The 144,179-nt window shown below is 40.5% G+C and overlaps 10 protein-coding genes across 10 annotated transcripts in view; 3 read left to right on the top strand and 7 right to left on the bottom strand.

The window, feature by feature from the left end:
- mtcl3 (MTCL family member 3) overlaps positions 1-3,016 on the bottom strand; it is a gene marked incomplete at its 5' end in the record, with an annotated part of 6,853 nt that extends 3,837 nt beyond the window's left edge. The window contains 3 exons of the mRNA XM_083901257.1: positions 1,555-1,713; positions 1,836-2,060; positions 2,252-3,016. Of these exons, the coding sequence (XP_083757383.1) occupies positions 1,555-1,713; positions 1,836-2,060; positions 2,252-3,016 (1,149 nt within the window). The remainder of the gene's footprint in view (positions 1-1,554; positions 1,714-1,835; positions 2,061-2,251) is intronic.
- Positions 3,017-11,817: 8,801 nt separating this feature from the next.
- On the bottom strand, positions 11,818-15,520 carry elovl4a (ELOVL fatty acid elongase 4a; the record flags this gene model as incomplete). The annotated part of the gene is made up of 6 exons (XM_083895774.1): positions 11,818-12,144; positions 12,662-12,789; positions 13,671-13,842; positions 14,255-14,335; positions 14,612-14,799; positions 15,454-15,520. 6 exons carry the CDS (start codon positions 15,518-15,520, stop codon positions 11,818-11,820), a joined length of 963 nt encoding a protein of 320 aa, XP_083751900.1.
- Positions 15,521-18,438: 2,918 nt separating this feature from the next.
- prelid3a (PRELI domain containing 3A) lies at positions 18,439-21,675 on the top strand (the record flags this gene model as incomplete). The annotated part of the gene is made up of 6 exons (XM_083897350.1): positions 18,439-18,564; positions 19,428-19,596; positions 20,492-20,581; positions 20,922-20,992; positions 21,268-21,370; positions 21,616-21,675. Exons 1-6 carry the CDS (start codon positions 18,533-18,535, stop codon positions 21,673-21,675), a joined length of 525 nt encoding a protein of 174 aa, XP_083753476.1. The 5' UTR covers positions 18,439-18,532.
- Positions 21,676-23,059: 1,384 nt separating this feature from the next.
- Positions 23,060-30,344, bottom strand: fbxo32 (F-box protein 32). The gene is made up of 9 exons (XM_083887582.1): positions 30,076-30,344; positions 29,404-29,525; positions 29,153-29,202; positions 28,942-29,034; positions 26,564-26,657; positions 25,745-25,929; positions 25,462-25,644; positions 24,975-25,118; positions 23,060-24,823 (listed from the first exon to the last, which is right to left on the bottom strand). Exons 1-9 carry the CDS (start codon positions 30,186-30,188, stop codon positions 24,734-24,736), a joined length of 1,074 nt encoding a protein of 357 aa, XP_083743708.1. The 5' UTR covers positions 30,189-30,344; the 3' UTR covers positions 23,060-24,733.
- Positions 30,345-34,585: 4,241 nt separating this feature from the next.
- Positions 34,586-38,089, bottom strand: LOC310944953 (kelch-like protein 38). The gene is made up of 5 exons (XM_083910809.1): positions 37,913-38,089; positions 36,313-37,527; positions 36,100-36,241; positions 35,902-36,007; positions 34,586-35,815 (listed from the first exon to the last, which is right to left on the bottom strand). Exons 2-5 carry the CDS (start codon positions 37,524-37,526, stop codon positions 35,526-35,528), a joined length of 1,752 nt encoding a protein of 583 aa, XP_083766935.1. The 5' UTR covers position 37,527; positions 37,913-38,089; the 3' UTR covers positions 34,586-35,525.
- Positions 38,090-65,822: 27,733 nt separating this feature from the next.
- On the bottom strand, positions 65,823-67,832 carry LOC310936281 (protein LRATD2-like). Its single transcript, XM_083900314.1, has 2 exons — positions 67,705-67,832; positions 65,823-67,444 (listed from the first exon to the last, which is right to left on the bottom strand). The coding sequence occupies exon 2, from the start codon at positions 67,260-67,262 to the stop codon at positions 66,441-66,443; it is 822 nt and encodes a 273-aa protein (XP_083756440.1). The 5' UTR covers positions 67,263-67,444; positions 67,705-67,832; the 3' UTR covers positions 65,823-66,440.
- A 2,393-nt stretch (positions 67,833-70,225) lies between these two features.
- nsmce2 (NSE2 (MMS21) homolog, SMC5-SMC6 complex SUMO ligase) lies at positions 70,226-73,947 on the bottom strand (the record flags this gene model as incomplete). The annotated part of the gene is made up of 6 exons (XM_083889205.1): positions 70,226-70,385; positions 71,401-71,507; positions 71,658-71,749; positions 73,064-73,217; positions 73,365-73,477; positions 73,833-73,947. 6 exons carry the CDS (start codon positions 73,945-73,947, stop codon positions 70,274-70,276), a joined length of 693 nt encoding a protein of 230 aa, XP_083745331.1. The 3' UTR covers positions 70,226-70,273.
- Positions 73,948-74,358: 411 nt separating this feature from the next.
- washc5 (WASH complex subunit 5) lies at positions 74,359-85,658 on the bottom strand. The gene is made up of 28 exons (XM_083887911.1): positions 85,458-85,658; positions 84,986-85,131; positions 84,813-84,897; positions 84,576-84,676; positions 83,938-84,130; positions 83,700-83,852; positions 82,841-82,954; positions 82,215-82,386; positions 81,945-82,072; positions 81,555-81,684; positions 81,173-81,285; positions 80,653-80,819; positions 80,268-80,343; positions 80,034-80,144; positions 79,487-79,627; positions 78,904-78,984; positions 78,646-78,747; positions 78,262-78,441; positions 77,969-78,093; positions 77,690-77,852; positions 77,451-77,553; positions 77,287-77,366; positions 77,047-77,150; positions 76,680-76,809; positions 76,128-76,224; positions 75,668-75,821; positions 75,446-75,533; positions 74,359-75,245 (listed from the first exon to the last, which is right to left on the bottom strand). Exons 1-28 carry the CDS (start codon positions 85,641-85,643, stop codon positions 75,189-75,191), a joined length of 3,480 nt encoding a protein of 1,159 aa, XP_083744037.1. The 5' UTR covers positions 85,644-85,658; the 3' UTR covers positions 74,359-75,188.
- Positions 85,659-95,675: 10,017 nt separating this feature from the next.
- Positions 95,676-128,928, top strand: LOC310934217 (exostosin-1a-like). The gene is made up of 11 exons (XM_083897891.1): positions 95,676-96,761; positions 119,383-119,476; positions 121,764-121,871; positions 122,311-122,430; positions 123,775-123,907; positions 124,275-124,393; positions 124,813-124,908; positions 126,197-126,286; positions 127,001-127,161; positions 127,283-127,454; positions 128,359-128,928. Exons 1-11 carry the CDS (start codon positions 95,812-95,814, stop codon positions 128,542-128,544), a joined length of 2,229 nt encoding a protein of 742 aa, XP_083754017.1. The 5' UTR covers positions 95,676-95,811; the 3' UTR covers positions 128,545-128,928.
- A 6,508-nt stretch (positions 128,929-135,436) lies between these two features.
- LOC310944912 (double-strand-break repair protein rad21 homolog A-like) lies at positions 135,437-141,883 on the top strand. The gene is made up of 14 exons (XM_083910762.1): positions 135,437-135,545; positions 136,961-137,151; positions 137,416-137,545; positions 137,772-137,871; positions 138,017-138,123; positions 138,299-138,493; positions 138,600-138,725; positions 138,921-139,046; positions 139,677-139,900; positions 140,373-140,526; positions 140,654-140,799; positions 140,946-141,128; positions 141,266-141,349; positions 141,603-141,883. Exons 2-14 carry the CDS (start codon positions 137,008-137,010, stop codon positions 141,792-141,794), a joined length of 1,911 nt encoding a protein of 636 aa, XP_083766888.1. The 5' UTR covers positions 135,437-135,545; positions 136,961-137,007; the 3' UTR covers positions 141,795-141,883.
- Positions 141,884-144,179: the final 2,296 nt, after the last annotated feature.

Raw genomic sequence — 144,179 nt, 5'->3', positions numbered from 1 at the left:
GTTGTGGTTGATACATCAACGCTGATTTCACCACTGTTTCCCTGAACAAGCCTGAGACCTGGAGACTCACACTCACTGATATTATGGATGCCACACAAAAGGCTCACCTAATAAAAACTACACCTGCTTAAATATATAATATATAACAGTTTAGCATTAAATTGTCATATGACAAGTGTAATATATGTTTAGGGTATGTTGCTGGTTTTAGATTAACACTTTAAATCCATAGATTCATATTTCTAAGATCCAATTCTGCTATGACTTATCCTGGTCTTCAGTAGCTGATGCAAATAAACTACTGAGTTTAGAAGAGCTGTCTATGCGTAATATGCAGAATACTACGCAATAATAGTATTATAACTAGTGTAGTGTCCGTAGGAAGTATGTATTCCTATAGTGGGGGCTGAAGAAGACTGGTAATGCATGATAAGGAACGTAAACGCTAACATAATTAGCCTTAGCTAAAGGCTAACACCGTGCAACCTCATCATGTTTGTATCATGTTAGCCCTACGCTAATGCTAATCGTAGCCTCTCTAGCTCACCTTTGGAAACAGGTTCGCCAAGTTCGCCGCAAAGTAGTAGCATGCTAATAAGCAAAATAAAAATATGCTCGTGTATTGGTGAATGGACACCTCGTCGTTTCAGTGTAACACCATGTTCTACGGTGAACCGTGAGGACAGCCTCTTCACTCCCACCAACCCGCTCCACACAGCGCAGGTGCTGTTGATTTGCCGCTGACAGTCACAAAACAGCTAGCTACGCTAATGCTAATGCTAATCGAAAATGAAAACATTTGCGTTGTGCCTAATGAGGCTGCACGGTGTTTGTATTATGTTGGCCTTTACGTTCCTTATCATGAATTACCATCACTGAAACATCTTCTTCATCTCCCACTTTAGGAATACATACTTCATACGGGCACTGCACTAGTACTGTACATTTAAGACTACAATATCTTGAGAACGTATTTGCTGCTTCACGAAACAGCTTTTATTTTTAGCTGTAAACTGTAGTCTGTTAACCACTCACCCCCCGCACCAAAGTCCACGAAGAAACAAATGTTTACAAAATATAGGATTTCAAATGTTAAAGTCACAAAACAAAACATTTATGCAGCATTGGATCAACAGCTCCTGTGTGTAATTATGTAAAACTGTCTTCTTTCTCTGTGGATTTTGGTGCAGAGAGAGAAAGAGAGCGGTTTACAAAGTTCAGTTTCCAGACAGAAAAGGCTGTCTAATTGCAAAAAAACGCAGCAAACATATTTTTAAGACACCATTGACTGAAGCAGACATAGATGTTATTGGGTGAGTCTTTTGTAAAGTGGCTAATGTCTGTTTTTCCCTCTGTCCCTGCTGTGTCTAGGTCCCAGACTGGTTCCCTGATAATGTGTCAATAACCTCCTACAAACACACTTCATAAGGTCATGTATTATGCACAGTATAAACTAAGTGACCTCAGCCATTATCCAACGTTCTCTTGGAGGTGAATATGTATATTTTCAAGCACACACTCAGTGAAAGGTGGAACAACCGAAGGAGCACTTACGTCTTTAGCTTTCTCCAGCTCGTTCTGCAGGGCCTGCTTGGTGATCTCCACCTCTATTAGCTGCTGCCTCAGCTTCTCATTCTCATCCTCTGTCTTTGTCCTCTTCTCCTCCACGTTCTCCAGCTCATGGTGCAGGCGCACGGACACATCCTTCGCCACCTGGAACAGGGACAGAGACAAAGAGGGAGAGGACATGGAAATTGTGATTGATTGATTGATTGATTGATTGATTGATTGTGAATACAGAAGAACACAGGAGAATAATAATGTCAGAGACTCACCTTTAGGTCTTGCTCCAGACTCCTGAGCAGCTCTTCGTCCACCTGGCCACTTTCTGTGATCCTGAGCCTCTTCCTCTCAGCCTTCTTAAGTCGATACTGGAGGATCCTACAGTTTTTGTTGGCTCTCTCTAGCTCTCTGCGCATGTCCTGCAGCTGACAGGCGTCTTCCTCATAGAACGTGTCTCGCATCTCATCCATCTCTGCCCGCATCTCCTCGATTTCATTCTAACAGGAAACAGAGAGGACAAATGAAACGCCTCTAAGTGACTGAAAACATGTTTTTCAGAACAAATCCTGAAGCTGTAACAGGGTTGATTAAAGCAGCCTGTATGCTAACAACAGGTGCTATTGCACTCGTTTAAAACGATCAGCTTCGTTAGTTACAAGGCACTGTTACAATTGAAATAGATGATTACCTTTAGATCATCGTTTTCATCCTCCAGCCTCTCCAGCTCATCTTGCAGTCCCTGGTCAGGCTGTTGAGCCCGCTGGGGGCTGTGGGGCTCGGGGGACAGCTCCGGCTCTGAGGCCGGTGGTGATGCTGATTTGGTCTGCATCTTTGTTCCTTTCTTGCCCAGGCTCTTATTCAAATGAAACTGTATGAGCTCGGATTGCAAGCATCCCTCCTTCCAGAAGCCGGGTCCGCAGCCTACGGTGGCTTTGGAGCTCTTCTTGTTGCCGCTCGTCGACGTCGCCGCCGCCGCGGAGGAGGAGGAGGCCTCCCCTCCTTTCGGGTTTTTGTTCCTCAGTTTGGGAGACTTGGATGCACAGGGCTGGTCGGAGACGACGCGGCTCGCATCCGCTCTGGAGGGCGAGGAGGCGTCGGCGGCAGCGCGAGGGTCGTCTGGTGTTTGGATGACGCCTCTGCTCGTTGTCGGGCTTTCAGCACCAGCAGCCTGGACAGCAGCCGCGCCTCTTGTGGCAGGAACGCCTCCGGCCTGCCGCTCCCTGCCGGCGGAAACAGGAGAATGACCTCGGCTGCTTCTCCCTCCACCTCCTCCACCTCCTCCCTGCTTTGACGTGACGAGCTTTGACGAGTTGCTGGCCTTCTGACCAGCTTTGGATCCACTGTCTTTGGGTCCGCCCGGTGATGAGGAGCGCTGCTGCTGCTGCTGCTGCTGCTGCTTGCGGCCGCTATTGTCTGGCTGCCGCGCGCTGTCGGCAGAGGAGGACGTGTTCATCATGGTGTCAGAGGCTCAGCTCATCCTCAGCAGCACCCATTCCCTTCACCAGTATCTGTTACTTCAGGAAAAAAACAAAAAAAGCTGCCCTTTCAGTCCTAAAATGACTTGTATTTGTGTTGCCACTCTGGGCTGCATCTGCTCAACTTTGCACTGAATAACCAAGTTATTTAATTTAAAAGATGAGTGCGAACCATGCATTTTAGATGGAGCTTCTTTTTTTTTTACAGCCTGAGCTTAATTAGGCGACTGTCAGTGCCAAGCGCACAGAAATAGGCAATAACTAGTGATTATGCAGTCGGCCATCCAGCCCTACTTTGATGAGGCGTGTGGGAGATCAGCTGCAGCTCGGGCAATTAGGCAATCCATGCTTATGTCATGTGCACAGCCCAGAGGCCATGAGAGGGAGAAACAGAGCAAAGGGAAGACAATGTCACACTGGCTGTTACAACCTAAGCAGCAGCAGCCAATTAAAGCAAAGCTATACTTGTTCTGTTGACAGACGGCAGATTCTGAGTGGCCTTTGATCTGATAAAAAAAAAAGAAAGACTTGGAGACAAAGGATGATCCAGACACTTGACAAGACAGTGGAGGAGAGAGATCCACGCTGCTGAGACAGCCACTTCCTGTCAGCCACCATTAAACTCCTCTTTCCCAACAACATCGATGACTCATATTAGCCAATGGATGTTGAGCTCCATCAGTGAGCAGAACATCTTTTTTTTAAAAAAGAAAAAAAAAAAAGCTACCGCACAGGTGACACAGTTTAAATCCATTTTCTCTTTGTCTCTTTGGTTTGAAAAGCAAAAGCATCGACTGGCAAGTCACAGATGCTCTCCCACGCAGTCTCCCACTCAGTTCTGATCAAATGAAGACAACTTAAATTGGACTAAATAAGGGTGAGTGCAGCTCTGGAGAGTTTTCTCTCTATATATAAACAAGTAGGAGCAGCAACAGTAAATCAGCACACAACACAGAGGGCCTGACAGCACAGAACACGGTGCTGTGTGGACCACAGCTTTGCCCTTCATACAGGTTACACGAGACACGTTCACGTGAAGAAAAACACAGAAAAAAAGAACACGCCTGCCTCGTGCACATAGACAAAGGGTGGGTCAAAAACACGGCACGCTCCAAATGAATTTCTTACCTTTACTTGGTGTTTTGTCGGCTGTTGAAGGGTAGTGGTGATGAGGAGGCAGAAGGGATGCTGCTGACTCTAGCGCCCCCCGAGCTCCGAGCAACCTGTTTCAATATTCATGACATTACATCATCGACAGGGAGGAGAGCTGAGCCTGACTGCTCTCATTGGAAGACAATCTCTCTCTCTCTCTCTCTCTCTCTCTCTCTCTCTCTCTCTCTCTCTCTCTCTCTCTCTCTCTCTCTCTCCCTCTCTCTCTCTCTCTCTCTCACACACACACGCTGGTTTTTCCATTCTTAGTGAGGACTCTCATAGACATAATGCATTCCCTAGCCCCTTACCCTAATCCTAACCTGAACCTTATTGTACCCAAAACCCTAAAACCAGTAATTTATCCTCAAAAAGCCTGTTAAAGTTGTGTGGACCAGCCAAAATGTCCTCACAAAGATAGGTTTATCCACACTTATTTAAGACATGTACACACAAACACTTGGATAGCTTTACAAGAGCATTAAGGACCTTAACCTAAACTTAATTCATTTATTAGCCCTAAACGTTCCTCCAAATATTAGGTTCTGCCTCATTTGGACCAGGTTCAACTATGGCCCTGACAAGGTTAGAATAGAATGCCTTTATTGTCACTATACACATGTACAATGAGATTAAAAGAAACTCCAATAACAGCTATAGAGTTAGTGCCAAGGTCCTTAAGAGGTCACAAATTAAAAAGTACATAAACTGCAGGTTTGAGTAGTCATTCTTTTTTTTGCCTTTATTTGATAGTATGCAGTAGAGATAGACAGGAAAGGGGGAGGCAGAGTGAGAGGGAATGACATGCAGGAAAGGGCTGCCTGATGCGGGATTCGAACCGGCCGATTTACCCGCTGCGCCAAGCACCGTCCCGAGTAGTCATTCTTTTTAGGACACTGCACTGTCATTCCTTAACTTAACCAATAACCAAGTATATCCACAATTCACATTTTACTGCTAATCCTAACCAGAGCCTCAGTAATAAGATTCTGCCTCATTTGGACAAACCTTTAGTCCAGTAATCCTGACAAAGTCAAATTAGAAAAGGTCATCAAGAGGTGATAAAAATAAACATACACACACATTATTTTATTTTTTTACATTCATTTGAACACCCTTGGTTATATTAATAAGGGCCCAACTCAAATCTAAATATCTCTAACTATTACCAGGTTATGTGTAACCTTAGCCTTAACTAAACTACAATTACAAATACCATTATTCAACATGTATATTTCATTTAAAGGTTGAAACACATCCTGTAGTTTTGCTCATATTCAGACAATACTTTGACTTTGATTCACTGATGACAAATGACTCATCCGTCTCTGGCTTGGATTTCAGTGAAATATGTACTTTAGTCATGGAGTTTTTCAATTTCACGCCACATGGCTGTGGTTCAGGGATTTCAAAAAAGGTCTGCACTTCCAAAGTGGTTTTAAGTTGGCCTCTATCTGCCATCTCGTTTCGAGCGTTCTCACAAAAGCCTTTCAAATTAAAACTGGAGCATAAGCTGTTGCAAAAATGCCCAGAAAACATTCATGAAACAATTTGGTGTTGATTTGGAGAGGGGTAAATAAGGCAAAATGTTGTCAAGGGACAAATACTTTTCATTTCAAGTTCTGCCTGCCAAGTGTTTTCCCCCAAACGTCTGTGAGAGTTGTCAGGGAATAGAAAGTGTAATTAGAGTGAAACAACTTTTAAAGACTGGTCTTTAAAAGTTTTCAATCCTTGGCCTTTCTCCAGTTGCTCTGTTATACAAGAATCCATCTGCAGAGAAGGTGGAGCGATGTCGTAGCCACCAATTCTGTGTTAGTAAAGTAATACGTTCAGCAGAAAGTGCTGGGAATTTACTTGGAATTGCAGTGCTCTGAGAATGTTATGGCAGAGCTCTTGGCTTTTGCTTCTTCAACAACAACAGCTTTTTGGGCTCTTACCTCTTTTGTGATTTATTTGATTCTGACACAGCAGGATTTTACTCCACAGTATCTCCATCCATTCAGAGAGAAAAACACTGTTCTCTATTATAACTGCAGTTTAATTGCCAGACAAGACAACACTTTGCAGGGCCAATCAGGCCCTCGCTTTGACCACTAATGATGATCCGTTTTCTCTGAAAGGGATAACAGATGTTTGGGGTCTTACACTCCTTTTCACTCACACACACACACACACACATTCATCACACCCCCACCTGTCTTTCTTTTGACCCAGGGCTATTCAGTGATTTGCTTACATTTAAGTGACAGATGTCTCCATTATATAGAGGCTTCCATGTGCCAGACAAGAACGTACGGATTGGTCTCCCTTTAAAAGTGATGGCGATGTTTCGGTTATAAAAGTGTCTTATTATTAATATGTCACTTGTAAAGTAATATGTGGATCACCTTTGGATGAAAGACTGTACTGAATAACCCTGTTTTTAATATTTCTGTGACATATCCTTGGAATGAAAGTTGACTCGATATATATCTCACCCCCCATTAGAGCATAAATAACTTGTGAAGATGGACATTTTTATTATCACAAACATTTGCATCACACGTACAAAAACAACAAGCTCAGTATTTATGAACACTGACACAACTCACTCTATGACTCCTCCCATGTTGTCATGGTTTATGTGTGTGTGTGTGTGTGTGTGTGTGTGTGTTTGTGTGTGAGAGAGAGAGGGAAGCCTTGGTGAACATTCGCCCTAAAAATAACACCCTCGTTCATTTCACACACCCAAGTCTCTCTGTCATTCTCACTTTCTCTCTTACACTCTTACTCATTAACACCACAGTAAGATAATGTGCAGACAGGGATTCCAGTCTGCCATGTCTGACACTGTATGGAAAATGATCAGAGATTATCTGCTGTGTCATGCAAGCATCTGCAAAGGAATACTGGTGCATCAGAAGAGTCATGTTCAGAAAACAGGTAACAGGTAATTATAGTACTGGTGCAATATGTTTCTCCCATGAGGCGTTTTAAAAAAAAAACAACAACAACAGTCGCTTGACTCCAGTTTCGTTTGTGCTCCTGATATCAGCTGAGCCTGCCAGTGGGAGGAGAATTGTTCCTTTGTCGTGAATCCACGGGAGATTTTTTTTAGAAGAGTACATTCACAGAATAATTTCTGTGAATTTACGGCAGAATTTCAACAGTATTAAGGTGTTTTTTTTTTAAATAAACAGTGCTTTATTGTTAATATTACAGAACATCAGTGAAATAACAGCTCATTTACTGTTTTTTGTTTTTTGTTGTTTTTAACAGAACTCCAATGTATTCCTATTTTACAGCACCTTTGCACTTTGACAGTGAGCTGACTTTAGGCTCAAAAACAAAAAGTATCTCGGAATGACATGAAATTTACCATCATAATATTTAGCATATGTTCATAAAACGGTTAATATATGTAATATATATGTTTGTAATACTGTTTTTAACATGCAATTTGTTCAGCCTGTGAGGTTTTTAGATGTACTTTTTACATTCAAATAAAAGAAAGTGCAATAAGAAGCTGCTTTATCTCTTACATTTTAATCACATGATTGAAAAATCACTAGGTTAATTTTATTACGGTTTGCCTTCCGTGCTTGTGGCCAGGTTCAAACAGAGATTTTGTGAAACCTAAAGTCAATGACATTTAACATGTTTTTCTTAACAAAAGTGCCTTTAATTGTGTGCAATCATATATTTTTTAATAGATTATTGAAATGTAAAAATAATATAAGCTAAATAGTCATTTAATTGTAAAATACAGTGAAAGTCATTTTAAATATCAGTTTACACTGTATGTTTCATTTACAGGGCTAAACAGAACATTTTCAGTAAAAAGATGTTAATTTTACAGTAATGGCAACCCAGCTGCCAGTTCTTTACTGTTTTTTTACAGGAACATTTTGGCCTCGGAAGTTTTATGTTTGGTTTTCATTCTATAGAAAGAGTGAAGTCCTTCTGTTTCTAATCAAAACAGACATTTGAATGAAAGCATTAAGACCACCTGACATTAATTTACATTTTCATGTACACGTTAACGAGATTACACTAAGTGGTGTGACAACGCATAACACATGGTGGGATAATAAGCTTTTCTATTATAATATAATATAAAACTTGCCTGAATGAATGTTATATAAGCTTTCACAGCTTTTCTTTAAACATCAACTGTATTGATTCATCAGTAGCTGTTAATGGTTTGTCCTGCAGAAACCTCCTCCTCAGACTGTAAATGTGTTTGTTTACACTCTGACATGCCGAGAGGAAACGGGTGATACAGTTGTAAGAATATGGAGCAGTGACCTCCGAAAGGAAAAGGTTTGCTGCATGATGTGGTTTTATGTTGCTGAGTTGTGAAATGATTGCCCCCAGGTTGAGGAATAACACAAATATCATCCATGTAATAACCTTCAGCTAGTGGAGGCCTCCCACTCAAACTCTGCAGGGGTATTGGACACACACACACACACACACACACACACACACACACACACACACACACACACACACACACACACACACACACACACACACACACACACACACACACACACACACACACACACACACACACACATACACACACACACACACACACTCACACACATTCATATGTGTTTCTCAATCTATTACACAAGAACTCCCACACATAAATCAAACCCCCTCTCACACACAAACGCACACACACACAATCCCTGTTTAATACTTAATGAAGCTTCTGCTGCTTCCCCACATGGACCTCAGCTGATTCAAGCAGAGCGTGGAGCAGGAGGAGTGCGAGTAGGTGGCTGTGGGTGGAGTTTGGGGTGTAAGATGGGTGAGGGGGTCAGACAGCTGCTGTGTACAGTTGTCATGGAAACCTTTGTCTGACCTTGTCAAAATGGAGAGGGACGAGTCTGGCTCAAAATTCAGTTTCAGTGAGGGGTTTGTTTTTGTTATAAGCTGTCAAAGATTTGCATTTTGGTGTGTATTTTAATGTATTTGCCTGTTTATCAGAAAAGCGACACATGACTCAAAATGACCCCACCCTGCTCTGGAACCACGCAGATTACTTACAGTAAAAAGTTAATCTAATTGGTGTTGCTGTTTCAGCAGCATTGACAGCCAGTGTGTGTGTGTGTGTGTGCCTGGTTTTCCTTATGTTGTGGGGACCTAAATCTGTTTAGACATTACAGGGACTTGTCTTCCTTACGGGGACAAAAATCAATGGCCCCATCACGTAAATTACTACATTTTAAGATGTTTTTAAAGTAAGACTGAGGTTAGGGTTGGGTTAATGTCAGGGTTAGGATTAGGCCAGTAAGGTTAGAGTCTCCAGGAAATGGATGTAAGTCAATGCAATGTCTTCTGTCTGTGTGTGTGTGTGTGTGTGTGTGTGTGTGTGTGTGTGTGTGTGTGTGTGTGTGTGCGTACTTAATTGGTTAAAACCAGGAGTTGATTTGCATAATTCGCTGATGTCCAAATATTCTCCTCGTGTTATGAATTTGTTAACATGACGTTCTGAGCACAGAGAGCATATTGTTTGTATGTAATGTATTATAATTGTGTCACTGCCCTGTGGAAACGCTTATTTGCGAACAAGAATCTGCTGCCCTCTAGTGTCACAAACGTAGCACCCAAACTAGAAATTCCTTCATGTTGGTTCTGGTACTAAATTATTATCCGTTTTTCTGAAAAAACTAAACAACTAAAAAAGAAAACGAGAACAGCGCCAAAACAAAGCAACCGGCCAAATGAGTTTTTTGGAAATTCAGTTTTTCGTTCTCACGGCGGACATACAGGAAGCGGAAGTGAATTGTAAGAAACTTCAAAATAAAAGCAGCGTGCCAACTTATTTTCATACACCGTTGTCTTTATACACCGTTATGTGGTAGAAATAACACCATTTACTTTACTGTGAAGAAGGTGGTTAAAGGAGAAGCCCACATTTGAACAGGCATTCAGTTTAATTTAATTTGAAGAGAGTTCAACGTTATGATATTCATTTAAAAAAAAACACAGAAGCATTGTGGTCATGTCCAAGTTAATAAGCTGGGAAGATCCCAAATGCACAGTGTACAAAATATCACAATGTAATATGTACAACACAAAAAGAACACAAATACACAGACAAGCACTCTCAGCTCGATGGGACGGTTGGTATTTACAAAAAAAATAAATAGAACAAACTGATAAATAACATCGAAAACACACTGGTTGTTAGATGACATAAAGCTGGATTTGCAGATATAGAGTCGCCGACCACTGATTTATACTCTATATACTACAGGCAGAGCATACACAGTCACAATAGATGTAAGCAGAGTCTTCTTTTGTAAATAAATCATAGCCTTAATCTTTTTAAAGTCCCATTTAAGTCCCCATGATAACTTTACATTCAAGCCAGCTCAGGATATGGATTGAGCCTGAAAACAGAAGACATAAAAATAAATTTGACTGACTATTGCAGGGAAAGTTCAGATTAATGTCAGATCAAAAATGGCCGTCAGTTTGTTCTCTGCACACACACAAGGAACCCAGATCTCTCCCGCCTCTTTGTTCAGCACACAACATTTTTTACCAGCGTGTACGACGAACAATAAAGTCAGAAAGGATATAAAAAGACAGGTAAATATCTGCAAAGATAAAACTCCACTGGCCATCTGTTTCAAAAGTGGGAAACGCAAGATAATCGTCTGGTTATTATATGTTATTTCATTACATTAAATACATGTAGACATATATAAAATTGGTTATGGTTGTATATAGAAATAGAAAATCTGAATCCAAACTTACTTTGAGCCAAGTTGATGATTATTTTGTCTTAAAACAGCGATGAAACGTCTCATACTAGGCTCAAAATGGTTAGAAATCTATTTTTTCTTTTTCTATGCACATGTTTCCTCTGGAGATTGACTTTATTTTCCTTCTTTAAAATGTAGATGTGGAAGAAAGCGTAAAAAAAAGAAGAAACGAGAGTCCATCATGTGAAATGAAAAACAAAAACTCTATAGTGTATGACTGTAGATGTGTGGGAGGTCATGTACTGTAAACTTAGGTTTCCCACGTGTCACATCAAGATGAGGACATATACATCAGTTTTACATCAGTAAAGGAGAACAGCAACAAAAAAATAAGCTCAAATATAAGCTGACCTGGTTGTGTGTATATTATGAAGTGTATTCCTGTCTCAGTACAGCAGATCACTTTGTAATGATGGAACATTATTTTTTTTCCGAGCAGCTCATGTGGTGTTTGCAGCTTGCCAGATGGGGCATGGTGAACTTTGGGTTTGATGTCTCCATGTCACGCTCAGTTTGTAGCTGAAAGTCACTCCTGCAGAGCCACAACCTACACCACAATAAAGAGAAGGAATACCAGGCTCTATCCCGTACCAGACACTACTGTATTTTTGAGTTATTTGTGAAAACAGTCACCTCAGGCATGACCTTTGACACCTCTTACTAACACAATGATCCTCTCTCAACACAGGCCCATCTCAGGATTGTATCTACAACACTCAGATGGCTTAAAATAAACACATCACACTTAAATGCACCCATTCCTCAAAATCTCCCTCAAATTAAGTCTTTCCTGTTTTAGCACTATCAACCGAGAACCCAAAGCAAGGACCTACCTCACCTCAACCCTTCTAAGTCGTTGTCCTTTAATCTCTTTTAGCTCTTCCTTTCCTCTTTCTCCTCCCAGAGTTCTCCTGGGGTTTTTCCTCTTTGCTTCCCATCACCAAGGCTCCATTGGCAGCCTTGCTGAGCCCATTGAGGGCCCCATTGGAGAGGGCCTTGCTTGCTTTGGAGGAGGAGGAGGAGGCGTCACGCCTGGGCTGCTGCCGACGGTAGGTCTGGTAGTAGAAGTTGCCAAAGAGGACGATGAAGGTGACGGCGTAGCAGATGAGGGAGTAGTGCATCCAGTGAGGGAAGTCACAGTTGACATAGAGGGACAAGGCGGTGTGGCCGATGGTGACGTGGAACTGAACCTGGACACAAAAACAGACGCAAAAGCAAAAGATTTTCACGCTCTACCCAGATTTGTCGATGAATTGTTTAACATTCAAAGCATGTTGAAGTGCATGTTTACACCGGAGCCATACATGTAGTTGGCATAACTCCTCCTTAAATACTGTAACAATATAAAAAACCTCAGCTTGGAGATGTCTTTATTCCATACTCACAGATAAGCTCTGCTACTGTATTTAAAATTCCTTAAGATGAGAAAATTAAGTACAGGAGAAGCACTTGTGAGAGTGAATAACTCATTACTGTCAGACTGTAGAGAAAGGAGGAGCATTTACATTAATATTCTATACAAACACTTAGAAAAAGCATCATTCACGTGCATTGGTCCCCCATTAACGTGCATGATTATATGCGGTGCAGATAATCATTTGATTTAAAATCAACTTTTTTTTTTAATCTCATAAATATGGCAAGGTGGTTAGTAACACTCCTCTGAGGTTGCAAAGTCCGAATTTTTCATCGCTAATGACATCTTACCATCTGGATTATGGTCAAATACTTCTTCCACCACAGGTACTTTTGGATCTTAGGTCCACAGGAGGCCAGGCCGTAATACAGATACATCAAAACATGGATCACTGCGTTCATGTGTGCACCAAAGAACGCTGCAAACAGACAAAAACAGAACCACAATTAGAAATTTGTCACACAAATCAGCCTTTCAAATCTGTTGAATGGACTGCAGGAAAATTACACCACACAATCAGACCAACGTCTCGATACAAAATAATAAATATGATGACAACTTTCTGTGTTCATCATCAGTTCAAACTATCAATTTCAAATACCTTATGTATCAGTGACACTTGCATCAGAATCAGCTTTTGTATTTAGGGATAAATCTTAGCATTATGACATATGGTGCTAAAATGTGGTGCACATGATTAGACTGTATTACAGGGTGAGTCTAATGAAGTATAAAGACTGTTGAATTTTTCAGACTACATTCACTTATTATATACGGTATTTGTGCACATGACCGAGCTTGAGATATACTTGCAGAATAGCAATTAACTGGGCAGAAAATAGGGCAAGAAGCACAAAATCTATTACTGTGAGATTTAAAGGTACCATATGTAAGAATGTGGCCAAAAACGGTTACTACATTCAAATTCCAAATACCGGGGTCTTTTAGGTTTCGTTTTCTGACGTAACTGGCAACCCGTGGTTGCTCGGTAGCTGAGACTCTACTGACTGCAATGATTGGTAGACGGCGGTAGGTGGCGCCAGATGCCAAAACATGATTTCAAAACATAAACATGATTTGCAGTCTGCAAAAAATGCAAATATTTTGGGTGTACTGTTGTTGTTGGTGAGTTCAGTATGTTATGAACTTTATTCCTGAGTCTCTGTGACATATTAGGAGAATTTTATGGCCAGTTGCTTTAGATTTATTACATAATGCACCTTTAAAGAATATGAAAAATTATAGGTGTGGAAGCTACAGATCCTAATCTTGACATGGACTGCGACACGGTCTACTCACACTGCCCTCCTGCCACCCATTTGATGCCGATCCACCACAGCGTGAACATGGAACAGTGGTGGTACACATGCAGGAAGGTAACCTGGTTGAATTTTTTCCTCAGGATGAAAAACACTGTATCCAGGTACTCGATGCCTTTTGAGACGAAATACCACCACAGAGCTCCTGCCACCTGTCTCAGACATGACGCGAGAAACACAGGAGGAGAGAGAGAGAACAGAGGAAAACAGAATTCAGCACACATCTGATCTATTATCTGCAACACCTTGACCTCATCGTCACCTGAGACCGAGCGACTCCGCTTTCTGTGTTAGATGTGTAACAACGTCATGGAGCAACAGGAGGGGAAGGTGAAACTGAACACCCCCCCGTCCACTATCCTTCTTCCAGCTCACACTTTTTTTTGTAATCGCGGGCCCAAGACCCAAACTAGTGGAAGCTGATCAGCTTCCCTGACACACTAACTATACACTTTCACGTGAGTACAGCAGTGCAGTAAATGCTGATTTTTCACTTAATAACAGTTGGTGTTTGCGCACAATGCATTTGTCTTTGTGTGTACACCGGCAGCTTTGAACACTCACCCTGACTTCATTGGGGTCGTCTGAATAGTCCACTGGCTGGCAGATGTAGCTGTAGTTTGCGGACCGCGCCGCCATAAACAGCTAAAGAACAAGAAGAATATCTCTGGTAAATCTCTGATATGTGATAAATGAATTCAGTCAGAGAATAGCCCATAATAGAACACATTTAAAAACAACCATGGCTGACCAAAGTGCTGTACAGAATGACATCAATAAAAATAAGTAAAAAAAAAAAACATGAAAAACACAGACAGACAAAAGGACAAGGAGAATGAACACTCACTACAGGTTTATTTTTAGACATGCAGGTAAAAAACTAAAAAAAAACATTGAGCTCATTATATAACAACAACCAACCTCTTTAAAGATGAAGAAGTTGAGGAAGACCATGCTGAAGTTGTACACTATGAGGGTTTTGCGGAGCTGGAAAGGCTCTCTGTTCTTCATGTATTTGGGCCCGAGCCAGAGGAAGAGCAGGTAGGAGGTGCTGATGGCCAGTGTGGGCAGGGGGTTGTCCATCAGAGGCCATTTCTCCACTCGCTTGTCTGTGAAAACAAAAGACCGTGTTGAGCTTTTTAACTGTTCCATAATGTTTGCGCTGCTTGGGCACAGCGTGGGTTTAATGCCAGTTTGTGTAAGAGCTGGTCTGAGGGGTGTAAGTGAAGGAGATGAGGATTCTGTCCCCAGGTGACCTTTTCATATGTTAGCAGCAGTAATATACAGTATGATAGAATAATGAAGACGTATAGAATATAGTCCTGTTTAAAGTATAGTACAGTGTGCTGCAGTGCGGTGCAACATAGTTTAATATAGTAAAGTATCATATATAGCATATAGTATAAAACGAATGAATGAATGAATCCTATAATATTGTATAGTATAATGTAGTTTAGTGCAGTATTGTGTAGTGTTGTGTGCTCAACCAACTAAGTCCTCAGGGTTAGTTGTTGGTAAAGCAACCATTCACTGTCAATATATGATACACACTCCCACACAAATACACACATTTAATAGTAATAGTAATCCGGTCACAAACTTCCTGCTGATGCACCATCACTGATGCACTACTGACATATAAGAGAAATAACATTGGCTATACACTTGTTGAATAGATCACTCTACACTTCAGATTATGTTAATACAGCATATCACAGTTGCACATAGGTTAAAACATATTTGTGAAAGTTCAAGATTATCACCTGCAATAGTTAATGTCCATTTGTAGAATTCTATTGTGTCATTGATTAAATGCGTGACAATCTCCATGATTGTGGTCCTGGTCCAGTACCTGAAACGACAAAGACAGTAAACATGATGTGCTCTAAAACTGAACTCAGCCCACTACAGACATCAGTATTCATGTCACCTAGAACTGCTTTTCTCTTAGAAGTATATAATAATAATAATAATAACAACAACAATCCAGATGTATCCATCATAATTCATCATTCATCTGTAAATAGTATGAATTAACTGAAGTAAACAAAGCAGACTAGGCTGAGCAGAAGCCTGGTTATAAACCTACAATCTGTGGTCTGTGGCCTAATGAGAGACGGGCTGAGGGTTTGATTGCGCACAAAGGCAGCAGATCAGAGCAAAGCGCATGTGTCAGCACGTTTTTTGGCTTCTGTGCGAGTACCACCTTGATGATCCTCACATTTTTACGCTGGAATTGGTCATTTTATAGAGTGTCATATTGACATGTTGACGAATAGGATCTCTCTCTCTCTCTCTCTCTCTCTCTCTCTCTCTCTCTCTCTCTCTCCATCTGGCCTGAAGCTGATGCTGCAGCATCTACCATCGTCTAGTCTGTAACCTGCCCACATAATAACTCCATTAATAACACACAAAAATACACATTTAACATCATATTCCATGTTTATCATAGATTCTGGCCACTGTATGTTTACACACACACATTTTAACCGTTTAAATGTACACGCTGCGGCATTTAGTCTGGCCTTCAGACACGGGCTACATGCAGTCCAATGATTTTAAATGTGTTTTTTGTTTTTTTTGGTTTAAAGCCCAAAAACATGCCATCTGTGTTCCTCTTTAGAAACACTACGATGACTGTATAGATCACCACATTGCGCACATCAAACATATGGTCGAGTATAATATCTACACGGTCTCGCCTTTTACCGTATGACTGAAGATGGATTATAACCTTACCTTTTTTTCTTTATAAAAAGAAAAAAATCCCTTTTATGGCATTCACTGCGGTAACTGTGCGTTATTCCGCCGGATAATCGACCGAACGCGTTTTATACCAACTGGTTCATTGGTCCGTATCCAGGGTGAAGAAACTAAATAAATAAATAAATGAATACACGGGCCGTTAATGGACAACACAAGCCTCCACTGCGCGTCTGCTTCAATGAATTTCTCATCCGATCACCACCACAGCACCAGCCACGGTGCAGATAGAGTGGACCCTACACTTCCGGTTGAACTTTCACAATAAAAGCAGGGTATTTCTACCCCCACCCCAAAATTTGTAAGTGTAAAAAGAAAAGTTTTTATACATGCCATGTTGAGGGAAAATAGGCAATAAAATGAAAAATGTTTTTATTTACAAATAAAAATAAAAATCTGACACCTCGTGTCTGGACACCTAGCAAACTTCATGTTTTTGTTTAGAAGAAGCAGGGTAGACCTATTGCTGTACTCATTTATGTGGATGTCATGATTATTATCTATAAAATACTCACATAAGACACATTCTTAAAACATATTAACTTGTCTCTAAGCACATTTGTGACACTATATCATAACACTTATTCTATATTTTACTTTGCTGTTGAATTGTATTGTATTGATTGATGTATGTGATTAATGGTATCTACATGAGCCTTCACATTTTAATTTTGTGTTGTATTGTTGTACATATTGTGCATATATACAAACTAAACGTATATTGCGGCCTGGTACCCTAATTTGAAAGCAGTATCACTGCATATCCTGTTTGATTGTGACTGTCTCCGTGTGGCTTGACGCAGCTGTTCTCCTGTGATGCCACCGAACAGATGATGGAAAGATGCTCTACGCATGCGCACAATGGAGGCGGACGCGGCATGGTTGTTTTATAAGAACTGGATAGAGCAGAGCCCCCTCTCTGCCTTGAAGACAATTTTGTCATGGTGGCCACTCTGGGTAATGCAACGAAAAAATAGTAATTGGGCAAAAAGCAATTTTCCCATAGACCATAATAGTAAAAGCGATGCCTGTGGGCATAGGCTTTTATAGATCTTTATATTCGACATTTTTGATTCATGGAGTTTCATATGTGTAAAACCTTCCTAAAGGCCATAAAAAGTCAAGAGAAATATTATAGTGATGTCACAGCTGTGTACAATCATAGCAAAGCTTGGTCATGTGGCATCTCCTGAACGGCGCTACTGTTCAATGAATCAAACTTCAATGTGATTTAAAAAAATGTATTTGCTCCATACAACACAAATCATTCAAACTTCCTTCTCATTTTATCAACATTTTTTGGACCAAGCAAATTGAAAAAAAAAATTGAATCCCGTTGTATTGTATGTATAGGAACAGGTACTTTTATTTTGAAATTTTCAGGGATCGGATGTATTTGAGTGTGGATAGTACATCCATGGATGCGGCAGCAGAGGGAGGGACATCGGTTTTGTAAAGTCAACGACACGAAAGCAGAGGAGACAAGGAAAGGTAGCGACTTTGCCTTCAAAATAAAACTAATTTAAAAATACAATGTTTAAAATGTGTTATTCACACTTTTAAAAATGACTAATTGTCAAATTGCACAAGTAACGGTTATATAATAATACAATAAACAGTGCATCGACACTTGTAAGGAAAGCTGCGAAAGAGATGATGAAAACAGAGCTTTATTTTGATATTCATGGCTGTATCTCAGATCTCACTGTGTCTAACTGGACGAATGGCAGCTCCGCTAATGCACCGGCTTTTCTCTGGTCTTTCCTCTCTATGTGTGGGCTACGAATGCAGTTGTTATTATCTATAGATTATTTGTTTGTTTGTCTCTTATTCCGGGATTTATACAACACCAGGAGTGACGCAGAGCATTCTGCGCAGTCGTTACTGAGGTTGAAATGGGGAGAAAAGCAGAGATTCGCTCTTTGGACTGATCTTCCATCATCACAGGCCCCAGCAGTCTATGATCAGTGGAGACACTTCCTCGCATGAAGATGATCCGATGAGAGACACTTTCAAAGGACAAGGGGTTCTTGTTTTGTAGCGCAAAGGTGTCGGAAGGGTTTGTTTTTGAAAAAGAAAATGAAGATCTGGAGCACGGAGCATATTTTCAGGTTAGTCGCGCTCATCATTAGAGTTTAGATCATTAATGAACGGAAAGTGACTGGTTTAATGAACTATAATGAACGATGGGATCTTCAAACTCGAGCTGAAAGTCATGACTTCACACTCCTAAGCTATTACACAACAAACGAAGTTGTCCACATATGGAGGATGAAACATGACACATGACAACTAAGTAGATGAATAAATATATAAAATATAATAAACAAGTAAACAAAGGACACCCTGAATCAGCTGGTGCTAACTGTCGCTAGCATCCGTTGCTAACATTAGCTGTGTAGCCTTGCTGTGAATGTATTATACTCATCATTAAAATGTTCATGCTGTGATGCTGACTCATATTTTTTTTAAATAGTTTGAGAACGAGAGAATGTTTAGACAAGTTTCAAACCTAAATCATCACCATCAATCTGCTTCAATGAATTTCTTGTCTCATATTATATACATCACTGTCTTCTCTGTCAAGACACTCAATGACTGTAGTCAAAACTACAGTTTCCTCTGTCCACCATGGAGTTGGTATGAGGGTGTCACAGTATGGGAGGGTTCAGTTATCATGCTTGGATGCCATGTTGGAAGAAATAATGACGTAAAAACAAAACATACACAATGATCTACTTGTAGGGTACGTTATTGGCCAAACAAGACGGAGCAGTGAAACCTCATCAACTTAACTCAATCAAGTCCTGTTGTCTACAGATAACTCCTGAAGACTATGACCTCGGTGACTAAGAAACCTTCACAGACAACACAAGGAACATTCTTCCTGTATTGCAGTTCAAGTGGTCTTTTGAATATACTCTGTTTCTACATTTCTTCTCATTATTATTATATTGCCCTCGTTTGTGTACAGTTACCCATGGGAGACAGTGATCAAGGCAGCAATGAGGAAGTACCCTAACCCCATGAACCCTAATGTTGTCGGGGTGGACGTGCTGGACCGCAGTCTGGACGCCGAGGGACGTCTACACAGCCACAGACTGCTCAGCACAGAGTGGGGCCTGCCAGCCATCGTACGAGCGGTCAGTTATCAGCCCACAGACACTCCATTCAGATGCATAGAAACTAACATTGGTGCACGCAGAAGTCAGGATAAAGATATGGGTTTCTAAATAAAACGGTTGCAGAAACACACACGACAGCCGGAGCCTTTTCTGCCTCAGTCCTGTGTGTATTTTGTGAGGGAAGTCTGTAGACAAGTAGCTGGTCTTTGTGTTATTTGCTCTGTGATATATACCATTTTTATTTTTACAAATAGACTATAAATAAAAACACTATTATGGCTTTTACATAATTTTTCGCATTTCCTTGTTCTAGTTGTTTGTTTGCATAATTTATGTATAAATAACTGGGCCTGAAATGAACTTCCCCTGTTTCAAAGACCAGCAACCACCACTATCAACACTGTCCTGTAGAAACCAGTGGTTGAAAGTGGTTCCTGTAAACAGGGTTCCTACGCAGTAAGGAAATTTAAAAAGGGAAACGAGTATGGAAAAATGTTTGTATTGTTTCCAGACTATTATCTCACTTTCTAAAGTAAAATATTAATAAATACAAATCAAAACAAGTTACTAACGCAAAGTAGCCTACCTGTAGATGATATGAAACGATTCAAGCTGGCTGTAGAATGGTGTCAGGTTAACATGGTTACCGTTTTCCATACCTGTCGTCGAGCCAGCCACCTATTGTCAGCCGTGACAGTGTCATGGCTCAATGCAAGTTTTCCAAGGGCTGGCTTCGTGAAGAACGAGTGAATGATTTTATAGCCATTTATTTAGTCATTAATTTTATTTATTTAACCAAGAAGTCTGGAAAAGTATGGCATTTTGAAATTGAAAATGTGTAGGAACTCTGTGTGAAAGTTGTGTCATGTTCTCGGTGCTGGTTTCACATTAAATGCTGTGTGTGTGTTTTCAGATCCTGGGAACCACTCACACACAAACCTACGTGAAGGAACACTCCATAGTCGACCCAGAGGAGAAAAAGATGGAGTTGTGCTCCACAAACGTATGTTTTTATTAAACCTAGCATCCGGCCACAGCTTTCATCCACATTGGTTACACAGCATTGATTCAACAATGTAATTGAGGCAGTTTGATTTATTGGACCCAAGGCACAGAACACACTCAGAAGAGATTACACATGTTTTTAAAGAATCAGGAGAGCAACTGAAGCTGCCAAGAGCAGTGGATAGGAAAATGTATCACTACACAATGAAAAAAGTCAAAAGGAAGCACATTATCTAATTTGCAGTGATTAATGGATTGTGCTTAGGTACTAAACCATCAGGCAGTAGTGCATCCTGTTAATAAAAGATAATAAAATGTGAATCAATTTTTTGTTCCAGATCACTCTCACCAACTTCATATCAGTGGATGAGAGGCTTCTTTACAGACCACACCCAGAAAACCCTGAAGTGTAAGTACATACAGTATTGCCATTTTTGTGAGGGAATACAGGGAGTGAGTGTACAGGTAATATAAACAGCTATACATTCAAGCTGCACTAAGAGTTTTAACTTCTGTTTCCGGTTGTTGTTGTTTGTCTGTGAGCAGCATAACTCTTTCAATTTGTCGGCATTTTATGAAATGTGGCTTGTGGTTCAAGCAATAAATTAGCTTGATGAATGCTCTCAGTGCTTTCTCCAGTTACTCTCTATCTCTTTTTTTTAACACCTCCCTCTTGCCCCTCAGTACCGTTCTGACCCAGGAAGCCATCATTACAGTCAAGGGAGTTAGCCTGAGCAGTTACCTGGAAGGAATGATGGCCAGGAGAATGTCAGCCAATGCCAGGAAGGTAAAAAACAAAACAAAAAAACAACACATTTCTATCAATACAGTTTTGCCACATTTCACATGTTCTCTGAATGCCAGCAACAAGAGCATCACTGATGGTTCCTTTGCACGTTGTCTTACTGGGACTCCACTGTCTTTCTGCTGTTCCAGGGCCAGTTTCACTGGACATGCAGTCAAAAGTGGCTGATTCCAGTGGTACTAGCCTGCTGCCTCTTCTGTAATCGGTTTCTCTCTGTCAATCTGTAGGGTTGGGATGCTATTGAGTGGATTATTCAGAACTCTGAAAGAGAACGTACCTCTCTGTGATGTTTACTAACTCTGGTAACTCTTTGCTTTCCTTTGCAACTTTGTCTACTAGTCTTGCCATTTTGTAATGAGCATGCTCCATTCTCTCTTTATCTGGACTATTTAGTACAAGTGCATGTGTCACATAACGCTCGTTTGTTTTCATACACAGGGCTGCAGCTCTACAGTGACGACTTCTCTGCCTGTCGACTCCCTTAGAACCACATGGGATCCTCAGCATCCTGGGACTCCTATATACACACACAGCTGTCCTTTTATGGACTCACATTTTGACGTTCATATGGACAGCCCAACCAAAGCCGTATCCCTAACCTTAACCAATTATTAGTTAATGCCTAAGTCTAAACTTTACTTAACCACAGTTCTTAGCTCTAACCTTAACCATTTCCTCAGAAATTGAGGTTTTGGTCTCCACTACTGGTCCTGACAAAGTCAGTCCTAAAGACAATTACACACACATATCCAACAAGAGGACATGCACTAGAAGTTGGGACAGAGTCAAATGCTGCCAAAGGTGAATAATTATGACAAAGCATGTTAGATTAGGATTGAATGGTTTAAAAGTCATGTGTTCCGCTCCACCATGAAGTGCGTCAACTTCATGAGCTTCTTTGCTGTTTAGAGTATTTTATGATTGCCATAACGTTTACTTTGATCTTATGTCCTGACTTCAGTTTAGGAAACTTTTTAATGTAAGAGGGAAACACGCACACAGTTACCTTGAAAACAAGGTACAGTACAATATAATATGCAACAAGCTTCATAACATTATTTTTTACATGATATATTTTTTTTTTTGTAAAGTCAAACACAGGAAACTCCTGTACTAGATGTTAAAATGAGATACACTTTTCTGGTGCTTATTGTGTTCCAAGAGGCACAAACTGTAGATAATTTGCATGATCGTAACAAAAAAGGGACAGAGTTTACTATAGAGAATGAGTAGTGTAACTAGTTGGACAGTTAGCGAGAAGTTATTTAGTTAAGATCATAAAAATGGGAATGTACCATTAAGGATCGCCTTGTTTTTCTGCTGTTGAGGCACCAATACACTGGAACCTGTTTGATGTGAACGACATAGGTAGCGTTGCTTTAAACCAGCAGATTTATAACGTAATGAGAGAGAAGATGACCTTATATTCTTTTTTTGATCACTGTCGTAAAATGGCAGAACTACCTGTTTATATGGCTTCACTTCGATGCCTCTGTATTTTTGCCCGGGCAGCAGTTTCATGATATTATTACTTCTGCACATCATGCCTCCATACTGTATGTACCTCATAAACACTACCCCGCCTGTGCCCGAGGAGCAGGACAGTACTATATGTGCGATGGTGAGGCGGGACTTGTGTACCGAATAATCTCCTGTGACACAGAATAATATGTGCACATTTTGAGTGAATATTTATTTATTTAAAAAAAAAAACACCGTGTGACAAGCAGTGGACAATAACATTGTTTACATTTTCTGTTGTGTAAAAAAAAAAATGTTTCATTTCATTTCACTTTTTTAAATTTTGTTTTTAACGCCAGCAGTTTTAACCCTGCTGCAACAATTAAAACAGCTGTTTGAGAACCTTTCATTTGAGCCCTTGTATTACAGTTTTTTAGTTTAAAGACACTGGATACATTTTATTATTATTATTTGGTGCCTTAAGCATTTTCCCTACCACGACGCCTTTGTATTGTTTTATGAACTCTCAGCACACTCCAAATATCATCTTAATTTATCTGGCAGTAAGCAACTTTCAGATATGGACATTAACTTTTATAGTTTCTTGTAAGCAGAAGTGTCTTTCTTCTTTATTTATTACTTGTAGTTCATTATTTGTCCAGTAGAGTGCGCACACACACACGCTTGCTGTTTGCAACAGGAAAACCACAGCACAGCTCCTGTTCTCTGGCAGGAAGCCCAGAGTGCCAGTTTCATTTCATTCAAGGCTAGATTTGAGGTCATTTTTATTTTGTTTATTCAACAGAGCATCAACAAAGTGCATGGCATAGCATGTACATCAATCCTCACTGTGAGCACTGATAGACGAAAATTGTCTCCTTCAAACCCAAGTGTGCAAGTTGCCAGAATCTGAATAAATAAAAACGTAAACACAGTTTCACTTGGGTGAGTTAGAAAAGCATGCAGGTCACAGAAAACTCAGACCCAGCGTTGGTGTCAGGGCCTTGAATATCACTCCTCTGCACATGTGATATTTGATCATGACAATACAACAGCATCAGTATCTGAAAACAATGCAAACAAGGACTGAGCTGTATTGGTTTCAAGTTCCATGATAAGGCACACACCACGGTTATAAAGACTTTGATAACAATCTTTGGTAATGCTGCATGTCAGAAAAACACTATAAAAATCATATAAAAGTGAAAAAGAACAAAAAATAGAAAAGGTATTGTGGTGCGTTTACATATCAAATCACTAACAATCACAACCGAGTCAAATAATCATCAACTTCCTTGTTTACATTCATCACCTCTCAGGTACTGCAGCAATTCAAGACTTACTCCATTCCATTATTGCACCTCCACATCAAACACAAATCTATACGACAGATGAACAGTCTTTGTAATGTCTTACTAAACAAACCTCAGCTTTAAACAACTCAAATGGTGTTTCTACGTCACATGTTAGAAACAAAAGAGTGAGGTTTTAAAAACAAAAAGTCAAATCAAATTCCTCAACGTGGGGAAAACAAGTGCACATAGCTAAAGTCAAAATGTGTGCTTTCGTTCTTTTAATTCATTTAAAAAAATCATGTTAAACTAGAACTGCGATACTTCCCTTTTTCCTCTGCACTCCGACGACTGCACCTATGTTTTTTTTCCTTCACAATCACATTCACCCGCTTTCAGCAGTGAACCTCGCCAGAAGCCTGTGTACCATTCCCCCAAAAAAACTTGAATACTTAATTGTCCCACGCAGCCATCTTCAGTCATACCTCAACTAAATATACATCCAGGAATTCAATAGGCTTTTAAACAAAAAAGTATATTTTACATTTCTATGTACAGTATGTGCAACCAGTTCATCTGGATTTGGGGGAAATCAGAATTTGAAGAGGTTAATAAAGTCTTGAGGAGAAAGCGACACGGTGCAACTGTCTGGGTTGTTGGCAGTGCAGGGATGGTTTGTGTCCTGGAAAAAAGAAGAAGTACAACTATTAACATTAAATGCTCATGTCTTTTTCCGTTTCCTCTTCTATTTCACTAACCGTATTCGCATTTTATTTTTGTAACCGCAATGGTCAAGTGCAAAGTGCAAACATGAAATAAAAAAAATGAACTACCTTCCAAAAGAGGATGTGACAGTGTGTGCAGAAGTGCAAGGTGTCGCTGTATTGTTCTCTGCGTGGATAGCAGCGGCACAGCTTGAAGTACATCTTCTTCCACTCCAGTTGACCTTTGTCAGACACCATCAGTCTCTTCCGGATCTAAAGGAAAAGAAAACAGACTTGTGACCTAAAAAAAAAAACACCTGTAACCTTCTTTAGCTTATAGTTATGGATTCACTCAAGTGCATGGTTACTGTAGCGTTGGTGTGCACATACTGCAGACTCCCACTTTCCAGTAGCAAGTCAAACTTATCACAGATGCTTGACCTCTTTGCAGAGTCATTGTAAATGACATGTACATTAAGAAGATAGCTCTTTTTGGTTTCCTGTACCAAGTAGTATAGCTGGTGCAGTGACATTTTAGAAATGTAGAAAAACACACCCACAGTGTAGCCATGTAGCCGTGTGCGCGCTTATAGGTCACCAAATCATTTCTACAAACCTGTCTGTCTGTGAAGTGGTACTGGCAGAGTTTCTTCCACAGCAGCCGGTCCTCAGTGAGGGCCCCGAGCTCGCTGCACACTTGGCCCACACTGACCAGGTCTCTGCCGTCTGACAGGCACTGCATAATGTTGAGCTGCAGGCTGGCAGGAAGGTCAGTCAGACTCATACCAGATGATGCAGGCTGCAGGGAACAGGACGAAGAACAAGAACAAGAACACGTTTTGAATAAAAAAAGAAATTCACATTTTGAGCACTTTTTAAAATCCTGCTTGTTGACGTACCCTGTTGATCTGGATATTGTCCAGCTGCTGCTGCCACTGCAGGATGTTCTCCATGCGATGAACCCAGATGTTGATGTTGCCCACCAGAACCGACTTGCCCATGTCCTGAACCAGACCGCACAGTGAGATGTACAGCGTCTGCAGCAGCTCTTTGATTGGACGGACGTTCTGCTGGTCATCAAGAACTGTGGAAGGAAATCAGATACTGTTCATCAAGCTCAGTTTGTTCCTTCAATTGTGACCTTAGGTTTTCACTTTCAGCAGCAGCCAGGCAAGCATACAAACCAGTAAGTGTTTATTAAGAATCATCAGCAATACATGTTTTGGCTGTGCTTTCCTCCTGTGATATTTATGATATTTGGCCAACAGGTTTCATAACCCCACCTAAACATCCAGAATCTCTGTTTATCAGAGGGAACATTTAGTTTATACAGTGGCTTGCAGAGGGATCTGGTGTTTTTCCACTGTCCCATCAAAGCACTACATTCACTCCTCCACCTTCTTCAGATTTCGTCAAGGCTCATTTCCTCACTTATTTGTGCAGACAATAAAGCATGAAGCCTTCCTGTTTGCTCTATTTACTCACGTTGTATACTGTCAAAAAACAAAGCTAAGTGTCTACTGTAAATTAAGCAACAAAACAAGGAAAATAAATTGATTAGGTAGTGAATTTTGTATTTGTATATTTACTCATATGCACGAGTGGTATGTGTACGAGATAAAAATAGACCATATCAGAAAAATAAAGTCCTTAGACACACAAAAAGAATAAAACTAAAGATTATGTTAAAAGAGAAACTAGAGAGGGACAGGGCTCACCTTTCTGTACCACTCTCTCCAGAATATTCATGTAATTCTTCTGCGCCACACCGCTGAGTGAGGGGAGCTGGGACTTGGCTATAAGCTCCAGAAGCTGGAGCAGAGAGGGGGAGAGACAAGGAACAGAAAGAACAACATAAATTACATGCTGTCATAAGCAGAGACTCTGTTCTATCGCCGCTTTAATTAATATTGTTATGCCGCATTCTTAAAACGGCACATGCAATTCTCCGAAAAAGATTCTCAAAGAAATCTGGAGCTGCTCCACCTGATCATTCCCCTCAAATGAGCCTGGATCTAGTGAGCATTTACCAACATTCTTGGCTTTAGTGGTTTTTGATCAGCCAAAGAGCCTCTTTGGGGGGGGGGGGGGGGGGAGCTAATGGAACAGTGTTGGACAACAGCCCAGTCTGTCAATTACACCAGCCTCCCCAAACACACTTTTAATCATTTGACTCCTTGTCATGTGAATTAGCGGAATCATTCAACAAGTGTGTGTGTGTGTATGTTTGGACTTGAGAGCCTCTGCATTGCTTGTTTGTGTACGTCTGCGCAGTTGTTGTCATTGGCTAGTGGACAAACGGCAAGATCCAGGGCAGCGTGAGAGGCATGTAACAGATGCTGTGATGTCATGGAGAAGTTCAAGTTGACCCCTTGCTCAATTCTGACCGAAGCATGTGACCTTTGTCGTCATACCAACAATATCAACATATTGTGGGGTACTTTCTGGTCAACTGCAGCGACATTGCTAGGTTATGATAAGTTATCCAAGGGTAAGACAGCACTGTTCTGGAGGGCATGGATCTAAATTCATAATAGTGTTACACGGAAAGGTCATCATTTGAAATGGAACCATACTGTAAGTAAGTCTTCAGAGATATTGATCTTATATTGATAGATATTGATAGTGATCTTAATAATAGCACACTATTAACTAAATTACTTCTCCCATGTCTGTTTTTCCCTCTTTCCTGGTACTTTCGGTCTATCCAGGTTCGTGCCTAAAACCTAATCCTTTTGCTCTTCTTCTTTTAGCTGCTCGTCAAGTTCCTCTTTGTAGAGCAGCCAGGTGGAACAATGTGCAGTTTTTAATCTACTTTTAGCCCCGGCTGTTGGCTAAACTGCACTTAATAACTTGGTATAAGGTTCACACTCTTCCACAAAATGCTGTTACCTGCCAAAACAAATTCATTTTAAGTTTTCGGTCTCCTCGAAATAACCTCCATTTGCCTGCTCCGAGCAGAGGGAACACCATTTGTTGTCTCTTTGTGGAGGAATCTGATCTGTGTAACCGAGACAGAGTTAAATAAACCCACCAATGCCATCAGACACAACAAGGGACGAGCAGTGACCTAGGACACTATGTCCAGACAAAATGCTAGTGTTACACAGCCATATTGTTCTCTGGACTTAGCACACTGCTCTGTACTTGTTAGCTAGAACTAACACCAAAAAGGTCAGTCAAAAACATTGAATGGAGAAATGGCCAACTATCTGCAGCACTGTGGTTAGAGAGTATCACACTGTTATCGTACAAGAGAATATCAGGTTGTTTTGTGTTGATGGCTGCTCATTGTTCTGCTAAAATAGAAAATGTGTTTTTTGTTGCCCTGAACTGAACATGCCTGAATTGGTTCATCTCACAACACTGATTAAGGTGTGAATCACATCTCAGTGTCTACACGAGTCACCTGAGCAACCACAGTGTCTGGTTCCATTAACCCCCTGTCAGGTGGTCGCACCTCACCACGCAGCTGTCACCCCCCCCACCCCTTTCACATGCATGCACACACACGACCTCAACCCCACCAGTACAGGAGAACATAAGCACATGCAGCTCACATGGGGAGAACATGTGGAAGAGCTTGTGTTCAGTTTAGTGCACTGAAACGTTGAGATTTGGCATAAAAGCTCTCAATTTAGATTCATTAATTTTCTAATAACTTTCCATAATGCCACTGCATTGTTGATAATTCATTATGGGTAAGGATTAGGACACTCAAGTTGACACCTGTGTGTTGGTTTTACAGTTCAAAGACACATGAAATTCTTTAACTGAATGATCTGAACAAGAAACTAAATATGAAATACTATATATATATGTATATATATATATACATATATAGCTGTCAAATCGCAATACAACACAGTCCCGTTCTACCAGAAACACATGCATATGACTCGCAGTGTTAGTATCATCACCACCTTTAGGCCCTTGTCTGCAGTGCAATGATAAGAGCCTGGCAGACACTTACACACCCTCCTAACCTGCGACCCCTCCATGCAGTGAACACAAAATGCCTATGAGTTACCACAGAGGAAGACTTAGCAAAAGGGACAAAAAGAAAGTGGAAGAAAACAAAAACATGTGGACTCACTCTGACGACGTAATTGAATCTCCTCGTATCCTTGATGGCACTGCAGAAATCTAAACGGTTGAAGGCTTCACCCAGTGTACAATATCCGTGGCGCTGGGGGGATTTAATTATAAGGGTATTAGATTGCGATCCTCTACGGGACTATAGAGTTTTCTCAGCATGTTTAAATTACAATGTTTACAGTGGGAGACTAGGTAAGATTGTTTGTTACCTCCTTGGTGCTTCCTTTATGAACATAAATCCACTTCTCCCTGTAGAAATCTGTGAGAGAGCAGAGCGTTTCCATGAGTAGCTAATTAAGCAGTGCATAATTGTGACAAGATTATGACAAATGTGTCAACTAATGACTCACATGTCCAAAACATGACTTTGGGGTAGTATAACATGATTTGTAAAGTCCACACATAGTTTTGATTATTGCATGTTTATGTGAAAATGTTTGAATATAAAAAAGTGACTCACAGGGAACTTTGGTGTTGTTGTTCATCAGGTCTTTTTTCCTCTTTTTAGCAGACATGTCATAGTTGAAAGAAAGCAGTAAGTTCTCCTTGTTGAAACATTCCTCCTGTTTGACTTTGCAGAAGCTGGAAAAACATGTTGTTATTTTTTACATTTCCTCACTTCATTTTCATTAGATACAGTCTAAATTGCTTTGACTGCCTTTGTTAGAAAGATGTGATTTAAATGTATTCTTGGGAAGGATAAGCAGCACAGATGTTAGTTAATCCACTCACTTGTTGTGAGGTTATTAATAGCTCAGTGATTAGCCTGGAGAAGGAACATGGCCCCAGCAAAACACTGAGGTTAGTAGAATGGAAACAAGATGAAGTATTGTCTCCTTTCTTCCCCTTTTTCTGCTACACAAGTACAGCTTTTAACTTAACTATTATACACATCTGAGATCAGAGCGCCATTATATTTTACATTTGACATGCATTATATTTACATTGTCCATCTTTTAACCTAAAGATATACTTGTTTTAAACTTATTTTACCCTTTTCGACTCTGAATTTATTACATTTTCTAAGTGTCTCTTTGTTGTTCTTAAATGCATCTCTGTACAGCACCTCGAGTTAGCCCGTGGATATTAAATGTGCTTTAAATATAAACTTTTAAGTGTTTTAATGACGAACCTCTCCACGGAGACGTTGTTGTTTGTGTCGTCTGTTGCTGTCTTTTTCCATCCCTCCTCGGTTTTAACCCAACTCTGACCCGGTGACCTCCAGTCCTGACCAAGAAACGGCATCCTCACAGTTCAACGAACGTCTATATATATATATATATATATTTAGAAAAACAATATCGGGAGAAATAAGCCGCAGCTTTAGTTGAAGTGTATCCCCTTCTTCGGAGTTCTTTGTCTTCGACGTGTTTGTGTTGTTGTGCTGATGCTTTGCTACGCAGCTCTTCTTCTTATATCTGCTCACGCAGAACCCGGAAGTGCACAAGGACCGCCCACTAGTGGAAACTTCCCCGTAGCACGTGGCTTTGTTTATCAACTCGAGTGTTGCAAAATCTGCTGCAGAGGAGACGCAACCGTGGGCAAGACGTGGTGTATCTGTGTCATGTTTCATGGAAAAAAAGAGAAAAAGAAGCCCGAGACCACGAGAGACAAGGGGAGAGGGGGAGGAGGACACTGAGGAAATCGATTCTGTGTTTGGATTAAACTTTAAGACTGAGACTGTTATATAACCAACTGTGGAGAAGTCAGTATTTATACAAACAAGAAAACATTTTGCCCTTTACTTCACTACATTTATTCACAGAATAGATCAGTCACAAAATAAAAACAGTAAAATAGGAAACAATGGTTAAAAGAACAACAACAACACTTTTTGTAAATGTTTTTTATGGACCAGTGGGACTTAATAGTAAGGAGTAATGTAAGCGTGGATGGTTGTTTGTCTCTATGTTGAGATTCATGGTCCCAACAACCAACATTCTGGACTGTAACAATAGTGTATCTCACTGCACTTTTGGTTGCACACATTAAGGTCGCTAAAAAAATATCAAAAAAGTATCACCCTTCAGGAAGTGTTTTGTTTAAGAGCACTGGCTGTGAATAAAGAGGGGGGAACATTATATCACATGTCTTTATAGTCCACTGATTCTCATTCACTCATGGGAGCAACATATAAATAGATTAAATTGTCCTGCAGATTCCTTTGTGTGGGAAAGAGTGTGTGTGACTGAATATGGGGGGGGGGGGCTTTATTGTTCAACTGTATTTCAGAACACTGATTTGTGAAGCATGGTTGAAAGTATGTTGTCTGTATTGGGCCATGCCAATGTGTGTTACTCAGTCTGTCCAGGTCACCGGGTCACACCTTATCAGCTTTAATAAACACATGAGGTGTTCACACACTCCTCTGTGCAGCTTTTAAGAATCTACTTCACATTTTTGTATCTGCTTGTTTATGTTCAATAGCCCTCCTCATAGCGGTTCACTTGTTCCACTAATAGACAGGAAGCTTTTTTGAAACAATTTGAGTATTGTGCAAGATCTGACGGAGTTGTATATTTGTTGTGCCATCAGCTTACAGTACAAGACATAACAAAGGGATCAATAAGGAAGTGATTTTATCATTTTACTGAGTTTTAGTTGATCATTGATGTGAAAACTGCTGAACTCATCTTCTGTTTAATCCCACAGCAAGAGAAATGCTCTCTCTGTGTGTGTGTGTGTGTGTGTGTGTGTGTGTGTGTGTGTGTGTGTGTGTGTGTGTGTGTGTGTGTGTGTGTGTGTGTGTGTGTGTGTTTGTTCCCAGGGAAATTACCATGTGTGTCTATTTCCATGTGAGTGAATGAGTGTATGCTTACATGTGTGACTGTGCTGTAAATGAGAAGAGAGAGCAGGGATTTTCTGGGTTCTCATAATTCATGGCACACCATACGAACTGCAAAACATGTCAACAGCTGCAGCACATGGTGTACAGGGAGTGCACATCTAGCAGGCCGGTGTTTTTGCTCATCTAGTCGTAGCCGTGATAAAACACATTCTGTGAGAATAGCACGACCAGGGAAAGAAGGACCGTTTCTGATAGTAGACAAAAGTGTGACTGTTTCTTTTTCTTCTGTTTTTCATCTGTAGTTTACATTTCTGTGACATTAATGGAGTATTTGCAAATAAAGAACCGGTTCTCACACCAAAAAACCTATATTAGACTCAGAGTTTTAATTTAAAAATGAATGCATTTGTGATAACAGCTCTGAAACAGGCACATCCGTTGCTTCATGTCTGAAGTTTTGTTTCAAAAACTTTACTATAAGCAAAAGGTCAAGGGGCTCGGCACACACCTCATGTGTTAAAATGTGTCAACCTCATGCCACATGGTACTTTATGACACCTTGAGCAGATCTATTGACTGTTCCGAGCGGTTTGACATTTACCAATGTGCGTAACCTCACACAGGGTAGAATATACAGCATTTTGTGCACGATTGTCCCCAATCTCTAAGTAAATCTATTTCCAGGGTTGGCAAAAAAATTACAAGACAACTTGGAAAGTCCCTGTAAATGTTTGGTCAGTTGGTCAGACTGACTCAGAAGGACACTATGACCTAAATTCTCTCTCTCACACACACACACACACAAAAGAATAATACATTGTAAGTGTACTCTGTGTCAGACTAGTATACAGATGTAGGTGATACAGCTGACAGCCGCTGACACTCAGTTATCTCAACTGCTGGATGGATTGTCATTAATGTTCTCATGAGTGTATAGTCCTTCTGTCTTTGGTATTTTACTTTATATGCAGCTCTGCCAGCAGGTCAGTCAGTGCTTAATTTATGTTTCTGCTCATGTTGAATGCTGTATTCAGTCCTGAATGGGTATCAATGGATAACAACACAGTTGTGTGTCGTGTTTCCAGAATCATGTATCCCATAGATTAGAGCAATCATCCACTGTCTTATAATCAGCCTAAACTGTGACTTGTTTATCTCTGATTGACAAATGTAAACGAGAGGTTCCAAAGTTGTGGCCTGTGGACTCCAATGGATTTCATGTGGCCCTCCACTCAATATTAACTATTTCTGTATTGTTTTTTTTAAATTATTATTTCCAGATTAATTTTACATCATAAATACATTTTTAATTGTGAACTATATATTGTTCCTTTTCAATATGCATACTTTTATCAGTTCTGTGAAATATTGTCACATATATCACCTCGACTGAACAGTTGCGCTTGAGTTTGAGAGCCCTGATGTCAGAGGATGTTAGTTTGACCTTAGCACTCTCGGTGTAGTGTCTTTTCCTGTTTCAACTGACACAAAGGAGTCTTAGTATATACAGGAATTTAAAATACGTTCATATGTTTGTGAATGTTTTGCGACATAAAGCATCACATTAGAGCAAAGGTAAAATGTCATGAGTGAATAATCTCTCACTGCCTTTCTCCTCTGTCTGTCTGTCATCTCCTGTTTTTGTTGTGATGTTGTGATGAACTGTGACAGCTGGTCAGTGCGGATCAGCGCTCCACACACACACTCACACACTCACACACACACACACACACACACACACACACACACACACACACACACACACACACACACACACACACACACACACACACACACACACACACACACACACACACACACACACACACACACACTCACACACACACACCTGTTGCTGCGCCTTCTGGATGAGTTTCATCACTCGCTCTGGTTCTCTGTTGTGAAATCCTGCTCATCAGTTTCTCACTCTCTCCCCGGTCGTCTCTCACATCCGCCAACTTGCACGACGACAACATGCCTCACGCGGTGTAACATTTGCACCCTTGTTTGTTTCTCAAAATAACATCAGATCACCTATACATAGTCGTTTTTCCACCTCCACCCTCTTTCACCCCCATCTTTCTCTCTCCCACTCCACCCACTGTCCTCCACAGTGATTGACTGAAACCTCTGACTCAGTGATTTCTGGTTTCATAGAAATGCACATCGCGTCTCCTGTGTAATACTCTCTGGTCACGTTATGTTCCACACAAAACAGCTGACATTGGTCTCTAATCACATTATTTACTCTGAGGGATCATTTTCTCCCAAGAGGCTGTGTAATATAATTATGTTGGTGCATCCATGCTATCCATAGGACCTAAAAAGTCATATATCCAACTCAGATGACTTTACTCTACACTCTTAGAAATAAAAGTGGTAAGTAGAACCATATAAGGTTCTTTGGCTTGTCCTCATAGGAGAACCCTTTTCGGCTCCAGATAAAACTTTTTATCAAGGTTCCACCTGGAACCCTTTCCTTTATTCAGGAAAGTGATTTAAAAGGTGTTCTCTGGATCAAAATGGTTGTTATCGAGAACCCTTGAAAAACTCTTTCTTCAGGAAAAGGGTTTTTCAGAAGCAAATGGTTCCAGGTAGAACCTCAGCCCTTGCAGAAGGACCCTTTTGGAACCCTTATTTCTAAGAGTGTACCTTCTAAATGTGTAATGTTGCCTGTCCAGACCTGCCTGGACATGTAAAGGGCCTGTGTGGACAGGAGTTTTAGTGGAGTCAAACAGACAAACAGACACATGATGAGCCATACAGGACACGGCACATGCTGCTCATATGTCATTCACAGTCACTGTAAGGACATACTCTCCAGATAGAGTGATACAGAGAGGCCATGTGTAAAGATTTCAACTTTATTACTAGAAAAAAAACCCAGAACAAAACCTTTTTTAAAAACAACACAAAAAAACTGTAGTGAAATCATTTATTTAGCCACAGGTTAATAAGCAGAGAATTATTATTATTGTAGAGATATGATAGCTGAAGACTCCTTTTCAAACGTCTCATGCATTTGGTTTACATAATTATTTGGTTAGCGGTGTTATACAATATACAATAACATAATTTTCATTGTTCATTGAGACAGATGGTGATCCACTAGACACCACACATCTTATGATTCATATTTCAAGCTGGCTGAAAATAGCACTTTCAGCCTTTGTGAAGTTAACCATTAGAACACGGAGAGTGTTCTGGCTGCTTTTTTCCCATTACTATATTAAAACGTACAGTATATACAGAGGCTCTAAGAATGTGCAATAAAGAGTGTCGTATATGCTTTTTTTCAGCACAACATAGACAATCTGATGAAAAAAACATTTGCTTTTCACCAACTATATAAACACACCTGAGCAAAAAGTACTTAAAATATTTGAAAATCGGGTTTAATTTGGAAATACGTTACAGTTCAAAGTTCACACAAAGTATTTTATATCACTACTAAAAATGCAATTTAAAATGAATCATAACTTTGACTCAACAACAAAACACACTTTTTAAAAACCTGAATATGTGACCTATAAACACACCCCCAGGAGTTGTGTATTATTCCCACAAAAATTTACCAAGGGTGCACCTGCAGCACAGATCAGTGCCACGTGAGCACTAAGGGTTAACTAAACTGAGAAATGTGTATAAAACTATAACAAATGACAGCTATTAGTGTGCAGAACAACTATATTTATAATAGGTAATTGTTTGGAATATTTTTTGTGCATAAACAATTTTGACTGACACTGATTATACATCAATTACAAGATAAAGTCCTGTCAACTCTGCCTCAGCTATGCCTTGGACCATGTCTGTGAGACACATGTCAGAGTCAGGGAACCGTGGTCAAACACTTTATAGGGCAGAGTTCCCTTAGACGTCCAAGTGTCTGTCTTTGCGTCGTAGCACTCGAAATTGTCCGAGTCCTCTATGACGTCATGACTGTTGATGTGGCGTCCGCCTGTGACATAGAGTGTGTTGTTGAGAACAGCTGCAGAGTGGTGCATCCTCCTCTCCTTCAGGTTGGCACACTTGATGAACCGATTGGCCTTGGTGTCATATGCGATCACTCTCCTGGTGTATCCTGTGACAGGGCGGATTTTTAAAACGAGAAGAGCAACACGTGTGGCTGACCTATACAAATTCTTTTCTCAAGACGATTGCAAGTACCTCCGATGATGTAGATTTTGTCACCCATAACAGCTGCTGGAGCAGAGACATTCTTCACTGTTCTGTTCTCCATCTTACACCACATGTTCCTAGCAATGTGATACACCTGCAGAAAGTAGAGTGAATGAATGAATGCATGAAACCACAATCAAATGAAAGAACACCAGCAGTAATTAAGAGGAGGTCTTTATGTCTTACTTGTATTGCTCTGACAGGATTCTGCATGGCATCTTCTCCTCCAAACATATAGATCCTCTGGTTAGTAGCAGCCACTGCTGGGTGCACCACAGCCTCTGGCATGGCTGCCACAGTCTCCCACTGGTTGAACATACTGTTGTACCTGAAAACATGTTATCTGTCAAGTTCCTGTGTTTCATACTGCAAATGTAACTATGAGCAACAGAATCTCACCTCTCTACACTGTCTGTCACATGTCGGTCAGGGCCAAGGCCGCCCAGGACAAAGATGAAGTGGAGGTAGGAGACGCTCTGGTGGGCAAAGCGAGGCTCCAGCATGGGCTCGACTGTTCGCCACTGGTTGGTCTTGAGGGACAGTGTGTAGACAGTTGTGCTGACTTGACTATGCTTTGTGTTTGTGGTCAGGCCTCCGATAACGTACAGGACACTGTGAAGGGCAACATAAGAGGCCTTGTAGAGACGAATGGGCAGCTTGGCAAGCCGCTGCCATTTCTGGCTGTTCTCATCAAAGACAAGGGCCTCCCGCGAGGTCTGCTGATTGTTCTTTCTGCCTCCCACCAGCACCAGCATATCACTGTAGGTGTATCGCCTTGGTGCCACCCACAGAGGTTTGAAGTCTACTGCTGTGTCGCAGATGGCTTTTGTGTTGACGGAGAACATGAGGCGTCTCACAGAGTCGATGAGCTCCGTGCAGAGGGTGGAGGACTGGATCAGAGGATCGCTGGCTATGAACTGGAAGAGGTAAGTTGGGTGAATGTGTCGAAGGCGTACTTTCTTGAAAAGGTCGCTAATGGTGCCACGTCTTGACACAGGATCATGGTGGATCCAGGCAACGAGTGTCTCAAAGACCTGTTCCTCCTCCGCACAGAGTCCATCGTCCTCCAGGTACCCCATGAGCTCAGGTAAGGAGAGCTCACACAGATCCTCGGACGCTGACACGTCTGAGAAGCTCTGCATAGCCATCTCCTTTGCCTTGCCTCGCAAACTGCTGCAATTCATGATCTCAGAGAGTCTTATCATACTCAAACAGTTATCTGGACTCATCTGATCCTGAAGGAAATGTGAACAGGCTTCAAAAAGGCGGCCATATTGCAACATGGACGCTGCCTGCATCAGAGGCAGCACAATGTCAACGCTAATGCTAATGAGTCCAGTGTAGATATAGTCAATGATATTGCTGAGAATGGTTGAGGAGATGCCCTTTAAGTCAATGTTGGTCTGCTGTCTTTCTCTGAAGTTGTGGCAGAACATGGCTCTGAAGTAAGGGCTGCTGGAGACCAGGACATTACGATGGCATGGGATCGCTGCGTTTCCTGAGCACAGTAACACATCTGTCAGGATGTTCTCCTGTCTCAGTCCATTGAGCTGCAAGAGCAGGTTGGAGGACTGCTCTTTGTCTTTGTAGTGGAAGACTGCTGGTTGATCCATGCTGGGGATATAGGAATAAACGATCTGGTAAGATTTAAAGACATCACCATGGATACACATTTATATGCATATTTTAGAGTCCAAAGTCTAGTGTAAAACACCAACTAGCAATTATTTCTAACCTGTTATATGTACTTAGATCTTTACCCCTTGAGACATGGACCATATTCAACACTGAAGGTATTTTGTGAACCAATCCTAGCCTAATTATTTTTGCCAAATGTCTCAGCAGATATCAGAAGTGCAATGCTTCACCTCAGCATGTATCTATGAAACAAGGTGAAGCTCATGCTTGATCCATTCTTAAAATGTTTTCAACGCCATGCCAACATCAGACAGAGCAAATGTTCGGGGCTCATGAAGCCACTCTAGACTACGTGTCCTACCTGTTCCTCTTCTCTGCCCCCTTCGTATATGTTTTCTTTGGTCTGTCTGAATACTCAAAGTCAGATCTCGAAAATATGTCTTGCCATGTCCCTTTCTCCCTCTTCTCTCTTGTGTTGGTGCGTTGGTCCAAGGGAGCAGTCTGTTTGCGAGTGGGAGCAGTCTGTTTGCGAGTGTGTTGCGTTCTGTTTGTTGTTATGGTCCCTTTCCACGAGGCCTCTGTGTACATTCCTCCCCTAAAAATAGAGCCTCAGTTTGGCAATGACACTGCGCCCACATGTGACGTGTTGGGAAGCTTTCTCCGGATCTTACACCATCAATCTTCTCTTATTACCTATTCCCTTTCCAGCATCCTAGTCTTGCTCTGTTTCTTTTTGCCTGTATACAACCTCCATTTCGTGTCTTTATTTGCATTCTTGCTCGCTCCATCATCTCTGTCTCTGTCTGGCATGTTGGAGCAGTGAAGCCAGCACTAATACTTGATAACATTCATTTTGTTGGCTGCATACTCTGTCACAAGCATACAAAAATGCAATTAGGTGACTGCAGAAGCAACATAAACACAGATGAGAAGAGGCCTGCAAAAGAGGAACTGCATTTTAAACATAGTGACCACAAGCAAATATATTTCAGATGTACCTCTGTTAAAACAGAAAAATAAGACTCTGACTGTGGCTTCTTCTTTTTTTCCCAATTTAAAATAAATGTCTTTATTTTGCAATGGTCCACGTGTGAGAATTAGTGACATCTAATGGTGAGACTGCAGTTTGCAATCAAGAGGCATCATCTGCTCATCTCTTCCTTTCTCAGGCACACTACACACGGATTGATGGCGTTCTTTGCATCACCCAGACAGAATGTAAATACTTTTTGACAACTCTTTCCTCTCGTCCACTCCCTCTTTGCCATTTCATCCCACTCCTTTGTTGATTTATGCATCTGGTTGATGTGGGCAGGTCAGTTCAGCTTCATTTGTATAGTAAATTTCCAGTGCAAAAACACAAGTCTGTTCAGGCTGCTGTAGAAAGACGGTGCTTTTCATAATGCAAGGCCCCCTTCACTAAAGTATATATAAAAGGTGTATTCTAAGGCTAAAAAAAATCGAATTTAAAATCATTTATACACTTGTATCAACATTGTATCATGCAGCATATTCACTTTTTTACAATAAACTCTCCTAAATGTGACAAGCATTAGGAATTATCATGATTGAGTTGCAGTAACAGATGCATGCATCTCCTATTTGAGATATTCCCAATGTAACAGTGTATAGTGTATTTGTTTGGGGAAGAATCAAAGCATTAAAGCTTATTGGGCTTTTTCTTAAATGTGGACACATAAAAACAACATATGTATTCACAGTTGTCAGATACACAGAAATTAGAATTAGAATTTTTCTGTATTGAGGCTTGTTTACAAACTTCTGCAAATCAGATTGAAATATAGCTCCACAGCTCAGTGTGCAGGACACAACAAAGTCACAAGATGAGACCATAAATTACTCGTGTTTACGGTCTAACTCTGTGGACTGTGAATTACACTTCCATAAAACAAAATATGGTCACACTGTGTACTATTAGGCAACACTACTGCTCTGCAGCATCTAACTCAACAGCACCATCTAGTGGTGGCATCAGTACAAACTCAACCTAGTACAATAAAAAAGCAGGTTCCTTTTCTTACTTACTCCAAATACGTGCAAAGTTGATGTGTGTATTAAAGTGAGAATAACATTATTCCAACAGTCTGTGTAGACAAGTGCAAAAGCTCAACTAGTTTGTGTTGATTCACAATGCTCTGCTCGCATATTGAAAACTGTGATTACATCCTTTTTAAGTTCGGCACATTGTCTTATCTGTTTGTCATTCTTTACCTTGACAAAAAAAATGACTCATGATGTTATGTCTGCCTTGAGGCTGCAACATATATAAGCAGTTAAGGCTCTGGCACACAGTTTGCACCAGAGCATTTTCATGCAGCTGTGCCTTCATATCACCAAATTATTATCTTCTTGCAAGCACATGGTCTAATAGAGCCTGCAGGGGGGTTAGATCAAAATTATTATGTGTGTGTGTGTGTGTGTGTATGTGTGTGTGTGTGTGTGTGTGTGTGTGCGTGTGTGTGTGTGTGTGTGTGTGTGTGTGTGTGTGTGTGTGTGTGTGTGTGTGTGTGTGTGTGTGTGTGTGTGTGTGTTTTGCTACCTCTTTGTGTTCCACCATAAACACTGATACCAGGAGTCCCCTTGGTGACCAAAATCTGGTCCCAATTAGCCAAATTCTTGTTTATGCTATAGTTAAGGTTAGGGATAAGGCTTTGTTTGGGTAGAAGTCAATGGGAGTCCTTAAAAGGATAGCTGTTCAAACCTGAGTGTGTGTGTGTGTGTGTGTGTACCTGGTATTCCTTATGGGGACCGAAAGTTAAGGTTATAGTAAGTCTTCAGGAAATTAATGTAAGTCAATGACCTTTGAAGTCCTGTGTGTGTGTGTGTGTGTGTGTGTGTGTGTGAGAGAGAGAGAGAGAGAGAGAGAGAGAGAGAGAGAGAGAGAGAGAGAGAGAGAGAGAGAGAGAGAGAGAGAGAGAGAGAGAGAGAGAGGGCAGATTTCTCTCCCTGGCCAAATGATCAATTAAAGAAGACATGAACAGTGAAATCAAAATTATTATTTTCTATTCTGTCAACCTAGAGCATTATTAAATATATACACACACACACATGCGTGCAAACACACACACACACACACAGTGAGCCCTAATTCTTATTCAAGCCAGATAGTGATTCTCTTTCACCTGCCTTTGCTTAATTAAGGCTTACTTTATTAAATCAAACTGAAAGAGAATGAGATCCTTTTTCTTTTAATCGGTTCGGTGCAATTGGATTTGACGACCATCAAGGTATCTAGCAGGCAGTGATGCTGAGCACTTCATCCTGCTATATAACATCACAAAAAACACACACGCTCCTTTGTGAACCTTCTTTCTGTCCCCCATTTCTAAGTTGTTGTTGTGTTTCCAGTATGAGGGACACTGTCTTGTCAGAGGTTGCGCTGATTGTGCACTTGAAGGGGTCATAAAGCCTAAACAAGCTTTGCTCCCACAGAAGATTGAAAACAAGGAGAGTGTGGAAGCTGTATCAGTAAAATAAGAAATGTTTTATTTTAGACCAGCATTATTCTATCCACTAGGTGTCAGGCTAATGTTATACAAATTTCAGAATGATAAAAACCCTGCTTTGTGCCCTGTGACTTGCAACAGGCTGTCAAGGCTTAATTCACAGTCAGAGAGGAAACATAACAAGAGTGTAAAGTGATAAGATTTCTCTTCAGGCCAGCAAAACTGTTCTACAAATAAAGCCGTTAAGTCACCCAGATAACTGCAGTGAAATCTAAAAAAAAAAAAAGCATTCACTCAGACACAGATAGCCAAAACAATTGAATCAGACGGTGAAAACCATGTGATAATCTCTTGAGTCAATCTGCCATGGGGCATTACTCCCAGGTGCAAAGAGATCCATGCCTGGCAACACTGAGAGCAGTAATCTAGCTTTGATGGAGAGACATCCATCTGTGAATCGACAAAGAGTCCAGCGTAGAGAGGGAGGTTTGAGGAGAAGCCTACAGAGACAGAGTGGGGTGGTGTGGTGGGAAGGTAAGTGAGCGTGTGTTCATACACACACATGCACGGGCAGCGACGAGGGCCTTAAAGGGCTTACAGTTATAGCTGCTTAAAATTCTTCTGACGTAACCAACACATGCAGGACATGCTATTTGTAAAGAATAATGGTGCTTTGTGGCAACAAAAGTGTTGGGGGCGGCGGGGGGGGAATAATGCTTTGTGTTTACACACTGTGCCCTCTCTCGCTCTCCCAGGGCTCCTCTTGTCGACATGGTGGTCATTCAGTCATAGGTGCTGAGCAACCTGGAGAATACAGGCTTCCTTTATGTCAGTTTGAACAGCTACTCTGTGTGGGCTGTGTGTAAGAAAGGAGGTGTCTGTGGAAGCGAGTGTGTCTATACATGTGCTATATGTTGCTTCATATGTGGGAGGTGTGTGTGTGTGTCTGTGTGTGTACTTGTATTCATATCTTTGTGAGGACCGATGACCTTGTGACCACATTTGGTCTTTTTCAGGGTTAAGACTTGGGGTGAATTCCAATTCCTTGCTTAACCCTCAATCTTAACCCTCAATCTCAAAAATGCGCGCTCCGGCTAGTGCAAGTGCTGTCCCGATTCTCAGAAAAATCAAGTTGAGGGGTAAGTTTAAGGGCTGTATCGCCCTCAATATTGAGATTTTCCGAGACCAGAATGCATTGCGTGTTTTGACATAACAAAGATGGCGCCGAAAGCAGCGATACGAGTACGCTACAAATTGAGTATTTTCTTTGTTAATAGAGATATAACAATGATGAAAACCATTGTATTATCTTAGTTTAGGCTCATATTATGGATTACTGACATCAGTGTTGTGTAACATTTATTTTAATTTTGCGATCTTTTGTCAATAGCCGGCCGGTGCGGACAAGCAATCGTTTGCTATGGTTTACTTTTCAACAAGCCGTGGTGTGTGGTAACTGTCAGCTGAATATGTCCTAGTTGTGGTATTTGTATGAATATCATCTTATAACTAACTGACAACCTAATAACTAATAAATAAAATAATAAATAAATAATCGCGACGTAAATGTGTTCTTCTTCTTCTTTTTTGGAGTTGACAGACTGGATGCGGCTTTCGTGTTATTCTGCCCCCCACAGTCTGAAGAAGTATCTGCATTTAAGGGGTGTCCCATTTCTAAGTGACAAAATAACCCTCAACACTTGGTTTTGAGGGCCAGTTAAGATTAAGGGTTGAGCTTGAGGGTTAAGATTGAGGGTTAAGTTAGGAATTGGAATTGGCCCTTGGTTTTAGGGTTAAAGTTAAAATTGGGTTAAGGTTAGAGTGAGGTATCCTCACTAAACGTTTGTGTGGGTGTGTTCAAGTATTACTTGTCAACGGAAAAAAACAACAAAACTGTATAGAGCTACTAAGGCTTCCTTAATGAAATAAAGCACTAAAATGATCTAAACCACCGCTGCCAAGCGGCTGACTCAAAACCAGAATTGTCCCAGAGACCCAGAAAACGCTGCCCGGCAGACCTTAGATAACCCAAAAGGTGGAAGTCACAACAAACTCTCCAGCAACACAAGTTATACACTGAGAAACAGGCATTTGACATCAAACACACACAAAGTCCTGAGTTGGTGTTTATAGATAAACCGACAACGTAAGAAGCCACAGGGAGAACCTCTCACTGCCTCTGAAGGTGAGACAATGAGTCAGCACAGAACACTGGACACTCAGGGTATATGAACACTCCTCACACCTGGGCTTAATCAATGCCAATCAGTGCCACACACACCTGATTATAGTGAGTTGATTCTCCCACCACTCTCACACAGCCAGAAGATTGAGTGCCCTCACAATTACTTATGTTGTGGGGACCTTAACCTGTTTACACAGTCACATTATGGGGACTTGTCGTCATTATGGGGACAAAAAGCAAACTATTAGGTTATACTTAGTCTGTATGAAATGAATGCAAGTCAATGTACTGTTCTTTGAAGTAACAGAAACCAGTCTGTGTGTGTATTATTATTATTATTATTATATTTTTTACCTCTTTAGGACCTTTTCTGGCATAAACACCGACCTTGTCAGGACCCGTAGTCCTCATGGAGACCAAATCCTGGTCCTAATGAGTCAGAACTTCAACAGTTGAGTTTAAGGCTAAGATTAAATTAGGGTTAAGCATTAAGTGATTATGGCTAAGGTCGGGGGTATGTTAATGTAGAATCCTTTAAATGATAGCTGCGCAAACCTGTGTGTATGTGTGTGTGTGTAGCACATATTGTTATTCCGCCAGCGGCAGGAGCCAGTGTCTTTAAAGAGTCAGCCATCGGCAGCAGCCAGCCAGGTGTATACCTGAGGAAGAGAAGAGAGAGGGCATGCAAGGAAAGGGAGTACAGGCGAGCAAGGTAGTGAGATGGAAATGTAGAAAGAGAGAGAAAGAGAGAGAGAGAGGGCCATGAAAGACAGCATAAACACAAAGGCGATGAAATGAAGAGACAGACAGAGAGCAAAGCACTGCAGGAAGAAAGAAAAATGTTGAGCGGGGAGGGAGAAAACAAACACTGGCAGGTTTTCTGGAGGCAAAATTACTTGCTGTCTCTTTATTCTGTGTGACAGACAGACAGACAGACAGACAGAGTAAGTGATTGTAACTGATTGAGGGAGAATGGAACAGAGGTGAAAAGCAACGAAATACATTTACTCAAGTTACTGTATTGAATACTTTTTTGTATATTTTGTATTTTTTTAATGATGTATTGACTCAAGTATTGTACTCAGTTACTTTTTAAATCCTATCCGTTACTGAGTAAAAATAAAAATTCAGCACAATGAAGACCTACAGGGGGAAAATATACACCAGAACCAGACGAATGATGATGTGATTAGCACCAGCACTGGCGCGTGAACATAGAGTTCGTAATATTTCGTGATGTAATATCCTGTGTCGCGCCGGGCGTGTGAGCTCCAAAATAGTTTGGGATTTCTGACCCCTTGTCATTATTTCTACTACCCTCACACCCCACGCAGAGTAACTAAGTACATTTTAAATGAACTACTTTACTACTTTTTTATATGAACTACAATATTTTAGTACTTTTTCCGCCTCTAGAACGGGATAATAGAGGGAATGTGAGGCTTCCAAACAGTGCAACTGAATTGTTTTAAGGTGCCACCGTGGTCCATGTCATGAGTCCATCATACCACAGAGCAATAACATATATCAACACAAAACAACACAAAGCACACCACAATTGGAACCAAATAACATTCCTGTCGGGGTTTTATTTGGAGTCAGTATAGATTTTAACACTTGCAGGATAACCACTCGTGGGTAAGTGCAGGTAAAAATCCGACTTCAATGTGGTAACGACGCAGGTGCAGATAACAAAGACAAGCGACAAGCAACCATAATCCAAACACAAAGGGCAGAAGGGTAAAGGGTTACAGAGATCCAAAAATCACACGGTGAGCACAAGGAGCAAACAAGACAATCTGGTCGGGGAGTGACAGGGTTGTTCACCATATAATCATCCGTGCACTCATCATGGCACCCTCCTCTTCTCCCTGTGTCTTCATGGAAACTTGTTACATCTCCCTTCTACTCCCTCATTCCTCTCACACACTCCCCCTCCCACACACACTGCCAACTTTTATGGAATGCATTATATTAGCTGATGTTGGTGTATTCTGGACTGGTGCTTGTGTGACTAAACCTCTAAAACACACATAATATAACACTGTCTAAAACAAACACCTGCAGTGAGTGAAGCAAAGGCGTTTTTTTGTGTGTGTTTTTTTGACACATGTATTCCTTTCCCGGAAAGGCCGCACACATATTTACAGTTAATGTACTGGCTCGGCTTCAGAACCAAACACCGTGATAACAGCAGTTTTGGCATTTGTTAGAATAAACAGCAAGAGGTGTAACAATCCCTGTAATCTGGCACAGTCGGCTCAGTGAACCAGATCAGTGAAGTTACATTTTGCAGTTGTGTCCTATTCCATTCGCACTCTCTGCTATCTCCTAACTATTCAAACGTATGGCTGTGGGAAAAGGTTATAATACAAGTGCTGTACATGTTGTGTAGTTGTTCATCTACCTCCTTTCAGAAATAAATATGCAAGTTGACATTAAGTGATATTAAATCACAGTTTTTGTGTGACCTTGGCCCTGCTGTGTTATGTAACTAACATGCTTACATTTCTGCTCAGTTCCTGTTAGTCAAAAAAGAAAAAACTGAACAAGAATTTCCAGTCTGTTTTGAACAGAAGAAACATTGTTGAAAAGTGTTGTTTAGCATCACAGATAAGAGGTTTATTAGTTGAGATTAGTTGTTGAGTCTCTTATGTAATGTCACCATTCTTTACCTATGGGTTACTGAGTGCAAACATCCTCATGTTGTAAAATGATGGCTCTTATTTCAGTTTATTACAGAGTTAACAAGGTGCTTTAAGATCCTGCACACGTTGTACTTTGTTTCCACAGCCAGTCGTGGTTTCTGGTGTGAGGTGAGAATACGTCTCATGGGCAGCGATGATTTTCCATAGACCCTACAATTATTATTGTAAAGGAATGATACAAGAAAAGACAATATACAAGTGATGTAAATAGAATTAAAACAGACTAAAGCCACCTTTATCACTGCCATAACATTTATAACTGGTGACAGGTTTAGGACACATCATTGCAGGCACACACACACAAAATTAGAGAGCAGTTTTTGGCAAACATGAAAACAAAACTGCGTACAATTAATTTGCAAAGCACTTAATGACAAATTACCAGGACATCTGTCTGGTCTAATTACCCAGTCACAAAATTACCCGACTCTTAAAATTGGAGAGCTTGCTTTTAAATGTTATGCATCTCAAAATTGATTACCTTTTCTCAAATTAACCAGCATTTATTTGCCCCAGAGCAGTATGAATGTGAACGTATGTGATTCCGTTGACTGTTTCTCGTCGACTTGATGTTTTTTGTCTTGTCAACACATCGTCATCGACGTCGTGTATATAATTGTACTGTTTTTGAAATGTAATGTCTGAATGATATTTTGCAGGATGACCTTGGATGAGTTCGCTATCAATGACTTTTTCCTGTTTTATATAAAGGATGGTAATGAAAACAAGTGCACAGCCGTAAATGCCAATATTGGTAATAGTAGGAGAAAGGGGGGGAAAAAACAAAGTAATATATTGTAAAGTAAAAAATATTGCCAGGCTTTCAGCACCATGAACAAATCTTCTCCAGCTTAGGGATGTGGATGAGATGCCCACAAACAGTGAAAAATAAACAGTGATTATAGAGAGTGATTATAAAGGATTAGCATCCTTTTCTTGGACTGTGACACTCAGTTTATCGCAGGTCATTAAAATATAAAAAGAATGTTTGTTTTAACCAAACTTGTTTTGGCTCAGTGAGGAGAAAACTGATGTGTGAGTATTTTAGTCTTTGTTGGAAGAGAGCAGAGGCTTTGGAGGTGATTTATTGAAGACAGATATAGTGGCTGTTGATGAAAATAACATTATAATAATCTCACCGGCTGCCAAAAAGGTGTGGAGGAATTCATAAATGTCATTAGCTGAAATAAAGCGCCTCACGTTTCCAAATGATCACACAGGGTCAGTATTGTAATGAGAGTTTATTTTGTGAAATTCTTGGCAGTGTTAAAATGGGTATATAAAAAGCCTTAAACATAAAAACACTCAACTATAATCCCAATTTTATTGCAAACATAATGTGGATCTAAAAACAGAGATGTCAGGGAATGCTGATGAGTAAGAGTCAACATTAAAATTTAATTTCACAAAAAAGGTCAGCAATATTTATGCAGTGAAAGCTGCCACTGAGTCTTTGTGTAAGATCGGAAATGCTTTGGAACCAGTTTTTCAAGGAAAATAGATCTGTAATTGTTCGGATGACGTCTGCATGCTTTACATACCCGGCTACAGCCGGTATTATATTCAGCCATAGGACAAAGTTATACAAGTCACCAAAGTATCTTCAGGGCTCAGGAGACATTTAGTAATATACTCAACAAAAATATAAACGCACTAACAAAAATAGTATGTCATGACATTTGCACAGATTCTTGATGCATTTGTTTATGGAATGATTTGTTTTGCTCAAACCCAATAGTCCAGTGTCACTTGGCCACTCCAACTAACTAAAATCTCAGATTGAGTATTTCAACTCACGAGAGTCTTGGAGCATGGCAGAGTGGTGGTCAATAATGGTGGACACACACGTTATTGAAGTTTGAGAACTTGGACCATCGACTCCCATTGTGTTCTTCCTGCCATTACTCAAGGACTTTTGTTTTGAAATTGATCCCAATACTCGCAAATTAAAGCCACTTTATTGATAAAGTTGTACTGTTATTTTTGGATAGTCACTCTGTTTTGTCACATAACAATAACTACACGTTTTTCTTCGTGCGTTTATATTTTTGTTGAGTGCAGTTAATTATGTCATTAACCAGACATAGGTGCCATATGTGGAGTGACTTATGTCAGTAAGTGTTTTAGTGTAATAGAAAATCATCGGATGTATCGATTTCATGTTTTACAAATTGACAAACGTCTCGCACGTCTGAAAGCAAATACACCGTGTTGCATATTTTAGTCACATACAGACCTTTCAGGGAGCTTAACAAATCTGAGTGTGGAGTCTCCAGTCAGCAGAAATGTTGGCTACTCATAACAACTGTAATGACCACATTCTTCATGTAGCTACTTCTTATTTTTTTTGTGAATTGTTGCACCAGAAGAGCACGAGAGGTTCAGGTCATTTCAGGTAGTGACAGAGAGAGAGAGAGAGAGAGAGAGAGAGAGAGAGAGAGAGAGAGAGAGAGAGAGAGAGACGCCCCTCCCCCTTGTTTCCACAAATGATTACAATTGTCCTTATTTAAAGTTAATAGAAAAACACAGCGATACTGGTCCACTTTTAACTTCTCCCTGGTTAAATATGAACAAATGGGTGCACTGGGGCTGAGGATTATTAAAAACGATCAGTCAGTCAGATAGCGGCTCACATTCTCACCACACTCCTGCCAGCCTGAAGCCATTTGTGTCTCTGTGGAGCCCCTGATGTTGAGTAAAGACATGCCACACTCACAGAAAATAGCTAGAATTTTTTTAATATGCAGCAGCAGTAGAAAGTATTCTTTCTCCTGGAGACATTACATTCAAGTGATCCAGAGCCTGTAGTTTGATGGCCGGGTCTACAAGGAAACAGTCAAACAGAGATGAGAAGAGGCTCCTTAACGCTTTTGGAGGAAGGTTATTCAAGAAGACCAGTGTACATTTAAAATGCAGCTCTATATTTGCTATAATGGTGTGTTATATCAGTCTTGTACCCTGTACAGGCCTGTTCAAGTTTGTCTATATCATTTTCATTCATTATCTACACTACTTATTTTTGAGGGTGGCACGGTGAGCTGGAGCCAGTGCCAGCTGATGATAGGTTAGAGGCAGGACACACCCTGGACAGGTTCCTCACAGGGGAAAGAGAGGCAAACAACTATTTACTCCATGGGTGTCAAACTCATTTTCACTGAGGGCCACATCAGCATAATGGTTACCATCAAAGGGCCAGATGTAACTGTCATACAGAATAAATGTAACCAAATATAATGTAAAATAAAGGTAACTACTCCGTAACATATTGCTAAATAACTTTCTGTAGTTATTACTTATTCAAGTTACAAATATGATGCATTATAGATGTAACCCCCCATACCCCACACAAAGTAACTAAGTAACTTTTACTTAAAGTGCATTTCAAACTACTTTTTACTTCTACTTGAGTAATATTTCATCAAAGTATTGGTACTTTTACATTGAGTACAATATTTTAGTACTTTTTCCACCTCTGAGTGGCAGGATGCTGTCACTTTGCGGGTAACGCAACCGCCATGCATTGTGGGAAATGTAGTTTATGGTCAACGCACACCTTAAAGCAGCATAGACCTATTTTAACACAGATTTTTTTAAGACCAATTAATCACTCGCGGGCCACATATAATGACGTGGAGGGCCACATCTGGCCCCCGGGCCTTGAGTTTGACACATGTGATGTACACCTTCTGCATGGAGTTTGTATGTTCTCCCAATGTGTGCGTGAGGGTTTGTCCACATTTTCCAGTTTCCTCCCAGAGTCCAAAACCCTGCGGATTTGTGCATTAGGCAAATTGGACTCTCTAAATTGACCGTACTATATGTGTGAGTGTGAGAATGAAGGGTTGTTTGTTTCTCTGTGGCCCATGTGATGGACTTGTGTCCAGGGTGAACCCCTCCAGTCGCCTTATGTCTGCTGGGATTGGCACCACCCCCCGTGACCATCATGTGGAGGATAAAGCGGTAAAAGATGGATGATTATTATTATAATAATGCAGTGTGCAAAAATTAAAAGTAAAATTACATAAAACATATAATGATATCAAAAGTGTTTTGTAAAATATCATTGCTTGTTACGGAGGAAAAATGTCTGTAGGACACTGACTACAGCTGCAGCTTCATTACAGCCTGTTTAAACTAGTCACTCACTTCACAGAGCATTAAGGGTTTTCACCCTTTACCCTAGCATTCATCTCATTGCGTCCTCTCTGAAACAGTCCTTCATCAGCTGACTGAAATGAAAGATCAGCAGCGCCAGGACTGAAAGCCAATGATCAAATCACCTTCTCATACCATCCCTCCTTTTGTTTCTCCCTTCCCTTCTCTATTTTCCCCCTCTTTTCCTCACCAGTAATCTGGCGATCAGTTGTCCAGGCAACAGCAATGGCCAGTAGCTACCATTCAAACACGTGCACATTGTAGTTGGGTCAGGATGAAAGGGCCTAAATGAGCTGAGCAAAAACCTATGTATGTGTGTTATTTTTGCTCTGGTGTCAAAGGTCACTGGCATTATTATATAAGTTTCTTTGAAATTAATCATAGTGGCCTTTTTACAAGACGTGAGCTGAATGAATTAGTGTTTTTTATGGTTTTTTTATTAATTCATTGTTTATTTTTCTCATTTGTTGCTGCATATCTAAAAGGTGATACAACAGTGACCTTTTAGCATTTAAAACAGTACACATAATTATAGTCTTTCATACATACATAACTTTTTTTATTAGTATTTTACCTATTTAATCATTTTTTTGTATGTCAGCGACAGGCAGAGGTTTAAAGTGAAAGTTTTGTCTGCTTCAGAGCAGCAGCAGAGAGTTATCACATGATGAGAGGAGAAGACAAATCAACAATAATAACTGTAAAATAATTATATAAAATTAAATATCCATCAACTCAGTGAATGTGAGAGATGGAGAGAGAGAGAGATTCAGCGAACCTTAGCTGAAGCTCCCTGTTTTTCCTCCCTGTGGGAGAAAAGTATCCACACTGACACGTCTGTCCTCAACTTCCTCTTTGCTTGTCAATAATGTTTCTTCACTGAAAATAATTTTTCCTCTCCTCTGGTTTATAGTGTACTCGTGAGGCTTTTTAGGCTCCACCCGTATTTCAATTTCCTTAATCTCGGATGGCACATGCTCATTTTATGTCATTTTATGTTTAGAGGGGAATTTTAGCACCTATTTTGTGAGTCATCATGATATTTAGCCTTTTCACGTTGTTGAAATGATAAAACGGTGAGTGCAGAAGGACGACGTTGTTGACACGTTACACGCCTGCACATGTGCACGTACAGCAACTCCACGATGACTGTGCTGCATTTGTGCAAAAAAGGGCACACTGTGTGTTACAGAGTGCGTCAAGACGGCTTGTTGGGCTCGTGCTGTGGTGGAGGAATTAACTCACAACTTTGTGCTCTGCAGATTAAAGAACCCTCCTAATCGCTTACACAAACTCAACATGAACTCTGGTGCACATAATACCTGTCAACAGTACAATACGTTACGCTACAATATGATACGATATGATAAGATACGACATATCTACACACATTATAAGATGAGCAGAAGACAGTGTTTAAGGCTCCTTAAAGTTCCATATTTAGTTTCAAGATTGACTGTTGTACTTTTTTCACTCCAACCTTATCAAACTGTGGAACACTGAACCTCCGGCCAGATGGTAATAGTCTGTATTCATGGTTCAGTTCAGGTCATGACGAGTGTCAGAGTCAGTGTTCTTAGCCAGTCTCAAACATGTTATTGTAGCAGGATGATTCATTAGGTGACCTTGAGTGCCATGAAAGGCACCTCCAAATAAAATGCATTATTATTATTATTATTATTATTATTATTATTATTAATAATAATATTATTATTATTATTATTATTATTATTATTATTATTATTATTATTAAGTATTTCAACTGGTTGACCTTCAATCTTTCACAGCAATGTGCAGATTTTGTACCATGTGTTATCACACCACAGAGGTATATAATAATATATAATATAATAACAACCTCAGCTGTGTTAGAAGCAGCTAAAAGTATACAAATGCATCCAGTGTTAGATTTATCTTAAAGGTGCATTATGTAATAAATCTAAATCAACTGGCCATAAAATCCTCCTAATATGTCACAGAGACTCAGGAATAATGTTCATATAACAAACTGAACTCACCAACAACAACAGTACAGCCAAAATATTTGCATTAAAAAGAAATCTTTTGCAGACTGCAAATCATGTTTATGTTTTGAAATCATGTTTTGGCATGTGGCGCCACCCACCGCCGTCTACCAATCATTGCAGTCAGTAGAGTCTCAGCTGCAGAGCAACCACGGGTTGCCAGTTACGTCAGAAAACGAAACCTACAAGACCTTGATATTTTGAATTTGAATGTAGTAACCGTTTTTGGCCACATTCTTACGTATGGCACCTTTAAAGGTAGGTTGAGAAATCATCTGGAGCATTCTTTTGCTGTATTTTACCAAAGTAATTAATTGGATCGTGATGCATCAATCAAACTTCCATACATTTTCAGATAGTTATGTTGTTAATCAATAGTTGAGTCTGTGTGGTCACTCTGTTAATGGCACTAACTTTCGACAACACAATGGTGCAAGAAAGTGTTGTGGTGTGTTTTTTTCCTCCAGCATCTGTGCGCGCACTGTGTCAATTTCTTTCCCAGTCATTTTCTCTCATTCTCCATCTGTCAGCCTCCCTTTGTGTCTGTTTAAAGTATTCACTTTCTTTATCTGAATCCTCTGTGACTTTGATCGCACGGTGCACTTTCTTTCGGTTGTCACACAAAGACAGATACTTGGTGCAGAGAAATTACAAACTCTTGTCACCAAACAGAGTGTGTTCCATTTTTTCCTCCAACAAAGTGGCAGGAAAGAAAAAAAAAAGGTGGTGGTGGTGGTGGTAATATCTCGCGTTGAGTGATGGTTGAAATTACAGTGAAGTGGAGAAATAAATTGGACCTTTACTCTTTTTTGAGCTGGTTTCACGGGTGAGCATCACAATTGGGTTTTATCTCAAACTCATTGTGCTTCCTGTGTGTCAAAGTCAACATTTAGAGTTAAACGGTTTGTCTGAACCTTGTCTGACCCCCCAAAACATTTTTTTTTCTCCGCATTATTTGTGTCATTTAAATGTCTAAATTTCTTCAGCATGCAACATGTACTCCCTCTGTCTCTTCTCCTGCTGTGCCAGTGTTTATACTTTCTGCAAACTAAACTCACACTTTCCCCCCTCAGTATTTGTCCCTGGGAAGCAGACCTGTAACTACGCATCCTGACCTGGAAGAGTTGGACGACTCCCTGAGACAAAACCCACAGCCTCACCGAAGAGCGAGGAAACCATGCAGAAAAATCCTCCAAGGCTGAGTGACTGTTGTAAAATTCTTACTGACGTCTTTTTCTTCTTTATTTTTGTGACAGTGGGTCCCGAGAAGCCTGGTGTGTTGGTCCTGCGTGTTGGTGGAAGGCTGTGATCATGACTGGCAGTGAAGAGACAGCAACGAAGAGGATGGGATGGCGAGGCCAGAGACGAGAGCTGCGTGTGTTTATGGATGTCACATCGATGAAGCCACATCGGGAATGGGGTCAGTTCCACATTCGGTCCTCCCTGTGTCTCAGCTCGGGCCTTTATCTCCAATTTTCACTGCTATCATTTGTTTGGTCTTTCTCTGTCTCTGTGTTAGTGTCTTCTCTTCCCTTAATCCACCACCGTTTCACTTTGACTCTTCTTCTTTCTACTTCTCTGCTCTTATTCAGCTGTCACTCCTGCCTTTGTTGCTCTCGTCTCATTTTATTTTGAACTTTAAACTTTATTTATACAGGTTTTCCCAATGAAACACAAGATCTGTGAAGGACAACACAACAGTACAACCAGTGTTGTGACTAATACTTTGTTACTGTACAACATTCACGTATCTGTACTTTTCCTCTTATTTATATTTCTAGTAACTTTCTTACATTTCCTGTAACAATCTTTCTAAAGATTTTCAGTTGGTTGCAAAACTACACTTTGGGCAAGATTAGTTTTAGGGGGACGTCATGCTCAAATCCAGCCAGTGACCTTTTGTTTATGCTGTTTTCATTTCCTGTTTTTTTTTTTCTCTCGTCAGCGCTGTAGGTTTAAAAATGCTAACACAGATAAAAGAAAAACACAAATGGCCTCACTCAACCAGTGTGAAATGCTGCATCTGCTTGTAAGGGAGGAAACGTAGGATTTTCTGTGAAATGTAATCTCAATAACAAATGAAATCTGAAGACAACATTAATTGTGCGTGTTTTTAACTTCCTCATAGACAGAAGACGACAAACACAATGTTGTGTCTCAAAGTTTGCACAGTCCATAATTACACTGATATGGAACCAAAGTGACTCTCTCTCTATATATATGTTATATTTTTATTATATAGATAATGAATATATATATTATTTTATTTTATTATACAGATAATAAAATAATACTGCAACATACTGACTGTAGCTCTACAAAAAAAAGTTCCTCTGTGTGAATAATGGATGTGATCATTTAAGTTTAGAATTTTTACTTCCAGCTGAACATTGTACGTGTCCTTGCTATTTGTACTGTGGGTAAAAAGCTTCTGTCACTCTGCTGGCGAGTCTCTGACACTATTGAGCTTCTCTGCGTCCACATTCCCTCTCACTCACCGAGTGCCAGGCAGGTGGCATTAGTCTGGGTGGGCAACTTGAAGGTGTCCACAATCCCTCTGCAGCCCCCTGCTCCACTGAGCTGCACAGAGGAGCTTAGCAAGAAGGCAAACTCATTCCCCACACACTCACCCGCCGCCCTTCCTTTTCCTGTCTGTTCCTTCCCGGCCCCCTTCTTCTCATTAGAACAAGTCTGGGAAAGCTACGCTGCATACTGATGCATTGTTAAACCCTCTTAATTGAACTGGTGGATTCTTAATGTGCCATCACTCAAATGCTTAGTATGTGTGCTCTCGGGCTGCTCAGTCCAAATTGCTCTCTGTGCTGCATTCATCGCCACCTCCTCTGCTGTGTGTCTATTCAGTTATTGTTGGAAGGAGAGAAGGGCTCTGTGTTGGATTTGTAACGTGCAGGCAGGGAAAGCACATTGACTCCTAACACGACAGAGACTCACTCGGTGCCAGTTGGGGGTTTCGTTGTTGGGCGGGAGAAAGTGAGAGAGAAAGGGAAGGTTAAAAAAAAGAAAAAAAAAGTTATTGGACTAGTTAGGGCAGGGTGACATCCATAGCATCCCAAGCAGGGCTACAAATTAGCCGGGCACGAAGCGGAGCAGCATGGGAGCTGACAGCTGGGGCCCTACGTGCGATGCCATCAGGGGATTAGTGGGGTTCAGGATCTGACACCGAGGGGATGAGCGTCATGGGCAGAATAAAGAGCAACACAGGGATTAGACAGCTTCTCGACACTCCACCAACACTCATGAAGGGCTTAAAGGGCTATAGATATCATTAATGAATGGACAGCAAAAGCGAGAGAGAGTGAGACAGAGAGGAAGAGATGCCTAAGGGCTGTTTTTTTCCCTTTTATTCAGTCTGACCCCCCTCCCTCCTCAAATTTATAATGATCATATTCCACATACATGCATTAAAAGTCGATGAAGGTCGGGCAAAAGAGGGAAAACGCTCTCTGTGTGTTGATCTTTTTAACATAAGCAAACCAGACAGAGATGTCCAGCGCTGACTGGTATGTGTTCATCGTTCGCCATCCTCTGAGGATGAATTATTCAACAGTGGTAAAAAAAAAATGCTAAACACACATTTGAATCTGTGTATGGTGGTGTGTGAGTATTCTGGAACAACATGATAGTATTCACTGTGGCGTGCATGTGGGCGCGATGCTTAGATACATGTAGGTATCACACTCTGCATTCAGATGTCTGCTTTAAGGGGCAACAAGGCTGTGATTTTTTTCATAAAAAGGAAATTGCTGAGTTTTCTCTTGTAAACAAACCATTCCTTCAGACAGACATGGCCCCATCAGCCAGTTTGTATAAGCACTGCGGGGATCTGGTGCTAAGATAACCTCTGTTCTACAAACTCGCAGCAGCACACCAAAGATGACAGGAATCTAATGTGATTTTGGAAAATCGCAGCACTGAAAAGTGGACAGAATATCAGCACAAGCTGTGAAGTTAATAAATATCCTCGTAACAGCTGATATTGTTTCAGAGATAAGTCCTAGACAGCAAAGGATGGAGAGATAATCCTGCCTGTTGTTTAGGAGCAAGGCTTTATCTTGTGCTGCAGAGCTTTATGTGTAAAAACTAATAGAGAGAGTCTCTATCATGAAAGAGTTAACTACCCATCACTGGTTCGCTGCTCCCGATCAAGAGCACAATTGAATTAGCTGGAGGAGCCGAAATGCCCTTTGATGAACTTTCGACAAAGTTTAATGAAAGCAAAATTGCATCCAGAGTTAGGCTTGGTTTGCTCTTTTAGCAGTGACTGTGGGGAGGTGGTGTAACAAAAACAAGAGACTGGATATACTGTGAACCTCCGACTGGGGTCACGTTCACCACATGCAAGAACAAACAGACGGATTCCACACATACATGGAGCTTTTGTTCTCATTTTCCTCCTCTTCTTCTTCTTCTTCTTCTTCAGCGTGTTCAGTTTGCCCAGACGCGTCCCAGTTGTTATGGAAATGAATCATGTTGGTGAGCAGGCATCCCTGCCTCCCACTGTGCAAGACATATAAACTGCTCGAGTCCTGCTGTGTCAGACAAGCCACACCTCGTCCTTGTGTACAGTATCCCCCCATTGTCACTGGAAATCCCCAGAGATGCCCAGAAAGGGCGTGTCTGTGTGTGTGTATGTTGTACATGTCTCAGCTCTGAACAAACAAAGAATATATATAATCCGTCGTCATATGCCTGAGGAACAGAGAGTACAACTCTCTTAATTTGAAGTTGTATTCATTTGCTTGTTTGCTGATTGATGTTACTCAGAAGAGCCGTGTTGCAATTATTGTGCCTCACTTCACAGTGTACTTGGTGTCAGGTGCATACAAACCTGACCCCAATTCAGAAGAAAATAACTCTACCACATTTATAGAGACAACATTACTCTGATAGTAACCAGATTAACCCTTAGAACACAGAACATTTCGGCTGATATTTTTGCATTATTATGTTTAAACGTACAGTGCATACAGAGGCTATGAGAATGTGCAACATAGAGTGTAGTATATCCTTATTTTCAGCACAGCAATCTGATTAAATCATTTTCACCAACTATATAAACACACCTGAGCAAAAAGTACTATGAATTTGTGAAATTTGGAAATGCGTCACAGTTCTTTTATTTTTAACAAAAAGGAAATCTATTTTTGCGACTTCTGCACAATTATTGCTACTTTAAATCACTACTAAAACTGCAATATAAAATAAATCATAACTTTGACTCAACAACACTTAAGAAGATGAAAAAAAAGCATTTTTAAAAGCCTGAATATGTGACCAAAACACACACCCAAAGGATGCCCATATAAGGAGTTGTGTGTTATTCCATGGGTGCACCTGCGGCACAGATCCGTGCTGCTTGAGCACTAAGGGTCAGCTGACATAGGGCGATAGGCGGTGTACACCCTGGACAGTTTGCCAGCCCATCACAGCGCCACATATAGAGACAAACAACCATTCACTCACACTCTCACACCTACGGTCAATTCAGAGTGACTAATATTCCCATATTGCATGTTTTTGGACTGTGAGAGTAAGCCAGAGAACCCGGAGAAAACCCAGGCACACACGGAGAGAACATGCAAACTCCATACAGAAAGGCCCTTGTTCCAAACAGGGCTAGAACCTGGGAACCCGGGTCTTCTTGCTGCACAGGTTATTTCCATTCTCAAATAATAATAATTATATGTACTTTATTTTTCCAATATACACCATTTGAATTCAACCTTGTATCAATATACATCATACACATTGGTTATGTATTTTTGTATGTTCTAAACTGTGTTAATAATAAATATTGAGATGTAAATGCACACGCTCCTTTTGGATGGTGTTACTGTTTGGGCCTAAACTCATAAACGAGATTTAGTTGGGGACTAGCACCTGTGTGTGGAAATATTTGCATCAAATGATTTGATTGGCTGGCCCTGGTGCTTTGAAAGTTGACTATTTCTTAATTTGTGCCTCAAACAAAGCAAAGGAACCCACGCATAAGTCGCAAATCCGCAGCGTTTCAGCTGAAGCCTCGGCCGCTTACGTGTGTGTGTCAGTCTGAGTGGCAAGACGCAGGTTTGAATGCATCTTAATTACGTCTTCATTGTCAACACACCTGGTTGTAATGGAGTGAGGATCAGTGTTGACAGTAAAGGGGAGCATCAGTTTTGCTTCAGAGCAAACACTGAACAAGGTGCTGGTGTACTCATTAGTGCCTCCCATTTTCACTCCCAGATTTTAATCATCAGCTACAGTTTTTCTGATTGATGTGAATGTGTGTGTGCGTGTGTGTGTACACAGTAAATCCTTACTCATGGAGGGTGTAATGCATCTCTGTAATTAGTCTCATAATCATAAGGCAATAAACTGCAGTACACATGGGAAACTGATACATCTCTGGGATACTGCAATTACTCTGCTACGATGTGCTGCTGGTGACAAATCTCTTCGACTCCGCGCTGTTCTGATTAAAACAACATGCACATCACATGCTTAATTCAAGTCAAATGTGTGTGGGATGCATGAATGTGTCGAACCCCGGGGTTTGTTTGGGAGAACTCGGAGTAGTATCAGTATCAGTGTTCTGCTTTTAAAATTCCAGTCTTCCTCCACATTTTTCTTTCTCTCTTTTTTTTATCCTGTCTTTCTTTCTTTCTTTTTCCAAAGCCTGTCTCGACCGTGCAGTTCGAAACCTGCGAATGCTGATGCACAACAGCCATGTCTTTGAGTTCTCATCGATCTGGTCGATGAGGTGATATCAGTCAGCTGCTGAGTGAGTCTAAATTGGCTCTGCCTCGATTATCCCCAGCAGTGCCTCGTTATCAGCGGCCAACATCAAGGCTGCAGGCCCAGACCTCTGCTACTCTGCCACCCAGTGAACCCACATCACACACACTGAACTCACAGGATTCACAGGTATACATGTGTGTACGAATGGTCACCGTTCACCCACGCTCTTCTGTATCTTTGATTCAAGCCGGAAGGATGTTCCGTTTCCTACTGAGCACACCTGCTTTCACAGCAGCCACTCACAGGCGATGATGGGAAGCTGTTCCACAGCCCATTCAAACAAATGGGATGTGGGACTTATCCCTCCCAAATTGTACTAGCTCCTATTTCAAAGCATTCCAGGCAATTGAAGTCGAATGTTAGAAAACATGGACGAACATTGACTGTCAGCAATTCAGGCTGGCTTCACACTTTCAACGCTCCCGGGTGAAACCGACAAAATATTTTATCAGATGTGCCTTTCGTTTAGACGGTGACATCGTTTTTGGGGCTTAAAAACGCAAAAAAAATGAACCCACCCTCCAGAGTGGAAATCTTAAAAACGCTTCACGTCGCGTTCCCGTCTAAACGGTTGAAAACGCAAAAGTGTGCTCTGAGCTGCTCACGCTGGCTATCCTCCTGTACACGTTGACATCAGATCCATGTACAGCCAAACAACAGCATGTCAGGTTATATTATATCCATCAGTCGGACTTTCAAGTTGCCTTAGCTGCTCTGATACCTATCCAGGAGTCATTTCAGCAATTACGCCGATTTATGTTTTGGTTTTCGACTGTGGGCTACGCAGCGCTACTAGAGAGAAGAAGAAGGACGTTTCAGCGTATTCGCGCGCTCCTGGTGTTGTTGTATGCCAGTGCTTCACAGTGCCACCTAGCCACCTGGCATGCAAACTACGTCAAATTTCACACACTTTTGCGTCACTGTGTGCATGCAGATTTCCACCCAAAGACGCTCGTCTAAACGCGAAATAAAAAGTGGGAACGCAACGCCACTTTTGCGGTTTGTGTTCAGATCGTTGTCGTGTAAAGCTAGCCTCAGTCTACTTGCATACACAAGCGAGTCGTACATGTAAAATCGATACATGTCGTATACGTAACGTCATGAGAATACTTTTACTGTAGCCCCACATATCTTCATGCTAAAAGATAACGAAGACATGATTTCACGCCGTAACATGAAAAAACAGTTTTGATAATAATTGCCGTGTCTAAAACAAGTCTACACGTAGAAAAGTAATGTTTATAGCCTATTCATGTGACTCCATGGGCGCCGCCATTATTCTCCGACTTCATTTTGGTGAAGTCGGGGTAGCCCTGACTTCGCTAGTAGGAGGTCCCAGTTCGACAGGCATTCCAGTGCACTTTTTCTAGTTGGAGGTAGGATAAGTCCAACGTCAACTGGTTTGGATGGGCTCTGGAACATACCATTATCACAGCAGAAATTTGCCACCCCCTTCTCATTGGTGGGACTGCATGTTGAAGCATCCTCCCTCTTAACCAACACTCATACACACAAACCCAGCACATGTGTGTGTACTGAGCAAAGGTTGAGTTGTCTAAATAACACATGTAATAGGTTTGCACAGCTGCATCTCTAACTATCAGTTAACAACACGCCCTAACTTTAACCTGACCATAATTCACACACCTTAACCATAACTTTACAAATGAGGTTCTGACTACACAGGTGATGAGAAATTTAGTGTTTACACCAGAAAAAAACTCCTAAATGGGGAACAAGCGTGAGTACACACACTCACAGACAATGTTGTTTGGAGGAACCTTTTTCTAAAAGTGTACAGACCTTGTCGTCTTTCAGCATCAGCGGTCACAGTGTGAACGTAGACGTCCCGCAAGCAAGTCATACTCCTGTTAAATAGTGAATCAGTGTTTGTGGTCCAAATCAACACTCGCTGATATTTAAATGAAGAGCCATCACATGGTACATGCAGACAGTTTAGAACAGGGTTTCTCACTCCTGGTCCTGCATGTTTTAGGTGTTTCCCTGCTCCATCACACCTGATTCAAATAAATGGGTCGTTATCAGGCTTCACTGACGAGCTGACCATTTGAATCAGGTGTGTCCCCGGACCAGGAAACCCTGGATTAGGATGTCATGTTATGTGTTGTTATTCTTTCATAAATTTATTTTTTTTATTATTATTTATGTATTTGTTGTTGCTGTCTAGAGACGAATATTAACAGTGAGTAAAACAAAAAAGAAAAACAGTTGAAGAAAGAGTGCAGGAAGACAGGAGTCATTAAAAGACGTAAGGACACAGAGCTCTGTCCCTGACAATTACACTGACAGAGCAGCAACTAAAAGTTACAATTAAAAAAGAGCACACATGTTGATATGTGTTCATTTGAGTCACTGGGAACAGAGAGGAAGGTTGGAAAAGACAGCTGCACGGGCCGACTCACATTAATTGTCAGAAAAGAGACTCTCACAGGATTATTAAGACTGCAAAGTGAAGTGCATTCAGCACAAAGGCACACATTTACAACACTGCGTGACTCCTTATTAGTGATTCGACTGTCACTAACATGATTATTTATTTACAGATTTTATATTATAAATGATTATGTATTGAGTTGAATAGCAGGTTTTCATTTAACCTCTGCATTAAGTAGTTTAATGGAACATGAGCTGACTTCTCTGTAGAGAAGGAAAAATGAGAAATAAAGAAACAGTTTTGTGCTTGTGTAAACCTTTTCATTTAAAAAAAAAAAAGGCTTTTAACTTCACATGTAGTATTGCTATTTCCTTTGTGCAGTCAAAAGCACTGTTACTTTTGACCAGTACAAGTAGAAAAACAGGTCAGGAAATGCTGCAATGACTCAGGGCGAGATGAACTTTGATAGTAATCGAATCAGCGAACTGTAAATAACTGAAGTGACAAACAATTTCCAGTCACATCTCACTTCAACTGTGTAAGATTTAGAACACTTTCTTTCTTGCTTTCCTGCAGGATTCATCCATTAGGGCTTTCCTGGGGCCCTTCCCTGTTGTCTTATATAAACCAGACAGCCTTGGCTAAGCAGACGTGACATCTCGAACAAGAATAGGGTCCGATCCTGTCACCTTAGGCCTTTGTTCTGCACAATGCCATCCTTTTACACGATACCTTGTATCACAACCCTTGCTATATAATGTGCTATTCTTGTTATTCCCTTTAAACCACCACTTTTTTCTTTGAACTGATCATTTGTGAGCAGCACGGCCATTTCCCAGCTCTAGCATTGAACATTTAAGTGTTTTTAACCTTCGCAGCCTCGTGCTCAGACTGACGTTTCTCAAAGAAAGTGAAAGAAACCACAAAGCACGGAGAACGCTAGTTGCCTGCCTGCCCGCCTGTATGTGCAGAAGCGTGCAAACTGAACTCAAACTGTTGTGGTTGGAGAGCAAGAGGCAAAGCACAGAGAAGAACAACCCCAGGTGTCCGTGTGAGCGGGAGGCAGTGAACTTTGCCATTGGGCAGCTGTAAAAACAAGCGATCATCCCCACGCTGCAACAAGAAAGAATCAGAGTGCAGCGCCAGTCTGGAAGAACAGTAAACAGTCCAGTTCAAGCTGAACTGGTGGGAGCCCCATATCAATTATTAACCCGATGCAAGGTAGGCTGTGGATGAAAAAAAACAAACGAAAAAAAAACATTGCAGCACTGTGGATCAATGACTTGTAATGAATGCAGAGTCATTCGTTTTATAGTTACAAGTGCTTTTGGAGTTGCATTATAGTCTCTAATTCACAGGAAATTGAGCTGTCTCTCCAAACACAAACATAAATGCACAAACATGATTCAGGTGAGCACGTTGTGGAAATGGCCTGACAAACAAAAAGCCCCCTCAGCTCCTCGCCTCCCCGTCTATGACTAATAGATTTTAATAAGTGAGGAAAACTAATTCATAATTTCACAGTGAACCAACGTGACCAGAGTCTCCGACTCCACTATTTACCGCAAGATGATTGATTCAGGATTAACGGTATCAATAATACCGTTAATCAAAGGCTGGTGAATCACTTTCACTATCTTATCTTACACATGCCATTAGTGAACTGTTCAAGTGGCCGAAAAGTAGTTAAAAATAACCCTGAGGTCACTTTGAAATTCAAGAACATAACCAAAAAATTCTTCACATGAGCCAAATTAAAACTGCACACAGTTTGTCTCACATGGATAAAAATCTTAAGAGTGGCTTGAGGCCATGTCTTAAATTAACTCCCTCTTCCTTTAGCCTCACTTAGATACGATCTCCTCATGGGCACAGTTTCTTCAGTTCAGGCGGACGCGAGTGCATGTGGGAAGACATGCTTTGGAGATAAGGACTCTTTGTAAACATAAGGTGGGTCTGATTCCCGTTCTGGCTTGTCCCCAACCTCTGTAGTCTTGCCAGTTTTAGCTGAAGGGTGTGTGCTTTCCTCCACTTATGAAAAAACAACAACAAAAAAAAAAAACAAAGGAAAGTAAACGACAGAATGACTGGCAAAAAGCCTGACATCCATCAACCAACATGTCAAACCAAAAGCTTCCTCTTCTTCACACTTTTGCAGCTTCAGTTTAAAACACTTTGAAACACATCACTCACCAGTCACACCTCGGGGTTCTTTCAGTGCCAGATCTCACTGTGACCTTTCTCTGAAATGGTTGTAGTTATTATTATTAATAACTAAGTCTTCATGGATGATACAGGTTTGAATATGAGGCAGATGATGTAACATACGCTGCGTGTGTGTCGATAGGCCAAATTAAAGGCATCCTGTGACAAGTTTCGCCACTCGAGGAAAAACAGCGGTGTTAAATATTCTATAAACGGGTCTCTGTTTTGGCAACCATCAGCAGTTAGTGGCAGCAAGTTGACATGATTGTACATAATGCAGGATTATGCTGGATTTATTTGAAAAATAGTAGACTTTTTTTTTTTTTTAATGTACAACTTGTTTGCAAGACCTCAAGAATCCACTCTGTATGTTGGTGTTTTTACTAAATGTAAACACAAGAAAACTTCACATTTCCACATGTGGCTCATTGCCTTTTCTAAACAGAACGTTTTATTTTTATGCAGAGAGCACAGTGGACTCCAATTACCAGACTGAGGCGAGTGATATCTGATTTTTTCCAGACTGTGCCACAAAATCTGATTGCCAATTCTAAAATTTTAAATCAGATCTGTGTCATTTTAGTATGTCGTCTTGGATCAGATATATATCCAATATGTGGCCCTGCAACATGAATGACAATGGTCAAAAGAGTGTTTTTCTAGTTGCAACTTTGTTTCCTATGGATTAGCATTCCAATCAAAGTCACTACCGCCCCTCCATGACAGTGGTCCTGTGCTTAAAGGAAATGATATTTAGTGCCGTTTGGAAAGTGATGCTATACTGTAAAGGATGTTCCTGTGTGGGAATTTATCCCCAGAGGAGAAATGTGAAGTTCAGTGAGTAAAACCCAAAGTTCTGTCCAGGTGCCTATTTTTTTTTATTATCATTATTATTATTTTAAACTCATTGTCAAGTGTTTCAAATTTGGCCCCTGCACTAGTGCACCCCACTGCTGATCAGTAATGAATCAGATCTGATTCGTGCATTGTCGCTGTAATCAGAACATAACCATAATATAATTTTAAGTTTGGGCACACACACAATGAAAAATGATTCTATTCACAGTTACACAACTCTACCGGCAGCTGCTTCAACACTGAACGTTTCACCCCGTGCTGCTCAGTTTCTGTTGCTAAAAAAAAAAAAGAAAGAAAGAAAGAAAAAAAGAATGATTATCATAAATATGCAAACCCCATACACACACATGGGCACAATTCATATTTCATCACAGTGGTAGACCACAGAGGATTGAAGAAATGCTAATGTTTCCAACAGTGTTCCTATTTGGTAGCAGCGCTGATGATGATGATCCTGCTTTGGGCCCAGTGGGACATTACCTGCAGCAAAATGACTACAACATCATCTCCATGCAAATATTACCAAAGGAAGAAGGAAGACAAACAGGAAAAGTAACTCAGTGATTGTGTGAGAGCCATTAGCTGTTCTGAAACAAAACAAAAAAAGTTCAAACAGTTCAAAACAACCCCCAGAGCTTGCTGCAACTTCCTTTGCAGCCTGTGTGTGTGTGTGTGTGCGTGTGTCTGAACACACTTGTATGAGTTTGTGACATTAAGATGTTGAAATCAAAATATTACCCACATTTTTGACCTCCTGAATCATTAATTCTGGAGTCGTTTTATCTATACCTTAGTCAGCCAAAAATGTGTTGTTGAAAAACAGAAACTGAGGTTGAGAAATTCCATGGTTCTACACACACAAACACACACACACACACACGAAAATCTTACATCGTCACTACTCCTGAGAAAGGAAGGGAAGCCAGATATGGCTGAACAACATTTGTATCCTGCAGTTTGACTTTCACAAAGTCAGCCAGCAGAGGTGTAAACAGCTGAAATGTCCAGTAAGGTTGTCACACAACTTAGCATAAGCTTTAAACAAAGATGACATTTGGAGGCGGCGGCTGCAGCTCTGAGGCGAATAGTCAGAGCAAAACTGGCAGCCATTAGCAGCTGCAGGGGCAGCCAGCACTCTTCAACTCTCACCAGAGGAAAGCAGAAGTCTCACTCTAGTTGAGCAGACTGAGCCGTGGCTCCTGAAGGGTAAAAACTGGGATTGTGATGGTTGAGTTATAGCTGGTGTCACATCCTGTGTTGCAGGGCAAACCAATGCTATATTAAGGTCTCGGGGTGCGGATAAAACAGAATAACCACGGATTTTTCCTCCCCGAGATTTGTGTTGCACAAATATTTCTCCATCACAATTCTTCAATGAAAATAAAACGTTTACTGTTCAAATATAGATTTATTTCAATATTCCTTCATACAAACATTTTTTTCTTCAAAAAAATAAATTGTTGAAAGGGGGTGAATCAGAAAATGTGCACTATTTACTATGTTCACAAAAGAGTGGGTAAAGCTGTGCGATGCTCAGATACAAAGCATAAGAAGGGAGGGAATCATCAAAGCTGACACACAGTGAGAAAAAGCTATAGTTGTGTTTCTGCTTTGTATTGGTCTCCAGCGCCTGAGTTGTACAGCACTGTGGTCAGGTAAAAGTACATTGGAGGGGTTTTTGCTCATCTGTGCAAAAGGCTCATTAGATTAGAAACACAGTAGTGGACAATTATTCTTCAAAGTCACGTGGTCTTGGGTGGAGGGCGTTGAAAATCACACTTATTTGAAGAGGAACTAATCTAGGGTGAGGTACACAGACATTTTTAACGTTTTTAAATGGAAATATGTTTGTGAAAATTATGTTTTGACACTTTTAATATGCTTCACAAAGTGGCACCTCAGATGTCTCTACCTCTGATTCAAGATCTCAACCCCCCAGTAAAGATGCTTCTAACAGTGTGGTGTATGCACACAGGCTCAGGTCAAAAGGTCTTCAGTTGGCTAAATGGAAGCATTCACCTTTCAGCTCCATTTGTCAGAGTGAAACTGTGGATTTTCCCACCGTGGCTCAGATTCTCACCAGCTGACTCATCAGTTGACAAAGTGCTCCTCTTTAATTTCGTGTGTTGCGTTCAGGTGATTGGCCAGCTCTTGCATCACAGCATCTTTGCCAATCTGATCGTTCCTCCTCTTTTCCATGATCACGTCCTCGAGGCTTTGAAACTCTAACACGTGGTTCTGCTTCTCCGAAAAGCGCAATTTCAACCTGTATGGCTGTTTTCCAATCCTAATCTCACCTCCGATTTTGAACTCCCTTTTGCCAAAGCGGCACCAGGCGGCAAAGCACTCAGAGTTCCTCCAGTAAAGCTCTTGGTCCCTCGATCCCACATAGTCCCGCGCGTGGCGCACGACCACATCGACTGGGAGCGCACGGTACCTGTAGAGGCCGTTCACTATCCTGCCCAGTTTTCCCTGGCTCACATCAGTGAGGAAGCTGATCTTGATCTCTCCTCGGTGTAAATGGATCACCTGGAACTCGCCGACGTAAACAGCCCAGTGTGGATAATGTCCGCTGGCCAAAAACTCCAGCAGGTCTCCAGGTCGACACTTGTTCAGGAGGCTTTCGGCGGAGTACGTCGCGGCTCCGCTGCTCCTCTCGTAGACGCACTCCTCTCGGTAGAAAATCGCGCACTCCAGCTCGTCCTGCGGGTCGAATGGCTTCTCCTCATGGTTCACGGTGTGGCTGTCGGATGAGTAGTTGTCCAAATTCTCGTCCTGGTCGTCGTCGTCGTTGGAGAAAATGTAAGAGACGCCAATGCGCGGTCCGTCGCCGTCCAAGTCGAGCCCATTTGGGTCCGACGTTGGCACCTCTGCGTAATTTAAATGCGTCAACTTCTCCACCTGGTTCCCCATAAAGGTTACAGGTGGATGTAAGAGCTGAGCAAAGAAACAGGATCCACCTGTTCTTGACGGAGGAGGAGACAGAAAGAGGCGCAGCACTCTGGAGCGTCTTAACTAAATCCAACGCGGCCAAGACGCGTGCCAATAATCCATGTCCAGCTGCAGATGCATTATGTTCCAGATTAACAGTCCGCCTGTACAGAAAAACACAACACAGAAGCTGAAACAGTGACTTCGGAGCTGTGACTTCACTGTTCTCAAAGTCAAACTACATTCCCAACAGGTGCTACCTGACCTGACGCACCTGTTGGCTCGGTTTCTTCGAAACTCGCCACGTTACACACGGCAGTGTGTACTTTTAGGTTTGGCTACGTCAAGTACAAACAGTAACTATTATTCCTGTTCACGTAATGTGGGTGAAGTCAGTCAGTCCGTGGGGTTTGGAGTCACTCACCTGCAGCTCAGCTCGTCTCTGCAGTTTCTGTCACATCGGTGCAAACAGGGGCAGGTGTCACAGTGTGTGTGAGTGTGTGTGGAGCAGCTTCACTCCTCCTCCTCCACCTCCTTCCTGTGTGGTTTTCTCCGCTCTGCTCCGCTGAACTGACTGTCTGTAGTATAAACCACAGTCAGTGAACGGACGCTGCAGAGAAACTCAACCAGGATTCAGTAACTGCGACTGGGAGGCGCAGCCATTTAAAGCGACAGTGCGCCTTTCTGCCCTATTTACATATTCACTCTCCAATTACGCTTAAAGGTGCTCAGAAATGTATTATATTAAGACTAAAACATTTTGCTTTCACTGAAATAACCATCTATACATCTACACTCAACAAAAATATAAACGCACAAAGAAAAACGTGTAGTTATTGTTATGTGACAAAACAGAGTAACTATCCAAAAATAACAGTACAACTTTATCAATAAAGTGGCTTTAGTTTGCGAGCATTAGGATAATTTTCAAAACAAAAGTCCTGGAGTAATGGCAGGAAGAACACAATGGGGGTGATGATCCAAGTTCATCACAAACTTCAATAACAAGTTTGTACAAGTGTTGTACAAGTTTATCTTCCTGGAAGCTTGCTAATGTACAAGGCAAATCATTCTATCTATCACATCATTCTATTCAAAAGGCTAAAGATCACAGTATTGAACAGACATACAATAACCAGCAAGGCCAAAAACAACTACTTTGGCTGCTACTTTTAGCACATCAATAGCCAGCTTGAAAGGAAACGCGTCACCTCAGAGAAGGAAGTGCTGCGAGCGGCCGCAGATAGAACATGGTTTCCTTGACAAGTCAGAAGACGTCTGTCAACTTTTGAAGCGGCACAAGAGGCCACGCTGCTTTTTTCTGATGGGTGTGGCAAAACCTTTGGATTCAGCTCCACAAAACAGCATAAGGAAAGCAGATACCTGGCTCAAACTAGAGATCAGAGAGTGTCTATTATTACCTGACCTTTACTGTTCTTCTCCTCAATCCTGGTCCTCAGGACCCACTCTCTGCATGTTTTCGACGTTTCCCTGCTTTAACACACCTGATACAGTGAGTGATCAGCTTATCAACGAGCCATTCGTTTTTGATTCAGGTGTGTTTTGGAGCAGGGAAACTTCGAAAACATGCAGGGCAGTGGGTCCTGAGAAACACTGCTCTACATCCAGCTGTTATCACTCCAACTCGGATTCCTGTGTCAGGAATGTAGTCTGACTAAATCCTTTTCTCGCAGGAGGAAACATTTCCTTGGACGAGCCAGAAATTGAGACGTAGTGACTCAGGCAACTATAGCACCAAGACCTCAGAGCGACAACGTAATGGCTTTGACTGTCATATGGAGGATACAGTGATGCACATTTTACAAATTGAACCATTGATGTAAAATTACCTGTGACTGAACATGTTGTGCAGTAATCAAGACAGAATTTCCAGCATGGTGATTCAAAGTGGAACGGAGTCGAGCAATAAATGAATCAACATTAGCCAGATCATTTTGTTGCCAATTAATATCTTCATTGGCAAAAAGCTCTTAGCCTTGCATGACGCACTCTGTGGAGGGGGAGAGCAATTAAGACTTGTTTAAAATGCCTGATGCAAGGTTATTAAAAGATTAGCTTCACATAGTTCCATTTGAACACAGCCTTTGTTTGTTGCTCTTTGGAACAAAAGACCACTCACAGAGAGGGATAGCAGGCAGGAAAGTAGAGCTTTAATCACACACAAATGCATTCCCACAGATGTTAAAGAGTCATTTGTTTATGGCTCATTTAAAAAACAAATGTGTTTTGAAGATTTTCTATTATCCCAGGATCTTTGTGTGGTAACAGTTATAAAAGCCATCTTTTTGAAAAGATATGGATTTCAAAATGTTTGATAGTCTATACATACTGATGAAGTGACTCTGGATTCCTTAGGGACCAGTAGTGGTCACAATTTACTAATAATTTATTTATAATTAATTTCCTCTGTTCTTTTGACCAGATGGTAAACTGTCAGCTCTTTTCTTGTCCAATGCCATTTTCACAACATTTCACATTCATACAGCACCTCCATCTACTGCATATTACTTCTCCATAACATAATCCATGAACACACAGCTGGCACAGCCTTCAGGGCCAATTTGGGGTTCATTGACTGACTGGAGGATCAAACACCTCTACCTCTCTACCCCTGTGTTCTCATGCAGAGGCTGCTCTCTTGTGGCGTTTTCAAATTACTGCATCATGTACCCGTGCCCCTAATTACAGAAGTGACTGCAATGCATTAATGAAGTTTGAAGCTTTTATTTACAAGAAGACTGAAGTACAAAAACAAAGGCTGTCGCCTTGAAACAAGAATTAAATTTGACTGGATAGTTCTCCCGAGGAACAAATCATTAACAAAAACTGTACATTGTTCATAAACACTGTCCAACATAGGTTCACGACAGAAGAGTAGAGAAAAAAACAAACATCCTACTACTACTATTCTAACTATACAACTGATTGCAGGGGAATGAGTCCAACAATAAATTACCCATCTGCTCAGCGCACTACGTCCGATTGCTGTTTCTCTTCTGGTTTTGGATCTTTCTCCTCAGAATCTGGTCAGGAATGAGGTCTGTCGCTTTCACATCAGTGTTTCCACAGCCCACCACAGGACAGCTAAAGGAAAAGAGAAGGTAAGACACCCTTGGAATATTAAACAGAGCTCTTGCTGCAAACCTTTTGGTGGTTTTAGATGTTATTATTCTGCCTCGATTTAGCCTTTATGAAGAGAAAATATTTTACATTATTTGTATGCTGCTTCCTTCACCTGAAAATGGGCCCTGTCAAGCCGTACCGTCAGAGTTGACTGAGGGGCTGTTTGTGTGTACACCAGCAGTTAAGGGGTGGGTGAGGAAAACGCCTGTCAAACTGTCAAACTCTGACATACGTTTGTCCTGTCAAACGACTGAAAGACTGGGTTGTTTTATGAGCAGAAGAACTCACTTCTGAAACCTGATGTGGGGGTTTGTGTTATCAGTCAGACTCAAAACCTAATTGCAGACGTCACACATTACTGGTGCAATGTTGCTGTTGATTCCTACTCTCTATATGAAACAAATCATACCAAATCATTTATAATGACAAAGAGAGACTGTATGGAGCTGAGAAGCTGTTAATATTCAAATGTTATGCACTACAGTTGTATTATCTGTAAAAAGAAAAGTTATTCAGGTCCTAATGCCCTTTCTATTAGCCATTTATGTGGTCAAATGCCTGGTTAACTTTTCTATATTAGTTTCTATAGCAGTGTTTTATTGGCATTGGTGGGTGTTGCCCATGGCAAGTTGAGTGATGATGGACAAATCATTGCTGTGATATTATGGTGCTGTTGCACCTGAAGTCATACAACTAATTAAGAAAAGCCCTCTCAGGTATTGCTGCTTTAATTGTAGATGTAAACTGTTCACGGTTACAGCAGTCAGGATTCAATATAGGCAATGACAAATAACAACAAGCACTGGGATTTCATCAGTTTTCCTCTAGGATCAGTCACATTTAATTTGACTACAGCATCAAAGCAGTATAATAAAGAACATGTAAATTAAGGCAGAATGTTGGACCCACGCCAGAAGACTGCAGCTGCACAACCCCACTCTACGATCCAACAGTTCTCCAAGGACGAGTGACTTACCGACATTTCTTTTTCTGGTTGCTTCTTGTTTTGATCAGGCCCAGTATAGCAGCTTCATCATAGTGGTGGCTACACTTCTTATTCTTCACTGGGTTCTCCATTTCAACCTTGAATACAGATACACAGATCAAAAACATAAAATTGAGATGGTCTTCATGTTGAATATGTTATTGTAAGAGACTAGTTACTGATCTGAAATGAAAAAAAGATCGATTCATATGAACTAAACTAGCATGAGAAACTGCAGCAGTATATACCTGTGTGAGTGGACAGGTGAAGTTGACTTGGCTCTGTGTGACAGCGATGTCCTCATCGAGCTCCTCCATGTTATCAGCCGACTCTTGGTTGGCTGAAAGAACACAACATAAAGTTTCCTTAAGCCTAATCTCGGTAATCGATGATGAGCTGGATTGATGAAAAGATGGCAGGAGAACATGCAGCAGGTAAGATGGATGGATAGATGTATGACAATCATAGATTCAGAGCTAATCCCTGATACGTTGTCAAATAATAACAAACTTTATCACCTATGATTTTACAATTTACAAACTCCACAACAAAATGTGAAGCCTTAAGACATTACACCCGTAAATGAATACAGTTACTGATACACTCGCACAGATACGTCAGTCACACACACACATCAAGCACCCTCTTGTCTATTTAATCCATGTATCAAGTTCACAAGATCTATGGTTGTTGTGCCAGTGCGGCAGCATCTATCAAAGACTCAAAGGTCATTCTGGGCCCGGGGTATTAAGCAAACTCTATACTGCCTCCTGAATGCGAGCCAAGCCTAAGGGCAATGACACAAAGCAACAGATTAGCTTATAAACTTTGATGCTAGCCTATTGAAAGAGACATGCAAGATACAATATGTATAAACACCTCAAAAAGAACATGCAGAAGTAGGTTTGGTTACACACTCAGTTAAATGATGATATACAATGGGTTAAACCTTCTCAGTATATACTCTATATACATTCACTGGGCATGTAAAGATCTCACATTAGACTGTATTTCCACACAGTTTTCACTGAATAATCTGATGAAATTCAGTCATCTGAAAAAGCATTTTACTGTCCGAGTGAGCCTGTTCTTTAAATAAGGAAAAGAAGATGACAAAAGGAGCAGGAAACTACTGCTGTGGGGTGCTGGGCACCTTTATTTTCAATAATAAAGGGGGGGGGTGTATTTATAAAAAACAATCACTGATTTACTATCTCTTTGAACTCTCCTGCAAGGGCAGCCATTGTCAAAGTCCTCAATCCACAGCACATAAATAATAACTCAACTGCAGCAGGTATTTAAGGCAGGTTTATATTATATAATTCATATTTTATTATGAGGGCCCCGAGTTCCCTATGCCCAGGGCTGCAGTGCATAATACTCACAAACGCACACACACACACACCAAAGGCCAGAAGAAAATGATTAAACATGTAGAAAAGTGATATTTATAACAGTTTTGTCTACAGTGTCTCAGTGCACTGGTTAAGCTGCTTGAGAAATTATGTTTATTATTAGAGTGACTTTGTGAAACATCATGACTTTGCTGTTGATGATATTACTGTTGCTGCCCTAGTAATAGTACTTATTTGTAAAGTCCAATATTTTTTTTTCCACATCATGGCTACTCCATATCCTTGTGGCACAAACTCACCTGTGTTGTGAGAATTCTTGATGCTGTCATTGAAGGCTAATACTTTCTGGTGGCGGTGCAGATCAGCATCAGAGAGTCTGGCTGTTCTCTCAGTGAACTTCTCACTCACTTTAGCAGACAGGCCAAACATGGCCTCTGGCTGCTGTGAGGCAACCTACAGGATGGAAATATATTCTGTTGTTTCCATGAGTTCAATACATTAAGCATTCTCTCTTTGGACCCTTCTTTAAATGCATCTTTGGGCTAACCTATTAGTATGGAGATGAACATATTTTCCACTTATGCGTCAGCTCGGCCTCACCTCAGCTGTAACTTGTTGCACCACATCGATAAAACAGTTGATTTCTCTGTCCAGCCTGGCACAGTCCAGAATCATAGCCTCCATCTCTTTGATGCCACTGTTCATCTCTTCATCTGTAACACACAAACACACACACAACAAAGTCCTTCACCTTTATCAGTGACTCCCAAAGAGTGTGCTGTAGCCCCCTGGTGGGACCATGAAGATACTGCAGGTATCAATCAACTAACCAGTAATAATAGTGTTCACTGCTGCTGCTATTACTTCATATCATAAACTTATTATGTGTTTATATACTTCTACTGTAGTAGTACTTTACTCGGTGGAGGTGCTACGTTGTATCCTACCTACTGTGATGCACGAAACAACGTAATAACACCACAACCTTTTTAACAGGCAGACACACGGTCAAAATGAAACCCATGTTTAATAAAAATGATTACAGCATTAACCGACTGAACAACTTACCCTGCGCCTCCGCCAGGTCCATCGCAACATCTGTCACTATGTCCATTGCTGTCCCGACGTCTGCCTGACATGACTTCAGGCTTGACAGAGTCCCGTGAACGGCGCTCAGAGACATAACGACACGTTTTAAAAACAGACACCAAAAACACAACCAGCAAACTTCAGCTGACCATCCGCTAGCCGTTAGCCTAGCCTGCTACCGTCACCTGCCGGTTGTTATTAGCTTAGCTAGAAAACTAACGCGCAAAAAGTCTTAAGGGTTTAACGTGTAAACCACGATAAAGTGACTCGTTAGTGCTCTTACAAATATACAAGTGTAAAGTATGACACGCGTGTAAGATTGAACACACAAACGCGCGAAAAGGCAACTGAATTGACAACAGTCCTCATCAAAGTTCCGACTTCCGGGTTTGTTTTCAAAGTAAAGGCCCTGACATTAAAATCAAAAAATCAACTGAAGACAAAAAAAACAACAACATATTATGAACTACAGTATTTATTAATGAATGTTATTTAGTAATGGCACAAAGTGAAAATCTACGTAGTTGGCAAATGAATTCATAGACAATTTCAGAGTTCTATGTACAATCTCTCATTAGTGCATTAAGACATTTAAAGAATGAAATGTAAGTAAACAATTCAATAGGCATTTTCACAGAAGACATTCTGACCATGTTAATCCATTCTACATCAGGGTTTCTAAATCCATGTAATAAATGAGTTATTATCAGGTTCTGCTGTGCTTGCTGATTATCTGAGCATTGGAATCAGGTGTGTTGGAGAAGGGAAACAAGCAGGTCAGTTGGTCCCCAGGACCAGGATTGAGAGATGTGACTTTCAAAATTGGAGGATATTTGTGTATCCCACACTACAAGAGCCTTTGCTGTGAGTTTACATTACAGAAGTGATCTCTGAGGGAGTTGCTAAGTGATTCCATTTTGCATCACACAGAATAATCAGGGAAAACTAGACTTAATTCAGCTCACTTTCATGTCTCCACGCTGACCTTTCCATTTATAAGGTAGCGGTGTTGTCTGCCAATGACCCGCTGTTGTATTACAGTTCATGTTTCAGCTGCTGTCATCTTGTCCTGGTCTCTCAAATTTCTAGCATGTGAGGCGAGCATCTGCAGGTCTTAGTCAGTGGATTTCAGGGCAAAACATTTCATAGTGTGAACAGGGCTTAATGATATTTGACCTCCTTGCTGGTGAAACATGCACTGCTCACAGTCGGTGTCATGGTGGACTGGAACAGACCCATCATTCATGTTTAATCGTAATACTGTGAGTCAGTCGGTCTGCTGTGAAACAAGCCTATGGCAGCATAATTATCCGAGGAAGTGCTTCATCCAGATCTTCACAGAATTGTCCTGAATTCGTCAAAGATGAAACTCGGCACATGGGCTTCAGCCACCTAAAAAACGCATAATATAACAGAATAAGTAGAATTCGATCTCTCATCCATCAGTACATACAGTAAAATTCAAGGCAAAAATGTGAATATTTGTCACTTTCATTGTGCTATGTAATTTATAATTTCTTGAGGATCACAGTAGTGTTTTAAAAAATATATTTCACAGCATTTACTAGCAGCAGTGTTGAAAGCTGCCTTACCTTGCGCGACAGTTTTGTGTACTTCACATAGTCTTCAAGGAACATCAGCGCTCCCACCACATCAGAGGGCATGTCAGGGATCTTCTGACTATAATACATTTAAAAAGGCATGTCGTGTGAATTCATAAATCCAATCTATGAAACATTTCAAGACAACATTACAATCGACCAAGCAATCATCAAAACAAATAAATGTGTTAAATGATGGAACTTCCTGGTTACCTTGTGCACTGCTCCATGATTGAGCGGATGAACTGACCAATGAGAGCCAAGAACTGTTGCGTGTATCTGGAGTGGAACTGCTTGAGAAGGGTGAGCATGCCGAGCACTAGTGGAGGCCAGTCAACTGGATCTGTGGCTTTTTTGCATGTCATTCCTGGGAAAACAAGACATTGTCCATATGGTGAAAAGGCCAGGTCATGCAGCCTTACATACTGTACATGAGTCATGTTTACAATTAATGAAAAAAAACACCACAGTTCAAACACAAGCCAGGACTTTACCATGACATCCCAAACCATACCATAATGTACCAAACCGAACCGCACCATGATGGAAACACAGCAAAAGAGACATTGATTTACCTGTTCCACTCAAACATGTACAACTTAATAAGTCATCAATAATAATAGCTTGATAAGTGCTGTGATGTGGAAAATCAATATGAAAGAAAAAAACTTACCTTGGTTTTTGCTGTACTGAAGTTTAGGCAGCTGAGAAATAATGAACAGGAAGTTGATGATGGGAAAGTAAGGTAGGCGCTTGGTTGTGATGTAGATCTGTAGAAGGAATTTAACAGGAAAGAATGGTTAGAACATCCTTCGATATAAAACCAACAGAGAGAGTGATGATGATGAGCTCAGGAAAAACTGTTGCCATTCAACAAGAATTCTCCGTAATGTGGATGTAACCTGTACATTCTCCCTCTATGTGTGTGTGGATTTTCTTTGCGTACTCATCATCATCATCTGTCATGCTACCAAATGCAGATTGTGGTTAGGGCGAACTGGAGACTCTAAATTGACTGTCGGTGTGAATGTGAGTGTAAATGGTTGTTTGTCTCTTTATGTTGGCCGTGTGATGAACCGGCAGACTGCTCAGAGCATAGCTCACCTATCACCCACGGTCAGCTAAAATTGGCTGCATCTCCCCCAATGGCTCTCAAAATGTAAGTGGTAGAGAATGAAATGGGGAAAAAAAATTGAGTGGGAGGAAAGAGCCATAGACCGCACACCTTGTTGAGAGGGTTGTGAATGCCGGCAGCCTCCAGGTAGGCAGTGATCTCATAAAGAAGAGTGTTGTCTTCTTTAGGATAGGGCAAGGATGGATCCTGGTAGTGAGCTTCAATGTCTGCCAGCAGAGACCTTGTTTGATTAAAAAAAATAAAGTTTGATTAGAAAAAAGTTGAATTTGAGCAATAATCATCCATCAAACACTGTTTTTGCTTGATTTAGGGAATGTTACACATGTTTCTCTTGAGGCAAATTTCAGGGGCATTGTTATATCATTGTATTATACTGAAACACATAACACAAAGAGCAATAATTACACTGCGACACAGTTATTACTGCCATTTTATGCATTTCGTAATACAGACTGACTTGTTAAGGTTCTCCAGGGCAGCAGCTAGGTGTTTGGAGTCAAACTTGCAGGAGTAATTCAGCTCATTAGCAATCTGCTGTCTGAGAATCTGCATCTGACCAACCTAAAACAAACACCAGTGTTCAACATTTAATTATTATTATGGCAATTTGTCTTCATTAAAAAGCTGAGCGCCACTAAGGGTGTTAATTATTTTTATTTTCTGCCAAATAAGATGAAAGAATAACATGGACAAGTACCTTCATGATGACTTCCAGGTATGTGCCCCAGATCTTCTGTGTTTTGGCCACAGCACTGCCGTAAACTTTGCTGGCATTACCTATTGGAGAAAAAAAATTATTAAATGTATTAAGAAGTAAAAACATCCAGGTAGGTCATGGGATTTCCCAGAATCAACACCTACCAACAATGCCCTGAACTGGGTTGACAGCACCCAGCATTGCTTTTAAGACATCCAACACTGCCCGGTCCCTCAGAATTGTCCTCTGAAGCAATGTCAGGAAGTTCTTATGGGAGAAACATGTTAATTATCTTTATATTCCAGCAGAGACAAGACACAGAATATACACTGAAGATACAGTTAAGTTTCTAACAGGCTGTTATATCAGATATGACTGAGACACATTTTTGTGGGCTAATTACCTGCAACTCCTTGACAATCATGAAGCAGAGTAGACGGTCCAGTCCATTTAGGCCAAAGGTACCCAGAGTGTTCTGGATCTCAGAGAAGAGCCTGTTGTTGGTCACTTCCTGGTGGCTCTTCAAGTCATACCACGTGTTCATCTGGTCAATGTAGCACGTTATTCTGTAAGGAGGACACATGAGCTTATAAATACTGCACAGATTGGTATTTACAGATATGACCAAAGCTCAATCATTTGACTGAAGTTCAGAGACACTGTTATACTTAAGTAGACTCACTTAGGATCGGTGATTCTGAGAATTTCTCTGCAGAGACGACCAATAAAAGTGGCACTCTCATCCACAGAGGAAAATTTGGGTATGGGGATATGGGTGGACTGGTACACACTCTGCCAGTCTTGGATCTGAAAGAACCAATTAATCACTCCATCAATCAACACAATTCTATTACTGAATAAAAAGGAAATAGCCAGAGCATATCCTGTGCATTACAGAGAGGAAACTTTGATGTAGGCTCACTGTTGACAGATGTGTTCAAAAGCTATTAACATCATGTTGGTTTAATGACTGACCTTGGTCCTGAGGAAGCTGTTGCATTCCTGTTCCACATTGTAGTTGATGATGCGTGACACTTCCTCCTGCCAGATCTTAAGGCCATAAATGCTGACGTAGTCCTGGATGTATTCAAACGACCTGTAGAACCCGTCCATGGTGGCCGCCATGTCCTTCAACTTGGGCATCAGCTCACTGGACTGAGAGAAGTATTGTATATATTTGTTTAGTTTCCTTCTCATAACTTATAACTTGAGTGAGTTAAAACACATTCCTGTGAACATCTTTGTGTTGCACTCATGTCCTCACGGCAGTTCTATGAATACTTTATAGTCATCCGTTATTACACTTATTGTTTCACAAACGTGTGCACATGGTCAACAATGAACTGGTAAATGTCTGACCTTAGTCCTGGGGTTGAAGATCAAACCTTTGTGCAAAGCGTAAGCGACCCTCTTCACCAGCTCCTTCCTGATGCCGTCTTCCAGTAGCTGCTTGGGATCCACCTACAGCATCACAGTGTGTTAGCAAAGTAAAAGACATATCAGAAATTTAATGATGAACTGCACACAATGCCTGTCAAAAATGGCATCTTGAGTATTAATATTATATCATCTGCTAGGGGTTAAGATAGCAAACATATTAACAATCACGTGATCTACCTTAATGATCCCGACAAGAGTGGTTTTCATCATCAGGATGCCCTCAGTGAAAATTGAGATGTCATGGGTGAGTTTAGCCACCTGTAATCGCATGAAGCAGGATTTTTAGTCACGCAAACCTTAAAGTGAACATTTCAAAGTCTCAAAACAAAGAAGAAAGACACTTTACAAATGGCTCTAGTCAAAAGTTAACTACTGTGGAAGCGTTATTTAAATCCTTTTTGCATTTTTCAAATATGCCCATTTAATATCACCGTGACAAATTGTAATTAATGCAATTAAAATTGAGTCACTTTCTGCAACAAAATCTATATCTATGTCAAGATATCTTTTCCTAATTAGTATTTCACATCAAAAGCTGTGCGTGAGATTAGAAAGAAAAAAATGTTGCGTAATAGCAACTCGTGTGATTGCCTCAGATTCAAATAGTGAAGATGAGTCAACATCAAAACAGAGCAACTTCAGGCCTCTCATCACACACGTATTAATATGCATCACATCCAAGGACATATTACCATCAACTGCAGTGACATTCTGAACAACATTCAACAACAACTGTGACTATTTCAAACATTAGTTTTACTTCGTAGCGGGCCCCGAGTTGGGAGTAGTCCTTTAGCTTGTCCTTATCAAGCCGTGTGGGCACTTCCATGATGTCGTGGATCTGAAGCTTGATGATCTTGGCCAGAGAAGTGAACATACTTTCTGGGATGATCTGAAGCACCTGGGAACAAGAGGAAAAGAAATCAGAATCAGAATCAGAATCAGAATCTACAAAAGGAGATGGTATGAGCCTGCGTAAACTGAAACTCTTGTGGATGGATGGCTAAGGAATCATGCATAAGCATAAAGTAGCATAGCGCGTGGTAAACGACACCAGAAGGAAAGAGCAGGTTTTTCTTGGTTACATTAATCAAACAGATGGCTGTGGGAACATGTATCACGACTGTGACTGTGACTGCACACTTAGAGCAATCACTTGCAGCATGCAGAGCTACATTTTTTTCAAGTAATCAAACCATATTCACCAGAGATAAGTACCCCTCTCTGACTGATAATAAATAAATACATTTTAAAAACACAATGTACTTTAAAAGCTGACATGGAAATATGTTTTTAATGTCATGTACCTTTCTGACATAAGCCACCAACTCTCCAGAATAGAACTGTGAGACACTCAGCAGGTCAGCACTGTTGGCCTGGTTGATGCGGAGCAACGGCAGGTCGAGCGCAGATGCCAGCTGGTTGCACAAACACAAAGAAATTATTTTAGCATTACAGTCATCAAAGTTTTTTGCCTGAATTGAGGGGTATTTTTTTTTATTTTACTTTTTTAATAAAAATCTGTCTGTATGTGTCCTGACCTTCAGAAATGTAGCTCTCAGTTTTGTGACCATGGACGGGTTAATTCTGATGCTCTCCTGCATAATGGATGTGAAGCTGCAGAACAAAATATAACCCAGACAAATGGTGAAATCAACTGCACAAATAAAACACAATCACAATGGGATTACATTGTCAAGTCAAAACAACTCCTAATCTAAACACAACATACAGTATCAGACAGTATGCTAATCAGGAGATTTAGTATAAAATATGCTGAAACATCTGATATTACTGAAGCACTTAAGTGAACTGTGTGGAAAATAATTTACAGATGATTCAGGTGTATTTATTGATATTATTATTACACTATTGTTTTCGCACTATATTTATATTTGGCTTTAATATTTATAAGCAAGCTGATACCTGTCAATAATCTGCCATGCGTAAGACAGGTCTCCCACTATCTGCATGGTAATGAGGACTTCTTCTTTGATATTGATGGTGCGGATCATTTGGTGCAGGAACTTCCTGGTGTCAGCCAAAAACTGACAAACCTGCAGGTTAGACTCCAGCTGATGGAACTCCTGGACCTGAGGACGTAGAGATAAACAATGTCAGTTTATGATTTTACAACAGTCTGTAGCATGAACGTCAGGGGGAAGTAAGAGCACTGCAATCACCCAAGCCAAAAAGGTATTTCTATTGTGGAGTCTGATGCCTTTTCTATTTTATCTCTTATGACCACTAACTAGTCTGGCACTCATTTATTTACTGCTGATGGTCTTTCCTTGCTCTGTAACTTTTAATAAATGTCTCTGATTGCATTGTAATTTTTAATGAATGTTTCCCATGACCCTCATTTCATAGCAGTTAATAAAAATTATATGAAATCATTAAAATAGAGAGCCATTTAAATAAGTTAACGATCATTATTTTTGCTCACCTCTACAAGAGCCTGTATGAGCTGAACGGTCTTCCTCCCAGCAGCTGTAGAGTCCTCATAATTTAAAGACTCGATCTGCTTTGAGATTTCTCTGAACCAGGCTTGTAAGTTCTCTGTGAGGAGTGACATAGGTGTGTGATAACAGCAGAGAGACTGATGACAACATGATTCGCAAGTTGTAGTTAAGAAAACTGTAGTTTTAATGCGAGAATCAAACGAGACTAAAATATGACTGATGTACGTTTAATCCTTATCTACACAAGGTTTCATGAATTTCTTTCACAATGTGAGAAAGTGAGAAAGCAGACGTTTTTCTTAATCACGTTAAAACCCAATTTGACATTGTATTTCACAATTCTATCTATATTTTCTACTGTCTCACCGTTTTTCTCCACCCTGGTGAGTGGTTTGACGCCAGAGAAGACTTCAGCCAGCTCAGTCATTCTCTCTGATCCCTCCTTCTGGTAACTCTCCCACTTGAGCTGCTTCTCCGACAGCATCTGCTTGAACATCTGGAGGAGGGACGACACAGATGCTTCGTTGATGAGGAAGGATTAGTCAGATGAGATGTGTAATGACAACATTAAATTTGTTTCCTCTCCTAATGACAGACTGGCTGGCCATATGCTGTGTTGCTGTATGCTAATAGACAACAGAGGAGCAAACACACCCCGTGGCAAACACAGTTGGGTTCACTTTGGAATTATTCTTTTGAAAATTTCACACGTTGTAATGCTCACTTTAGGTTTTAGTGATAATGAGACGCTCTCACCTCTTTGAGCGTGAACTCAAACTGTGCAGTATCAAGCAGAAGCTGGAACAGGATCCTGGGGTTGTACTTGGAGTCATTGAGAACTTGCTCTTTCATCTGGCGCAGTCGCTTGTTGTTTGGGTCATAGGCTACGAGAAAGATATTGTGTATTAGCTATTTTCTATCAAATATGCTCTGGAGCAATGAAATGTGTGAACCTGAGCTGAACTAACAAATGGACAAACAACACGTTATCATTTACTTGATTCAGTATTCAGTAACTATTCTTACCCGACTCTGCAGAGTGCAGCATAAGCCAGCGAATTGCAACGTTACAGTCTCTGAAACAGTTGAGGAGTTTGGGGATGTTGTCCAGGATGATTTCCTCCCTCAGGAAACCTTCCTTCAGCAGCTGCTGCACCTGTGGCCTCAGGGACTCCATGCTGGCTGCATACCTAGTGGCCTAATCACACCAAGTTAATGGTGGTGTTGTTTGGGAAATGTGGTCAAAAGAAAATGTTTCATCTTGGATGATAAATCACAAATTCACCCCCACTAGTGGCCTTTAGAGAGTATGACATGTACTGCAGGCTAAACAGGAACGATTCAGTTACTCCCTAATGATCATCACACTGGACACGTTTATATCTTTTAACTTAACTTTCTTTCAAGTTCATACAAATTCATCCTTTTTTAATTAACTAACTTTCCAAGAAAAGTATGAAATGTCTCTGTAAAGTCACCGATTGTGTTTAAATTTAGATTCTGCAGTAACTCTTGATGACTTCGTACTTCTGTGAACCCAGTTATCAGTTCCTGCATGCAAATGAGTAACATATTGAAGGACTATTTTAAAAAAGAAAAAAGAAACTTGGAGACAATGTATGACATTGAAAGTGATATTTCTGTTTTAATACCTGCTCTTTGATGTTGGCAGAGTCCAGAGTGTAGTTGAGGGCAGTCTTGGCAGCTTTGTACGGTTCCCAGGCCTCCACCAGGTTCACTGTGATCCCCATATAGATGCTGATAACCTGCAGATAGACAGGTTCAGTGGAAAAAGGACAAATATTAATATGCGTGATATGTGTGTGTTTGTGTTTAATTAATTTTAAATATTTTTTATGTACAATTACACAAAATTAGCTTTGCTGTGCGTTGTTTTATGCGAGAGGCAGGAGGAACTTTTGCTAAAATGTTTGTTCATTTTTGTTATGATACACAAGTGAAGAGATGTGACTTTTTCATTTTTTGTTGTTTTTTTGGGGGGAAGGGTGTACTTTCTATTTATATGCTAACGTGTGTTTATTGTTGCTTTTATTTAGGGGCTCAAGTGTGTTTGATGTCTGTTTTTGCTCTTCCTGTTGTGATACACCAGGGAAAAGGTGCTCACATAAAACTCCTTTACTGTCAGCTGTCACCATCTTGGTAAGTCTGCATTCATTTACCTGCATACGTGAGTTTATTGTGGTTTGATCTATTAGACTATTTTATAACTTGATGTTGTATAGCTTTGTAAAATATGTTGTATCTTCTGGTTTTGGGTTATATCTGTCCAGGCACTACAGATGAAAAACAGCCTTTTGGCTAAGGCTGGCACATTTACAGAAATCACTGTGCACCCATGTTTACCTAAAAAAAGTAGTACACTGCCTCCACAAGAGTATGTGTAGACAAATCCTACAACATTATATGGAAAACGCCATGATATTTCTCAAAATTGTAATCTTCTGTCAGTGCAGAGTTGGCAAAGATGATGCTCAGTGATAGATGTCTTACCCAGTTGTCAGGGAAGTACTTGTCCACAATCTCTCTCATCTTGGCCTGCTGTGTGTGCAGTATGGAAGGGCTGAAGTAAAGGCAGACGTACAACATGGCTGCCTGGTTAGCCAGTGCTGTGCTACGATGCTCTGGTAAAGGGTACGCCGACACCTGACACACAGGAGGATTTTTTTATTATTATTTTAGACCCAGCTAAGAACATCTGTTGTTTCCGGGTTAATTGTCTGTTTCGTACTTGGTTATAGATGTCATCAGAGCGCAGCCTCCCGATGACCATGCTGATAAAGGGGGCGCTGATGGGAACTCTCTGGAAGTAGCTCTCTGGATAGTTAGCTGGTCGCTTGGCACCAGGCTGGCTTGAATACCCAGTGCTACGCAGGAGCTTGCAGATGTCATCAAGGTTGGAGTCCGCAGATGAACGTGCAGCACTACAGAAATGGTGAATGTGTGTTTAAAAATGGTGAGAATAGCATTTAAGTATGAAAATGTTAGTGTTCTTTTCATTCATTCATCGCCTATCACTTTGTTCTTCACATAAGGTTTGCGGCTAACATAGGGTGAGAGGGTGGAGAGGTCACCAGTCTATCATAGGGCCAACATATAGAGACAAACAATCATCCACTCAAACACTCACACCTATGAGTGTTCGATTAACACATGTGGGTTATGCAAGGGGAAACTGGAGAACTCAGAGAAACACACACACACACACACACACACACACACACACACACACACACACACACACACACACACACACACACACACACACACACACACACACACACACAGGGAGAACATGCAAACTCCACTCAGAAAGATGGTGCTGATAAATAAAAGTGGCAGCAAGAGAAGGAGAGGTCACAAACCCACCTGTATCTATAGTAAGAAACCAGCATCCTCTCTCTGACCTCCCCCTCAATTTTCTGGTCAATAACCAGCAACATGACTCCGTATAGAAAGAGAGCTTCACACTGGCGGAAAGACAAAAAAATACACAGTGAAATCTAATCTTTGTGAAGTCTTTTTAGTTAATATTATTAAAGTGTTGCATTATAACAACTTAATCCTACAATATTGAACATTTAAAACTGCATCTGTATCACTCACTAGAAGCTGTTTCCCATCCTCATTTAGCAAAACAGTCTCCAGGGTCTGCTGGATATAAACCCCCTCATGGAGGTCTTCCAAATATCTAAAGGAAAGAAGGAAATAAAATTGTATCGTATCCTCCTGCGAGACAGATACTTAATTGAATTGAACCAAACTAAGTCCCGTCTTACCTGTTAAGATCCACTATGTACTTGTGGACACTCTCAAATGCCAGATAGAACCTCGACAGAATCTCAATGTTGTTCTCTCTGAACTCTTCATCCAGGTCTTGAAGATCAGCTTTGGCTTCCAGCTTCCCTTCATAATACTCAGGACCCTGACGGGGAAGCATGTCACTTTCAATTTAACACCAAACTGTCAACAATGGAAGTAAGGTGGTACAATTACTTCGATTAAAGATAAATCATGCAAAGCTATGCATTTTTGAACTAGATATTGCCAGAAAATTCTTAAGCAGGCATTCAAGATGATGAATAGGATGAAACATATCAACCTTCTGCAAACATCAATATGAGAAATGTAGTTTCCTTTTTATATTTTAATTTCCAAACATTTGCATATATTACGTGCCTGGTTTTTCAGGCAAATGTCTCAGACAACAGGTTATGTATAATCTTAAGTATAATCTTTTTTTCACTGTACCTTGAAGTAGCTAAAGTCACAGATTATGTCCCCATATTTCTGCTGGTCACTCTTGTCCTTGAGCCTGAAAACTGTTGGGATGAAGTCAGAGAGGCGCAAGAGCTCAGCAATGATGGCATTTCCTCTGGAAACAATCCTAAGGATGGCTTGGCCACACAGGTTGTTCTCTGCCAGAAAGTCCACCATTGTGGCTGCAGGAGAAGGAGACACAGAGCAGCCACTCTTTCTTTGATCCTGTGTGTTTTTCTCTCCAGTAAATGTTACAGCTGAGCTGACAAAGAGAATAGAAACAAGAATAAAGAATATGTCGTTAATTCATCAAGGACCCCCACGCCTCACCACTGTCACTCCCAAGTGTCAGAAATGGTAGACAGACTCGAAACACAAGGGATAAACAATCAATTGTTTTCAAATTAATTTAAATCACAACATGGGGGTATGCCATTTGAATTGTGACTTTGTATCTAGGTCTAATCATTTCAATTTGCTATTTACTAAATGTCCACTTCATGTAAGGGACATTCTTGCCCTTGTACTTTATGGTTTAAATTATGACAACTTTGACATCATGACTTTCTATGTAGGTCTATTCTACTGGGAAATAATATTATAATTTGATCTATTCTTTCCTGTATTTTAAGGCAAAGTGTTTTGGTGTCATAGGTATGGAATTACATTATGTAATTACAATGAAGGAATCTTAAATCTGGAATTTGGAACACACACGTTATCATTATCTTAGCTTAGCAAATGCATCAGAGTATTAATATTACTCCCTTCCAACGTCAGTACAAACACATTTGTTTACCAGAACACATAGAATACAACAAACACTTAGATATTTCGTGACACATACAATTAAATATCCTTACGATAAAGTCCCACATTAACAGTTACTCGAAGACTGTCATGCTAACGTTAGCATGACAGTCTTCGAACAACTTGTAGTTGAATTGCTGCAAACGACAACTCATTGCGTACAAACACAAATATACCGTAGTAAAATAATACGTATGGGATGTGGTGTGTCAATATAAATAATCGATCGTGTTAGATTCTGGTGAAATAAAGAGGTAATGCCTCACCTCTTTGGATGTTCCTACCCTGTTTACTTCCTCATGACAAACCATGTGACTGTACCGCTGGGTGCGTTTGATTCTTGTTAGCGAACGCGCCGCCGGACACAAGCTTTGGGAAAAACGGAGTTTAAATGTGGAGATGAGCATTTGTTGAAGTTGTTGTCATTCGGCATGAGACATTTGAGATAAATAAGTATTTATTTAATGAATCATTTAATTGAGAAGGGCAGAATCACAGAACATACACAATGACATGAATATTAAAAGCTCTAAATAATATTTAGCAATATAATATGGGTGAGGGAGTAAAACTGATGAATAAGATAGACCAGGGGTCACCAACCTTTTTGAGACAGAGAGCTACCTTAAGGGTAAAAAATAATATGGAGGGCTACCATATAATATTTTTTTGTTTGTTTACCATTTAAATGATTAATATTATGCATTCAACTGCATACACATTCATTCCAGTGCTTACTCCTAACGATTACCAGTTTTTATAAACAATATCAAAGATATTTTACTGAGTGATCATATGGATACATGCAAGTGAGGTGAAGTGAAGTTAGCCCGCGGGCACCGTATTGGCTGCCTGCGGGCTACCAGGTGCCCGCGGGCACCACGTTGGTGACCCCTGAGATAGACAATAAAAGGGGTTGAGTTAATAGGCAGAGTTAATAGAAAGAGTGATTACATACAGCCATTACATGCATAAGCAGGGAAAGATGGAGGGGAAATAAGAATAAAGAGGATTTGATACAGCAGACATAAAATTATATAAAGTGTCTAAGAATAAAATGTGCTAAAATGTAAATAGAGGGGCAAATGAATAAACTGTAATTCAATTAGAATCCAGACAGAAACGGTGCTGCCTCTCCAGAATAATCAGATCCACACACTGCTCTAGATGGCGACAGAGATCCATTCACCATTTAGAGATTATCACTCTCACAGTTGCTCGACCACACAGAGAGTCTGTGAGAGCAGATCTGTGGCTCCACAATGATGCAGTGATTTGCAGTGAGAAACAAAAATGAACTAAAATGATGCCAACAAACTTCTGCAGAAAACTCTTACATAATTCAGCACACAAGAAACAACAACAACCTCCGGTGCAAAGCCTGAACGATTTGAAAGACTCGAGTCGCTACCGATACCAATATTTGCCAGATGCAGTCATTTTAGACCATTTTTGACCCATGAAGCTGTTAACAACACATTTGTGCTGAGTCATTTCAAAGACATGATTCTCCAACTGTGTAATAAATATTGTTCTCCCAAAAAGAAGAAATAAAAAGCCCAAACATGACTCAGCTAAAATGCTTTTGCTGATTTTGATTTACATTTTGTTACAGTCTTTGCAGAGTGAAGCATGCTATATACAAATTGAAATTTTGACCGATACTGACCGATACTGATTCCCATTGCTAATATTAACCACTATCTAAACAATAACAAACAGTTAGTCAGCAGAAATAATGAGCCTACACATGGTAAACACACGACTGCCCATGTTTTCTTCGGGTTCTGATTGAATTGGACTTTTATTGCCTATAACTCAAACACGCTGGCAGGCACTTCCTTTAAGCAGTGTGAGCCTGAGGTTAATAACCATCACATGGAGAGCGCTGTTTGTTTGATCCTATCACCTCTCTGCATGACATCTCAATCTCAATATGCCCGTGCACGTCACTCAGCATTCGCATTGTCGTCACTCTTCGGTGTACGACACCGCCGCATCGGTTTAATTGCGCGTTACCGTTTGTATGCAAAAGCCTTCTCATCTGCTCGAGGGCATTTTAAAAGATTACCTTCATTACACTTTCACTATACTCATTTGTGCTAAGTGGAGCTTGACAGGTGACTGGGAGAAAGGGGACGTTACATAATGGCATGCTGAGTTGCATTTAATGTCGGGAACGGTGTGCTCCTTATCTCTGTGAGCCACTGGTGCAACAACATTTCTATGCATTTTATAGTGGGAGAAAAGAGAGAGCGAGAAACAGTCAGGTGCAATTTAGATTCCGAGCTCGCCTCCTCATTGACCCGACTGTCCACTAACTACACACTGTGTCCCTGCGGCCGCTGGATTTATTACCCATTTACCATCACACCAAGGTCACATTCTCAGCGGCACCTGGGTCAGCTATATCTGTGTATGGGCTTCCTGGGAAGCATCATCAAAGGTTTTCACTAATGAGGGCTCTTACTACACACCTTCTTTATTAACCTTCGGGTGCCTTGAAGGCTTTCTCCTCTTGTTATCATGATTGGTCTATGTCGGCAGGCTCTCATCTGAGAATAGCTCTTCGTTGTGCCATGGAGATTGTTTGCCACAAATCAAATGTATGTGCAAATAAATTTAAAAAAAGACACTCCATCGCAACAATGCAATCTTATCAAGCAGTGAAGTAGTGCTTCAAGCGCATGTTGTACATCCATTGAGTCATTGACTGGAAAGCAACCAAATGACCCTCACATCTCTGCCCATTAAGAGCATTGACAGAGCTCAGCTCTCGTTCCCTGAGTAGCCTGGCAGACATTCACGGGTGGGTCAGGTAATTATCATTCATCAGTGAAACGCCTGCATTGGCTGACAAATGGTGATTGCCTTTTACCTGTGAGCTACACGGTGTGATAACAAGCTCACCCCACTAAAGACTTTGGATAACATTGTCAAGAGTGACTCTGAGATTTATAAACTAGCGCGTTATCAGTATTCAGCAGCTTGAAGAGGGCTGTTTTAAAAGCGTGTTTTGTACGCAACGACGACGCGGACAGACATGTGCTCATGCATGTGTTTGCGTGTGTCTGGAGGTGAATTTTACGAAATGCATGTGTGCACGTGTCCCCTCAGGCCCTGTGTGCCCTTTATTACCAGCCAGTTGACTCTATTCAGCTCCGCCAGTGATTAAACCCTTTCATGGTGGGAACTTTCACACCGCTGTGAATTGTGTGAGGTGATTAAAGGCTGCTCAATTTGTAGTCCAGTCCCACAGCTATTCTTCCTCATTGATCTTTTTCAGGCCCTTGAAGTCAGAGCTGTCCGCAGCAGGTTTCTCTCACTGGAATGAGACAGGATACACACTCTGCCCTGCTCTCGCTGCTCACATGTCAGCCAACATTTCACACACATCTCTCAAATCTGCTCGCAGCTCAAAATGAGCTGCCATGTATGGTTGGGTTTATATGAACATTTAAGTGATTCCCTTTGTTGTGTTACCTTTGATATTGTAGTATGCATTCAATTAGGATATTTTATGTTGGACAATAAACACGAATACATATTAAGTATGAAAAGCATCACCGGAGGGCGAAACATAAATATCCTGTCTGCATGCAATGATGTCAATCGTGTCAACGAGCCTTGCATCCTTCATTTTCTATATTAAAGCACATTTTTCATCAGTCACTATAAGTAGTCAGATGAATATGATCTTAAATGTGAATGAAAACGACTTGACAAATGAAACATGATCCCACAAAACAAAAAAACACTTGATTCTGCAGTCGATCTGCAACTTCTAGCAACTGGTAGCCGGAAACCCCGTGCCCAACTGCAGTCTCCTGTAGTGAACTTAATATTTTACATACTTGTGTCGCAGCAGATTTAAATAATAGTTGGAGAGGGCACAAGTCACAAGTTTGACCATATCTGACCATACATTTTATTGCCAGTGATAAAAAAATATATATTGTGCTAATAATATCATGGAGGAGGAGAGAAGAACCAGAAGGTAAAGAAAAGGTAAACAGGGAATATGAATAAACATAATGGTATAAAAATCCTGAGAAAACTATTTAATAAAAAATGTAAACAAACCATTTTTTTTTTTAAGAAAGAAATATACTACTACTGTTGCTGCTGTTTAGCAGGTGCAATCGTGTATGGTTGTAAAGTGAAAAGTGTTTTGGAGAGCGATTTGCCCTTCATGCCCGAAAATGACTCTGAGAACTGAAATGTCACTTACTTGACATGTATGTCGGTTTTCAATTTTCCCCATGAGTACACAGCTAACACAAATACAACACTATTATTTAGCACAGACACAAATGGCCAGGAGAAGGGTTATTATGTCACCTGTACGAGATGCTAAAAATCTTCCCACAAGGAGTTCTGAGACTAAGAAGTGGTTTCAGGACAAACAGCACAGGGCGATTGTGGAAATGCTATAATATCACATTCGATCAAACAGTAGATGTCTTCTTCTTCTTTTTTTTTCATTTTTCCTATTTGTGTTGTCATACATATTAGCATATTAATGGTTTCTTGGCCTGCTGAGAGCTGTAAGTTATTGCCTGTATAATTGAACCTGATCTCGACTCTGTGATTGAGCTGTGCACACAAGGTGGTCGTAATATTGCACACATTCACTGATATTGTTTGTTCTTCTCATTTCGTTAGAATCTTCTTCTTCTTCTTTTTTTTTTTTACTGTCACACAAACATTAAACATTGAAGACAGATCATGGGGCACCTCCTTTGGATTATTGTGACCACCATTATATCAATACTGGATTCACATAGAGCAGAACTTTAACAATTGTGTTTTATCATCACTGTCTTGATTAGCATCACTTTGTGTTTTTAATGGTCTTCTCAAATCCATTATTTACAATTCAGTAAAACTACTGGGTATAAAAGCTAAATCACTTTCGGTGAAAAGGTGTGTACTTCTTGTTTCCAGCCTGACATCCTTTTCTGAATATTATCCTTTTATAGAGCACAGTAATTCACTCTGGATTTAAGCAGTGTCATGTCAGGGTCAGAGCTTTTTGTGTCTGCCATTCAAATTTATGTGACAGGCCCTTATGACTGAAGCACATCACAGAAATGACTTTCTACAGCAGAAGCAGACATTCTCAATTTATTGGGGGTGAACATTTAATTATGCCCTGATCTCTAGTGACATATTTATTCAGACAATATATCAACATAATGAAAAAAGGCTTCTTTGGAACTGGGAGAAAATTAAGAAACAAGATCATCTATGTGATCGCTGTTTAACTTTAAATGGCACATTATTATTTTGACAGTAGATTTGGGACAATTTATGTCAGTGATATACTGATTATAAGAAATGTCTGACAAGATGGTGGAGCCACCCTGTGCAAACCTCACTGCTTCTTCTATATTTCTAAATTTTGCTTCACTTGGGCCACATGGTAGTAGAAGTAGAAGAAATACAGTATATACGTGTGTATTTACTGTGTTTGCCCATTGCAGAAATGTCCACCATATTAAAACTGTAAAACCCAATACAACTGGACAACAAACCTGTTTTGTTTGTTTGTTTGTTTTTAGATTAAAACCTACTAATGTTGACATATAACTGGTTTTAATGGCATTCTTTGTATTCATCACAGGAAAAATATATGCAGTACTTCATTGGACATTAGAACATTTCATTATATAACAAAAATGTAAACATGCAGTAGATGAAAAGTATGTGTGCAGCCTCAAGCAATGCAAGCGTACGGCATCCTTCCATCCTTCCTTATTATATATATATATATATATATAGTGAGTGATTATGTAACCCCATCTCTCACTCACTTTCCCATATTCATGAAAAACAGCTCATTGTCCAAAAAAAGGCTGTAGCAGTAGACGTCATGTCCAATGCAAAGCTTTGATAGTGATATTGATCTTCTCATGTAACGTGATAAAGATAAGATACATTTTGTGGGCTACTGCGCTGTGATTCTGAAATCACACTCCAGCATCACCAGTCTATATATGGATTGTTCCCACTAGGGGACAGGTGCTATATGAAGACTGCAGTACATCAAGTATAGCAGTAGTTCCCCAATTAAATGCTCACAGCGTCTTTTCCCCACACACACACACACCCTTAATTTCACCATTCGCACTCACATGTGATTTGTTTTATTTCAGCATCAACACATATGGATGAGGCTCCCCACCAAGGCTGTCGGCCTCATTCACCAGGGGACGTTAAATTATCACATCCAAGGCTGTGCTCTACATGAAAGAGACACACACAGAACAAGAATTCACAGTGTGTGTATGTGTGTGTGTCTGCAGACGAGTAATCATGCATATGTCTGCTTTGTTTTGTGATACAGTTTGCATTTTTCTTACGAATATGAACGTGAACTGTGATGACAAATCTGTGCTGCATTAGAATTATTAACAAACGGAGAATCGGTGACCTTAAAATGTACTCAGGGGGGAATAATGAATTACCATTTGGCTGTTTAGTTGCTTGGCTGGCTGACTCGCTGGATGGGAAAAACTACGCTGACCTGGGCGCCTCCAAATTAGAAACTGGCATAGTTGTGTTTATCACACAGTGGGAGTGCTGCTCTGGCTCAGTCACCCTGCTGCTCTGAATCTGGCCAGTGCTCAGCAAACACAGCTCAGCAAACACAATGCAACAGCAGGGAGACAGCATCGCCACATTTCCATTAAGCTGGGGATAATAACTGCACAAAGGCATATACAGTGCGTGTGCGCGTGTTTGCTTATGCATGTGTGTGTGTGCATATATTTAAAGTGAGGCATCCGAATATGAATACGCCTGAAAGTGCAACAATACATTCCAAAACTTGAAGTGGGGGACTGTCACAATTCCACACGGACAGACCACTTCCAAGAGCATGATGAGCGACATCCATCAATACACACGCCCACCCTCATGAATCAGTTAAAGGGATGAAAGAGAGAAGAGATGGGGAAAAAAACATACCAGAGAGTGTGCAGCAGAAAGGATGATAGAGATAGTGAGAGAAAGAAAAGGCAGGAGCGGATCAGAGAGAGAGAGGAGAGACAAATACAAAAGGAGGCGGTAGAGAATGAGAAGGTGGTCATACTACTCTGTCTTTTGATCAGTAGTCCATGGGGAAGTGGGGCAGCACAGAGAACTGGTCCATAGCTCCTGAGGAGCGCAGCTTCACATTCCTGCTTTCTCTTTCCCTGCTTCTGAAATATCACTTCTACTCTTTTTCGGACCAGAGCAGCTGTGAAAACACATCATGTCTTATAGTAAACACCAGAAAAGACCTGGCTAATATGTGGCGGTACCATTGTGCAGATGGTCCTTATTCACTGATGCAAGCTCTTTTTTTAAATTCTTATAATGTACTCTATTTCTGTTTGACTGAAAATTATGAATTTCTCTGTACGTCTCTGTTTTTCCAAAGGCTACATTCTATTTGTCTTACAGCAAACCATTGTCAGTCAGAATGCAGAATCAAATCAATGCAAGGACCTAAACCAATCAGTCCTGTGCCAAGATGACATGTGGTAACTAGGCCTGTACAGTAATCGACAGTGCTGCATCTTCATCTGTCCTTAAAACACATAAAAAACAGTAAACATCTACCAATGCACAATGTTTTCATGAGCTTTACTACAGTGAAGTGAGATTCTTGACCATGACCGTACACCTGCTATGTTGTCTGTGGGGCATGTTTTGGTTCACTCGTTTATATCCTGCTTTATAGTCCACATGAGCTGAGTGACATAGATTTATAATATAGATTTGATATAAATTTGCATGTGGGTGCTCTGCATCAATTTCTGAACAAGATAAATAAATCCAGAAAGAAGAGACTTTTTGCGCCACTGACCGTCAAAATTTCCAGGCTGCTGTAGAAACAGTGTCACAAGATGGCAGCCAAACAAACACACTTTATTTTGAAAGGATAAGAAATATAAAAGAAATATAGTCATGCATGATATATTCTAGTGGTTCTCAAACGTTCACCAACATCAGCTACAGACTTATCATAGGAGGCAGATTTATTCCTTATTAGATCATTATACTTCACACACTGGCATAGAAAAACTAGGTTACAATGGAGCAAGAGATAGAGTGACTCTAATTATTATTATTGGTTTAACTACATACTGATCACATACACTGGTACATACAGCAGAACAGCATTTCTAATTTTCCTCACATGTACCACCAGATTACGCTTGTGTACCACTGGTGGTACACTCACCACAGTTTGAGAACCATGGGTATATTCAATCTCTGCACCTTCGTTTTAAACACAGGACTTTCAAAAGCATTGCGGTGATGATTTTGAGGTGGGGTTGGCGTGGTGTGGCCACCAATACGCAATCTCGCCTAAGACAACAAAATGGCTAAGACCGTCTGTTTCTTCATGGTCTCGTTTGTTCCAAGCACAGTGCTTCCTGTATATTCCTCTCCAACGCTGTTTCGCTAGGATTTTAATGGGTCCACTGGAAGACCCGCCCGCTTAGGATGTAACGAGAGCCAATGATAACGCACCTTGCGCCGTAGAAGAACGTCACATCATCATCAGCGGTCGCCCTGTTGGGACTCAGCGTTGTAGGTGCCGCTTTGCTTCGCTTGCAGTCTCGACGACACCTCTCCCCTTCGCGTGTGCATGTGTGTGAGAGAAAGCGACCCACCGCCTCGACACTTACCGGAGACGTCGGGCTATCGGTTTCGTGGAGAGAGAGAGCCAAAGACATGCTGTGGGCCGACGGAGAGACCGGGTTGTAGCCGGAGAGGGTGTCTCTCCGCCTTTACTTCCACAATCAGCGATAAATCTACTTTGATTCGCCCGCTTTGCTAACAAGCTAACTGGGAATGTTTTCAGAAACTAGGCAGGCAGGTAGTTAGCTCGCTCGCTAGCTAGCTAGCTAATGCGGCTGTTTTAACTCTGTATACATGTACCAAACACCGTTAATGATACGTATATGTGTCGGTATGTTTATGAGACATTTTAGGCGACGTTTACAGATTAAATGCTGATATTTTAGGGCTCGGGTTCCCTTCTGTTTGGTAATTTGTTAAGAGACGATAGTTAACTATTCAGGCAACAAGTCTGGTTACACACAGACTCAAGTTTGAGCTATTTTTGCGTCGTTTCCGTATGGCTCTGCTTAGCTGACAAGCGATACTCTGTGTTTAAGTAAATATTTGAAGCAAAGTAAAGGCGGCTTCGAGTTAAAGGGAAAGTGGGAAGCCCCTTTCGGTGCCGAGATTTGAGTGTATCCGTTCACTCAGTTGTACAGGAGAAGCGGTTGTCAATTAATCGATTCTATTATTGACGAGGAGACGAGGTGTGGATGAACATTGTAAATCGCCCACATGCGTTGGATCAGCTCCCGGACCTGTGAAAGACATCTGAAGCAGAAGGTGGGAGACGTGAGCGCACAGCCCTTGCAGCCCGTGGGAAGATGGCGGAGTGTTCCCGTAGGAGGTGGTGAAACCAAAACTTCGGGACTACTTGGATTTATCGCCAGACATCTTATCTTACATCGCAGGACACATGCAGGCCAAAAAACGCTACTTAATTCTTTTCTCCGCCAGTGCGTGTCTCATCCTGCTGTTTTGTTTTGGTGGGATACAAGTCCCGCTCTCCAGACGGGGACACAGTCGGCGTGATGACAGACTCACTGGTTATCACTCAGGGGCCCGGTGGCGTCGCCTCCCCGGCTACCTGCAGCATTTCAGCTCCTGGGACCAAGACTGGAGTGATGACCACAATGAGCATCTGTCACCTAGGCAGAAGAGGGACGGCAACTCAGGCGCTTACTCTGGAAAACGCTGCAGAATGGAGTCCTGCTTTGATTTCTCCATGTGTGAGAGGAATGGTTTTAAAATTTATGTCCACCCCCAGCAGAAAGGAGAGAAGATGTCAGAGAGTTACCAGAACATATTGTCCTCCATTGAAGCTTCTAGGTTTTATACACCTGACCCAGCCCAGGCATGCTTGTTTGTCCTCAGTCTAGACACACTGGACCGGGACCAGCTTTCACCCCAGTATGTGCACAACTTGAGAGCGAAAATCCAGAGCCTTCCTCTGTGGAATGGGGGCAAGAACCACATCATATTCAACTTGTACTCCGGCACCTGGCCAGACTACACGGAAGATCTCGGCTTCGACATCGGCCTTGCCATGTTGGCTAAGGCCAGCTTCAGTACAGAGAACTTTAGGCCAAACTTTGATGTTTCAATTCCTCTTTTCTCTAAAGACCACCCTAGGACAGGAGGTCAAAGAGGTTACCTCAAGCATAATGCCATACCCCCTTATCGGAAGTATATGCTTGTCTTTAAGGGGAAGAGGTACCTGACTGGAATAGGTTCAGACACGAGGAACGCTTTATATCATGTTCATAACTCGGAGGATGTGGTCCTACTCACCACTTGCAAGCACGGGAAGGACTGGCAGAAACACCAGGATGCACGCTGTGACAAAGACAATGCAGAATATGACAAGTGAGTACCCCCAACTATTCAATGAAGAGCTGGGCATTTTTTCAACAACAATATGGTGTAATGTAATATGTGTGGGAAAACCTCCACAATTAACTGTTTTTTAATTCACCCTTGAGCAAAAACAAGTATGAGCCAGTATGATATTCTCTATCTGCATCTGGCCGATACTGGTCAACATCCCTGGATCGGATATTGGTAAAAGAAAACTGTAGAATACAATCGTAAACACAGAGTATAAAAATTAAAATAAAAAGCAGTGACAACAATTTTAACTTGATGTTACATTTTCAGAGCATTATGTTTTTAAAGCTCAGCTCAGTAGTTTCCTTAGTACACAAGTATTTAGAAGATGTAGAAAGAATGTATCGTACTGATGCCGGTATCTGAAGACTAAAGATTGTGATCTCAATATTATATCAAACACGGATAAAGTGGTATTAAGCATTCTTAAGCAAACACCAAACTTTTTGTCATATTTATGATTAAAAGCCTTATAATTTAAAACATTTACAGCCATATTGCCCAGCACCAAGTTGATGGTGAACTTTAATTCAAGATAACCATTCAGACCTTAATTCACACAACACAGAGTAAACTATATGGGTTTTATCTTTATTTCTTGTTTTTGTTTAGCAATGTAAACAATTAAAGCTTCTCCTAAAATAGAATCAAAACCCTCAACTGTCGGCTCTTGGCTCATAATGTGCCGAATACTAGTCAAACCTGAGACAAAACTCAGGTTTTACTTAACAAAAAACATGTGAATGAACAGTTGGCCTGCATGTCTCATGACTAATTTAATTACTAATCACGTTGCACAGTTAAGTAGATTTGTTTTAATATCTGCCCCAGGAGCCACAGTATTGAAGTAATTCAATTGATTTTTCACTGGCTGAAATTGTATGAATAGCTGAAGTGATCATGATACGCAGGATATATGTAATAATGATCACGTCCGATTACAAATTAGAAATTAAGTATTACCCTGCAATACTCTCTTTAACTCGTCTCATCCCCCAGGATATACTGCATAGCATTTTTGCTTCAAGAAGTCACTCTGTGACCATCACTCAGTTCTGTAGTTCAGCTGTTTTGTTTTCTTTGCCCAAATCTGATGAGCACCCTGATGTCTGTGTTGTTACTGGTGACTGTATGGTGCTGGGTGTTTGACTGTAGCTCTTTGGAATGGATTAACCGGGACAAAGCACTGGTGCCAGTAAGGGGAAGCTACTCTGGCCCCTGTTTGCTCAGTCATTTCCAAGACAAACCAAACTGCATCAGCCAGGAATGTCCTGGCCCCAACGTTGCGTCCTGTGTGACCTTTAGTTGTTGGGGGACCTTCAGTGATTGACCCTCAATAATATTTAGCTTAGATGGCCAACCATTTCATATAATATTTAGCGGTCAGTTAGGACACTTGACTTCAACATTTATTGGTTAATGTCCGTCTATGTTTTAGAAATGAGAGCAAACTCCACCCAAATATATGGAGATAATATTAAAGCTCTGTATTAGAATTATCTGACACTATGCCTTAAAATGCACATCAGACGATAATTCTTGTACACTGGACATGCTGCTGTAAACAGGAAGTAGTGTCTACTCTGCATTAGGATGTATAATTATAGACAATACTACTAGGAACAGCAGGGAAAGGGTAAGAGGAGAGACCTAACAGCAATGTTGTTACCGAGTATAAGACTTAAATTATGTGTTGCATTTCCCAATGGTGTTCTCTATTGTTTTCTTAAATAAAAGGGTCATATTATAGGAATGTGATGATTTAGGGAAAATTAAACATAGCTGATTAGACCCAATTAGGTTGTGGGTGTTTGCTTCGTCGGTTATAAAAGTTTTGCATTTCTGTGTCCAAGCCTACTGACCCACAGACATAATTTCTGTTTTAGGGGCTTTAAAATTGCTGAACTGATGATATTGCCATGGTTTTTTTCCATTCTTTTAGGTTATTCTGTGGTTTAGATTTTTGTTTTTCATGTCATAATATCTGATGTTTTTGCTTAGCGTCACTCCTCATGTTTGTGTGTGCCAATGCAGGTAAGTATTGGCTGAAGTGTTTCATTCGTTGGATTAGGTAACATTCTCCATATCAATCTTAAGACAATCTGCTCTCTTTCTGCCAGTTGACTGCTTGCTGTCGGAGTGATTTCACTCAGATGGTATCAGAGGTACAACTCAAAGGAAAAATTAATCTGCCCGTTATTAAATAGTATTGGGGAGAGAAAGGCTTTAGGTATCTCTAGCGCTCGTCAGCTTAGCCTAATTGCTTGGCCTCAGAATATTCTGTGGCTTTCAGCCAGTACATCCCAAGTAAGCCACACCACCATCACTCAACAGACCTTGCCTTGATCCTTCGTTCACTGCAGATTTCCCATTCATTTAAATAAAATCTCTGATTTTCGTCTTGCCCTCTGCTTTTTGCTTGTAGAATTTTTATAAAGTCGATTATGGTTGTGAAACACGTGACGGTTGCTGGTCTTTGAAACGGGGGAAGAGCATTTCAGGCCCAGTTATTTATACATAAATTCCCTTCCGTCCTTTTGTAGAAAATGCTCTGTCAGTTGAAACTGAGGTGCTGCTATGGGAATGTATGAGAAGTAAATCGCATCAGACGATGAACTGATTTGCTGTTTCACTATTTTACTAGGGCTGCCACGATTATATCAACTACTAAAATCGTCGACAACCAATTTAATAGTCGCTTTCTTTTCTCTCTCCAAACTGCTGCGGCACCTTCCACTGCCATGTCTGCCTCTCCGTCCTTGACACGCATGCACAGTAGTGGTAATCTGGGTCAGTCGTGATGTCACCGGAAGTTATACCAGACGGGCTCTCTGGTATCATGGCTACCCGGCGGCAACGGAGCTCAAAAGTGTGGGAGCATTTTAAGAAAAAGGAAAAAAGTGTGCAATGCAATATCTGCAAGACAGGACTTGCCATTCATAGCAGCACAAGTGCGATGCAAGAGCACCTGAAAAGGAAGCATGTTGTGGCTGACAACGAGGATGAAGAGGGACCGTCCTCTGGGCAAGCTAACTGGCTAATTAGCTGCTAACATTAGCGTAAACAGAGCGCTAACTTCTGGCCCTGCGAAGGACTGGCCAACTGTCCAGGGTGTACCCCGCCAATCGCTCTGTCACCCCGCGACCCTCCGGTGGAGGATAAAGTGGTAGATAATGGAAACCGCTAACTTACTACTTACTCATATTGATAGCTGTAAATGGTTGCATTATCGATTTGATTCATTAGCCTTAGCACACATATTTAATGTGTATAAAGTAACATTATAACAGTGCCTCATCCGTTTACTCAGCTGGTTGCACTTTGTTTGTTGCTACAAGCTTATTTCATTAAAGGCTTAAAGAGCTATCATCTTAATTGTCTTAATTTTGTCGACTATCAAAATAATCGTTTGTGGCAGCCCTATATTTTACTTGACCTTAAATGGGGCATGTATAAAATAATATTGACACATTCAAGTGTGAATTTAGGCAATATCAGACAGTGACATGTAACACAATATCATTGGCACCCTCATCTGCCATGTTGGAACACCCTTTCTCACAGTTTTGCTGCTGCCACTTGCCACAGAAAGAAGAAAGAACAATGTAGGCCATTCTGTGTTCATACCTCTTTGTACTAAACCGAGAGGCAAAAATAAAGGCACAACATTTCTGTCTTAAATAGGTTGCGTATAAGGGGATTAAGCCCAATTGTGTCGTGACTGGGTCATACTCTTGTAATGAATTGGTTTAGTAGTTAAGGGTTAAACAATTGAATTGAAAAGTTCCTTTTCTATTGTGTACCCTGGCAAAGTGAAAAGTGCATACGGTTTTTATAAAAAATTTTTTTTTAAATAAATATACCTGGTTAAAAATACCCTTTGGTACATGGTTGTTTTATAAAACAGGATTTGTGTTTTTGTGTAGACAATAAATATGCTACTTTGGGAAAGTGATGATGATCATGTCAGTCCCACCTCTTTCTTGCACTGCCATTCACTTTCCCCATCTTTGTCGTCGCTATCATTACCATATTCGTGTTTGGAGATTGTCAGTGTAGTCATCTACTGTCAATGACAAGTAACTAAAGCCAGCCCGAAATTACGCTAGATATCACTATCACACAAGACACCTGTCTTCAGTGAGTTCAGACATGGGAATGAAGAAAAAATAAATGTTGAAGATTAACAAAGAAACTGAATCGTAAACTAAGGGGAGGATAAAAAAAAGACAGGTTAGCGATTGGTCTGCACAAAAAGTCAGAAAGTCGCAGATTTGTCGCCACTTATTTTTTTTTAAAAAAGCCGCTAAATATAGCAACAAATTCACTAACACCTTAGCATAGGTGTATGTTGCCTTAATCTTGTTATTTGAACAAGATGGACAGTTTACTTCTTTTGCTGAATTGGTCTGTATTAGATTTTGCCTGCTTGGTGCCAGTCAACAATAAATTGGACCATGAAAGCTCTATCATTACATTAAGTTTTTTTGAGTTTTAATTGAGTCTGACTGGAATACAAGTTGGGTAGTGGGTTTGCTTTTTGGAAGTCCCTGTTTTTAAACTAGATCAGAGAACAGTGATTCATCAGTCTCCCAAAAGCTGAGTCACTTACAGCTTTAATCAAACCCAGACCTGGTCTGTATCCCTGGCCTGGCACCCAGCTGTTCGTGTATTTTCAAGGGATTGAGACTTGGAGGGGCCAAAGACGTGGGTGGGACGGTAGTCAAGGATGGCAGTTACCAAGGAGATTAATATTTGTTTGTGTGTCATAATTAAACTTTCCAAATAAATGTCTGTGACTTGTACTGTGCTGTAAACAACAGATGAGCCGGAATAAGCTGCTTGTAACATGTTGCGAAATGGGCAAATATTAGCTGTTCTCTGTATTACGCAACTATTTGTCTCACAATAGATTTCGATTAAGACCGTAGCCAGTTTTTAAACATTTAATATTCTAAGAGCTGTTGAGCCCTATTTCTGTCTCTTCCTTAATAAGATACTCATCTTACTCAATAAAGAAACAGTGAAAATAGTTTTATGTTTGAACTTAACCATCTTTGGGGTTGTGCTTAATTCATTATACAGGTTGACATGGTTGATTGTGCCAGAGTTGTACCCTTGTTACACAGTCCTATGGGTCAGATAGTACAGTCTGTTGTCAAACTGGGTGGAAGTAATAGTTGCTGTGGCTGGCTATGGCTCTTTGTGCAACAAATCCCCTTTATCCTTTCTCACCGACAACAAGGAAGTTGTGACAGACTGAATGTAGCCTCTCACTATAATTATCGAAAAATGGGCATGTCGTTTTTGTGTAAGAGTTGAGTCTTTATGTCTCAAATGTTCACTTTGTATGTATATGGTTAGTTTGATGTGCTGTGAATGATGTGTCGCCCATGTAAAGGACATTTTTAATTGCAGGCAGGCTGAGCATCAAACTACACAGTCAGTACTTGTTTTTGATCACACAATCAATCTTTTAAAATAAAAGGATGTCACTACTCGTGGCCCATATCTCCATATATATATATATATATATTTAAAATAGAAAGACAGAAATGGTGAAGACCTCAAGTAATTAGCATGTCCCCATCTCATTCATGACTTCGTACGCGTAGTGATTTAATGAACCTCAGACTAATAGAAATGCCGGTCGTTGTCTTCAAAGAAACCATAGTTTCATTCCAATTTATATTTCAGCTCTGCATAACAATGCCTCTTGAATTTCCTGCATTTGGGTTGTTAGTTTCTAGTCATTCATCCCTCCCCTTGTCCATGGAGCAGAAAGAAGCTGGACTGAGTCGTAGCAATGACTAAATTGTTGAAAACTTATCGTGTTAAGTGCTGATGCCAAACTTCTGAGACTTTGGCTTGAAATATGAGCATTTATCAGAGATACTTGCAGATGTGGATGCTCACAGTTGCTAGCCATGGCCAGAAAATTAGCAGTGCTTTGAGTTTGTTGCTGCCGGTCTGTCTGCCATGTTTTTACTGCATAAAATAAATCAATGCTGCTTGATCTGCCCGTTTGTCCGTCTTTGGAGACTTGGTTACTTTGGTGCTGGTATCAGTATTCATTGTCAGTACAGTCATCAACAGTGGATTTAATGATATTTAATAAGTGAAAAGGTGCAGCCTTCCTAAATCTTACCATGAGTTGCCATGAAACCACTGACCATTTCATCATGAGACTTGCTTGCTGTTGGCAATTATTCAAAAAATTGAGCAGACTGCACCAGGAGTTGTTGAATGCTTTGCATTGTAAAAAAGGCCTGGGACCCACAAAAGGAATGTGTGGCCATGAGGTCTGAATAATCAGGAATATCTTTTGGTTACCTGATTATGCAAATATTGGAGCTGTGCAAGATTTTCAAGGACTAAAAACAAGTTAGATGTTCTCCACTCGGTTTGTTTTCTTGTAGTGGCCCCGCTGTCTCTAGCCAGAGGGAAGAGTCAGCTTTTTGCTCCCTCTTCACCTCGCTCCTGTCCTTCATGCAACTCTTCTCAGCCGCCCTGTATGAGCCTGTGAAACAGCCAAGGGAGAGAAGAAGAGAATCAGCAGGAGGCAGGTCAGATGCAATTTTAACCTTAAACTGAAAGCCTTCTCACAGCTTGTTTCCAATTAAGAGTCCCTGCCAAGCAAGAGAGTATGAGAGGGATGTAGTGAGACAGACAGCAGAGTGGGAGATGGAATGCAAGAGGGAGTTGGAGGGGAAAATAGGAACCCCAAAAGAAAGCGGTGTGAGTCTGAGAAACTGAAAGGCTGAGGGAGAAGTTAAAAGCAAGAGAGAGGCAGAAAAGAAGAAGAAAAAACATGAGAGCTCTCCAGCAGTGAGAGGTGAGTGCAATAGCTGGCTGTGTGCTGACGTTCGTCTGCTAGGTATATTTATAGACGTGTAGGGTTTTAATCCTCAATATTGGCCAAAGCCCCTGGCAGAGGGCTGCTAGCCAACTTGATGCAGGCTTTGCAGTGCTTGGGGGAGGAAACGATAACCATTGGGGAGGAAGATGGTCGATAGTACACATTAACTATAAATTATATCGCACTCTTGTTGCGATTTAAATACATTGGACCAGCAGTGAGGTTTTTGTTTAATTTAAACACTCCTGTGTGCTTGCTTGTACGCCAAAACATTTCTTCTGAATAATGTGAAATAATCAGATTTTTTGTTTCTAGATGAGCACTTTAAAGCAACAAATACTTTAAAAGAAACATTTATCTAAACAGTGAAGGCAGTGTACAATAAAAACCTGTTTAGCATTACTGGAAAAGAACCTGAAGGTGTTGAGGTCTAAGATGCATCTTAGAGAAAGTAAACATCAGTTGGAGTGGTAAACATGTAGCCTCCACAAATACCCTGACACGGAACAAATCACCTTCAGGGGCCAAATAAGTTGTTTTTGGCTTGTAGATTGTAATTAATCTGAGAAAACTGCTACATCATTCGTGTAGTAATAATTGTTTGTTCAGTGTTTTTCTCTCTGCCATCCGTTTCTGTCATTTTCATGCAGACCTTTTATAAAGATGCTAAGGAGGGCTATTTACAACTGTGATGTGATCTTAATTGAAAAATCCCTCTCTCTACAAGGCTCCTTTAGTTGTCATCATAAACCAGGCTCTGCCTGTGAAATACTCATACAGTCGGCCCTGCTGGATTGAGCTAAATGATACAGCAGGCAATGAAGGGTGCTGGTAAACCACAAACCACTCTGTAAAGATTATATGTTCATTCATCATCAGCACAGGCCAACAAGTGACACTTATATGACCATGCAATAGTTCTGTAGTACAAGAGAAATGTAGTAACAATTATAGCACAACATTTCTTATCTAAAGAAGTGAAAGTACATATTGTGTTTAGAGCTGAAATGATAAATCGATGAATCAATTATTAATCGATTACTAAATTAATCGCCAACTGTTTTGATAATCGATAATCGGTTTGAAGCTTTTTTTCGTGGTTTAAACATGATTTTTTTAACGTTTTTTTAACATTTTCTGACATTTTATGGACCAACCGATTCATAGATGAATTGAGAAAATAATCGACAGATTAATCGATTACAAAAATGATCGAAGTTGCAGCTCTAATTGTGTTGCAAATGAGACGCCAGCAGATAAACATACAGTAAGATTATCTGTGTTCAGGCATCTATTGCCAATGAGCTGTCTTGGGTGAGGATAGTGCAGCCAACCATACAAACAAAACTGGCGGGGCTGTTGGACTACATTTTTCGATATGCTTGTATCGCCAATATGTTGCGTTATCAGTGATACTCATGTTGCCAATTTCACACTTAAATGCTGAAGTAATCCAGCATGATATGACATGATGTCAGTCTCGGTGTCTTGTCTACGAGTATAAAAAACGGGTTCAGCCGCACCGAAGAAAGAGCTTACTCAATCTGACAATAATAGGTGGCGTTGAGCTCTCCTAAATGCTGTGACACGGAAACAACTGCCTCGTCTTTGTCTGCTGATGTTTGTTTTTCATAATTGAGATACACGACAAGAGGAAATATGGGTCCGTGTCACGCTCTTCGCTTTCCTCTTGACTCTGTTGCATATCACCCCACAAATGTTCTTCTCTATTTTATGTAGCCTTCTATGCAATAGAAAATTGCATTTGAACATTCAATATATATATATATATATAAAGTACATCAACTCTGCCAACAGGAGAGTTTACACAATGTATATCCTCGCTTATCTTTTCTTTGTAAAAAGGGGATTTATTTATCCTTTGGGTCCTTATGGTCCTTATGTTAAAGGGATTAGTGCTCATTTAAGTTGATGATGCACTTTCCCATAGAGCCTGGGGATTATATACTACACATATTTAGCGAGCCAGTGGAAAGTGATAGCTAAAGAAACAAATGCACGTCAGGGTATACCAGAATATCTACGTTACCATATGGTTGACATTGACATTGTGCATAATATTGCCATGTGATTACATAAATGACTAAGCTAACTGACCTCCTTATGCAGATGCTGTTTACTCGCAACATCGTGCGCCTGAGTCAAACTGATGACCTGTGTACAGTGTGTTATGCTTTTCTATTGTGGTTTATACTAAATACACCATAGATATTTGCCACATACAGTATAATAATGGTGTGTGGTGATCTGTTTTATCCCAGTAATTGCTGAAAGAGCAATGTTTCCGGACAGGGCTCCGTCTGCTAGCCTCTCACTTTATTGGCATTTAATTTTCACTACTTGGATTTATAGAAAAGGAGTTTGAGGGTGACCAGAGAGTTTTATCATGCTTCTATCTCACCAGTGAATAGTGACTACAGGAAGCTTTTTGCGCTTCTTTACCTTGACTTTAGCCCTTGCTCAGTCATTTGGTGCAACCAAGTTTAAGAGTTTTAATCTTGTGTTGTGTGTGAGCAACATGAGCTGGAATGGTTGCTATGGTTTTGTTCCCCTTTCCCACTGTCTCTGTGTGTGTGTTTGTGTCTCTCTCTCTCTTGCTCACACACTCACTGATTCTGATTCAGATATTCCACATTTACTGGAACATGCTTTGTTTACACTCATACTCTCACTGGAGACTCGTTGTTCAGGGCAGAGGGCAGTGCCACAAGTTTTCTTTACTCCCTCTCTTTCTCACCTCCAGTCCTGACAGGATGATGCATGTATTGTCCCTGGCAGCCGGTGATGTATCCCACTTGGAATGCTGGAAGAGTGGAATAAGGAACAGGATGTCCACGTGCGGTGCACAGTGTGGTCCATTCCAGGAGGAGCTTTTTTGTCATTTCCTTGCTGCTTGAATGAATGATAGAAGTGATCAAGTTTAGCTGAATTTAGTTTTAGCCCCCTATCACCTGCTTGTATGAATTGTTGTTTTTCATTATCTCAAAGCCTTTTATATTTATATCAGTAGCTGGGTCAGCTCTTACGAAGGCCAACATTTTAGACCACCATGTTTTTACAATAGACCTCACAAACTAAACCAAATGGTTATAGTTTTGATGCCAACTAACTATGTAGTTTGTTTTCTGCGAGCACCTTTGCCGTTCACCACTATTAATAATGTGACTTGCTTGATTGTGTCACAGTGTATTAAATCGGTTGACTTGTGATTCAACAGTTTTCACACTCAGACAAGTTGCTTGCTTGATCTCATTTATGCCTCGTTTACAATGAAATATTTTGTGAGAGCTACATGAGAACTAAGCAGCACTCTAAAACCAATGCCAGCCAAATCCTGTGGGCTTTTAATCCTGTCAGTGTGGAGAGTTGGCCTGTTAGGCCCACAGACATTTTTCTGTGACTCTTGACTGCCACAGAATGTTGTCCATGTCTGTCCAGGACAGATTTGTGCTATTTATTTTGGTCTTGGTAATCTTTGTACATGAAGATTTGGGCCACATTAGTGATTGCTTTTGCATCTTTTCAAAGGTATTTTGGCAATATATTATTGTCACCATGTTGGACTTGTGCTGTGTTAATGTAACCACACCTGGTAGCATTGAAAAATCTCAAGCCACTATGTTGTAGGGCTTGGCTGCGTAACATAAGATAAAACTGGCACACATACACAGATGCGCTATCTCTCACTATCCTCTTAGGACTCCACTTTGTCAGATAAGGGTTTCAGCCACCATTGAGAGAGAGGAAGTGAAGCTCTAGCACATGATGATAATCCTGAATATGTGATAGTCTGAACTCTTCCGAGAAATGATGGTCCTACCTGGCCTGTTCTTTGTTGCCGTACCTAAACACATCACAATAATGTTAAGGTTGCCAAATCTATGACCAAGAAAAACAACAGAAAAGTTCAATGAAGTCAATGCTGACTGAAAGAATTGTTAATTAACCAGTTTTATCAAATACAGATGGTTCTGTGATGAACTGAAACTAACAACTTTTCTGTGTAACTATGATTTTGTCCCTTTTTAGTTTACGCTTCATTACATTTTTTCCTTTTCTCACATGGTGAAATATCTGATTTCCTCATCTGAGGTCGCAGCCCGAGGGCGAGACAGGAAGTTTTGTCTTTGATCTTTCCTGCTGCTCAGACTAATTACCTGCCCAAAGCAGCCAACACCACTGCCCGTGGAATTCATTAACAAATGACAAAGCTTTGTTCTGGGCCAGCATGTCAGCAAGGATACAGAGGAATTGAGCTGCCTTGCAGAGTACTGTTGTGCAGTCTGGGGCTGAAACAACTAATTGTATATTAATCGTCAACTGTTCTGATAATCATTTTTATCAGCCCATATAAGAACCATTCATACATATCTACACATAAAATATGATTTTTTTGTGTGCGTTTTAAAGAAACTGCATTGGCAGTCCATGTAGTGTGTAAGTGGGCCGCTTGACAAGAATGGGACCCGCGAGGGAAAAATAAACAGTACGTGCACATGGTGCTCAAAAAAGCATCTGGTTTATTTCTCAGACTATGTATGGGCCGTCTCAAATATTGGCTGTACAGCAAACCACAGCGAACTTTGCAGACACACAAAATAATTTTAGAAAGTATTGACTTTTTATTCATTACACTGCATCACGTTTGTCAGATGTGGTTCATCCTATCATGTAGAGCTCCATGTATTATTGTGCCTGCACCTTGTTTCTGCATGAAACGGGCTGTTTAGATGATGGGGGAGGGGTCTATGTGCGGTGTATCAGGTGAGTCATCTTTTAAATGTTAGGATTAGGTTGTCCTTCCCCACAATTTCATATTACGAAGTGAGGATTTATGAAATAGCTTATAAGGCTGAGGGGAGGATAGTAGTGGTGTATAGCCAGCCCTCATTTCAATTTAAAAACTTTGTGAGAATGACCATGGGCAATTTAAGTGTCATGTCATGTGTGTCATAAGTCAAAATGTAGCTACTGATGTTTGTTAGCGTGTTGGTTATTAAATAGTAATACTCACTGCATGTCAACAGTACTCATCACTGACCTAACATGTCTCTGATGTTCACTGGAGTTCTGCTTTACAGATAAGGATATCCGACGAATGCCTCTGTGGATGTTTGTGTCTTATTGCTTTGGGGGAAAAATGTTGTTAAACTCGACAGCAGACATGCAATAAATAAACCATTCCCTCTTCATCTTTAATTTTGAAGTGTCGCCAACGTATTTGCCAAGTGCCACACATTTCTGTTAGTTGCTGCAATTTTGTGTATCCTCCGGGATAAACTGCAGTACTTTTGCTTTTCCCCATCATCATTAGTGCAGCCGCCACCCTGTAATCTCTCTTTCTGTCACTGAGGCAATGGGGCTTCTCTCTTTTTCGTGGCCTTGTAATTGAGAGGTAATCATCTTTTCCCTCTCGAGAACGAAAAGACTGTGTTTACACTTCTTTTTTGGCGGCTCGCCTCGCCGAGACACTAATTTACTCTCTTAGCAGCAGAATGAAGCAACTCTTCTGATTACTTCACTCTGGCATTGCACTCATAGCCATTATTTTAGCAGTATATTTGGGCTTGTTTTTCATCAGCAGGTTTGATAAACTTGATTGTTTTCCTCCTGGCCATGTATATTTTAAAAAAAGTTTTATTAATCCAAAAACTAATTTAAGATCCTCCTCATATATCTCATATGTTTGTTCATTGAGATGTTACTCATGCTCTGATGGCTGCCTATTGAGTGCCCTTAAAATGGTATCAGTACCTTCTGACGGTCAGTGGCTATCCTTGTCACAATGTTAAACTTGAACCCAACTAGTTGTTTCGAGTGGCATGCCTGTACAGGCCTCAAATGTGGGATCTGCGTCAAAATATATTTTCATTCATAATCCATCTTATGCCCCATTCCATTTGGTGGCAACTTTTAACCAGAAAAGAGAGTGACCTCGAATTGTGTTTTCTTGAGCACTGAGTTTTTCATATTTAGGTACTCGTGGACTTCCTTATACGCCCTTAAGCAATTTTAAGTCGCTCAATCAACTGACCGCACTGTACCATTTAACTCTAGTACCCCAAGGGTACCAAAGAATGGAACGGTTATGTCTGAATATTTTGGAACTATTCTGAATGGAAACACAAAGAAATGCATACTCTACTGTACCAACCGTTCCCCTTGGTAGAATCACGGCTTAAGTGGAAGTTGATGGGTATGCAAGTAAAAAAACACATTATAAAAATCTCCTGTACCCACAACACACGTAAACTCATTCGCATGCCCTTGCAGTTTGTAGATCACATTACCCCTTAGTCCCAAATGACACCCACACAAACACATAATGCTTTCAGACAGACTTCTTAGTCTAGCCAGATCCCAGCCTCAGCAGTCAAGATTTATCTAAATCCCCCTCTCAGCATGATGGATATTGGATCAGATCACACACAGCCCACAATTCCATCAGATGGTGCACTGATGGCAAACTCTGTTTGCTATCAAACAGCCCATATTGTGAACCAAGAGAGACATTACAAAGCCCTCTCCTGCCTGTCATGGATGTTGTCACGGTTTCTTTACCATTAAAGGGAGGAAGCTTTCTTGAGATGACAGACTTTTTTTATTCTGATAAAAACAACAAATTGATGTTTGGACAAGCTTTTCACATGCTGACACATTTATAGAACTTACACAGGTGGACAGTCTTTTCTGTGGATTCATATTTTATATTTACAGTACTGTGCAAACGTCTCATGGCACCACCAGCTTAGCTGTTTTTATGTCGCTCAAATTTGGTGATCATTGGCATTTGGATTGGAATTTTGGACTGAAAGTTGGTCTCGTATATTATGAAGCTGCTTAAAACTCAACTCAAGCAGATGTTTTCCGATATGGAATAATACGACAAATGCATGTCTTACCAATCATGTTAATTAGGGTTCCATACTAAATATTTAACATTTTAACATGGAGAAGTGTTTTTTTTATTTAATTTTTTTTAAACTGCATACATGTTTCCCCTGCTTTTTGAGAAATAGTTTGGTCATTATAGCACTGCTAAAACAGCAAATCTAATGGTGGCCAGAGACTTTTGCACAGTACTGTATGTTCTTTGATTTTGCCAAATGACCTGTCCATGGTGTACCTTGCCTTTCGCTAATGTCAGCTGGGATTGGCTCCAGCTCCCTCACGACCTTCATGTGGAGGATAAAGCAGTAGAAAATGGATGGAAGGCCCATCTCTGCCTGTGTCATGTTTTTATATTATTTTGCCCTGTTAATTTCCAGTTTTCTTCACATACCACCCCTCATCACTTTCAGTCTTCCTTTGCCTCTTTCTCAAACACCTCCTCCAACCAGTTCCCATCCATTAATCACTCTCTCCTGTTCCCTCTGCCTCACATTCTACCTCTGTGTTATTCAATCCCTCCCTCCTCTCCATCACTCTTTCTCTTGTCACGTCCTTCTATCTCTTCCTCCATTCATCCCTGCTTGGCCCAGACACAGAGACATTCCTGACCTGGACTTATCTTTCTTGCAGAGCAGCCACTGCAACAGCAGCAGCTCAGCTCTATCTCCAGCAGTCGTCAGTTACTGGCTGTTTGACAGCATTCCTTTGAGCTCTGGGATCTATGAGATTAATATGCTAACTTCCACCTTTATTTCCAGCTCCCTGGCCATTGTGGTATATTTATATTCATTCATGCATTCATTAACTCGAATCATGTTTTTATTTGATAGGTGGACTAATATATCTGTAGGTCTGACAACCTTGGGCTAAACATTTGTATTCATGTGTTACTTCCACATTTAAAATGCAAAGTGAGATTGAGTTGAATGAATAACATTCTAGACCTTTGAGTAATTAAAGCTAATTACTCAGGACATACCATGTTTCAAATTAGGAAGGAAATGTATATTCCTCATGACTGTTATTGGCTATTGGTAGAGAGAGCAAGTTCCTCTTTGATCTCTGCAGTTAGGTAATGTGACCCTAACTGGCTATTCTGACAGCTTTATGTTGCCTGACTTTACAAGTCAGACCTGACATTCCAGCACTAATGGCTTTCCCATGAACAACAGTCATTTTATTATCTTCCAAAATGCTCTTGTTTCTAGTTTATGGTACCCAGAGAGCACTTCAAAGTGTCATTCATCAACTTCATCAAGCTGATAGATGACTGATTAGAGAAGTGGGCAAAACTTCCTTCAAACTCCCGGGGGGAGTGAAAACGAACAGTGCAGTTAATGACACAAGCATTTTCTGGAAGGATGTTGATTAAGTCTGTGTGTTTATGGTTACTAACTCTGGGGCGTGTAGGACTCTATTGTCAGAAGATATTTGCAGAGATGAAAGAATGTTTTGCTTTTTGATTCTCCCATTTAGAGAGGCTTAAGATGGATTGAGACTGAGATGAGGGAATGGGGGGGAAGGAGAGTGTTGGAAGATTCAAAGCTTCATAATTAGGTTGAATTAACCTGAGGTCATGTAGAACTCTGGAAGGGTGTGAGACCCCCCTCCATGTGTCTGTAAATGTTTTATAAAGCTGTCTTTGAACTCATTAAGTAGAGGAAGATGAGTGAGCCCAATGTGCCTTGAGGAAATAAGTGAAGGGAAAAAGGCTTTTGTATGAAAAAGGGAGCACAGTTGACAGAGCATGCAGTTTCAATATCAGACGAAGTTGGTAAGAAGCTAACATTGCAAGTGTGATTAAAAAAAAATATGATGGATTTTGGTTTTCATAGTTCGTTATTAACACACTTCATGTAAAAGGAAAGGTGAATCACAAAATGATGGTGACAGGAACCCAGCTCAGAAATTTAAATTGAGCACAAAACCCCACCAACAGCCCATATGCAATGAAAAGTCTCAATATTATCCACCATTATATGGTAGGAATGTTCCTCTCTTAGTCTGGCCATCACCAGTCCTTCCAGAACCGGCACAGGATCCATGACACTTACACCCTTCACGGTTCTTCTTCGTCTGCCAAATGGCCAACTTGGCTATGCCAGACAAAAAGTTAATTAACATATGAACAGTCTTTTTTTTTGGACAGTATTTGGGTCCAAAAACAAACAAGGAATGTGAGAAAGCCTCCCCAGGTCCCAAAACCCCCCTGAAAAATAAAGTAAAGTTTAATTCAGCAATAGTGCTGCTCTATGAAGCAGTCCCACTTAACTTGTGTAGTGTGCTACTTCTGCCTCATCTGGTCACTTGTAACAACAAATGTGTGAATCATCACGGTAATTTCTCCACAGACACAAACACGAGAAACCGATATATTGAGAAACAAAGAGAATCATGTTTAGCATACGGGCTTAAACAGAATTGTGAGTGCTTATTTGGCAATGGCTTGAATGTAACGGACATTTTTATATTTTACAAGTTACAAACTCGAGCTTTACTTTATTGCAACTTAAACTGGCACTGAATGTGATGCACGGTGACCAGTATTGTGTCCCCGTGCCTGTTGGCTTTTTATTTATCATGGCTACAGGTAAATGGGTTAAGATTAACTATGCTATTAATGCAAGATGATGCAGTGAATGCCATTCATAATGGTCTTAGTCATTAATCTCAATGCTCCAATCCTGAGGCCACTGGAGTATTTTAAGCTCCATAACTAATTTAGGCAAGTTACTTCCACGCTCTTCATTTATCCTGGCTGCTATACTATGTGTCCTCGTTGCTTGAAATGCTAAGGTTTTGCCTGCCTTGCGTTGCTGGAAAAGATACTTCATTGTAATTTGAATCCACACATGCACAAAATCAAGTGTTGTGTGGGTGCGTTGGATTGGTGCTACCACATCCTTACAAGCTCAGTAAAACCACCACTGATGTCACATTTCCTCATTCCTTTGGGATGATTTTCTTCAGAAGTTTCCTACTATCTCTGTATGAGAGGCCAGTTCACTCACTAGTATCCATCTCTCATGTCAAATTAAGCCCATGAGTATGTGAAGAGCTAATACATGTTACAGACAGATTGCCTGGTTTGATGTCATGATTGATCTTACGCCTGAAGACGAAGTGTATGTGTGTTTATTCTTGAATGGTTATTTGCTAGTCTGATGCAAGATTTCCACAAATTGAGTTTTTATCTTTCTGCCTGTCAGTGTGCATTGAACATGTCTACCTCTTGGTGTGCAGTCCTGTCAGCAGTGTTGTGAACTATTGAAGCTTCTCTGATGTGTATTGAGATCAAAATGGGGCTTTATGCGTGTGTTAGTGTTGTGTGACATTCTTGCCCTGGGTAGCACTGCCTGTGTGGAGCTGGGATTTAGCGTGCGGTTGTCAACTGCTTTTTTCTCTCTTTTTTCCTCCCTTTTTATCTGATGACGCTCACTTTTACTTGGTGCTTTTCAGACTGAAATTCCTCTGGCTTGAGTTCAGTCCTGGCAACAGTCAACTGCCCATCAACTTGGCACAAGTGTGACAGAAAGGAGGAAGCAGAAAATTAGATATGAAGTCAGCAGACAATGGGATTGTGGTGGAAGAGTGGGATATTAATGAAGCTGCCCCCATTTTGTTCTTTGAACTTCATTGTAGGGCATTGTATTTCCTGTTATTGAATCTCCCTCTGATCAAGATGAGTGATGGGTACATAATGAACTGCAGCCAGTATAGTTGATAGAGCCAGTGCATTTTTTTTTCACTTTCTCAGATTCTTAATCATTCATGTGATTTTCTTTTTTTAAAGCATTATGTTTAAACTGCCTAGAGCCCTCTGTCAACTTGCTCTCTGTTCATATTGGTACAGATACCATACAGCAAAGTTCGCCTTTTGCTTATCTTTTTATAAGTAAAGGGATTTGATGTGTTGGAGAACAAACGGACTAACTAATAGGACACCAACCTTTTTCATTTAAGCATTAAGAAGTCTCTTTTATCCAAAGCGACTTACAAAAGAGGAATATGCTACATAAATACCACAATTTTTCCTTGTAAAATTTATGGAAGTAGTTCCCAGTTATGATTGGCTTGTTAAGTTTTTATTTCACCACTAGTCTGGCAAGATGAAAGAATGGGGATCGTAAAATCAGGGTCATAGTTGTTGTTGTTCAGGTCATCATGCTATCTCATCGATTGGGACTGTATCAAATGTTAAAAGATGCATACACATTTAGTTCAGTGACATTATGAACACATGGCATGGGGGGGAGATCCCAGGGAAGACCCAGGACTTGCTGGAGAGTTTGGAACACCTTGTGTTCCTTCCAGAGGAGTTGGTGGAAGTGGCTGGGGTGAGAAGTGTTTGGGCTTCTCTTCTGAGACTGCTACCCCCTTGACCTGGATAAGCAGACGACGATGATGATGATGATGATGATGAACACAAATACTTTTCTAAATGAAAGGAGTTGCATTCATAGTCCCTGGTTGGCACTTTTTCCTGGACAGAAGACACTATGAAGGAACCCACACAAACACTAAAACTTGTTATAGCCAAAGCAATGCCTTCTTTGGTTGGGGCCCTCACTATGAGTTGGAAATGTGTGTGGTCTCATGCACAAATAATGGTAGACAACAGTTTGGCTGTTCTTCTGAGGCTCCTCGGGCTCTTGACAGAATGAAACCATGCATTTCTTTTTCACGCCATCCATTCTTGTTGCTAGGAGACTGGATGATATTTTTTTGCTCGCTTAAAATCTTGTTGTCCTTTTTTATTTTTGTGTATCTGGTTAAATAAAAAATAAAATAAAAAGGAGACATTTTTAAATGGTGCAGAAGTGATGATGCCACGTTAGATAAACTGGAACAGTTTGCATTAAATTAAGAACTGGTGACAACCTGCACTGCCTTTTGTTTGCAGAAATTATATTGCAATTTATAGCATGCAAGTAGTCACAGTGAATCAGCTTCATTTTATTATTTTAGTCCTCTTTCGGTGCAGCAAAGGTCATCACTCGTATGATTAAGTGGTTAGCCCTTAAATGGACTTCACCAGCTGACTTAAAGTTGTCCAGTTTTGCAGCATAAGCTGCATATTTGATGTCTTTATGCTCTTGCTGGCAGTATACTCAGATCTTGTTGGAAAAGAGGTTGTTGGGAAAATTTCTCTTGCTTGTAGAGATATTTCAAACTAGTCTCTGTATCCTGTTTTTGGTTCATTTCTTTGTGACTTCGCCATATTCCCACTGCTTCCAGTCAATGCAGTGGGTTCACACAAACAGGAATTCCCAGATTTTTTCCTTTCCTTGTGTCAGAGTCTCTCACTCACCCGTACACAAGATCTGTCATTTTTGTGGAAAAAGCCAGAGCAACAGAATGGTCAGGAAAAGTCAACAGCGTGGTCAGTCTGATTGAACGGTTGGTTTCGGTTGAGGCCTCATTGAACGTGTCCCTGTTCACCACATGCATTCTCCCAGGCTGAAGCTGTGACAGAATGTTGCAGCACTTTTGGTTTGACATTTTCGGTATATTATTTGGTCCTTATTTTGATCAAATGTTACATAATAAAACCAGTTTTTGAGGCCAGCTGTGTTACCCGGTGTTTTTTGGTTAAATATTTAGAATTACATCACAATCAACCACAACAAACCACACCTATAAATACGTTAAAAAAACACACCTGGAGGTCCACAGTGAGTCTTTTCAAACAATATACATATATCATAATACATTTCTGTAGTTTTAGTAATAGCTATAATTGCAATTTATTTCTTTTTATGCAGCATTTGTTCTCAAACTAGTGCATTATATAATTATTATTATAAGGGATACAACAAAAGAACTGAGCCATGGTCATTCCAGTGTGCTTTGTCAGTAATTTACAATGTGTTTCTTGGGGACTGCTTTGCTCACCAGTAGCCATCTTTGTGTTGGAATGCCTAAAATATGGGAGGTAAGGATTTACCTAATGTACTATATAATATTGGTGATTATTGGCATTTGGGCAGATTGCTGACATATATTACTTTTTTCACATAAAGAACACCCATGTGTGCATTGTGCAGAAAAGACACACCAAGGCAGAAGCAGGTTTATGAGGAATGTGTTGAAGCCGAAAGAAGAAAAATGTGTTCTACTCGTACTTTCACATCTCTGCTGATGTGCGGTAGCATACTGTGAGAGCGCTCCTCCCCACAGGCAGCCATCTGGAAGAGAAGGGAAGAATGGAGGTATGCAGGGAGAGCAACATCTGGTCTTTTCCGAGTATGCACCAACAGAAAATGAAATGGATGTAAGATTTAGACCACGGCAGGGCCAGATATGGACCTATATTTTATTTATATTGGCCTGGGAATCATTTTGCTATGTTGGCTGGATAGAATATGTGTTTAGGGGTAGACTATAATATCTGTGAGAGTTGAAAGGATTAGTCGAGCCGTGATAGAAGCCTGTAGTAATATTGACTGCTGTGTGCCATGTTGATAATGAGTTTCTCTGTACATTATGTGTATTCCTTTAGATGGGATTAAGCTTAAATGAAGCATTTATGCTTCTTCTGGCTGTCGATCTGAGGTCACCCCAATGGCTGTAATTGTAAATGGTATGTGCACTTATAGAATGTGGGATTATCCAGATAGATGTTACTTAATCTCCAATGTTCATTCAATATTGCAGGTGACATTTTGCATTGTAGTCATTCGTGACCTCCACATGATAATACTGGAAGTATATGATGTACCACTTATTTAAACACAAGGAAGAACAAAGCTTTAGACACCTTTTCTGTCTTTGAATGGTGGTACGCATATTAATAATGGTGTATGCTTGTACACCAGTAGGTACTTGTGATGCCCCACAACCACAACCTCCACCAGGACATAGTTTTTCATTCAAATCTTTTAAATCCGTTTTATTGCCCTAAAAGACGAGTCAAGCTGAAACCCTGACTTTTTGACCGTTAACAGTTATCTTCTTCCAAAGATACATGGTTGTATATTTATTGCTTATAAGCCCAACCCACTTAATGCTTGTGAACCTTGCCAAACTACAAGTGTAATAAGCTGTTGAATTTATTCTATTGAACATTATTCTGCCTGTTTAATCTGCAGCTCTATCAGTCCTAAGCCACATTTCATTTAACATGTTAATAAGTGTTGTTTTGAAGTGTCATTGAGTGTCTGTTCATGATTTGGAAGTCCATTAAAGCTTTTTGGCAACTGCTGAAAATATGAAGTTACTGTGAATTACTCATCATATTTACTGTGTTCAAGTGAACTTGTTTGGTGTAAGTCCCTCTATTGTTACATATATTTAAATATTGTTTGAAGTAATACCCTTAAATTGCAGTTATGCAGTGAAATTGAGGTGGGGGACATGCATTCCTATTCCAAATAGTTGAAGTTGATCTGTTGAGGCATCGGATCTGCAGCGATTTAGGAAGTTATTGTAACACAAAGTGAAGCAATAAGTATGATATATCTACACAAGCGTAGTGTTCACTGTCAAGGAAAAGGTAGGAAAGTAACCCTCACTTTCATGATAACACTAATTCTCACTCACATTTCCATGCAAATATGGCTACATGTTGTTCTAAATACATTTATTTACCACAATTTGCTGCAGCCTACAAATGATACACTGAGTATTAAAGTATGCACTCTTCCTGTCCTGTCTCATGAAATCCAGCCCAATGCATGCGACACACACAGATGAACACACATTGAAGGAATTCCAAGCAGCTACTTAATCCAAGCAAGTGCTGACTGAGGCTTAGATTGGATGGAGGGAGTGAGGAAGAAATGAGTGATGTTGAGATGGACAGGCAGGAGGGCAAGGGTTTTAAAGATGGGGTAACCGAGGGGTTAAAACTAAAATAAAGGCACTCTTTACTGAAAGTAATGTTCATGTATTCTCTTAGTTAATAGAGCTTTGTTCAGTCATCATCAACTGCCCTGAGACCATTTCAAGAAACTTGGGCCATTCTTAGATTCGACATTGAGTCAGGAGATCCTGTTTTCATAATGGACAGTGTAAACTAAAACCAAATATTAAATGCACTGATGTTTGTGTGTTTTGTAGTGCAACTGCTCACCTGCTCTGTTCTATTTATTTGTACCCTGCTGCATCTCTTGTGAAAGAGATCTCTGTAAAACAGTAACTGAATTAGTAAATGTGTTACTAATACTCCAGCCAAATTTGACCAGTTTTAAATGCGGGTTAGGGTTAGTATTGTCTAATCTAACCTAATGTGAACTTCACATTACACTCTTACATGCTGTGCTCAGACCTACATAGAAAAGCATTGGTGCTATATTTTTTTTCTCTGGGTCGATGAGTTGAAACCTAAGTAGCAGGATCGCTTATCATGTTATCATTTAATTCTTAGTAATGCACACCGGATTGCAGGTTTTGACTCTGACAGACCACAGCCACATGTCTAGCATGTCCTGTTTTGACGGTACAAACACGCTATACCTTGGTGGTGCACGAAAAAACTCAGTTTAACATCCATAATGAACTCACATCTTACTATCATACACTATCATAAAAATACCCACTGTGTGCGTGCAAAAGATCTTGGCATGAATGTCATTTGAGCTTCATGCTAACAATACAAGCTCCTGTTTTCACTCTATGAATACTCAGAGTCCTTTAAGTTCAGCTGTGTATTTATTTAAATGTGACATAACGTCACTGAACCACCAGTCAAAAGACACATTTTTCCACTTTAACTTAACATATGGTGGTGGGTAGTTTGTATATTGTGTTTCGAGTCACTGAATGTAAATGTACTTGCAATATGTTGAGCTCATTATTTTCTGTTTTTCCTTCTCTTCACTCCTACAGGTATGATTACAGGGAGATGCTGTACAACTCCACTTTCTGTCTGGTGCCTCGAGGACGAAGGCTGGGCTCCTTTCGCTTCTTGGAGGCTTTACAGGTCAGTGACCCAAATTATTAAATTAGATGTGAATAAAGTCTGGCACAGATTATTTAATTCAATTTGAATCAGTCAGCGTGGCTACGCATGGATGAATACAATCTATCTACAACATTAAGAGCTTGATTACTTCTGAAGAAACCAAACTGTAGTCATTTATAATCAGTGGGTTGAAATGGAAAAAGTGATGTACTGACTTACTCCCACGAGCTCTCGCACACACACTGCCAGTCATTTTATAAATGTGCAGCTTGTGTTTCTTCAGCTGCCTCTGACTCAGTGTCTTCACTGCTGTCTGCACCATCTTTTCTGCTTTATTGTTTCTTTATATTCAATTCTGGCTCAGTGTTTTTCCTCATTCTGTCTCATCTCCTCTGCTGACAGACCTCTTTTGTGATTGCAGTTAACACTTGTGTTTTCAAATGTGATTTTACTGATTTGAAATATAGTTTCATTTTAAGGGACCCAAGTGTCAACCTAACAATGTTCATTATGTTTATGGCTGCACATAATACACTGTCTTTTAAAGAAATGTTGTACTTCCTGTGCAGTCATTTTACTATAATCATGTTGTATTCATCAAAAATCTGCCTAATTACTATTGATACTGGGTTTGTCTCACTTATCATCTCATTCATGCAACTAATCCTTTTATGGACACAGTGCCATAGAAATATCAAATAAAGCTATGTGTTTTTTCATAACCAGTTTAGCTTGAGGCAGTTTAAAAACGTTACACACATTTTTGCATTTACACACTTTGCATTGCAGATATACTTGCATATATTCACATTTCAGTGAATATGTATATGAAAGAATGATTTGGTGTACAGTATATTTAGATTTCAGACAGTAATTCTTTCCTCTACCAGTGACGCACATTGTAGAGTGTAATGATGGAAAACGAATGACTGACTGGTGAAGTTGGCATTTTGTCCTCTGTCTGAGTTTTGTGTCCAAAGAGCAAATAAATGATTTCACAAAATGTTTTTGAGGAAGAAGATCAATGATTAAAAGACTCTTATACTCTTCAGTCTACAATAGAAGAGGAGTAGTGTATGGATTTAGAAGATAATTGCACCATAGAGAATTTTCACTAGGTCAACACAAGGGGAGAAACGGTGCAGCTTCAGTTGAGCTGGTGTGCAGTTGTTGGCTGGTGTGCACAACTGGACCACAGCCTGGAGGTATTAGTGTTTCAGTCCAGACTCAGCCTTACAATGGGCAGCACGGAAGTTAAAAAGGCTCAGGCAGAAGTTAGGGAATTTGGATAAGTTGATGGCTTATCAGCTGCATTGGATAGTATTTCAACAAGCCTGCTCGGGTTGAGTGGGTTTGTCCAGAGTGGAGACATTCACATGATTTAACCATGAGTCGAGTTGTTGAAGAAGGGTTGAGTGATTTTAGAGATCCTTGAGAGAGAAAACCTGGTGTTATGCAATGAGTACCTTTGCAAAATAATTGAGTTATAATTTAAGAGCAGTGAGATGTGTGTTTGAGTGTGCACATGCATGATTAGTTGTGTTAGCTGTGTTGAGTTGCAGGAATCTCTAGATGATTGGTCGGCGGAGCAGATAGGTAGGGAATGGTGCAGCAGGTTGCTGCCTTTGCTAATGACACCAAGGAGATGATACAAGTGCTGCAGTGATGAGGCGGGAGCGTTTGTGCCTGGACGTGAATGTTCATGGGTCCATCAGTGGATGGTACCCTGCTTAACAGATTAACAGAAAGCCCAGCCACTGCAGACGGGAAGCAGCCTGTACTATCGAAACACACAAGCGCACATGTACACTCACACACAAATATGTATGCTCACTACAGTGCAATTTTTCAAGTATATCTTCAAGTGCATGTTCTTTTCCACTGAACGTAATGATCATTTTATGAGATTGCAGTGCCTTGTCACTTTAAGAGTAGTCATCAGGGTTCTGCAGTCGTTCTGTACTTAATGGAACTGTGTAGGAAGATGTTGCCCCTGTTGCTTAAATTGCCTGATTTGATTGCTTGAGAAATGGACCTTGTCCAGTGATGGCAGGGGCTTGTAGAGCATAAGCCATTTATTATTTTTCGCTTTTCTGCTCTGCTCAGTTTATCTTTATTTCATTACCTGCTCAAGTAGAGATTATACCACAGGGTTAACACCTGGCTGTTCCCTTTGAATACAAATATTTTACTGTCACAGGGAACATGACACTGGCGTCGTTTCTTTACCCACTCCACTGATTTAATACTTGTATTTATTCACTTGTTCATCTCAATAACTAGCTGATGTGTGTTACTCTAATAGGCAGCGTGTGTACCTGTGATGCTGAGTAATGGCTGGGAGCTTCCCTTCTCGGAGATCGTGGACTGGAATACTGCAGCTGTGATTGGGGATGAAAGGCTGCTTTTACAGGTGCGAGCAGCTTCAAAAGCTGAGGGGGGGGAAAAAATATCCATTTGAAGTTATCAGTGCTATAAGGAAACGGTAAAAGAGACGTAAAAATCTGTTCTGGAGACCAATGTCAGAGTACATGTTCTTCTTTTCCAGATTTTGTAAGTCAGTTGGCAACACAGTAGAAGGCTTAGCTTGTATAAAGCACTTTAGGATGTGCCATGACATTGTAAAAATTTAAAAAAGTTTAATGTGTGCAGTTTGAAGTCCTGACTTATACATTTTGACCTCTGTCTTTTGAGCTGCTGCAAAACAGTTTATTTGAGATTTACTGTACACAACATTTAAGACCAACTTCATGCATTTTCTTGTACTTGCTCTCCAGACACTGTACTTTGTGGATTTAATTGTGTTTAACTTTATGTTCCAGTATAGTAACATGTATCCACCACTGCTTTAGATCCCCTCAACAGTGCGCTCCATCCACCAGGATAAGATTCTGTCCCTTAGACAGCAGACGCAGTTTCTATGGGAGGCTTACTTCAACTCTGTGGAGAAAATAGTGCTGACCACACTGGAGGTATGCACACAGGCCCACACATGCACAACAATGGTTGCACACAAAGGCATGAAAAAATGTTGTAAAGCAAACAAAGCACAAACCCTTTTTTATGCAAATTTGTAAGTATCCCCATTATGTTTATCCCAGATATAAAGTTTTACATCTCGCAAGTAAAGATTGTGTTGTTAAATATAGATGTATCCACAGTGGACCTGCTCTAGATTCGATACAAAAACCAAGAAGGATGATATATATAATGGTAACCACTGCTGTCATGTTTTTGAGGCTGTTTGTTGTTCTTGCTTGGCCATCAATCATATAAGTAATTGGTTGCTGACAGAGTCTATTTATCTGTATTCTTGGCTCTACCAGGCTATCATACTGCTCTTAGGCTGAAATGACAAACAAACAAAGCAAGGATAAATGATTGGGGATAACAGAGGAATTGACAGTTTGTTTTCAAGTTGTACTTAAAAGACGAATTCAGATTTATGCATCTCAAAATTCACTCCCCTCAATTTTATTTTACATTTGTTTGACTGTAATATGGCTGTTAATCTGCCTGAATATCCTTTTTTTTTTTTAAATGTATCACCAATTTGCTTGTAGCTGATGTTTATTGAGTTTTCTGCTTCCAATTTGAAATGATATGATTCAAACACACAGCAGGGAAATCACTGCTGATATCCAATTATGTCACATTTTCCATAAGACCTGATGCTTACTGCAGGTTACATTTAGTCAGTTGTCTTCTGATAGTGTTACAGAGGCCTCATCTCAAGAAGTACTAGGTCAGGGTGCGAGGAATCAAGGTACAGTTACAGCCCTAAGAACCTGATCTTCGTCCTCAAAATTGTCACCATGTTAGCTCCAAGACGAAACATAGTTCAATTTGTGGTTAAATTCTGAGTTTGACTTTGATGCTGTAAAGTTGGGCCTCTAACACTTGCTGACAGCTGACCTGTGAATTTGGTTTAGCATAATGGAAAACACTCAACACAATTAATGTAGATGTTATTAAGCATCACACTTTATTTTATACCAGTCATTTTGTTACTGTCAGTAAGATGTGATAGTCATCAGTGATAGAAATGTATTGAAAACATAATCGAACATGATTTGAGCTTGATGAAAACAGATTTCTAAAAATAAAAACAATGCAGGGTCTTATTTTAAGTGACACTTAAAATGCACTTTCAAAATGTAATCACGCTTTGTTTAATGGTTTCTTGTGTTTTTGTCCTTAAAAGTTACACAGGTACTCGTACACGTTTCATAGAGGTATCGTTGAATTGTGACGACTCACTCAGAAGTTCAGAGACGACATACTTTTGAATTCCTTTTGCTTCTGTATCGTTGCAGATCATCCATGATCGAGTACTGCAGCACTCGTCGAGGAGCAACCTCATGTGGAACAGTGTGCCTGGAGGTCTTTTTACGCTGCCTCGCTACTCTACATATCTGGGAGACTTTCCTTTCTACTACGCGAAGCTGGGTCAGTGAATTATTCCTGCTTATGCTATATAGTAGGCAAAGAACCACATCATAAAGGCTCACCCTTATGTTTGATGGGCTCATTTTCATTAAGATATGGCACAGGAACAGCTGGTGTGGAGCATCTGTTGCATACTTGTTTCCTGACATAAGAATCGGTGACATTGCCACATGTTATGCAGTGTTTCTTTATTAATACAGAGAAGCTCATCATTTATACCTACTGTGTTGCTATGATGCATTTGTGCATGGTTAAATGTGTAGTGACTTCAATGAACCAATGAAGAGATGATGCTTGCATCAAGATCATATTTTAAAGCCATGCACAAGTGATACACCATGTTATTGAACTAACTCCCCTTTTCCAGGTGTCAAGCCATACCCCAAGTTCACAGCGATCATCCATGTGGTGACCCCGCTGGTCTCCCAGTCGCAGCCAGTCATGAAGCTGCTTGTGGCTGTGGCGAAGTCTCAGTACTGCGCTCAGGTATTTAAAGACCCAACACTCAACCTCACATGTGATCAAAGTGATGATGCTCATAACACTGCTCTTACATAAATAACCAATGTGTTCTGTGGCAAATATAACAAGCTGCTTTCCATCATGGAAATGATGCATAAAACCTGTAATTTCTGAATGGAATCTTGCCTAAGTATATGGACTTTTCCTGGATTTAGCTATTATTAAGATGATGACACATTTTGTTATAGCAGTGACTGTAGCTGTAGGTGCAATGCTTGTTCTGAAAATGGGTTTAAATGTAGACAAGCATAAATTAAAATATGCTTCCATACATGGTTGTCAAACATTAAAAGTATAATCCTTTGGTGCACATATGCAGATATTTGGGTGAACGACTGTGTTTAATGGAGAGCGATGTCTAAGTTGTATCTGTTTTTGTGCAGGTGATAGTTCTGTGGAATTGTGATAAGCCTCTTCCTGCCAAGTATCGCTGGCCTGCCACCTCAGTCCCTGTCATTGTGATAGAAGGAGAGAGCAAGGTAAACACCTCAGGCTGATACTGTCTCAATGCAATGGTAATGGTATGTCAAGACATTTCACAGTCAGATCTGCAGAGCTGCAGTTTAATTCACTTTGAGACATAGAATTTCAACTTCAAAGTCTGTCAAGTCCCAGCAGCACGTCCATTTTGACTCAAAGGAGTAGAGTCATGACAGTTTTTAAATGTCTTATTAATGACATTTAATATTCATAGACAAAATTATATAAATTATTTCTGAATTTTGACCGCAGTAACTAACCCCTGCCAACCACCATCAGTCTTATCAGTTCAAAGAGATTTGCCAATCAGTACTTTGCATGTATGAACTGTATGATACGAGTGTTGCTGTTGATCACAAAAATATTTGAAATTCAATGCCAATTTAACCACCAAGATTGCTGCTGTTGGGAGTGGTAATCCACATACTATAGTATAATTCAATTGAAAGTGACATTTAGATGAGTGTGCACATATTGCTTAAATTGAAACCCACCTCCTATGCACTCGTTTTAGTTTTTAAGGAGTTACTTGTATTTACATTCCAAAAACATGAAGCTGCATGGCTCTTCGTTGGATTTGAATGCACTCCAGTACATTTGTGGTTTTTAGCTTATCAGTGAGATGCTGCATTTTGCAATCATTGGTGTGATATCAGGGGCCGTACGCACAAAAAAGATGTCAGGAGAATCTACTGTAGCTTTTTTAATTATTCTAGCTTTTATCCACACAGAACTGGCACTTTGGAAACACTGTAATTTAGTTTTTGGAAAACGGGTCCTGGAGTGGGAAAATCTCCTAATGCCATCCATGCATTTCTGTTTGTACAACTAATATGCTACTTTAGGAAAATTATGATGTCATACCCCCATCTCTCTCTTGTGTTTGCATTCATTCACAATCTTCTTCGTCTTCCTCTTCTTGTGTTTTGATGTGCTCGCTTTATGGTAACGTTTATTTTCTTTCCTTAGTCGCCCTGGCTTTCTTCGTCATGTCTCTGTTTCCAATAAAGCTCAATAAAAAAAAATGGGGGGGAGGGGGGTTCATGAGGATGAAGACATTTCTTGACTCAAAGCCATGTTTACAGAAACCTTCTTGAGAATGAAAAAGAAAGTTCAGTTCCTGTGTGGATAAGGCCTTAGCTTGTATATTTGGCTGACTCTGCTGTCAACGATGAAACGGCTCTTTAGCACAAACAGACGTGGAAAAAGCTCATCTGGGTCTTGTTTAGGTTTGTTTCTGGTTGTTTTAGTTGAACCGAATGTCTTGTGTTTTGAAAATCAAACCAGGTGATAAGCAGCCGTTTCCTGCCCTACGACACCATCTCCACCGATGCTGTGCTGAGTCTGGATGAGGACACTGTGCTATCCACCACAGAGGTCAGAGACAATAACCGCAACCATTTTCAGCAATTAGTCCTCTACAAATACTGCATGTCCATGTTGTTCAGGTTCTCATTAATGCTGTGGAAACCATTTGTAATCATCACACATCTATCTGGGTCAAAATGGTTACTATATGCTGATAACTAACAATTTGACTTTTTATTTAGTTCTTGTGCAGATTACAATCTAATAGATGTGTATATTTATCACATGGTTATGAAGTAATGACCCAGATGCATTTTATTAAAAAGATAAATGGTCAGGAGGAAAGTGTTAACCTCCACATTCATAACCTACTTACCTGCTGCTGAAAGTACGGATGAGTATGCACTGTAAAAGTGGAGGAGTTAGCGGAGCAGTAGCAGCTATGATAATTTCAGTGATTTCCACAGTAGATGTGTATGCATTTACATAGCCGACTGTTAGACATGTCTTGCTACTAAAAGCTTGGGTGTAAATAATGAAGTGAGGGATGTTTGAATGATGTTAAGCTGCTTCAGTTGCAGGTAGTAGGTATTAGTCATGGTGGCTCACTGTTACACAAGTCACGTCTTTCTGGGAGACATGCGCTAAATAGAGCCGTACTAAATGTCATCGGCACCGCCTGAGAGTTTCTTGTTTTGACATGTCAAAATGTCTGTTTTGATACAGACTTGCATTTTGTGCTTTCTAAACGCCTCCCTCTCTATCTGTCTGATTCTGGTCCAGGTGGACTTTGCCTTAACTGTGTGGCAGAGTTTCCCAGACCGAATTGTTGGTTACCCAGCCCGCAGCCACTTCTGGGACGGCAACAAGGAGCGGTGGGGCTACACTTCAAAATGGACCAATGACTACTCGATGGTGCTGACTGGGGCTGCCTTCTATCACAAGTACTGAACCTCAACTTTTCTTCCTCTGCTATCTTCTGTGGTGCATTTTCATCCTCATTATTGTGAATATGTTTCCTCATCTACTTCAATATTAACACACATCCTCCTGATTTCCCCTTAGGTACTACCACTACTTGTACACCAATTATCTTCCAGCCAGTCTGAAGAATATGGTGGACCAGATGTCCAACTGTGAGGACATTCTGATGAATTTTCTTGTGTCAAGTGTCAGTAAACTACCACCCATCAAGGTTACCCAGAAGAAGCAGTATAAGGAGACCATGATGGGCCAGGTGAGGCACAGTAACTGTTTTGTGAAATTGGTTTAATATGCTTCTGCAACAGTGACGGCCATCAGTCTGTCAATCTGTTCACCAGTCCTATTCTTTTGTATGTGGACACTCAGGGGCATTCCGTTCAAATTGGTGCTAAATGTTCGTTTGACGATGACCTGATTAGAATTTTTGACTAAATACACTTTTAATTAAAATCCTTCAAGGTCACCATATACATATAGCATAAGTCTGGACTGACATGAACACTAACAGCCTGTTTGGTATAGGCAAAAGCAGTAGTTCAAGTTTAATATTATGCCCGAAAGCAGAGTGGACACTGATATTTTCTTTGAATGAAATGGTTATTTAAAAACACTATAAATTGATTGTTGGTGTGAGAGTGAGAGTGAGTGTTTGTTGGTCTCTGTGTGTTGGCCCTGCCCCGTGTCAGCTGGGATTGGCTCCGGTGACGCACGACCCTCATGTGTAGAGGATAAAGCGCTATACAATGGTTCTGCTACCGGCTATTGTAAATATTCCAACAGAGAAATATGCCCTTTCACTGTGAAAGCCACACAGAACCTGGCATTTTGTAATTTTATGATCAGATTTGTTTTTTCAAGGAGACTCTGCATTTAATGGATAAAACCCCATGTTTTGTCCTTGTTAATGTTGACTGCGACTACAGAGACACAGCATACCACTTAAACGCTAACAGTGCTGCTATTAGGAATAAACAGAACACTGAATTAAAATGTGCTCTTTCACAATAACATCATGAATAATTACAATAGGCTCTGAAAGGTCAGAATAATCGGTGATGTATTATTTATTTACGTCTCTACTCTCATGTCTCCGTTTCTCCCTCTGCCTCCACTCATTTTTCCATCCCCCATCCTTCTCCTCTGTCCCCAAACCCCAGAGCTCCCGGGCATCTCGCTGGGCTGATCCGGACCATTTTGCCCAGCGTCAGACCTGCATGAACAAGTTTGCCAGCTGGTTTGGCACCATGCCCTTGGTCCACTCTCAGATGAGGCTGGACCCAGTCCTCTTCAAAGACCAGGTGTCCATACTGCGCAAGAAGTACAGGGATATTGAGAGACTATAACGTTCCGGAGCCCCCTCTCCACTGGACACACCAAAGACAGAGTGAGGGGGCGGACGCATAGAGTAATGTAATGCCGCTCCATGATTGCATTAATGAATCACTGGAGAAGCAAATAGGATTGGGTAGCGGAGGAGAGGAGGAATATAAACTCCCAACAGAAGAGAACAGCACATCCATATATCTCCTCTGTTATATCCTTTGTACTTCCTCCATTTCCCCCTCTATCCCTTTTCTTGTGCGTGTATATTAGTGTACAGCTGAGCACACACTATGGCTGAGGACGTTCTTCACTTTGAAATCAAGTGGTCAATTTCATGGGAGTTGTAAATCACAGCTCACTGCGTCGGTGTCGTGGTGAAGTTCCGCCCCACTGAGCAAGACGGTCTCTTGTGCTCTGTACACTATGCACAGGTTCCTGAAAAGTTTTTCTCAACAGAATTTATTGATAATTATGACTACGAAGAGGATAACACTATTTTGGATGGCGTTTTGCTATTTTTTTAATACAGTTAATGAATGGCCAGCACTACTTTTATTGTCTTAAAATCAATAGCGGGGGTGGGTGAGAGAAAAAAAAAAGAGGACTGACGACACCTCAACCATCGTTGAGCTGATATTCACAGTGCCTCAAGTCTATCTAGTGGCGTTGGGATTTGGGAGTTAGAGGAAGGCGTGGTGCAGAATAGGAACCTTGACCTTGCTGCTTTGTTTTGTTTTTGTTTCTGCGGTTTCTAATTTCAATTTGTTCTTTTAAAAACAAACTTAATTGTGATTGTGTGCCATTCAGAACCTTTAGAAAGTCTACATGTCTCTTTTGGTCAGGCTCATATGCCAAGCGAGAGCCAGTACTTGAACATGTGCTGGCCTGAAGAGCAGCGTAGGCTCATAGGAGCTGCTTTGGTGAAGAGGGGCTGGTCTTTTTGAAACACAAACCACTCTGAAGGCCAGATAATTGTTGAACAAGAGATGATTTGTGTTATTTTCCCCCCTCTCATGGACCCAATTTCATTTTGTCCAGTGACAAGAACCTGACACAGCCGTTCATCTTGAGGAGCTGAAGAGCTGGCATTATACTAAGTAGACTACAGTATTTTTATTTTAGTTTTTACCTTCTTTATTCTTTTAGTAATACATATGACCAAACTCAAAACAGTTCTAATAAAGCCTTTGTGATACTGTTAAAAGGCCTAAGGAGATCAACTCTATTAAGTATTCTCAGTTTCCAGTGCAAATGTTTGATAATGACTGATTTAAACAAAGTGCTGCTGTGAAAATGACCGTATTAAATCTGGTGTTGTGTAATTCAGCATGTCGTGTCAATTAAATCTTTATCGCTTTATATACGTTCGCCTTCCCAATCTGAGATGCATTCACTTAAATCTGTTAATTGACGATCAAATGTCGGTGGCACATAAAATTGGGTCTCTGCAGATGGATCAGTAGGCTAATTGGATTAAACACATTCTTTGTGTTTGGTTACAGTAATACTGTCATACTTAGTTTGTTTTTTTCCTTTTCTTTGGTTGGATTTGTCATATCAGATTGTCTGTAAATGTAATTTGATGAATCTTGAATGTGCACTTTTGTTTTTAAATCATTGTCAAGTGGACGTGTCTGTCTTTGAGATGTGAGCAGCATTTCTGTGTGAAATTCTGGATTTGTAAACACACGGCAGAGCAGAGTCCTCCTTCAGCAGCTTCAGCTTTATTACTGTGGAAGATAAAACAATCATTTCAACGAGCTTCACAGAACCCAGTTTGTGCCATTTAATTTCTTTGTAAATATTTTTTTTTCCCGTCAAATATGAGGAATGCCAACTATTCCCGTATTTATTTGGCTCATCAATATATTGTTTTTCTTTATTATTTTTAATTAAGTGTGTGAGAAAGGGGTCAACAAGAGGTGTATACGAGTGGGAGACTGAGAAATCAGCACAGAGAAGAGCTGCATGTTTTTCCTCCTCTGAAAATGTGTAGCTTGAAAGAAAATAAACAACCCTAGTATTACTAAACGCAGTAAATATTATTTTACAGAGAATAACATTTCAGAAATGAACTCGGTGCAATATCCAGGAAGACCTTTTGTTTTCTTTTCTCTTTCCTTGTTGTTTGAGAGGGCGTGGGGTTACATATTGATGTGCCTTCGGAAGAAATACACTTTTTTTTTTTCCTTCTGCCTTGTGCAACAAGCATGTCCCCATTTTCATTACAGTAGCAGTTTGTTGTTTATTTGTGTAATCAGTAACATGTAATGGCTCCCTAAATACTGTTGTTTACCACTGGATCTGATACTGACATTCCTGCCTTTTCTGTTAATTGAGCATTTCTCAAGACTCGGACTGACACACGCACACTGCCTTGCATTACTACACCTGCGACGGCTCAACAGTGGTCGTCACAAGTATAGTAATGCATGTAATGCACATACAGTAGAATCTTCACTCATGCATACACAGTATTTATCGGGCAGAAATGTGTCTCAACTTAATCACTGCCTGCCTCCTTCATTTATTCTTTAATTGCAGGCCTAACTTTATAGAGATTCAACATGGGCAGATAGAGGAAAACAATTCAACATTTTGTAAGCAATTTTTTTTTTTACAAAAATAAATAAAATGTTTGATATAAATTGACAGTGTTTTCTTTGGGTCCTATTTTAATTTTTGGTGGTGGTCGAAAGTAAACATTTACCCTTTATGATGCTGGATTATGTATCGATGCAGGAATGTTTGTCTCACGGGGCTTCACAGGGTCGGTAACATGCTCTTTCCTTAGACCCTCGACCAGGGTAAGGAAAAACTACCAGGGGAAAAAAACCTTATTAAAGGGAAAAAGAAAGGGGTAGAAACCTTAGGGAGAACCACAGGTGAGGGATCCACTCCCTAGTAGATGTTACCCAAAACATATAATACACAATTACAAAGAATAAAGAGTAAAAAGTCTTTAAATGCCAGGATCCATCTGGATCACTGAGTTTGTCTCGGCCTGTAACGAAGGCTGTCGTGGTCAGAGACTTGGGGAGGACGGAGTCCTCGTTTCCGTTCTGGCCTCACCCCGTTCACTGGTGGCAGCAGAACTGTAAGAGATTAAATCAGATGGTACATGTGGTTTTATGGTCTGCAAGACACAAAATGGATGGAGAAAACTGACACAGAAAACTCACATGAAAACTGCTCCACCTATGAATTAAAATAATGTTTTTAGTATCGTCTATAAATATGTTCATTACCATAGCTGCCGAATAAGCAGGAAGATGGACGTGGAGATTGCTTGAATTTGAAATTTACTAATCATGATTTATGTCATATAAAAGACTGTCCCCTTGTCCCCGTTTCACCTCGCCATCCTTCTTTTAACCACTGACTGCCACTTTTTTTCCAGGCTTCCCAAACACATTTTGCACGTCGGTTTTCCGTGTCGTGCTCACAGCAGGCGAGCCGACCTCAATATCTTTAGCTTCCTCCTTCCGTGCATGTGTGAACCTCGTTCTGTGCCAAGGAACTGTTGTGTTTACACAAATATCTGTCAGAATGATTGGTTTAGACACGCTGCATAAATAACACAATCCATCCAGGATGATCCCATGGTGCAAAGGAGCTGCCAAATCAGGCCGAGCAACAGCTAGGGGAGAGATTGCTTCTCCCAAAACATATACACAATCGCCAAAACTCTAAAAGCAAAAATATTTACTCTGTGTAAAAGCTAGACACTTGTCCAAACAGGATATTTTATATAGTTACATGAACGCAAATCCCACATCCATCCTGTGACGACTGAGTAACAAAACAGTATAGGAAAACATAAGCTCCTGATGCTGGGTTTATATAAATTAGTGATTTCCAATAATGTGTAATTTACCAGGCAGCACTGTTGGGAGAGTTTTACTGTACCCAAGGGGGCTGTTCAGTGAGAGAAGTCTCCTTGTATGCTAATCAGTTCAAAAACATCCAAGTCCTCTTGATGAGATGTTTATCTGCAGTGGAGATGGATCTCAGTGTGTTGGCAGCCAGGCCAACGTTGGATTAAAGTCTGTTACTCAAGGCCAAATTTAAAAATCACTCTCTCTCTCTTTCCATCATCCGTACTTGAGATACCATGGCAACATGCTAACCCAAATACCATCAGCTACACTGTTACGCAAGCCAAAAATACAAATCCTCTCATATTTTTCATAAGAGTAATGTAATTCTCACTTAAGCCAACGGATCTTCAGAGCAGATCTTTATTGCATAAATACATTTTATGGAATAAAAACAGCTGTGCGTGTACTGAAGAAACGGCAATAATATGGTCCCCAAAAAATATAAGCAAGGGATTTAAAATGGTAAACAAACAGGAAAGCAAAGCAATATTTTTTTTTTTTTAAAGAGAACAAGTGAAAAAAAAACTACTTCCACAAACAACACACCGCACCACACATTTACAGTAATTACTGTTATCACATGAGTATTATGGGTTTGAAAATAGAGCGTTGTATAAAAGAGGTCATTTCACAGAGGAGCAGGAATGGGCTCCCAACAGCGACGTAATTGAATACATTTAGATGAAGTACACACTAATGTAAATGTGACACTATAATCCAGAAATAATGATCCATAGGACTGAAGGAATCTAATTGTTCAGTCACCATTTGTCTCCACTGTTAGCCCACATCTCTATGTGCATAGGAAAATGCTCACGTCATCCAAACGACACGATGCTTTATATCCTACAGCTGTACAGATAATAATATACTTGTGATAATCAGATGTTACAGGCTTTGTGACTCACACTTTGTTAAGAAAAGAAGCAACAGAACAGTGTTCTGTGAAGACGTTTGCTTAGCATCATCACAGTATATAAGCATCAGTCAGAAATCAGGATCAAATTATCTGGTTTAAAAGAACTGTGTCACCATGCAGACATGGCTCAGCTGCATTGTGTCATCTTCTGTTCACACCACACCACGCTTTAGATCAGTCAATACAAAAAAAAAAAGGGCCCGATTTAATACTCCCATAAATCAGTGATGCAACACATCAATCATTTTTAATTTAACATCGTTTCAAATTCAGCATCGCCTCCTCTACATCTGTTCGCTTTCGGTTGCAGAGCCACGTTTGGTACAGATCAATAATTTGTTATTCTCACAATACCACTGTGTAGTGATGAAATATGTGTGAAAGCGGGGATCACATTGATTTTTAGGAGCATATCTGAGCGCAGTCCAATACATTATTTCTTCTCTCAAACCTGCTGGTGTTGTGATCGTGTTTTATTATAATGCATCATCGTCATCAGGCAGCTCAGACACACGGTGACTGATGGATGTTCAGTGCATGTGTGACTGTGACATGATTTGACAAATCCATTCTCTAACCGTACTGCTTCTAAATAAACAAATGTAACATGGCTGTAATGGTCTGTGCGTGCTCACTCGGTTATCAGCATGGGGTCATGGAGTCCTACTGCTGGAAAAACATAAACATGCTCAGCTGGCAGCAGCAGCTTGTGACACAAATCTGCTTTACTGCATACCAATTGTGCAATTTGATTGCAGATGAGTCGCTCTCTCTGTCTGGAATGCTCATCCTCATCTCTGTGTCTAATACACTGTTTGGAAATGAGTTTGCATGGCTCCCCAGTTCACTGCACATCAAGGAGCTGCGTTCATTGGATTGATTTTCTCTTTGATTGGCTGCAGATTGCTTCCCTCTTGTGTAAATATTCCGTTGCAGAATTAGTTTGTCTCCCTAAAAGTTTTCTTTAAATGCATCTCAACCAATTATTGCCTCCGCAATACAAACAATAACAACAGTAGTTAGTGATTAGTCATTAGAGAAGCCTTCATTGCAGACAGCACACCTGTGGGGTTCAGCAACTGGCAACACAAGTGCTCCTGTGCTTTTCTTGTTAATGTGGCAAATTAGCAGCATGTGAGTTATAGTCAGTTAGGTGTTGGAGCTAAATCAGTGTTATTTTGGTGTTATTTCTCTTTTCAAATGAAGAGTAAGCACTCAGAGAGCACAACTGAGTGTCCACTCCCTACGTTTTATTAAATCCTTTACAATTTCATTGTTGGGGGTACAATTAACAGTAAAATAAAAAATACTGTTTTTTTTTGTTTTGCTTTTTTTTAACCAACATTGTTTTGACAACATAACAAAGGAAGCACAGTAATTTATGCACATTTAAATCCCCCCCACCCCCATTTTATTCCAGTTAGTGGTTGAGAATCTGGTTAATGAGTTATACTCTTATTTAAGTTAATTTTATAAAAACAAACGAAAAAAAAGAAAATCAAATCTATATAACTTTGATTTAATATGTTTGTCCAATGCATATAACTGTGCTTCCTGTGTTATGTTGTGAAAACAATAATCACAGACAAATTGATAGACATGGCAAAAACAAAAATATTAATGACCATCAGGTACAGATGTGGATGGGAACTGAGGAGGCATACTTTTCCCACAAAAATAAGGTACTTCTTTTACCATTGATCACCTTCTAATGACTTCAAAAAATATAATAACAACTGTGGAGACCATTTCCTCCTACACAGCTGATTATAGCAATTCATGCATTAAAAGCTTTGGCTCATTCAGGGACTTCTGGCCACTTTTTAGTTTTTAACTTAGTTTAAAATGATTAAATCAATTAATTATATCTTAGGGGGAAAAAGTACTATATTTTTAAACTCCTGCTTAGTCAGTTCATCCTGTTGCCAGGTTTGTTCCATCATGGTTCCTGGCTCATGGTCTGATAAGTGCTCGGTAAGCTCTGTGCCACAGCGCCCCCTATCTCCACCCTGCGCGTACAGCAGGCCGTCAGTCAGCAGACGAGCAGACTCCTCCTCCGCCATTTTTGACTGTAAACATCCTGCCGATTTTAAAAGGACAGCGGTGAGCGGGAGGAAGGCGAGTGGCGCCATCTTGGCTCTTTTAATGAGTACAACAGGGGAGAATTCGCTGGGAGAAATAACATAATCATTGGATTTTCACTCTAAGCGGCGTACTGTGGGTAAGTGTGTCTGCAGCAGAGACATCGGCGAGTTGTTTTGATGCGTTGTGTGAGACAGAAACCGGCATGCACGTCTGTGTTTATTTGCCGTGGCCTTCACTGTACAGGGAGCCGTTAGCCTCTAGCTAGCAACAGTGTTGTCGCTGGCAGAGCGATAAAAGTATGAGCAGGTTTGAATGAACGACTTTTTCTTGTGTTTATCACCTTTCTTCTATTCGTCGGGGGATTGTACTTTCGTCCGACGTTGCAGAAAAGCTGTAATATAACCTCCACATATACCGCATATGCTTAGCTTACTATCTGACTGCTTCTTTTGTAGTTAGCTGGCGGCTAATTTAGTTGACCTACTTGATGGCGCCGACTATTTACTGGCATCGTCCAAGCCTTTGGCGCCCGAAATGCTCCCAGTTAGGTGAATTTAATTACGCACACACTTCGTTTTTTACATTTCTGATTCCCGTGACGGTGCTAATAAAATTCCGCGGTGTGGTGGGTGAGAGTTTGGAGAAAAGTGTCTGTTACCGTGGGCAGACATGTGCAATACCACTGTTTGCCTCCTTCACTAGGAAATAGGCGGAACTTGCATGAAGTCGGCGCTTGTTTTGATAACAGTCGTAGAATCGATTTTCTTTTTAGATGTAGTATTCCCCGTTTCTATTAAACAATGAGTGATTATCGGAAATCACAAAAAAAATAAACGTACCCCCAGATCGAAGATGTGTTAATAGGGAAGTTTAGATTTTAGCGTTAACGTTAGCTGTGTAGCATGTAAGCCTCCGATATGACAAGATAATGTTTATATCAGATACTGTAGACCGATAAGTAGCAGGCAATGGCTATTTTAATTTAAATGGATTTTATCAAAATGCAAAATAAAGCAGTCGGAGAGCATAAACCTCCGCCATGGCCGCCCTTTTTCCCAGATCCAATCCACTCCTCCACCAGGCAAGGCTGAATTTACCTTACGGAAAATAAACTTGAATCTCAATCACCATCACAATTTAATAGTTTTCGTTGCACCGTAAACTACATCTGTAGACATTTTTCCCACACATTTAGTTGTTCGGAGTTATTCTACTCGCAAACAGACACGCGCGCCTGAAAACAACGTCGTTGGCGGATGGTTAGGGACATTATTTAACAAGGAATGGTAAAACAAAAAGATTAAGAAAATTATTACAAATCCAAGACTGTATCATTAAACATAGACTTTGTTAAATTCAACCCAGATCACCATGCCTATTTTTGATATTAAATATTGTGAATATTTTTAATATTTAAATATTGTGAATTTCTCTGTGAGATGAATAAAGTATCTATCTATCTATCTATCTATCTATCTATCTATCTATCTATCTATCTATCTATCTATCTATCTATCTATCCTTTAAATTTTATTTTTTCTTCCCCCACAGGTAAACCTTAAATCAGTGCAAGTGTGTGAACCAGGGGAACCAGGGCAATGTTCTACGCCCACTTTGTCCTCAGCAAACGTGGGCCGCTGGCCAAGATCTGGCTAGCGGCCCACTGGGACAAGAAGCTGACCAAGGCCCATGTGTTTGAATGCAATTTGGAGAGCAGTGTGGAAAGCATCATCTCACCCAAGGTAACACATTTGTAGTTTCTGCATTGATGTGGTCACTTTGATCTTGCTTGCTCATTTTGATCTTCGGTCTTGTGTAAATCTTGTCTTTTGCCCATCTCTGTCCTTTTGTATCGGTATCAACCAATTATTAAAAACAATATTTGTTCACAATGGCTTTGTTTCTACTTAAAGTACTCAATCACTGAATTTCATTGTTGTACAGTTTGATAATAGTTTAATGGCTTCTGGTAATTAAATTTCTTTCTTTCTGCCTTTTTCCATCAGGTAAAGATGGCGTTGCGTACATCAGGCCATCTGCTCCTAGGAGTGGTGAGAATCTACCACAGGAAGGCCAAGTACCTGCTTGCAGACTGTAACGAAGCCTTCATCAAGATCAAGATGGCTTTTAGGCCAGGTACAAAGTAGTTGCTTTTGGAACCAACATTCCTCTGACTTTGTGATCATGGGGGAGAAGGGGCAATAACACTGATATTTTTGGGGATTTCTGACGATAATATATGTAATTTGTTGATATCATTAAAACGCTTATTTTAATTGTTTGAATCAACACTTATTGTCGCTTACAGCTTACTTAGTGCATTTGTGTATTATAACAATGTTATGACTCTGTGTGAACACAGGTGTGGTGGATCTACCTGAGGAAAACAGAGAGGCTGCTTACAATGCCATCACCTTACCCGAGGAGTTCCATGACTTTGACCAGCCACTTCCCGATTTGGAGTGAGTTATGAAATAGCTTCCATATGCTTGTTTTTATGAGCAAAATACTTTTATGTGCCAGTACCTGAAAGATAAATTGCTCTATATGCTGAGATACCACCACCAAGTGTTGTGTTGTTCAATCCTGTTATCTTTTTGTAAACAGTGACATCGATGTGGCCCAGCAATTCACCCTCAACCAGAGCAGAGTAGAAGAGATCACCATGAGAGAGGATGTTGGCAACCTCAGTCTCCTGCAGGACAATGACTTTGGTATTTACAGTCATACTTCCCACTGTATACAACTAAGTAGATAAAATAATTTCGCGCATCTACGCTGTTGTAGATTTGATTGTGTCATAAAAATATTATTCTTGGACATTAACTTGAAGGGATGAGAAATCCGCCTTGTTTGTATTTTATAATAATGACTTGATTTACTCTTCAGCTGACTTTGGCATGGACGACCGAGAAATGATGCGTGATGCCAGTACATTTGAGGAGGATATCATTGGCGCCACAGCTTCTAACCTTTTGCTGGAGGCTGAGCCTGGTCCAGCTAATTTGCCTGACAAGTCCAACCATATGGAGTATGATGACTTTGGGGATGGCTCCATGGCCAACAGTGATGGGGGAATGTTGGGTGAGTAGTTTTATTATCTCATCCCAATTTTGGACTGCTGTTGAAGTTGCTCTATTAAAAACTGGTAATCACATTATTCCTCTTTTTATTTTATTTTTCTCCTCAGTTGATAAGCTGCTGAGTTCTGAAGATGGAGGTGGTATTTTTGATGATCCCCCAGCTATCACAGAGAGTGTCATGATGCCTCCAGATCATGGAGATGATGAAGACGACTTTGACAACCTCCAGTCCCGTAAGAACAGCAGTTTCTTAAAGGATGTTGGACTGGAAATATTTTGTTTTTATTTTATACATTTTCTATTTTTATCCCCTTTGAATCTATAAAATACAGGCACATGTGGGAAAACATTGCCAGTTGGAAAACCTTTGTAGTGATATCATTGTAAATGCACAATTGTAATTTCTTGCCTGTTCTCTGTGTGTGTAGCGGGTCCAGACAGCCCAGACTCTGGCCCAGCGGAGCCACTGCCAGCAATGGCTGATCAGACAGAACAGACTACTCTGGTTCACAATGAGGAGGAGGCCTTTGCCCTGGAGCCCATCGACATCACTGGTGAGACTTTTGCATCTGAAGAGAGACAAAGAGATGGTTTTAATTAATATTTTCTTTGTATTTTTGGCCTTTAATTCTTTTTGAAACAGCGCTGTGTCGCAGCGCAGCACCAGTCTAATAAGTGACATGATATGTGGTCCCAGCACATCAGCTCAACACGCACTGTACTCTGAAAGGCACAGCACCTGTTCAGCCACTGGTGCAGTGGTCATTGTTTCTGTATATTCATATTAGGTGACGTCCAAAAGCGTTGTATCTTGTCTTCCTCTGCAATAGTCTTGTTTATGCTGCAGTATTTCATTTTTTCAGCAAACTTGGCAACACGTAAGTGTATAAGTGACTTACGATCACTTGCACTTTATGACTTTTTAAAAAGAGTTCAGCTGAGCGAATGAGCCCTGATAGTGACTGTTGGTGGAACTGCGGAAACACTCATGGTTTTATAGTGGTACGGCTAACTTGAGCAAGAAGTGGTGGAGCATACAACCTGACTGCGTTTAATTTGCATTTGTTAGTGAAGTCCATTCTGGAAGGCAGATAAAAAATAATATGATGCTCATATTCTTTTTCATCTATATGAGGCATAATATTCGCAAAGCTGGCATTTAGTGCTTATATCCTTTCTTGCAGTGAAAGAGACAAAGGCAAAGCGCAAGAGGAAGCTGATTGTGGACAGTGTGAAGGAGCTGGACAGCAAGACCATCAGGGCTCAGCTGTCTGACTATTCTGACATTGTCACCACCCTGGATCTTGCCCCACCCACAAAGAAGCTTATGATGTGGAAAGAGACTGGAGGAGTGGAGAAGCTCTTTTCTCTGCCTGCTCAACCCCTGTGGAATGCTAGGCTTCTGAAGGTAACAAATGCTTGTTTTAAATATGCATGTGAATATGCATGTGTACACACATCCACTCTTATTTGAGGAAATGCTGAGACTGTGCCATCTCCCTGAAATCACTTAAAAGCTAGACAGAATTTTAATGAAAGCCACGCTGAAAGTCTGACACTCAAAGCAGGTCAGACTGGAGGATGTTAAAAGAAAATGGAGAGAGTTTTCATAATAATGAAGCTTTCATTGACATTCTGTTCAGGTTGTGAGATTTGAAATGAGAAGCAGACGGTGAAAGAAAGTGATTGGTTTTGTCTCTCGTTTCCACATTCTTTCGCAACCACATTACATCCCCAGAATATGGAATGGAAAAACTTGTTGATGTATAATTTAGCAAGCTGTCCCTTTTTTCTGTCATCAGTCTTCACAAACACTCCTGTCGTCTTTATTGTATGTCTACTTCCCTCCCAAGTTTAACTGTAAAAATTTGTGATGACAGATGTTCACACGCTGCCTGACACCTCTGGTGCCAGATGAGCTGAGGAAGAGGAGAAAGGGTGGAGAGGCAGACAGTCTGGATGAGTTCCTCAAGGAGCTGGAGAACCCAGAGGTTCCCAGAGAGGAGGTCATGAGCCAGCACAGAGATGTTATTGGTAAGTCATGCTGTGAGGAGGAGGATGGATGAGTAGGTCATGTCAGTACAGTACAGTCAGAAATCTGAACTGAGACATGATCAATGAATAAGTCCGTTTGACATTCTTCACACAATCTCTCCCTCAGACCACACTATCATGGAGGAGCCTAGTATGCTGGCAGCCTCTGCAATGGAGGGCAGCAGGACGACCCTGGACGAGACAGTCATGCCTCCTCCTTCCACCCCCCGTGGGGTCAAACGCAAGACCCTCGACAAAGAGGGCCCCCTCCCTGTGAGTAATTTCTTGTGGTTGTTTGCAAAAATGTGGATGATTTGACGACCTTCAATGGCTTTTAAATTTTCAACACTTAAGAAAGAAATGCAAAATGATTGACTGCACAGCTCTGTCCTGATTTCCACCATATTCCCCTCTTTCAGATGACTCCACTCGAGCAGCAGCAACAGGTGGCTGACCGCTCCATCTTGTCTCAGAGGTTAGAAATGCCTCAGGTGGATCTTCCCCCAGAGGAGACCAGCATCAACCTCACCCAGCTTGTCCCAGAGCTTGACCTCCTTAATGAGAAGAGCAAAGACAAGAAGGATGACAGTGACGAAGAAGAGGTGAGGGGAAACCTCTGCTGGTGGTGGCAGTTGTGCAATCTTTTAGTTTAGAAAGTGCCACAACAGAATTCACAATAGCAAGTCAGCTGTGTGAGTCTGGGACGGTTGATGCTGATTACTCTGTTTGTGGTTATCAGGATGAGGACGGTCAGACTGGAGACCAGGATCAGGAGGAGAAGAGATGGAACAAGAGAACACAGCAGATGCTGCACGGTCTCCAGGTTAGAAAAAATACAATGTTTATGTTTTTGTTGTTCTGTTTGTGTCTTTTCGCTTGCGTTTATCTGTGTAGTATACATTTTTCTATAGATGTTAAAATCAGAAAAGCATTATCTTGGGAACTACAGTCCAGCTTCTTATCCATGTACTTTCCCCTTGTTTTAATGAAACTACAGTATATAATTGCATGCTTGATCTATCATTCGGGTCATTAGAGAAGGCATAGTTTGACACTTTGTGCCTCTATCTCCCTAGCGTGTCATGGCTAAGACTGGTGCAGAGTCGGTCAGTCTGCTGGACTTGTGCCGGAACAACAACAAGAAGCAGGCAGCAGCCAAGTTTTACAGTTTCCTTGTCCTCAAGAAGCAGCAAGCCATCGAGGTCACCCAAACTGAGCCCTACAGTGACATCGTCGCCACTGCCGGACCAAGGTTCCACCTTGTTTAGACATTGGAAGAACACTCTGCTTGCTACAAATATACTTTTTAATTAATCGAGTTTTTTGCCTTTTTATTTTTTGTTTTTCTGTCAGCCCATTTTATTTCTAGGGAAGGGGTGGGAGTAGTTGGGACCGGGTTGGAAACTTTTTTAAAAAAGGATTTTACTATACTACAGATGGGATCATGCAGTATTCATTTGGGTCAAACGGAGTGAGGAAGAATGTTTAACAATTATATTTATAAAGCAACTTTTTTTTTTTTTTTTTTAAAGTCAGTGATTTGCAACCTGTGCTTCATTTTGTTTTGTAAGTTAAAATTTAATTGTCTGCTCATTCCATAGTTTTCAAATTTTTATACTATTGCTCCTCTCACGCCGGAAAGATTTCAGATACAGAGCTCTGTATTTTCAAATCCAATCCTTCATCGACTCTTAACATGTTCTGGAAAGGTACTGTTTTTGACTGCTCCAAAGTGTAACCACTTCCACCTTCTCCTTGTTGCACTTGTTCTTTCATGATAAACAAAAGTCACATTTGTCAAGTAGTAAATCTAACCTGGCATTAAGTTTCATATCGCGGATGTATAAATCAGGCAGTTTAACAATTAAGTTCTTTTTTTTGTACCTTTATACATTTATGCTTATTCACCTTTTTGCATTATGTAACTAGGTAATGTACTTGTTACAGTTGCGTTCGGTATCTCACCTTTTTAGTCTTCTGGTAACTTCTAGTTGTGATACATCTGTAAAGATTTCAAATAAACTGTTTTAAGTACTTGGTAAAAACACTGATTTTTACTTTTTTGTCATTTAATCATTTGTCATAAGTTTAATAAGTAATATTAAGTAGTCACTTTATCATTGTAGGAATGACAGACTTGCCGGTAATGTAAGAAAATACTTGTCATGCTGTTCGAGTGGTTCATAAATTCAATAGTGCTGTCCAGGGAAAATAAATTAAAGGTATAATAAAGCTTCACAAGCAGTCATTGTTTGACCAGGGTCACCCATCTCCCTGCAGAACTTTCCCAGGAGCGCAACTGGGGTGGTGTAGTTTAATAAAAAGATAAAAATGTGAGTGTAATCTTGGTCCATTTTTCAAGAACCATTTATAGTCCTGTTGTATTGTGGGCCAATGTACAAACTATAATAAAAGAGCACAAATACTTTTTCTGATGAAAATCTTTGTGAACGGGAAATATTTCAATGCACTTTCTCTTCTGAAAGCCATTTTTTCCTGGAATAGGTAAGATGGAAGAAAACACACCTTACACAACTGATCCCTTAAAAAAAAAAAAATGATGTCCTTATAGTACAAGAAAAAAAAAACACTTTTTTTTCTTGAAAATATCAACACCTACTCCTTTGTGAAGACTTACCTGAAGGGATAAAGCAGGTGGTTGGAAAATTAAATGCATCTGCTTGCTGACATATTCAGAGAATCATGTCTTATAAAACATTGTAAAAAATTAAGCAGAAACAAATTTGAGTTTAAGAGGTTTGTAAGTAATTACATGTTTATCCTACACTTCAGAGCTCTGCTTTTATCTAATCCCTTGTGTATTAGCGTATTTCAAGGGAATGATGGAAAACACTGGTAACAAACCTCTCTATTACAGGCCCAGAACATTGAGTGGCACCTACAGGAGTGGTTCCAGCTCAGACATGCATACTTTCTGTTCTTTTTCTTGGGGGTTTTACAGCAGTTGGCATCTGTTTTGTTTCCTTACTGCCTTGAACCCTCTCTTCTGTCAGCTAAAGAAGACAATATGATGATGGCCACTGAGAATGTTGCACTGAAATAGCAGTGTGTGTGTCAGCCTGCAGGAAGCAAATGAAAAACTGATGAATAAGAAGGGCTGCCTGCGGCAGACAGGCGAGAGAGAGAGTGGCACATGGCTGCACAAAGCACAAACAGGTTGGATAAGGCTCTTGAGGCCATGATGGCGGGCCAGAATAAGAACGAGGTACAAAGTAATCAGAAAGAAGAAAAGGAAACTTGCTGCACTCTCTCGCTCCTCTGTGTTCACACAGGTAATTTATTTGCAGAAACTGAAGTGGAGAGCATGAACAGGTGCACGAGACAGGAAGGTCGAGGTAGATGCTTGCCAAAAGGAAGAGGCGAGAAAAAGAACTGTCATCACTTCGAGTCAGGCACAGCGCTGAGAAGGCAAACATATGGATGAAAGATAAATTCAAGCTGAAGGCTGCCTTCAAGGAAGTAGTAAACACATTCAGGTCAGCGTGTGAAACATCACTGACCTGCAGCAAATACAAACGCATCACTGACAGAGGACAGAGAGCCTGCTGCAGGAGAAGACCACAGGAAAGCACAACGTGACTAATACCTACACTGACCGAGCAACATTTGTTACAGTCTAAATGCATCCAGAC

This window comes from Microchirus variegatus (genome assembly GCF_963457635.1).
Source record: "Microchirus variegatus genome assembly, chromosome: 1".
Taxonomy (NCBI): domain Eukaryota; kingdom Metazoa; phylum Chordata; class Actinopteri; order Pleuronectiformes; family Soleidae; genus Microchirus; species Microchirus variegatus.
The sequence above is the reverse complement of the archived record's forward strand: the minus strand, read 5'-3'. Positions and strand labels throughout refer to the sequence as shown.

Excerpts from the sequence above, each read along its gene's own strand:
- LOC310936281 (XM_083900314.1), bottom strand. The coding sequence starts at position 67,262 with ATGGGGAACCAGGTGGAGAAGTTGACGCATTTAAATTACGCAGAGGTG.
- washc5 (XM_083887911.1), bottom strand. The coding sequence starts at position 85,643 with ATGGTGGACTTTCTGGCAGAGAACAACCTGTGTGGCCAAGCCATCCTT. Across the intron at positions 80,145-80,267 it reads TGAGAGCTACATTTCTGAAG|CTGGCATCTGCGCTCGACCT; the intron begins GTCAGGACACAT and ends TTGTGCAACCAG. Across the intron at positions 75,822-76,127 it reads TCAGTACAGCAAAAACCAAG|GAATGACATGCAAAAAAGCC; the intron begins GTAAGTTTTTTT and ends TTGTTTTCCCAG.
- LOC310944912 (XM_083910762.1), top strand. The coding sequence starts at position 137,008 with ATGTTCTACGCCCACTTTGTCCTCAGCAAACGTGGGCCGCTGGCCAAG. Across the intron at positions 138,124-138,298 it reads CCTGCAGGACAATGACTTTG|CTGACTTTGGCATGGACGAC; the intron begins GTATTTACAGTC and ends TTTACTCTTCAG. Across the intron at positions 138,494-138,599 it reads CAGTGATGGGGGAATGTTGG|TTGATAAGCTGCTGAGTTCT; the intron begins GTGAGTAGTTTT and ends TTTTCTCCTCAG.
- fbxo32 (XM_083887582.1), bottom strand. The coding sequence starts at position 30,188 with ATGCCGTTTCTTGGTCAGGACTGGAGGTCACCGGGTCAGAGTTGGGTT. Across the intron at positions 29,035-29,152 it reads ATAAAGGAAGCACCAAGGAG|CGCCACGGATATTGTACACT; the intron begins GTAACAAACAAT and ends AAATCCCCCCAG. Across the intron at positions 25,645-25,744 it reads ACAATATCCAGATCAACAGG|CCTGCATCATCTGGTATGAG; the intron begins GTACGTCAACAA and ends TGTTCCCTGCAG.
- LOC310934217 (XM_083897891.1), top strand. The coding sequence starts at position 95,812 with ATGCAGGCCAAAAAACGCTACTTAATTCTTTTCTCCGCCAGTGCGTGT. Across the intron at positions 96,762-119,382 it reads GACAATGCAGAATATGACAA|GTATGATTACAGGGAGATGC; the intron begins GTGAGTACCCCC and ends TCACTCCTACAG. Across the intron at positions 127,455-128,358 it reads AGGAGACCATGATGGGCCAG|AGCTCCCGGGCATCTCGCTG; the intron begins GTGAGGCACAGT and ends CCCAAACCCCAG.
- LOC310944953 (XM_083910809.1), bottom strand. The coding sequence starts at position 37,526 with ATGGATCAACCAGCAGTCTTCCACTACAAAGACAAAGAGCAGTCCTCC. Across the intron at positions 36,242-36,312 it reads GTGACAGACAGTGTAGAGAG|GTACAACAGTATGTTCAACC; the intron begins GTGAGATTCTGT and ends ACATGTTTTCAG. Across the intron at positions 36,008-36,099 it reads ATCCTGTCAGAGCAATACAA|GTGTATCACATTGCTAGGAA; the intron begins GTAAGACATAAA and ends TACTTTCTGCAG.